The sequence below is a fragment of the Schistocerca americana genome, chromosome 1 (genome assembly GCF_021461395.2).
Source record: "Schistocerca americana isolate TAMUIC-IGC-003095 chromosome 1, iqSchAmer2.1, whole genome shotgun sequence".
Classification (NCBI taxonomy): domain Eukaryota; kingdom Metazoa; phylum Arthropoda; class Insecta; order Orthoptera; family Acrididae; genus Schistocerca; species Schistocerca americana.
The window spans coordinates 180,555,176-180,699,354 of record NC_060119.1 but is presented as its reverse complement, the minus strand read 5'-3'; the positions used below and the strand labels follow the sequence as shown (position 1 = coordinate 180,699,354).

The 144,179-nt window shown below is 43.8% G+C and overlaps 1 protein-coding gene and 1 pseudogene across 1 annotated transcript; one reads left to right on the top strand and one right to left on the bottom strand.

Annotated features, from left to right (window-relative positions):
* Positions 1 to 39,029: 39,029 nt before the first annotated feature.
* On the top strand, positions 39,030 to 39,147 carry LOC124555781 (annotated as a pseudogene).
* Positions 39,148 to 61,386: 22,239 nt separating this feature from the next.
* LOC124614523 lies at positions 61,387 to 142,068 on the bottom strand. The gene is made up of 6 exons (XM_047142954.1): positions 141,960 to 142,068; positions 96,430 to 96,536; positions 89,357 to 89,500; positions 79,248 to 79,328; positions 74,934 to 75,164; positions 61,387 to 61,497 (listed from the first exon to the last, which is right to left on the bottom strand). Exons 1-6 carry the CDS (start codon positions 142,066 to 142,068, stop codon positions 61,387 to 61,389), a joined length of 783 nt encoding a protein of 260 aa, XP_046998910.1.
* Between the last annotated feature and the right edge of the window lie 2,111 nt (positions 142,069 to 144,179).

The window sequence follows — 144,179 nt, the reverse complement described above, 5'->3', positions numbered from 1 at the left end:
ATTCTCTGCTGAAAATTGTTTTTAACAATGACTTTCAGTTCTCAGGTTAATAGTTATATCCGAAAACATAATACTACAAGCAAAAATTATTCTTCTCTATTTCACTGTGCTTTATGGAAATTACCGTTTACGCATAAACCCTACGAAATCTGCCCATGGAAGTCAAATGCTAGACAGTCATTATTAGTGGTTTTAAATGGATATCGTAGGTGTTTCCCTTTGACAACTCTTTTTGTAGGATGAAGGAAAGAAATACTGTATGTAGCAAGTTACCTATCTGTCTAAGACGATCTCACATTGCATATAAATATGTGAAAGTTTTATTCACGTGACATGTGTCACATAAAACTAACTTAGAATTTTTCACCATCATTCATGAAACACCGTGTATAGCACACTAATGGGATCCCACAACAAGATAATGAATGATGAACTGCTAACAGCGTCCCGATTAGTGTGTCCAATCTGACAGCAGCAACAAGATTACGCTCTAAATCCGATTACAGAACGTCAGCAATCCGTAAACTTCCCGCAAACACGGAAGATCGCATCACAGAGGAAAAAGCCAACAATCAAAATGCTAAAGAGCTTGTTATCGCATTTGTCGCCTAGCTGCATCTCAACAGTGATGACATTTGTGTCAAATAGACGTGACTGTGCGAGCAAATCTGTAACTCATGCAGTACATAATATCCGTAACATTACAAGATTGACGCTAACATCTATTTGAGTAAAATATATTTCAACATGTGAGCAAATCTGTAACTCGTTAAGTACAAAATATCCCTAATATTATAAGATTGACACGAACAACCAACATATCATACTATAAATAACAATATTTGAAGTCTAAAAGCAGTTAGAACAATAGGTGAATGAAACGATATTCTTGAAAGCATATGTTTCCATAGTAGATTCGATATTCTCGAAAATTCGTTTAAGTCTGTAGATATCCACAGATTCTAGTCTTGTAAGTATGTCATTACATTTTTAATGAAATCTACAGTAGTATACACAAATAAAGTGCTTTTTTAGAGATTGAAAACATAAAGAAATCCGAATTATCGGAAGGTGCTGTTATGCAGCAAGATAGTATGGGAATGGGAGAGTAAAAAAGTCCCCACAGCCCTGCAATATAAGCCAGCCGCAAGGCGAAAACGTTTCGATATGGTTAGTCAGTCACCATGAGAGAGACATCAACACTTCCCAGTGAGAGGCATAATGAGATCAGTGGAAAAGTGTAAGAAAAGAGCACACCTAACTGCCTTTGTTGCACTCATAAAGTTAAATAAGATACACTAGACAGGATGCATCAACGCATATCAGGGACCTGAAGGAGCAGTTACAGTACTGAAATAAACTCGTTAAGAAAATGTAGCAGAACAAGAGACAACTGACCATGCATAATAAGCTGGACTGTTCATTATGAATGATGTCGCATAGCAAAACCTCTCCTCAGTTCGATAAATACCCTGATCAGCTAGCCTAAGGGCGGTCATTCAGCAGGATTGGTGACGTCATTGCTGCTCGCACTCGACTCTCTGATTATTATACTGTAACATCTTCTGTAGGACTGTTCCAGTATTGTCACATTGTGTCAATCGTACTCTCACAGCTCACAGCATAATGATACGTTTCTGTAACCACGGACATCAGACGCTTGATTCCAGGACTGAAGCTACCACCAATGGGTAGTCCATGGGCCCACCGACACCGTTCCAGTTCAGGGCAAAATCTGCTCTGATACTTCACCATCGTACACAGCAGAGGGCCTACCAAACTGATAGACCAGGATCAGACGCCGTGTCTCAAAAATGGTTCAAATGCCACTGAGCACTATGGGACTAAACATCTGAGGTCATCAGTCACCTAGAACTTAGAACTACTTAAACCTAACTAACCTAAGGACACCACAGACGTCCATGCCCGAGGCAGGATTCGAACTTGCGACCGAAGCACTCGCGCGGTTCCAGACTGAAGCGCCTAGAACCGCTCAGCCACACCGTCCGGCCGCGGCACCTGACACTGCGGTCCATGTGATGGGACAACATGGGTAGTGAATAGAGTGGCACTAAGCGCTTTCAGAGTGGTGTGTGAATCAACCATTTAGGCACAGCGGTCACACCACCTTCGCAGCGGATCTGATGCATGGTAAGTGCCTAAAGATCTGTGTGCGGGCAGCTCGCCATGCCGTGTTTCGCCGGCCTTAGTACTGGCAGCCTCGAGTCCCCCCAGTGACGACAGCAGGTTCCGCTACAGCCCACACAGCAACCGGCCGTCGCTGAGTCATATACTGAACAGTAAAATGAGCAATAACTAATCTTGTTTTATTTGCGTCAAACAACACTCCACAAGGCCTCAGGCCACATATCCTGACGAAACAGTAGGAGTTTTTACCTTTAAAGTAATGCAGTGACAGAGGTTTCACCTTTCCTTTGTTCAGTGATATCAACAAACCAATACTACGTTATTGGATAGTACGTCAGAACTATTAATTGTGTTGCCCTACTGATAAACACTTAATCTATGGATGAAAATGCAACAGCCTTATAGATTTAGGTAGATTGTTATTGTTTAGCAACGAAGCACATAATTTTTGTCTGCTACACTCATGCTCATAAATTAAGGATAATGCTGATACATGGTGAAACAACGCTCTGGTGGGAGGTTTGCGGGTTTAAATCACCTCTGGGTCTGACCATTCGGTGCATTTGACCTGCGGTCGTTGCACGGTGGCGCTGGCAGCTGTCCACATACGCAGAGGTGTGTTGGTGCATGTCAGAGTACGGCGCAGTGAGTAAGTGTGCAGACGTTTTCATACGTGCTAATGGGGACTGAGTGTTGAAAATGGCTCAAAGAACACATATTGATGGCGTTATGCGGGGTAGAATACTATGGCGACCGAAGGCTGCTGAAAAACGGGCCCTCCGTGTGCCACAAAGTGTGATCTCAAGATTATGGCAACGATTCCAGCAGACAGGAAACGTGTCCAGACGCTACAATACGGGACGTCCACAGCGTACAACATCACAAGAAGACCGATATCTCACCATTAGTGCCCGCAGACGGCCACGAGATACTGCAGGGTAGCCTTGTTCGGGGCCTTACCGCAGCCACTGGAACAGTTGTCTCCAGACACACCGTCTATAGACGCCTGAACAGACATGGTTTATTCGCCCGGAGACGTTCAAGGTGCATTCCACTGACCCCTCGTCACAGTAGAGCCCGTAAAGCTTGGTGTCAAGAACACAGTACATGGTCATTGGAACAGTAGTCCCAGGTTATGTTCACGGACGAGTTCAGGTATAGTCTGAACAGTGATCCTCGCCGGGTTCTCATCTGGCGTGAACCAGGTACCAGATACCAACCCCTTAATGTCCTTGAAAGGGACCTGTATGGAGGTCGAGGTTTGATGGTGTGGGGTGGGATTATGATTGGTACACGTACATCCCTGCATGTCTTTGACAGAGAGACTGTAACAGGTCAGGTGTATCGGAACGTCATGTTGTACCGGTATGTCCGCCTTTTCAGGGGTGCAGTGGGTCCCACCTTCCTCCTGACGGATAATAACGCACGGCCCCACCTAGCTGCCATAGTGGAGGAGTACCTTTAAATAGAAGATATCAGGCGAATGGAGTGGCCTGCCTGTTCTCCAGACCTCTGATACTCTCTGTTGACGTATATCTGCAAGTCTTCAAACCCCTACGACACTTCAGGAGCTCCGACAGGCACTGGTGCACGAATGGGAGGCTATACACCAGTAGCTGCTCGACCACCTGATCTAGAGTATGACAACCCGTTGTACGGCCTGTGTACGTTTCCATGGTGATCATATCCCATATTGATGTCTGGGTACATGAGCAGGAAACAGTGGCGTTTTGTAGCACATGAATTTCGGGATGGTTTTCTCAACTTATCAGCAATACCGTGGACTTACAGATCTGTGTCGTGTGTGCTCCCTACGTGCCTACGCTATTAGCGCCAGTTTTGTGTAGTGCCACGTTGTGTGGCTCTACATTCTGCAATTATTCTTAATTTATGAGCATGAGTGTATATGCATCACCTGCAAAATGACCACATCCTAGTATTATCTGCTATGTGTGCGTCACAAACAACGGCGAAACGAAACGCCATATACACGATTATTCATAAAAACTTGGCGATTTTTAGAAGACCAGTGCATAAAAGGTACAAGAGACAGAGAAAATATACTTGTGTGAGTGGATACAGCATCTCTTCATGTTTTTAATTCACATTGCAGATGCCCATTATGGACACCGTTTATAACTCAGTGAACGTCAATACGTGTATGCAGTCCACTGAGGTTGCTGACACAAAGTGCTCGGGAAAGCCCGACAGCACCCGCTCTGTTAATGTGTTCTTTGATCTACCTCTCTGCGGGCGCGAACTAATTCGACGCGACAGTACAGAGTGGATGACTTGTCCACATGTTCTGACGTGTCAACCTGCAATTGCTGCATCGCCATGCCTTTCAGTTTTTGCACAGTCGTCTTCTGCTACCCTGGAGGTATTTATGAAGAACCCTGTGCATAATCAGAAGCCCAGGCAGACACTGAATTATTTCGGAAATTCATTCAAAGACATTTCCACGGATAGTTATCATGTCCTCGTGGAACATACAAAAATTTTTCACTTTGATTACAAGACTTGCTAATTAGCGAACATGTTGTTATTTCGTCCCTGAGTGAAAATTGTCTGTATTGTTGAATTTAATACGACCATTTTCGTCGATTCTTATAAGATACATTGCAATATTCATGTACGGTCGCTAACCTTTTCTCAGCGTATTGTGCCAAATGGGAAAATGTATCATATTGGTCACAATGATGAGCGCATGTATAATAATGAGTTATATTTATATTATGAGTGAGTACTCCACATGGCAGTGACAGTTACCAGAAAGGGACTCTTAAGAAACAGAGAAAAGAAGGAAGGATATGTCCAAGGAATATCGTCACGCCGTATGTAGAGAAAAGATATAAAGTTGTACGGCATTGCTGACTGGCTACCGCACAGGGATAAGTTTAGCTACCGTCGGACGATGAAAACTGCCGTTTGTTCTACTAATTCATATTCCATTCACTTGCCGAGGTTAATGACTACAAGGCTGTTAAATAACATCAACACAGAACTAGAGTGGAACATAGTGACTTCATCTATAGTACCGCTGTGTGTTCTGTTGCCAGCACAGATTTGTGATGGAAGTAGTAATCGTACAACCTGCAACGTCATTTCATCAGAGACTCTTCGTGTTTCAGTCGACACTATTTTTAGTATTTTGAACGATTTTCTGTCACCATCACGTTTGAAATAACTACCATAATTTATTTGATTGATGCTACCGAAGTTAAAGGCTGGCTTACCTTAAATTCGTTTCCCGTTTCGCCCGTATTCCTGCTACCGCCTATGGGCCAAAGTTACCCGACTAGCTTCATTTCTTAAATTCGTTTTCTATTTCGCCCGTATTCCTTCATGCTCTGAGTCAATCTCGCTCGCTCTTGTTCTGACAATACTCTTCCTGCTCTTCTTTCTTTCTCATAGGGTAGATCCATCATCTTCTTTACTGGCGTGAGGCTTATCTAGACCATGATGCACTATTTTCATACATGGGACTTGTGCCTTCATATTCTGCTCATCAGTGAATATTTTATTTGCTACAATTTCTCGTGGCCCTAGACTTGTTTCTTTATGGTGGCTGTCACCTTTCAAACTTTTCATGTCATTCCATCGGTAACGTAAACACATCTGCTGTTACTTTTTTCCGTCTCATTATGTTCCTTATAAATTTCTTTCTTTTGTCTCTGTTTCTGAATGTCTCTCACTGGTAACTGTCACTTCCGGGTACAAATATTCAGTTTGTACAACATTTTCCAGCACCAAGTGATGTCACCTGATCATTGATAACCTTCGACGTCCCTATAAAGGGGGATACTTTGCTCTCGACACCTGTAGAAGAAGATAGTGAGGCGGCCAGAATGGCCGAGCGTTCTAGGTGCTTCAGTCCGGAACCGCGCTGCTGCTACGGTCGCAGGTCCGAATCCCGCCTGAAGCATGGATGTGTGTGATGTCCTTAGGTTAGTTAGGTTTAAGTAGTTCTAAGTTCTAGGGGACTGATGACCTCATATGTTAAGTCCCATAGTGCTTACAGCCATTTGAACCATTTCTGAGGCTCAAGTTTTAACTCAAGATTTGGTGCAGTCTGAACACCGAAAAATTTTAGTAAAGATGCCGTCGAGAAAAACTTTGTTTAAAAAGTTTCAGGTCTGACTATGTTAGTTGCGCCTGAATTTGGCGCGACACAACAGGGGTCTGAATTTGTACTTACCTAGTCTGTATACTGTCTCCATCTTTCTCGCTGTTTCTCCTACTGATGCCTCCTCATTGACCTTCCGGGAGAAAATTTCTGTTTGGTTCAAATGGCTCTGAGCACTATGCGACTTAACTTCTGAGGTCATCAGTCGCCTAGAACTTAGAACTAATTAAACCTAACTAACCTAAGGAAATCACACAACACCCAGTCATCACGAGGCAGGAGTCGAACCTGCGACCGTAGCGGTCGCTCGGCTCCAGACTGTAGCGCCTAGAGCCGCACGGCCACTCCGGCCGGATTTCTGCTTGGTAGTTGGATGCCTCTTTGTATAATTTAATTCATTTGGCAATCCGTTCATTTTACCTGCAGTTGACTAAGTTGTGAACTTTCAATGCAGACATAATTTCTTGATGCACGCGGCCTCCGGCGTACGCCTTCTAAAGTGTACGCTAGCACATACGTATTTCAAAATGGAAACGCAATATGTTGACGTGCAGCTATATGCAAGTATGACTTGACAATGGCTTAAAAGTCGAAACAGGTCTCTAGCGGATGCTGAAAATTATTTTTACTTCTGACAAAAAGTTTGCAGCGATGGTGGGTATCCCACATATTCTTAATGGCTGTAGAACTCAACGTAAAGAAATAATTCGTTATAACTATGCTGAAATGAATTAAATGTACTAAAACGAAATGAAAGGATCGATGAAGATGAAATCAGTGAAGATTCGGAGACATGAAATGCTCTCAGTGCAAATTGTTCAGAAATGCATAATCTACAATGTAACGAATATATATTTCCAAACTGGAAATCATAGGCGGAAAGTTTGGGTCAGGTCTGAATAAGTGCTGTGACAGCATAACGGTTAAAGCAACTGTACGAATTAAGAAGGGACTCCCAGTTCGAGTTCTACTCTGACATGATTCTTCACTTGTCACAACAAGATCATTAGAATTCAGGTTCAGCATGTCTGAACGCTTTGCATCGATATCCTTCCACGCTACCCCATCTACCTTGATTTCACCCTCCTCGGTTCAGTCCACTTCATTTATCATTATTTAATTCGTCTCATACGTAGGTTAGAACTTAAATAGTGGCATCACTGCTGTGGAAACACTATGCAATGGAATCTACTATTGTCGCTGATAGCACAGGTTGTTGACTACCTACCTTACCTCCGAGAAAATGGACTCGCCCGTCCCACGTCACCGGCGTGCGCTCAATCCATGGAAACACAGTCACTTGTGAGCGAGCGGTCTAACGTAACGGTGTCACTACATTTTCGAAACAGGAACAACGGAGTTGGGTCAAGATTGAATGTGCCAGAGGTCATACAGCACGACAGTGTCATCAAGGTCTTCAAGAGGCGTGCAGGGAATCGGTATTGCCGTACAGAACAGTGGCACATTGGGTAAAAACCTTCTACGAAGGTTGGCAAACTGTCGCGGACATGCATCGGGCAGGTCGTCCTAGCGGCTCTGAAGAAGACGTGCATGCTGTTGCCACGTTAGTGGACAGTGATCGACGCCATACGATTCGTGAGCTCGCCCAAGAAACCGGATAAGCGCATACGACTGTGCTTCGCACCCTGAAGGAACGCCTGGGCATGCGAAGAATTGCATCACGATGGGTTCCGCATGACTTGACGGAAATGCAGAAATGGATGCGTTACGACGCTGCTCAGACGCACTTGGAGCGCTATGAGAGCGAAGGAGAGGCTTTCTTACACCGTATCGTAACATTAGATCAGACATGGGCCACATCGTACGAGCCAAAACTGAAACGCCAATCCAACGAATGGCGTCATTATGGGTCGCCGCGAAAGTCGAAAGTGAGTCAGAGCCCCAGTATAGCGAAATTTATGGTGATTATCGTGTACAGCTATGATGGTGTTATCCTAACACATTACGTTCCTCCACGGAAGACCGTCATTGCACAGTATTACTGTTCGTTTTTGGAGCATCACCTGCGACCAGCTTTGCGAAAGAAGCGGCGACACTTTATGCGCAACCCACCCATAATTTTGCAATGCGCGGTCGCACACAGCGCAGGCTGTGGCTGCTCTGTTCGATGAGACTGGGAAGTACTGTACCATCCACCATACTCCCCGGACTTAAGTCCTTGTGACTTTGATTTGATTCTGAAGACGAAGGAACCATTTCATGGCATTCGCTTCAGAACTATTGCAGAGATTCGACAGGCAGTAGACCGCTCCATTCGCACCATCAACGGAACAGGCTCTGCTAACGGTATACTACGCCTTCCACATCGCTGGCAACGGGTTCTACACAACCCTGGTAACTACTTTGAAGGACAGTAACAGGTGCAATCATGTAACTCTTTTGTATCAGTTGTGAATAAATAGTTACCACTATTTAATTTCCAACCCTCGTATATATAGAATGTTAGAAAAAGTATTTCATATTTTCAGAGGTGGTTGTGTTGACCAAAACAAGAAAAACACATTAAAAATGCTTACGTTAAGATCTATAAACATTTGTTTATCTGCGACACTGTGAAACACATCTCTTATAATGCTAACTGTTTGCTGTTACGGAAGACCCACAGAATGCAGTAAACAAATGAGTAAACGAATGAAACACATTATTTTGTTACTGTGAAACAGTACAACCTGTAATACAATCTGCTTGTTATTGCCTACGATCAAAACTTGTCAGTCACAGCCAGACGAGGTGCTAAGTATGATTTCCACTATGGAATTATAGGCTTCGATTGTTTTACAAATATAAGCCCACACTGTATAAGCATTTTACAAACGTATCAAAACAAAAACCGGTCCTATTACAACTAATGTATGCGCTCCACGTGCCCAGGACTATGAATAAGACTTATTGTAACACTGTAACAGATGTTTACTGCATGCTGGACGATAATAGAGAAATGTGTACTCACTTGTGTATTGCTTTCTGTAGTTCGTTCGTAATAGCTATGAGCTACTGCAGTGGAAGACAATTTTTCTACTGCCATTGTGACGGATTGAACTATACTGGCGAACTTTCTATGAGGTGTGTGACTGTCTGAGGCCGAAACCAGAGAAGATAGTGATGTTGGATGCTGGGATCTGGAGCAATGTTGAAGTTCTGAGTCATGCAAAATCTGTTGCATTGGGCAGGATGTTATTATCTAAAAACCATTCCCTCATAGATGCTGCTTTATGATTGGGTGCATAGTCATGCTATATTATTATTCATCAATCTCAAACTGTTCTCCTACTGCACGCCGTACATAATGCTGTAAAATATATTCGTAGCCTTCTGCAGTTAGCGTTTTCTTAAGCACAATAAGGAGAGCGCATCCTAACCATAAAAACACCTCCTCCTCCGCACTTCACAGTTGGCAACACACATGATGGCCAGGCATTCGCCAAATAGTCCAGACAAATGGTGCACAAAATGGGCTCGAAGTGGAAAATTTAGGTGTAAATGTTTTTTACCGATTTATTTTACGTTTTTTGCGGCGTTAAACACGAATCTGAAGTTGCTTAGCAAAAACTTTCCCCGCAAATCATCATAAACCATAAAAATAACGTATTCTCTTGGTTTTCGGCTTATAACTTGCAAAGTAAGCTATTTACACAAAAAGTGACCCAGCAGTAAAATAAAGAGGAGGAAATTACCCACAATCTATGTCTGCAACATGTTTTTGTATGTTCTATGGTTTTCAAGTAAAACAGTGTTAAAATATCGGTGAAAATCAGTAATTTTTGGAAAACGTAAAAAAAGTAAGCAAATAAATTGCAATTTTCCATTCAAGTGATTTACTTCATCTGCAGTTCCTTGCCTTTCAATGTGTTTACCTGGAAAACTACAGAAGAAGCACTTCTTTTCGCCCTTTGTGATACTGAATTCAACTGCGCATCTCTACTGTCTCCCTCTCTCTCTTTACCCGTGGCTGCGGCCAGCTCCCCCCCTCCACCCTTTGCTGACGCTCATCGTTTACCTGACAAACCGAAGAAGCCCTTCTTTGTGAGGAGAGGTAGGTTTTGACCCCTAAACGCCTCACAGTTCTCAGTTCCCCAATTTCTTTACGGTCACTGCCACGGTCGTGTCACTTATCTCTCTGCTCAAAATCGCGAAGATTATTTCGTTTCTGACTCTTTTCGTTGAAACACAGTGCAAAAACTCTCTCACGATGTCCAGAGATGAGTGTTTTATTTGTAGAAAAGACTTGTGTGGCGGGGCAGTCAAAGTGATCAAGAAAAGGGGAATAGAAACGTTACGTGATGCTAGTAAAAAGGAAATGATAGAAAGGGAGCTGCTTCTATAGCTAGAACTCCTATTAGAGTAAATTTTTCATGCCAGAAGAGTTTCGTAAATTAATAATGATAGCTGCTCAACTGAAGAAAGCTGCTGAACCCAGCCAATCTTCAGAAAAACTGAGATAGTACTCTAAGTAGTTTTGTTTTAAAAGGTAATCCTGAAGAATATGCAGTCTCACAACAACGACTGGCTTCACATAAATGTAATTTGGTACATCAGGTAAGAAATGTCGTGTGACTAGGGCCTCCCGTCGGATATGCCGTTCGTCGGTTGCAAGTCTTTCGATTTGACGCCACTTCGGCGACTTGCGCATCGATGGGGATGAAATGGTAATGATTAGGACAACACAACACCCAGTCCCTGAGCGGAGAAAGTCTCCGACCCAGCTGGGAATCGAACCCGGGCCCTTAGGATTGACATTCTGTCGTGCTAACCTTTTTTTTTAATCTCATTTTGTTTGTTTTCGTTCGCTGTATCTGCTCGGGGCGGACATCGCAAGACACCCGTTTCAGTACGTCGTTGATCCTTTAACTCAGTTTTTTTATTACAGAGGGCAGCTAACCCTCTGACCGAACACGCTGAGCTACCGTGCCGGCATCATTTCACGGAGAAAAACGTCATATCCTGTGTTCACCTGAAGCATCGCCTAAGGGCTTCTTTTTGCATCCTGGAGGAAACAAAATGTTAGCTGACAGCGATTTTCATAACTGTACTCGCTTCTCATTTTACACAGCTTTGTAAAATTATCCATTTCTGGAAATCAAACGTGTCTTCGGGAAATTAACCACTCAGCTACCGTGGCGGACGTACATCAGGTGACGAAAGTAGAGATGAAAGGTACAGTTATGAATCAGGCTCAACTACGTGGAGATGATTTCGCAGCAGCAATTATAAACAGGATCCAGCCAACAACAGACGTGGTGACTGCTGAGTGTCAGTACCATGATAAGCGTTTAAAGAAACTGAAAGTTAGTAGGACTAAGACTGATGAAAAATAATGACTGGCCCTCATGCTGAAGAGGTTGAGAGGGCTATGAACGATTTTTTCACTTTTAGGGAAAACAATGATGAGGAATGCCGGTTTTCTTTCGGTCAACTAATGACTCAGATAGAGGGAAACTACGTTCCTCAAAGAAAAACTGTGATACAACACTTATTGGAGAGATGTGGGTAGGCGTTATCATAGCGAAGATAAAACATAATATAAGCGTTTGTTTCGAAAATCCTGGCCATAATACTTTGACAAATGCATGTTACTGCAAAAACTTTAACCAGAGCAGAAAGAACGTCGTTGATTATTTGAGGAAGGGGCCGATGTAATTCTTGGAGAGATACGGTGAGTACCACATGCCATAGCTGACAATCCTCCTCCAGATTCTTTCTTGGACGAAAACGAAATTGTTCCAAAGGTCCTCAAAGATTTCTTAGAAAGACTTATACTCAAGAAGAAGTTAGGGAACGCCGACAAGTGGACAAAAAGTTTTAGCAATTTCACTCAGTGTTATTAGCGCTACCACGTCAACTGCTTTCCTTTTTCCCTTACAAACTCGGCGGCTGTCAGCTTTTTTTTTAGGAAGAAGTGTGGGTAACAAAATCTGATTGATGTTGGGTCATATTTGGGACCTTGCGCCTCTGATTCCGTAGCTAATCATCTTGAAATGTCAGCAATCATGAGACCAGCAGCTTTCCATCAATTTGTTCATGACAATGCGGATTTCAACACAGGCACGTTGGATGGGTATAGTACCTTCCATGCAATGGGGGAAATACATGCGGTAACCCCGAGAAATTCCATTGTTCCAGATCAAAAAATTGTCTGATTAAAGAAATCAGTACCACTTCGAGGAAGTGGATTCTCTTGACTTGATAAATATAACATCAAGAATCTGAAAAAGCTATTTGTTTTACCTGCTACCGTCACACTCTCTATTGCAGACCTGATTTTGCTTTATGGCAAATGGAAAGACGTTCCCAGGATTCCAGGCTGGTGTGGTTTCATGGAGCAAATCACAAGTGGTCTCCTGTTTGACACAACCTATTTTGCTTGTCTGCCATTTATAAATCTTCCATAATACAATATATACAGTTTTACTCAGTTCCATAGAACAGAGTAACCTGATGAATCAACAAGAAATTTTGAACACCTCCAACCAGCGTCTGTACATAAAGGAAAGATTTATGGTAGGTTGCCAACAAGGAGATCCCGATTTTGATAATGTCATCATTAGAATAGATGGGTTTCACCTACTGATGTCCTCCTTGAAAGCTGTAGGCTACTTAATGGATGGTAGTGGGAGGAAGGAGTTGTTCATTTCAATACATGCTCTGCAGCCAACAGAGGAAACCTTGACAGGATATGCCTATTCCAGAGCCATTAGAGCAAATGTATCAGCGCATGTCACACTGGCGAAAATTATCTTTGAGACAATGGACTTAACGTCAGATCTTCAAGAAAGACTTGCAGAGTTCTTAAATGATGGAGACAGATCATTGATTTTATCAGAACACAAAAACCAAGTTTCCCGCACAGCTGCAAGCGTTAACTAACCATAGTGCTACTTCAGCAGTATGGATTCAGTACTTTGGGATGGTTACAACTGTTATTTATTGAAGCTGGAAGAGCAGGGAAATGGAACCTCCATCACCAAGTTATCTACCAAATGCTTCCATACTTCCGTGCTAGCGGGCATTTTCTGTATGCGAGATGTTTCCACCGTTGCCTACAAAATACACACAACTCGAAAAATAAAATTATCGCTCAGTAATACGAAATATTCACTGGTGGCGGTTTCACTGTAAGAGAAAGGACCAGCAAATTCTGCTGTGGGACATGGACCAACATGACGATTTAGCAGTCCCTGATGAGAATAATGAGAACTGCTGGAGGGCTGAGTCATGGTCGTGGGGTTAGTGAAAGTGTCCTCTGTAGGTGGACTGAAGGAATGAGTTCCCTCCAATATATGCATGAGAAAATGGAGACGTATGGTGTAACATTCATTAGTTCAGAACAACATGTGAAAAATGAGAGAATCAAGGATTTAAAGGGATACAAGTCATTCGAAAAAACTAATGTACTGGTTTACGCAACAATACCCTTTTCCTGGTGTCAAACACATCTTATCTCTTACTTCTGCTGCTGCGGGAGACAGCACCTGCAACTATCACTTCTATAGACTGGACTCCTGGTAGTTGATAGAATTGTGGGTGGTGATTTTGAAACTGTTAAATTCTACAGGAAAGACACAGTTCTGCCACTATCTACCATGATCAATGCAATCTAAATAAGTGATTAAACCATCGCCAACAATCCTACGACCATTTTTCAATGAATCACAATTGCCGAACAGTCTGATGGAGAACTTGAAGAGTTCTTAAAATACGAACTGTCCCCTTATCCATTGTCTCTTTTTGACGCCTATGAGACGAGAAAAGGTACCAAGTCTACTTTGTACAAAGCATTCACACCAACTGAACAGGCAAATCTGCAGGGGTGTGAGTACATCACAAATGGAGGATACTTGCTGCACAGTCATGTGGACAAGGGGTCAATCATCTTCATCAATTTGTCAAAGCTATATTTCATTTATTAAGTCCAAGTACAAGGTCAGTGCTATAGTTGTTTTCGATGGTTACCCTCGAGAAAGTACTAAATATGCAGAGTGAGCTGGAAAATCAACAAACTGATGTCAGTAGTTCTGATGTTCGACGGAACAATGATTCCCACAGTGCCACCAAAAAATTCGTAGGCAGTATGAAAAAAAAATTGTCTCATCCCAATGCAGAAGGGAAACTTTGCAGTTGCTAGCATTCACACTAAGCAGGCACAAGAGAACGTGGATACTCGGTTTCCCGGGTTCGATTCCCGGCGGGGTCAGGGATTCTCCCTGCCTCGTGATGACTGGGTGTTGTGTGATGTCCTTAGGTTAGTTAGGTTTAAGTAGTTCTAAGTTCTAGGGGACTGATGCCCATAGATGTTTAGTCCCATAGTGCTCAGAGCCATTTGAACCATTTTGAAGAACGTGGATACTCTTATTGTGACCACAGCAACAGATCTTGCACAACAGTATAACTCTGTAATTATTGTGGGTAAAGATGATTTACTGGCCACCATGATTGCTCGTTGTCGAGGTGTACACTAAAATGTATATTTTCCAAAGCCGGGCAAAAGGGCAGTTTTACAATTCGTTTTTCATCCTGATTGCCAATCAGAACAATCCATCAGTGACAACATACTGTTTATCCATGCCGTGGGAGGATGTGACATAACTACAGCCTCGATCGAAGTAGAAAAGATGAGTTATCTCCAAATACTCAAGAAAAATCCTGCTCTAATCAAGACCATTGAAATATTAAAGATCCTATGGAAAATGCCGACGCTGTTACAAATGCTGGCATTACCTTTTTCACTTCGTTGTGCAAACTGACTGACAAGGAAATGTACATGCTTGAACAAATTCGGGTATAAATGCTACAGAACAAAAGCCATTTGGTGTCCGTGCTTCCTACTAAGGCCGAAGCACAGCAACATTCGTTAAGAGCATACTTTCAGGCGCAACAATGACTTGGTAATGAAAAAGACGCCACCCAAGGGTGGCCTGCAAACAGTACTAACTCTACAGCCACCTGTACCAAAAGCACTTTTAAAACTTATTTCCTGCAAATACATGAAGACCTACCAGACCAACTGTGGATGCAAGAAAGCAGGCCTCAGCTGTTCCAGTATGTACCTGAATTGCGAGCCCACTGCAGAAATTGAAGAAGCAGCATAGGATGACCCAGAGATCCTTGGATTACTTGAAGGCAATTATGCATAAATAATTAAATGTCACATTCATTTCTTCTTCCACTATTTATTTGTGTGTTCCAAATATGTTTTTTAACGGGTATTGCTTTCGTGTATATTTAGTAAATTGTCAAGTATTGGGAATTAAGTCACTGATTATTTGTTTTAGATGTAGAAGAACTAGAAAGCTGCCCTGATGAAATTACAGGACCTGTGTCAAAGAGAGCATGTAGTAATACTTAAACACATACAATTTGTAGATAGAATATCCTGTTGTATTGTCATTTAGAATAATGTTCACCTAAATGGTAAAAAATATATATATTTATGGCATTTTTCTATACTCCAAAAGTTACTGATTTGCCCGATATTTCAATTCTGTTCTCGTGGAAACCATAAATCTCAGATAAATATGTTACTGACATAAATTGTAGATCATTTCCCTCTCTTTATTTTACTATTGGGCAACGTTTTACGTAAATAGCTTTCTTTGCAAGTTATGAGCTGAAAACTACTAAAAACCTCATTCTAGAGGTTTTTTGATGATTTATCATATTTGCGGCGAAAGTTTTTGTTGGGCAACGGCAGATTAGTGTTCAACACATCAGACAACTTAAACAATTATACCAGAACTTTCCGCTTCAAACTACCATTTGACTGGTCTAAAACCGGAATGCTCCTGGTTTCCAGTCATCCACAGTGCAGTGACGTCGCTCTTTACACGACCACAAGTATCGCTTAGCATTGACTACAGCTGATCGACCATTGTGCCGCATTGCTTTTAATTTTTTCCTGTGATCAGTCATTCTGCAAGTTGCAACGGTGGTGGCACTTTGTAACTCACGAGTGATTTCGCTGAATTCATGCGAGTCTTTACAACTACCCTTTGCAATGCTGTATGGTCCTTGTCAGTGCTTGAGGTCTGTCTGGCCTTGGTTTAGCTCTGGTTGTTCTTTCGCGTGTCCATTCTCAGTCACATCACCAATAGTGGACTTGGACACCTTTAGAAGGGTTGAAATGTTCCTGATTGATTTGTTACTCAGGTGACATCCAGTGACTTGGGCACATTCGAAGTGACTAAGCTGTCCAACCGACAGCTTTTCTGGTGGCAACACAGTACCCTTTTCCTGCTTTTATACTGCCGGTTCCGTTTCTCGTGACATCTAGGGATCAAATCTGCATTACAAAGGCTGTCCCGATACTTCTGATCGGACTTCAGTGGTGTTATTCTCAAACACCCCGTGAGAGAAGTCTGTGTAGTAGCGTTCGGAAATCAGTGATAATGAAAGTTTGAGCCACGAGTGGAGAAATTCTCTGATAGCCTAATGGCTAGGGCGATATGCAGGGCGTCCGTGCTAGACTCGCTCTATAACGAATTTTCAGTATTCGCTAAATCACCATACTACTATTACCATAATTTTTTTGAGGTTTAGATATGTATAGCTGCTGATGCAGTATATGGAATATCTTCATGACCTTAATATCGGCAGGTTAAGTAAATCAATTAATAAATAGAATAAGAAATCTGAGGCAGATAAATACTCAGTCTGGTGACTTCCGTATATACGAGGTGTGTGAGAAGTGAGATGGGACTGACAATGCTGCGAGCGACCTGGCACCGCTGTGTTGTTCTACCCATGCATACCAGTGTGTTCGTGCCTTCCAGGTGCTCAGTCCGAGTGTCAGCTCCACAAAACCTTCACGTTATTTTTGAAGGAGCCGTCAGTGAAGTTGTTTTTGTTGTGTGTTACAAAAATGGAACAGCGGAATTAAAGGCAGTGTTATGCCATCAATTTTTGTGTTAAACCTGGGGAATCCTCGATCGTGACTTTTGAAAAGTTGAAGCAGCCCTATGGGAACATGCCTTATCAAGAAACAAATCATTTTTGGAATGCCGAGAAGACGCTGAAGATGGATCTCACCAAGGGAGACCTTCAGTCGCCGCGCAGGATTAGCCGAGCGGTCTCAGGCGCTGCAGTCATGGACTGTGCGGCTGGTCCCGGCGGAGGATCGAGTCCTCCCTCGGGCATGGGTGTGTGTGTTTGTACTTAGGATAATTTAGGTTAAGTAGTGTGTAAGTTTAGGGGCTGATGACCTTAGCAGTTAAGTCCCATAAGATTTCACACGCATTTGAACATTTTTGAAGACCTTCAGTTTCGAAAATAGACGAATACATCGAACGTGTGCGTGCTCTTCTGTGATCAGACCGACATTAACAATGAGGATGGTGGGTGACCTGTTGAACACTTTCACCGTACATGAAATTTTGACCGAAGTTTTGAACGTGCCAGAGGTTTATGTCAAACTTGTGCCGAAAAACTTCATATCTGAGCAGAAGGGCAGTCGAAGAAACGTGTGCGTTGACCTTGAGAGGACTACCAATAAGCACGGATGGCTCAGTCGTGTGATGAATCTTGGATTTTTGACTGCGACTCTGAGACAAAGCGGCAAAGTACGGGGTGGCACACCGAGACACTTCTCGATCGAAAGGAGCTCGAATGTCGAATGACCAAATCAAAGATCAAAACAATGCTGATTTGACTTTTAGAAAGTAAGAGTATTGTGCTTAAAGAATTTTTTTCCTCCGTGACGAACTGTCAAGCAAGTGTTTTACAAATATGTCCTTGGAAGACGCAGGAAAAGGGTGACTCGAGTAACATCGGACATTGCAGAGAAGCGGACTTTGCATCATGACAAAGCCCCATGTCACAGGGGCGCTTCAAAAAAATGGTTCAAATGCCCTTAAGAACTATGGGACTTAACATCTGAGGTCATCAGTCCCCTAGAACTTAGAACTACTTAAACCTAACTAACCTAAGGACATCACAACACACATCCATGCCCGAGGCAGGATTCGAACCTGTGACCGTAGCGGTCGCGGGCTTCCAGGATGTAGCGCCTAGAACCGCTCGGCCACAGCGGCCGGCTAAGTACTGAAGGGTGAACTGCAGAGTAGTGGTGCAGATGTAAATCCCAACGTCACAGTACAGTATACGCTGTTAGTGCAGACAAAACGATATAGCGCAGTCCATTGTTGAAGTGGAGACGTTCGTATTTGCGATGTTTTTGTCGGACGGCGTCAGTGAGCACATTGATCTTGACTACACAGTGCATGAACACTGATTCACAGAAACTTTGTAGTCAAAGCGGAGAATTGGTTGCTCCCTTTTATTTTGGCTTATCTAGCGGCGTGCTTTGCTGCTGTTTCGTGGGTGTTTCACTGCTTCTACCAGCAGTGCCAACACGTGTCTGCAAGCAAACTAAACATTGATTATATAACTCGTTTTCCGAGGTGCTGATTTGTACTTGTGACTATCCCTTGTTAGCGGTTAATACTGCAGTGACAGCCTTCAGCTAGCTCAGACGATAAATGGAATGTACACAGCCGAAATTGCGCTACAAAATATTGATAGCGCACGAATGCTGGCTCGAAATTTCATTCATGTATTAAGCAGCCTGTACACGATCAAACTTGTTAGCCAAATTATCTCTTTTCTATCGACGGATTTGGCAAACAAGCCCGTATACGTACCAACATAGTGTATGAATTTTAGAATCAGACGGGAATATACTTGTCTAAGTAACGCATTTAATGATTAACATTGCAGGTCACACGTTAATATTACCGCGAGATAAACTACTGCTGATGTGAGATGCTTGTACATTAATAATCGGCGTAACTGCTGGAATGTACAATGCAAGCACGCAAACTTGCATGCAATGTGTTGCATAGGAGCTAGACATCAGTTTGTGGGATGGAGTTCCATACCCTGTTAAATGCGCTCAATTGGAGGCTGATCTGGCGATCTAGCAGCCAAGGGAACTCTCAGGGACATGTTGTGTTACAACAGCAGTATGTGGTCGGGCGTTGTCCTGCTGGAAACGCCCCCTAAAATGCTGTTCGTGAACGGTAGCACAACAGGTCGATTCACCACACTTAAGTACAGTTTTGCAGTCAGGGTGCGTGGGATAACCACGAGGGTGCTCCTGCTGTCATACGAAATCGCACCGCAGACCATAACTCCAGTGTGTCTAGCAAGCAGATAAGTTGGCTGCAGACCCTCAGCTGGCCTCCTCCTAAGCAACACACGGCCTTCACTGGCACTGAGACAGCACCAGCTTTCATCAGAAATCACAACAGACCTCCACTTTGCCCTCTAGTGAGCTCCCGCTTGACACCACTGCAGTTGCCAGCTATGGTTTCGGGTCGCACACCACAGGGCGTCCGGTTCGGAACTGACCTTGAAGTGACCGATTTGTAACAGTTCGTTGCGTCACTGTGCTGCCACCTACTGCTTAGATTGCTGCTGCAGATGCAGTACGATTCTCCAGAGCCATCCACCGAACACGATGGTCTTCCCCCTCGGTAGCGCCAAGATGCCTTTCTTAGCCTAGTCTTCTTGAAACAGTACATTCTCCTGACTACCACTGCTCGCAGTCATGCACAGTGGCTACATTCCTGTCACGTCTTCCTGCAGTATCTCAGAAGGAACATCCAGCTTCTTGTAACACTATTACACGACCTCGTTCAAACTTAATGAGGTGTTGATAATAGCTTCTTCGTCGCATTCTTGATTGGCATCAACTCGCCACATCCAATCACAAAGATAGGTACCGCTCACGATCGTTGCAGCGTGTGTTTCAAGCAAATATGATTTGCATCTTCGTCTTCTTACGCGACGGGCGCGATGTTTGGATAGACATGTAGAAATATGCCTACCAACTATCGTTTACGTCGCATAGCTCGTGTTTGGTGTTGCGATTTTTTTCTTTTCGGCGATGCCAAAAACATATCGACTAGTCTAAAATGACTGTGCACTGGCACTGAAACCTTTTATCACTATCATGACATTGTTTCACATGTAGTCAAATATATGAACGTTGTTGCGCTGCTATCAGCTGTCTGACTTACGTTCTCCAGCTGACATAGAAATCATCAAGGATTTATGTTTTCTGTCTTGTTCTATAAAATGTAAAGTTTGAGAGACGCGGCCTTCACGCTGTTTGTTCAGTGTGTGTGTGTTCAGAATGCACCGGCCGCAGCTGGTTGCGCGCGGATCGGCATAACCTAGTTACCCCGCTGCACATGCCTGGCTTCAGAAGCGCCGCCTGCGACGCTATGGCTTGAGCAAAGCCACCAGTCTGCACAGAGAACCTGAAATCTACTGGTTATGGATCTCATTTGTAGCAATCCAAATTACCTGCGTCGCGGTCAACGCCCTATGCTTTTTATCTAAGCACCGTAAAAAGGAAATAGTTCTACTCACAACAACCATGATATTGCAAACTACGTGGTGTGTGATGAAAGTGAATAGTTGGCTGTCGAACAACGGGAATGTCTTTTGAAGTCAAAAATTTCGTGATGGAAGCGTCCCCCCCCCCCCCCCCCGCCCCATGTCGGCCGCAGTGGTCGAGCGGTTCTAGGCGCTTCAGTCTGGAACCGTGCGACCGCTACTGTCGCAGGTTCGAATCCTGCCTCGGGCATGGACGTGTGTGATGTCCTTAGATTAGTTAGGTTTAAGTAGTTCTAAGTTCTAGGGGACTGATGACCTCAGATGTTAAGTCCCATAGTTCTCTAAGTGCTCAGAGCCATTTGAACCATTTGAACCTCCAGTACTTGGTAGAGAAATCTTCGAATCACTTTTACACTTTTTCTCTACCGTTCCACTCTCAAATAGTGCGTGCTTACAGAGTGTCACTTATTGAACTATACGAAATAAAATCGTCATAACTACTGAACAGTTTGCGTTAGGACGTTCAAACTGCACGGTTGGCCGCGGGGCATGATGGGAATTAGTAAGCACATGTATGATTTGGTTTAGCGGCGAAGCCCACTTTTATTTGGATCGGTTCGTCAGTAAGCAAAATTGCCGCATTTGGGGACTGAGAATCCGCGTTTGGCGATCGAGAAGTCTCTTCACGCTCAGCAGGTGACTGTGTGGTGTGCAGTGTCCAATCACGGAATAATCGATGTGATATTCCTTGATGTCACGGTAACTACGGAACGTTACGAGAAGGTTTTGCAAGATGATTTCATCTCTATTATCCATAATGACCCTGAATTCGACAAGATGTGGTTTATGTGAGACGGAGCTCGACCACATCGAAGTAGGAGAGTATTTGACGTCCTGTAGGAGCACTTTGGGTGCTGCATTCTGGCTCTGGGGCACCCAGAGTCTACTGCCGTGGGCCTCGATTGACCGCCATATTCTAAGGATCTGAACGCATGCCACTCCTTTTTGTGGGGTATACTCGTATTCATGAGGTCATCGACAGTATCGATGTTCCGACACTTCAGCGGTTCAATCAGAATTTCGCTATTTGTCTGCGTCCCATCATCGCCAATGATGGCAGGAACACCGAACATGTCAGAACCTAAATCCGAATATCTGTAGTGTATCTCTAATTTGTAACTAATTTAGGTTTTTTTTCATGTAGTTCAGTAATTGTCATCCTGTAAATGTTTTCGAGGCGCGAGCTCTGATTTCTCTTATCTTTTTTTACAGTTATCATTTCTCCCTATGTAGATGGACGCCAACAAAATATTTTCGCCTTCGGAGGAGAAATTTTGTGATGGAAATTTCGTGAAAAGATCCTGCCGCAACGATAAACGCCTTTGTTTCAATTATTGCCACCTCGATTTCCATATCATATTCGTGAGGCTTTCTCCCCTATTTCGTGCTAACGCAAAGAGAGCTGCCTTTGTTTGGAGTTTTTGGATGTCCTCCGTCAATATTATCTGATAAGGATTCCATACGGCACAGCAGTACACTGGCAGAGGACGAACAAGCGTAGCGTAGCTACTCTCTTTAGAAATTCAAATGGTTCAAATGGCTCTGAGCACTATGGGACTTAACTACTGTGGTCATCAGTCCCCTAGAACTTAGAACTACTTAAACCTAACTAACCTAAGGACATCACACACATCCATGCCCGAGGCAGGATTCGAACCTGCGACCGTAGCGGTCACGCGGTTCCAGACTGTAGCGCCTATAACCGCACGGCCACTCCGGCCAGCTCTCTTTAGAAGACCTGTTGCACCCTCTAAGTGTTCTGCCAATAAATCGTAGTCTTTGGTTTGCCTTCCCCACAACACTATCTATGTGATCACTCTAGTTTTAGTTCTTCGTAATTGTAATTCCTAGAGATTTAGTCTGTATGATTTGTCGTGTAACAGAAATTTGGCTGATTTCTTTCCGTGCTTATGTGGATGACCTCACACTTTTCCTTATTCAGTGACAATTGCCACTTTTTGCACTATAAAGATATCTGGTCTAAGTCTTTTTGGAATTGGTTTTGATCTTTTGATGACTTTACTAGATGGTAAATGACAGCATCTTATGCAATCTGATAGGGCTGCTCACACTATCCACTAAATCGTTCATATAGATTAGGAGCAGCAGAGGTTATATAACACTTCCTTGGGGAACGCTGAATATCACTTCTGTTTTACTCGATGATTTTTCGTCAGCTTCTACGCACTGTAACCTCTCCGACGGGAAATCACGAATCCAGTAGCACAACTGAAGCGAAACTCTGTAGGCATGGAGTTAGATCAGTCGTCTCTTGTGAGGAACAGCGTCAAAAGGCTTCTGAAAATCTAAAAATGTGAAATCTGTTTGAGGTTCCGTGTCTGTAGCACTCGTTACTTCGTGTGAATAAGGGGCTCGTTGCGTTGCACAAGAAGGATGTTTTCTGAATCCGGGCTCACTAAGATAAACATGTGTACAAAGCCCTTCGCGAAGTGTCTGTGAGTAAACAAAAAGCTGAAACGCGAACGTTTCATGGTGGTCTTTACCGTGACCTTTATTGATATCGATTGAAACAATGGGTTTACTGTTACCAGTCACTATTTATTTATATCAACAACGCGTTTCAAAAGTTTAAAATGATCAGGTGGATTTCTATGTGGTAATACGACATGTGTGTGTTGTGTTGCCACTTAGGGGTAACCTCCACTTAGTATTTGTAACATGTCACCTGATTACATAAACGGATACAAAAGTTAAGCTATATAAACTTGACAGAAAAGGCTTTGTATAGCACTTGAAATATTTATTCTAACTTGTCTTTTCATCAACTCAACCAAAGATCTTTAAAATACTTTAAAACTTTTTGTACTTTTAAGTAATGTTTCTGTTTTTGCTACATGTTCTTTGCACCTAGTAGTTTTCAGACACTGTCTTTGTTTACAAAACATAGCAGTTTATATGTGATGTGTTACGACAGACAAAGGTGCTTGCGACCACTAGAGGTACTCTGTTTTAATTTTTTTATTTTCATATTTACATTTACGTTTAGTTTTCGGTAAAAACCTCCCCAAAACCGTGTTCTGAAGTAGTATTTGCTTCTCCACTAGACAGTGCCACAGGTTAATTCAAAGTCTAAACACAACACGCACAGGTCGTATTACCACGTATAAATCCACCTGATGATGGAGGTTCAAAACTTTGAAACGCTTTGTGAACATAAATGAACAGTGACTGGTTGCAGTAAACTTGTTCCTCATTGGACACAAAAAAATTAACTACGTAACTTTTTTTTTCGTTGTGGTAATTAAAACTTTATGACTACGCCTTGTATTTAACTCAAAATATATAAGGATGACTATCTACAAAATAGTACTGTAGGTAGCTAACTACACCCAGCTTTGTGATCGAAAGTACATCGATTGAATATTGCTTAATTTTGCAGTTATAGCTGTGTGATATCACATTTTCTTACGGAAATACTGTGTCGAATACTGTGCTGTGTGCAGGAACCAAAGACGTTACTCCTTGCATAAGAAAAGCGAATATCATCATTGCATTATACTGTATCTGATTTTTATTATCTCTGTTGTTGGATGTAATGTAATGACTCCGATTTTGTTCTTGCCCTGATGAAGACGAAGGGAACTTATAATTGTGAATATTATGATTACAATTCGATAGTAAAAGCTGTATTCGAAGAAGAAATAAACGAGGCCTCATCTCTGATAAAGAGTGAGGTGAGATTCTAAAGTAAATATCACTCTTTCTCGCCATTCTGATTACTACAGGAAGTGTCTGCTACACTACGTCCACGTGGAGTTAGAGATTGGCGAACGAACCTTCAAATAAACACCGCGACTTTCAAAGGAGTCAAGAGCACCCATCAAGAAATCCGCCACAGCTCTCTACCAGGATATTGCCACAGGAAAAAACACACACAAATCGAGTTTATCTTCAATCGACATTTGAATAGACCATTTGAAAAACAAGAATACGTTCTGGTATTGTCTATAAAAACATAAGCTTTTATAACAATAAATTTGTCCTGTAGCTGCAGAAGGCTCGACCAGAAATGAACCCCGTTATCTCTTCCCAGGGCCGATTCTAGCATTAAGCAAGACTAAGCGGTCGCCTAGAGCGCCAAAATCTTAGGGGCGATAAAGGGCGGAAAATATTAATTTCAAACCAAACAGCGGAAAAACTTAGCAAATAGGGAGAAAAATGAAAGAGGAATAATTAAAATGCCGATTTGTTTTCAGAAGTACACGGGAGAGCTACTTAAAAAGTCTTTACTTACGTTGACGAAATTAAATACAATGCTCTCTACCTACCTAAGTTAAGCAACCGCAACTGAGTACGAAACAGAAACAAACTTTACCTTGAGGCTTGACCGAGTGAGGTGGCGCAGTGGTTAGCACACTGGACTCGCATTCGGGAGGACGACGGTTCAATCCAGGCCTCCGGCCATCCTGATTTGGGTTTCCCGTGATTTCCGTAAATCGCTCCAGGCAAATGCCGAGATGGTTCCTTTGAAAGGGCACGACCGACTTCCTTCCCTAATCCGATGAGACAGACGACCTCGCAGTTTGGTCTCTGCCCGAAACAGTCCAACCCCCAACCCTTGAGTCATGTCTGTCGAGTGCTGAAACAGGGCATGTGAGCTGGCTTACCCATGATTAGATAAGAATTTTTGAACTTTATCCTACTTATGCAGTAAACGTAGGTGAGTCCGCGTGATAATTTTTATGTGAAACAAGTATGAAAGACTACAGTACTATGATTCACAGTACTACTTCTGATAAATTTTAAATGTTACTCATAGGGGGCAGCACATAAAGACAAAGCTACATTTCGATTTGGTACTCAATTTTCATTGCGGTTCTGTACAAGAAAAAATCTGAAACCGAAAACTTACGGTACAGAAGAACGAATATTCCAAATCCAGTAACTTTGCTTGAAGAAACGGTTTAATGAAACATATGTACTTAACAAACTTTTTTATTTACTTTTGGTTTAAGAACCACTGTTAGCAATTCAGTAACCTGTAAGCAGTCTCCCGTTCCTAATTTAAGCCCACTAACGCCAGGGAAGGGAAAGGGCCAGTGCCAACACAACATCCATGCCCCACCGGGATTCAACCCCGGACCCATCTCAGACAAATGATCGCAGACCAAACGTTTAGACCACTGCGCCATCAGGGCGGATAATACAATTTGTATAAGTCTCAATAGAAAATGCAAACAAGGAGTCATTTATTTACGTAATCACAATAAAGCGGATGCCGGAAAAGGTGAGATTTATTCCTCATTCTAAAAATACCTCAATTAAAACTGAAACGAAATAATACCACGGTTATCCAGATGATCCAGTTTGATGCTCCGGCGTGTCTCCCATCAGTATAGCATAATTTCTAAATTCAAGGAAAAATTCATTCGCACCAGAAAATCGTTCCATATCTTTACTAGTACATTTTCTTGCAATTACATAAAATAATTAGTTTGGTTACATTGATGTATTAGTTGAACTCCAGTTTAAAATTTTCAGCGCATTCTTCCTATTTCAGCTATTTTGGAAACTTTGTAAATAGGGTGTTTAGGTTTTTATGTTGGTAACACCATGTAGCGCTCTATATGAAAATCACTGACTGTGATATGTGTAGTCTGTGGCTGGTTTGCATTGTTGTAATATTTGCTATTGTAGTGTGGGGCAGTTGGCTGTTAACAGCGTGTAGAGTTGCGCAGTTGGAGGTGAGCCGCCAGCAGCGGTGGATGTGGGGAGAGAGATGGCGGAGTTTTGAGAGCGGATGATCTGGACGTGTGTCCATCAGAGACAGTAAATTTGTAAGATTGGATGTCATGAATTGATATATATATATATATATATATATATATATATATATATATATATATATCTTATGACTTTTGAACACTATTAAGGTAAATACATTGTTTGTTCTCTATCAAAATCTTTCATTTGCTAACTATGCCTATTAGTAGTTAGTGCCTTCAGTAGTTAGAATCTTATATTTAGCTAGCAGTATTGGCGCTAGCTGTATTGCAGTAGTTCGAGCAACGAAGATTTTTGTGAGGTAAATGATTCATGAAAAGTATAGGTTATTGTTAGTCAGGGCCATTCTTTTGTAGAGATTATTGAAAGTCAGGTTGCGTTGCGCTAAAAATATTGTGTGTCAGTTTAGTGTTGATCAGAATAAGTAAAGAGAGAAATGTCTGAGTACGTTCAGTTCTGCTCAGCTGTTTGAAAATCAAACAATGTAAGAGGTTTATCAGCATAGTCATTGATAAATTCTTCTAAGGGGACGTTTTAACTTTCAAAAACTGAGGACAAAGAATGACAAATTGAGGACTTTTATCATCCTCAAACAGTTTAGAGGAATTGAGAACAAAGCACGAAAATTGAGGACTATCCCCAAAAATCGAAGACGTCTGGTCCCCATATTGTAACGATTAAAATGAGATCTGCAATGTTGTGCCGTTGGATGTTGGTGAAGGTGGGGTGGGGGGGCGGGGGAGCTGGAGGATATCGGGAAGATCAACGATAGTAAAAATGAGGGGACGTCATTTTTCTGTTCTTGCCTAGAGCGGCGAAACACCAAGCAACAGCCCTTTCACTTCCCGCAGTCAGAGAATTATGCAGTAGTTTGCCACTATTGCATATGATAATGATACCAATTTAAATTTCAGCTGTCTGCTGCTAAAATAATGCGACCTACTGAAACTCTTATTGTATCACACTACGTTACAGTGACGTAACAGCAGGTCTGTGGGGCAGCTCGGTCTGTATCCCGGCCCAATCCGGAGCGGAACTCGCTAGCTCGCTCCCGTTTACTGTCTGCACAGAACTGAATTACGACTGTGAATGCGGCGTAATCTAGTTAAGGCGTAATTTCCCCCTTTCATCGGCGGCCGGCGCGCCTCGTTAGTTCGGGCCTTTCCTCTGAGCGCCGCGCGCCGACCGTCGCTGTTATCCCGCTTGCTGCCGGCGCCACAATGAGAGCTGCCGCCCACGCTGCTCGCGCATCGTGACGCCATACGCCCTGAGCGCCGCGTCGCCGTGGCAACCGCACGCAGCTCTGACGCAAGCATGACGTCAGGAGACACCTCAACTCACCGGCTACACCTGCTGGTGCTCCCATCTAGCGGCGTCAGGCACAACCGCTTGCGGCGTGTCCTGTGCTTACTACCAACGAAAACAAGAGGCGGTACCAAGTCGGCGAGCGAGTTTGCTTCTGAGTTCCCGTTCAGTGACTTGTTTTGCCAACTTGATAAGTGCGTTCCCCTCCTAGTTTGCATTTGGAGTCTATACTTCTCTCGTAATTACATAGCGGTTGCCGAACATTATCTGATGGACGACGGGAACTGTTAGTTCAAGAGAATCGTACCAGATGGTACAAGTTCCCATAGAAGGGTGAGGAAACGTCATTTGGCGGTAGGCCTAAGTTGATGATATATTTCATTTTGCCTCTCGATAATTTAGGAGTGACTCAAATAATTCGCGACACTGACCGTAGATAGCGCAGAATGTGTGCTTTGTGTTGCTCACACGGAACCACCATTTTATGATTGTTAGTCGAAAGGACAGCACGCGGTATTGCAGTAGTAATTTCACTATGTTTGTGAGTAAATTTATGCTTTATTTCCTAAGTGTATATAAGTGTAAAGAACATCGATCAAGTGTATTCCGTTCTAAAAGTCTTACAGAAACTTAAGTAAAGCATATTTTTTTGCTACGTTATAGTTAGTCTTTGTATCGTCTTAGCAGTTTCATGAGGAAATAATATCTCAGACATGTTTGTAAAATGATTGTACAGGCATAAATTTTAAAAAAATTATGTTGAAATTGTTATCTATACTCTCCAATGCTTTTATTTGTTAGGACATGCATAGAAATAAACTTTTCAGTGAAAATATTTTCACACAGCCTGTCACCAAATGAGGTGGAACAGTAGATCTCTGTAAACCGACACTTCGCCTGTCTGACACCTTCAGACACAACGAACCAAGATCACGCAACGTGGACGTGTGGGGCCACTTCAAGTTCAGTTTGGTAACAACACATATTCAGCCACCAGTTGATTACTGCATACATTGTACAAGTGAATTAGCATCATTTTTAACTCGACAGTGATCATATTAGTGAGTGCCTCGTATCTTTCCTACAATAAATTGTCCGATGAGTGATAAGAAGATTATCCAAGAGGTGACTGTAACATATGGCAATGAAGAATAATCAGAACCTTTTCCAGTACAGACCGAATGACCTAACAATGCTGTGAATGCATTTAACACATGTGTCACGTGGACTGAGGAAAACGATGTAGAAGCAACTGATGTTTCAGTTTTAAGGAGGCTGCAAGATAAATCTTTCAAAATCTCTTCGATCTCGAAAACACTAACAAGCATTAACGATGAAGATTAAAAAATTAAACTTTTTGTTTTCAAATAAATAAGTTTGTTGCTACAAATAAGTAAACAAAACATTGCTAACATATGATCTGTGTTTTACATAGTATTTTTGTATTGTTTTGTTAGTCAATTAAATGTTTTAATATAAAAAACAGTATTTTTCATTGACTAATTTGTTTTATCTCTTACTTTAAGGTAAAACAGTGAACAGTAATCGTGAAAATATGGTATCACAGGAAAGAAGTAGTATCTATCGTTTCTACAGCCATAATGCAATGCTAGAGGCAGTGAAATCATATTTACAAGACTACAAAAAAGAATGAGGTGCCTTACAACTCTTTAAAAAGGTTCCTGAAAGAAAATCAAGATGTCAGTGGATATGTCAGTGTGAAGGAATTTGCTCGCCAATTCGCCTTAGAGCCAGAATTAGAACAGAAATTATTGAAGTATATAATTACAATGCAAGATATGGGATCATTGCAAGATCGAAGATCATTTGTGGAATGTTGATGAAATTGGGTTGATGTTTGCTGACAAACCCAATAAGGTTGTAACTGAGACTGGAAAGAAGTTCATATATAGATGTATGTATGCAGAACAGGGAGAAATTATGACTTTGGCAGACAGTGTTTGTGCTAATCACAGTTGGATACCCCCATTTATAATTTTTAAAAGTTGGCAGCAGAATGAAGATTACATGAGGGACAGTCTGCTGAAAACATCAGTTCATCTATCTGAAAAGGGGTGGATTACTATAGAACTGTTTTAGCAATATTTAATTTTTTCTTGAATCTAAGAGAACAGGACCTGTGCTATCGCAGATGGATTCGCATGGAGCGTATATTTCTCCACAAGTACTTGAGCTTGTTAGTCAAAATGATATGTATTTACTTTCATTTTCTTTTCACACTATGCATATGCTCACAGCCTCTGGATGTCTGCATTTACAAGCACCTAAGAATGCTTGGAGAGATGGACTACATGATAATATGGCAAAAACCTCAACAGAGAAACCAAATAAAAGAAACTTCCACATCATCTTCAAGATGCCTTTTGTAAGACCTTCGTCTGAGAAAAACATAAAAAATGCTCACAAGTCTTGTCTCAATGAGCGTCCTGATCCGCAGGTAGGCATAGCAGTTCCTGATGTAAAGAGATAATAAAACGGAAATCTGGAGGCAGATGTTACTGAAATGCCACAAACTTCAGCAACCTCATTATCTCCAGTTGATTGTATCTTAAGAACACCAGCAGGAAATATACAAAGTCAGATCTCACTTAAATATCTTCAACCCCACCCAAACGGAATCTAATGTTATGAAATTTCTATTATTATTTCGTACACATATAAATCTAAGTTGTACATTACTGGCCATTAAAATTGCTACACCAAGAAGAAATGCAGATGATAAATGGGTATTCATTGGATAAATATATTATACTAAAAATGACATGTGATTACATTTTCACGCAATTTGGGTGCATAGATCCTGAGAAATCAGTACCCAGAACAACCACCTCAGGCCGTAATAACGGCCTTGATACGCCTGGGCATGGAGTCAAACAGATCTTGGATGGTGTGTACAGGTACAGCTGCCCATGCAGCTTCAACACGATACCATAGTTCATCAAGAGTAGTGACTGGCTTATTGTGATGAGCCAGTTGCTCGGCTACCATTGGCCAGACGTTTTCATTTGGTGAGATATCTGGATAATGTGCTGGCCAGGGCAGCAGTCAAACATTTTCTGTATCCAGAAAGGCCCATACAGGACCTGCAAAATGCAGTCGTGCATTATCCTGCTGAAATGTAGGGTTTCACAGGGATCGAATGACGGGTAGAGCCACGGGTCGTAACACATCTGAAATGTAACGTCCACTGTTCAAAGTGCCGTCAATGTGAACAAGAGGTGACCGAGATGTGTAACCAAAGGCACCCCATACCATCACCCAGGGTGATACGCCAGTATGGCAATGACAAATACACACTTTCAATATGTGTTCACCCCAATGTTGTGGCCGTGTGGTTCTAGGCGCTGGAACCACGAGACCGCTACGGTCGCAGGTTGGAATCCTGCCTCGGGCATGGATGTGTGTGATGTCCTTAGGTTAGTTAGGTTTAACTAGTTCTAAGTTCTAGGGGACTCGTGGCCTCAGAAGTTGAGTCCCATAGTGCTCAGAGCCATTTGAACCATTTTCTTGAACTGCGATGTTGCCAAACACAGATGCGACTATCATGATGCTGTAAACAGAACCTGGATTCATCCCAAAAATTGACGTTTTGCCATTCGTACAGATAGTTGTTGTCCTGCAAACGTCCCCCTCTGTTGACTCAGGGATCGAGACGTGGCTGAACGATCCGTTTCACCCATGCAGATAAGATGCCTGTCATCTTGACTGCTAGTGATACGAGGCCATTGGGATCCAGCACGGTGTTCCGTATTACCCTCCTGAACCCACCGATTCCATATTCTGCTAACAGTCATTGGGTGTCGACCAACGCGAACAGCAATGTCGTGATACGATAAACCTCAATCGTGATAGGCTACAATCCGACCTTTATCAAAGTCGGAAACGTGATGGCACGCATTTCTCTTCCTTACACGAGGCATCACAACAAAGTTTCACCATGCAACGCAGGTCAACTGCTGTTTGTGTATGAGAAATCGGTTGGAACCTTTTCTCGTGTCAGCACGTTGTAGGTGTGGCCACCGGCGCCAACCTTGCGTGAATGCTCTGAAAAACTGATCATTTGCATATCACAGCATCATCTTCCTGTCGGTTATATTTCGCGTCTGTAGCACGTCATCTTCGTGGTGTAGCAATTTTAATGGCCAGTAGTGTATAATTGTTTTCTGCAGAAATATATACCTATTCAGTTGATTACTTATGAAATTATGGGCTTTATCACCAAATTACGTAACTTTCCCCTAATAGCCAAGTCAAGTGGTCCATTACATTAAAATGACGTGGAAAATACAAAGGGGCAACATGGAAAATGATAGGCAAAACTATCAAAAGGTATTTGGCCGTTTCTATTGCGCCCATGTACTTATAGAAGAATGCCTGCTTCCCAGATAGTTGCAAAAATATGTACTGAGATTTATATTACAGAAAAGTTTCCCTCTTGGAGAACAGTATTCTCATACTATGTTTTATCGTTCTAAATCATTAATAATACCTCTGATGGAAAAGTTCGGACGCGCGGAGCGGCAGCGCGGTCAGTGGCACCACGTCGCGAACTGCGTGGCCCTTCCGCTGGATGTTCGAGTCCTCCCTTGGGAATGCGTGTGTGTGTTGCTCTTAGCATAAATTAGTTTAAGTAGTGTGTAAGGCTAGGACTGATGACCTCGGCAGTTTGGTCCCTTAGAAATTCACACACATTAGAACATTTGGAAAAGTTCCTGGACAATTGAAAATTGCATTTAGCAAGTAGTGATCCAAGCTCCCATCAAAGTAGTCCACTTGGCTATCCATACACAGTTGCCAACGTTTCTGGAGGTCTTGGAAGCAAGCAGGGAAGCTTTTAACTTTGATGCTTGTAAGCTTATTTACCACAGTCTGTTGGATGTCTACGATAATTTGATCAAGCTTTCTTTCAGTCGCCTTTTCACTCACGGAAATAAGAAAAAATCGCAAGGCGAGAGGTTGGGCGAATATGGAGGATGTGGTATGGCAATAATAGAATATCTAGCCAGATGCTCAGTAACAGATAAAGCTGTATGGGGTCTTGGTTTTTCATGCACTAAGAACCAGGCCTCCCCAGGACCACAAATCAGGGCAGCGACGTAGAACTGCTTGTCGTAAACGTTTCAAGAACTTTATATGACGAGTTTGGTTCACTTTTTGTCCTGGAGGAACATACAGTAAACTAATCCTTTACTATCAAAGAAGGTGCTCAATATTGTCTTTGTTTGTGAAGGTTGTCGTTTGAATTTTTTCGAGGATGATGATCCAGGACTCCTCCATTTAGCACTTTGACACTTTGTCAGGATCATATTGGTATCTACATCTACATCCATACTCCGCAAGCCACCTGACGGTGTGTGGCGGAGGGTACCTTGAGTACCTCTATCGGTTCTCCCTTCTATTCCAGTCCCGTATTGTTCGTGGAAAGAAAGATTGTCGATATACCTCTGTGTGGGCTCTAATCTCTCTGATTTTATCCTCATGGTCTCTTCGCGAGATATACGTAGGAGGGAGCAATATACTGCTTGACTTCTCGGTGAAGGTATGTTCTCGATACTTTAACAAAAGCCCGTACCGAGCTACTGAGCGTCTCTCTTGCAGAGTCTTCCACTGGAGTTTATTTATCATCTCCGTAATGCTTTTGCGATTACCAAACGATCCTGTAACGAAACGCACTGCTCTCTGTTGGATCGTCACTATCTCTTCTATCAAACCTATCTGGTACGGATCCCACACCGGTGAGCAGTATTCAAGCAGTGGGCGGACAAATGTACTGTAACCTACTTCCTTTGTTTTTGGATTGCATTTCCTTAGGATTCTTCCAATGAATCTCAGTCTGGCATCTGCTTTACCGACGATCAACTTTATATGATCATTCCATTTTAAATCACTCCCAATGCGTACTTCCAGATAATTTGTGGAATTAACTGCTTCCAGTTGCTGACCTGCTATATTGTAGCTAAATGATAAGGGATCTATCTTTCTATATATTCGCAGCAGATTACACTTGTCTACATTGAGATTCAGCTGCCATTCCCTGCACCATGCGTCAATTCGTTGCAGATCCACCTGCATTTCAATATAATTTTCCATTGTTACAACCTCTCGATACACCACAGCATCATCCGCAAAAAGCCTGAGTGAACTTCCGATGTCATCCACAAGGTCATTTATGTATATTGTGAATAGCAACGGTCCTACGACACTATCACTAAGCTTATTCTGCAGCAATTATCTTCAGTAGTTCAGCGGAAATTTTTCGGCTTTCCTCTTTTTGTTTGTCTTTTAGTGTGTGAGGGAAGAGTTTCCCTTTCCCCAAATCTTCCAAAAAATTTTATGGCACACAACACAATTCAAATTAAGTTCTTCTGATATTGCACACACAGCTGAATGATAGTCTTCCTGCAGTAACTACTTTACATGCTCCATGTTTGCATCGGTATGTGCTGCAGATGGGCGACTAGCTTTGGAATCATCTTGCCTTGAATCTATACCTTCACGAAACCTTTTATGCCATTCAAAAACACTTCTTTGAAGTAGTTCGACTGCAGGTACTGACCTAATCATGTTCCACATTTTTCCAACGCAGACCTTAATGTTCACTGCTCTCCATCAGCATCCGTTCTGTCACTGTAACTAATGCACCAGGAACCCAAACAGTTTGTTGCTAAAGCACAGACCTGCTACCTAGTGAGTTTGTACAGAAAGATGGCCAAGGTCTTTCAAGGTCGCACACATACCAGGTAATATAGAAACAAAATTTGCATCTATTTAGCATTGCAAACTCAGATATAAAGAAAAACCTGTCCTAGAACTTATCTGACAAAAGAAGTATTTTATTAGTAATATTAACAGTACTCTTCATTTGGAGAAAATCTATTAGAAGAAAAGGTGCAAAAATTTTCAGTTAGGTCTTCTTAAGATCGCAAAGTGGTGTCCGTAGTGGCTGATTTTAAATTGTTTGTTTGTCCTTCACATTATGTCTATTGGTATGGTTGCTTTCCAAAGGTCACTGCACGATACAGGCAACGTAAGGTTTCTAAACCGGAAACTGAATTCGTCTACACCAATCATTTTTCATACACTTCTGCAGACAGATAGATCATACCATCACTGCAGATAAGAAATGTCAAAAATGCCGTTAGCTTCTAAATTTCGCACTAGATATGCCATCTATCCCGACACTTCAGACTGAAGTTTCACGTTCTCATGTTCTTCATACAACGGAAGATCGGTGTCATCACTCACATAGCACATTCTCTGATTTTCACTTTTACAAAGGAAGTCAACGTGAAAGAATGTATTTTCATTTACACAGTAAGATTTATCACCATCTGCTTTGTATATAATGTCCTCGATAGTGCATATATTTTATCTCTTCATCTCTGATATCTGTACTATTGTTATATTGTGAGTAGACTTATACGCTCACTCGGCTTCCCCCCTTGTCCCGCCAGGATCGTTATCTGAGGGCGAAATAGGGTCGCATTTAGTTTGACACAGCTGAGATGTTAGGTCGATTCTCATTTATGAGCTCAATTAGTCTTACAGGCGGATGTTGCCGCCAATTTTGCTGCGTCTCGTTGTTAGACAGCAGAGCGTTTTGTAACTGGTTTATGTTACCAGTTGGTTGAATTGTATCTTCAGTGTTTGAATGCCAGGTAACCCGCTGACTAGTATGCGACTGACGTTGCAAGTTGTTTATGCTTTGTAAATACTGAAGATTGTATCTCACATTTGGCCGATTATTGGCGCATTTTGATGCAGCAACGCCACGCTTTTAGCTCCTCTGTTACCATTGCTATTATAGTTACCATACTTATTGTTGCTGTTCATAACACACACACTATTATTTTATGTCAGCTCTATACTGTGGCAGTTTTAGGTTGGAATATTTTGAACTATGGTTGCGTAAGAGAATGGTAAGTCTGGGCCTGAACTACCACTGCCAACCACAACAATTGCGCTGTAGCCACTATCAAACGCTTTGTGTACTCCAGTTTGCTTTCAATTGTTGATCCCTTTTTTTTATTAGGGTCTATTATTATTTTGCAATGAGAGAAAAGAGTAATCCTGGTAGATAAAAGGATTCGAATGCGATTATTACCACAACAAAAGGAATTAGCGATCCCTATGACCGTTATGTCAGTTCTGCTTTCGTGGAAGCCCAGAACATGGACGTAGGATGACAGCCCTTCGAGAGGGAGGCGGGAATTATTGCCCCGCGCCGCTCTTCTCCCTTCGTACAGTGCAAGTCCTCGTTTGTTTATGGTAGCGGCCGACTGCCACATAAACTGTCCGCATAAGACTACTGTTACCGTTGTTTTTGATGTGGACTGCTAAGGCAGCCAGTCCACAGTGACGGGTAGCCGAAAGAAAGGCACGCGTACACACACGCCGACTGGCGTGAAGTCTGGAACAAGATAAGTATTAAATGCTAATAAGAAAAGTATGCAGCTCCTCGAATACTTAACTTTATTCTTTGTTGGTTTACAACGTTCTTCTTGAGACATTTATACGATAACTATCAAACTATGTAAGGCTAATGGCGCCTTGCTAGGTCGTAGCCATGGACTTAGCAGAAGGCTATTCTAACTGTCTCTCGGCAAATGAGAGGAAGGCTTCGTCCGTATTGTCGCTAGCAATGTCGTCCGTACAACTGGGGCGAGTGCTCGTCCGTATCTCGAGACCTGCCTTGTGGTGGCGCTCGGTCTGCGATCACCCAGTGGCGACACGCGGTTCCGACATGTACTAAATGGACCGCGGCCGATTTAAGCTACCACCTAGCAAGTGTGGTGTCTGGTGGTGACACCACATATAGTTTACTATATGAAAGCCATTTGTACAAGACAACAATTCAGACGCCACTGACTAGCATTAGTAATGGCCAAAGTGGTCAAAATCAGAGGTGGCAAACTGGATGTGAAAATGTGACTAGTATGGTGTGTGGAAACCTCGGACAGACACACAGCATGCACAATGAGTGGCTATATTGTTAGCAGGCGAGTTCAGGAGTGCCTGTGGGAGTCGCAGCCACTCCTCCTCCAGAGCGGTTTCCAATTCCTGAGTGATTTTGGGTAGGATGGGGGGAGTGGGTTGGCGTGTTGCAGCTGCCCTCCCAAGAGCATCCCAAGCATGTTTAAGAGGAGACGTTTTAGAATGTGTAAAGTGTGTGTTGACTCGCGTTTCTGCAAAGAAACAGCTTGAATGTGACCTTGCTTTCCACATGATAATAGCGCCACAACAGGGGGACGCCTGGTGCATGTACGCTGTGAATTACCGCGGGCAAGATTAAACACCGCTAGTCAGCTGCCTAGGACAGTGGTTCTGTTTACGTCGCTGACCTGCGCCACGACGCACGAACTGTAGACACAACTTGTTTACTACTACTCTGTATTGCGCAAATAGGAGCGGAATCAAAGTGCTGCATTGCCATAGGAGGCCTGGCGCTCCACTCTTTCCAAAACCTATTACAAGCTAGCACCAGGATACTTAAGAATCTCTTTGAGTATGAGTGGATCTGACACAGGTTGAGTAATAGCGTCGCTGATCATGGCATCACTGTCATAACTTCCACACTTACACTTAAATTTTCAATGGCATGTAAGCCCTTGTAAAGTCTACTACCTATGAGTCTGATTAGGTTGCCTCCACAAAGGAAAAAACTTTTAACGCGCAGCTGCCACGTTAATACACTCCTGGAAATTGAAATAAGAACACAGTGAATTCATTGTCCCAGGAAGCGGAAACTTTATTGACACATTCCTGGGGTCAGATACATCACATGATCACACTGACAGACCCACAGGCACATAGACACAGGCAACAGAGCATGCACAATGTCGGCACTAGTACAGTGTATATCCACCTTTCGCAGCAATGCAGGCTGCTATTCTCCCATGGAGACGATCGTAGAGATGTTGGATGTAGTCCTGTGGAACGGCTTGCCATGCCATTTCCACCTGGCGCCTCAGTTGGACCAGCGTTCGTGCTGGACGTGCAGAGAGCGTGAGACGACGCTTCATCCAGTCCCAAACATGCTCAATGGGGGACAGATCCGGAGATCTTGCTGGCCAGGGTAGTTGACTTACACCTTCTAGAGCACGTTGGGTGGCACGGGATACATGCGGACGTGCATTGTCCTGTTGGAACAGCAAGTTCCCTTGCCGGTCTAGGAATGGTAGAACGATGGGTTCGATGACGGTTTGGATGTACCGTGCACTATTCAGTGTCCCCTCGACGATCACCAGTGGTGTACGGCCAGTGTAGGAGATCGCTCCCCACACCATGATGCCGGGTGTTGGCCCTGTGTGCCTCGGTCGTATGCAGTCCTGATTGTGGCGCTCACCTGCACGGCGCCAAACACGCATACGACCATCATTGGCACCAAGGCAGAAGCGACTCTCATCGCTGAAGACGACACGTCTCCATTCGTCCCTCCATTCACGCCTGTCGCGACACCACTGGAAGCGGGCTGCACGATGTTGGGGCGTGAGCGGAAGACGGCCTAACGGTGTGCGGGACCGTAGCCCAGCTTCATGGAGACGGTTGTGAATGGTTCTCGCCGATACCCCAGGAGCAACAGTGTCCCTAATTTGCTGGGAAGTGGCGGTGCGGTCCCCTACGGCACTGCGTAGGATCCTACGGTCTTGGCGTGCATCCGTGCGTCGCTGCGGTCCGGTCCCAGGTCGAGGGGCACGTGCACCTTCCGCCGACCACTGGCGACAACATCGATGTACTGTGGAGACCTCACGCCCCACGTGTTGAGCAATTCGGCGGTACGTCCACCCGGCCTCCCGCATGCCCACTATACGCCCTCGCTCAAAGTCCGTCAACTGCACATACGGTTCACGTCCACGCTGTCGCGGCATGCTACCAGTGTTAAAGACTGCGATGGAGCTCCGTATGCCACGGCAAACTGGCTGACACTGACGGCGGCGGTGCACAAATGCTGCGCAGCTAGCGCCATTCGACGGCCAACACCGCGGTTCCTGGTGTGTCCGCTGTGCCGTGCGTGTGATCATTGCTTGTACAGCCCTCTCGCAGTGTCCGGAGCAAGTATGGTGGGTCTGACACACCGGTGTCAATGTGTTCTTTTTTCCATTTCCAGGAGTGTATTTGGATGACATATGACACAGTCGTTGCGGTTGGCATTCCCAATGAACAGCCTTCCGAACTCACGAAACCCTTTCAGGTACTCCAGGTGCTGGGAAAGACAACTGTTGCTACTTCGAGGCTGAGTTTGAATATTTAGGACTAGTGATCAAGACAGGCCAACGGCCTTGCCGCAGTGGTAACACCGGTTCCTGTCAGATCACCGAAGTTAAGCGCTGTCGGGCTGGGCTAGCACTTGTATGGGTGACCATCAGGTCTTGCGAGCGTTGTTGGCAAGCGGGGTGCACTCAGGCCTTGTGAGGCAAACTGAGGCGCTAATTGACTGAGAAGTAGCGGCCCCGGTCTCGTAAACTGACACACGGCCGCGGGAGAGCGGTCTGCTGACCCCATGCCCCCCCATATCCGCATCCAGTGACGCCTGTGGGCTGAGGATGACACGGCGGCCGGTCGGTACCTTTGGGCCTTCATGGCTTGTTCGGGAGTTTTTTAGTGATCAGGACAGGGTATCCACTACTTCTAGCCACACTTAACCACCATTCGGGAACTTCCAGCTCCCACGAACATCTGTGAACTCCAACCTGCGTTGAGTAAATTGACTTATTACCTTCAGTTCATTCCAAACTCTGCGCAGACTGCAGCTCCATCGCATGCTCTTCGACGAAAGACTATTCCGTTTTAGTGAACTAGAGAGTGTGAAGTCGCATTTCAGAAACTGCAAGATGATTTGCTGAGCAATTACACGAAGTTGGACCACTGGATAGGCCAACTATCTTTGCATGCAAAGCCCTCAATGAGGCACAGTGTAATTATTTGCAGATAGAGAAGAAATCTCTGATCATATGGGATGAACAAATCCCACCAATACCTACACTGCACAATGCATCGTGGCAGACCACAAGCCTCTCAGCTCATTGTTCAGGCCTTTAGAGCCAGTCCCTCTGCGCATGGCGTAGAAGTTGCAGCGTTGGTCTCTACTCCTCTCAAATTATCAGTACGAAATTATGTGCACGCCAACAGCTATAAATTCGAAAGGAGACACTCTTTCTCGCCTACAACTTGGCACTGATTCGGCGTTCGACACCCTAGAGGAATCTTGCTTCCGTATTGATGTTCAGTACAACGGTTTTCCCGTTAACCACCAAGGGATTGCTCATACAACAGCTGCGGACCCCGATCTCAAGATTCTGTCGCAGTACCTGCACACAGGTTGACTGCATCAAATGAAGCAGGTCAGTGATCCGGTTGTACGCCGCTGTTCTTCGGCACAGCTTATCTATCCAGCAGGCTGCCATCTTATTACATACAGAAAATGATCAGTCACGTGTGGTTGTGGCAAGTTTGCTTCAGAAGGAAGTTCTTCGCCTACTCCATCAGGGACGCTGGGGCACCGTATGCGCTAAGAACCTCTCATGACGCCATTGCACATTGACATGGACACCCAAATAGAACAATTGACTATATAATATCCGGCATGCGCGGAACAGCAAGCTGCTACAGTACAGAAATTTATAACTGATCAAACCCAGGACCCCTTGGCAACATACGCATATTGACTTTGGAATTCTCGTTGGCTTACTGTGATATATGCCGTTAGCAAGTTTCCGTTTGTGATGCCCATGCAATCCATCCCAACAGTTAGTACTATAATGTCTCTGACATTGATTTTTTGCATCGAAGGTCTACCATAACTATTGGTTTCAGACAGTGGTCCCCAGTTAACATCGGCAGAATTTCAGCAGTTTTGTGACGCCAATGGCATCAGGGATACGACGATAGCACCGTTGCACCGCCAGTCTAATGCTGAAGCGGTATGCTTCGCCACAACATTCAAACAGAGGGTGAAAAAGCTACGTGCTTTCCATATGCGAGTGCAGGTGTCGGTCCATCCTCAGGAGCGCTCTAAATTTAATACAACTTTTTATTTGCTTTTTTTCAGAGTTTTTGGGAGACACAAGCGCTAGAAACGAGGATTGCGTGAGTGTGTGAAATCTTATGGGACGTAACTGCTAAGGTCATCAGTCCCTAAACTGACATACTACTTAATCTAAATTATCCTAAGGACAAACACACTCACCCATGCCCGAGGGAGGACTCGAACCTCCGCCGGAAACGAAGATTACTCACCAAAATACTGGGCCGCTCTTCACATGTCTAACACGGTCCCTCCCAGTGGTCTGCAGAAGGACCACCAGAATCAGCTTCGTTTGCATTGGCTGCGTGACTCTGCCGCGTGTTCTTCATTTGCAGATTCAGTGCCCAGGAAGACCCCACGACCTCAGATGCTTTCGACTCCCCCTGGTCCCGCGCCGCGGCGTCAGACGGGAAGCCAATGGACGTCGGCGCAGCGTCCTCGTCGTTGTCGCGGCGCCAGCAACCCCTGCCACGAGAAGACGGCACCCTTCGCCCTGTCGCCCTACAGTTGCCCCTCCACTCGCCGCTGCGTTTCGCCATTGGACGAGGATGTTCTGTCTCTGCGTGTGGGTGTGCACCCTATGGCTCGTTTCTGCCCAATGCAACCGGCCATTCGCAAGACAAATGTTGGGGTAAAGCCAGGAGCTTGTCATTGGCTGAAGTTCCTGCCACTCAGTGACACCTGCACTGAGACCACCCCCTACCCCCTCGCTGCCCCCCCCCCCCCCTGTTGTTTCCTCCAGTACCACCAGTACATGACGACAGTGAGGAGCTCCGGTTCTTTTTTTTTTTTTTTTTTTTTTTTTTTTTTTTTTTTTTTTAGAGGGAGTAAAGAATGTTATATTACGCCAGGCAACGTCAAGAGGTTGACAGTAGCTCATGTTACTGCCCTGTCAGTCCACATCTGGCTCGATGACGATGCCTCTGGTGCACAAGTTTAAGAAGAAGCCGCACCGATATCAGCCCTTTCGGATAGCGGAGTTCACTAGATGCATTCGAAGCCTACCCGTTAGCCTCACGTCTCTGTGTTTCAATCTACGACGAATTAACTTGTGTCAAGGAACTGTTGGAATACAACTGGATTTGCTGAACTGAAGTTCAGTAAACCAGAGTGAAGAACATATCATGTGTGTTCTCATTATTTTTCTCTCTGTCTCAGCATCTGTCCATTCCTCGGTTAGCCTCACGTCTCTGTGTTTCAATCTACGACGAATTAACTTGTGTCAAGGAACTGTTGGAATACAACTGGATTTGCTGAACTGAAGTTCAGTAAACCAGAGTGAAGAACATATCATGTGTGTTCTCATTATTTTTCTCTCTGTCTCAGCATCTGTCCATTCCTCGGCATCAACCAATGGAGCGACACAATAAAAACTAACGGAAATTCTTAATGTTCCAGCCTATTAAAGAAGTAAAGTCTAATCGACGATACGCGGAGTGTCGTTTTTCACAAACTGCTATTTTCAATGAAAAATCCGTATGGGTCACGAAGCGATTTTGAGAGTGGAGGAAAATCAAGGAAGAAAGATTAGGTTGTAATGGGCCGTCAGAAACGAGGTCTTCAGCATAACAGGAAGGAAACCGGCCGTTTCCTGTCAAACAAGCCAACCCGGAATTTGACTTAACAAATTTATGGAAAATATGAAAACTGTAAATCTGGATGACCAGTCGGGGTTTTCAACCGAGGTCAGCCCGAATACCAGTCCAGCGTCTTACCGTCCCGCCGGCCGGGGTGGCAGAGCGGTTCTAGGCGCTACAGTCTGGAACCGCGCGACCGTTACGGTCGCAGGTTCAAATCCTGCCTCGGGCATGGTTGTGTGTGATGTCCTTAGGTTAGTTAGGTTTAAGTAGTTCTAAGTTCTAGGAGACAGATGACCTCAGAAGTTAAGTCCCATAGTGCTCAGAGCCATTTGAACCTTTTTCTTACAGTCTCGTTCGCAGATGAAAAATAAAACCCCTCAAGACTAATGCATTCTTTGAAGGCTTCTGCCAAATTGAAAAATTATTCACAACACAAAAAAACCGTTGCAGTAACTGTATTCCATATCATAAAAGCCGTCGACGAAAAATTTTGAATGATTGAAACACTTACGAGAGTGATCTATAAATTCATAAGGACGCTAGTTCGAAATACATAGAGAAGCAACGAAGAATTACATAGTGAAAGAAATACATCAGATCCCTCTCATACATAGTTGTGCTCTTTTTGTATTCTTTTTATTATTTCTTTGTTTTACCGTTCGCCACCTGTTCACAATGATAGTAAAGCCTCTCGGAAGGATGTTCTCATTGTATTGTTTAGGTTTTCATGATCAGTAAGTTATGATATGGACCTACTACGCCCTACTCCTTTGAAAACCAGTTAACATGTCGACTCAGTCTGACAATGCTAAAACAAAGCCAGATGGGCATTTAAAAGTACTTTTCGCCAGTTATTTCGATGTAACTCTGAACAGACGTCAGTTAGAACAGAAGTAATTGCAATCAGTCCAGTAGTTCGCTCATTTTTATTGCCATTAATAAAGAGTGTTAGAGATATAAGTGCTGGTATTGTGATCATTGGCGGTCGTAACTGCAGCTGTCCTGCCACCCAGCAGAAAATAAGCATTAACGGTTTGCTCTTGCCACATGTACTTGGGGATACCAACCAACTAAGAACATACTACTTCTAATATCTATATTTATTAGTCTGAAAATGAAGTAAATATTGATGTAATATTGCTCAGTACACTGTCTTCAGTCACCAATAAAAATATCTGCATTTACGCCCTAACACCCTGTTTATAATCAGGTACTCCTCTTAACATGGCAAAGACTAAGCAAGCCAGATTTTATTACAATAATAGTATTTTCCGTCTGGTATAATGCTTGCATGGTAAGGTTCTCACTTGGGCTGCGTGCCTCTTGGGAGACAACCCTTCTTTGTTCCTCTGACAGTAGTGACTCCTGCCACGTAATAAATACAGGCGTCATGTTGGAAAATAGGGTCCATAGCTAGGCTTTCGAGCGAAGAAGAGGGCTGGCATGCTAAATTTTTGGCTGTAATGTGCTAGAGAAATCAGTCTTCTGATCGACAACGGGAATGCCTACGACAGTCTTCGCGCCGCCAGCGGCAGCCGATTCCTGTGTACCGCGTGAAACCGTGCCCTTTTTCGCGATACATTAACCTGGTCAAAATATTCCAGAAATATATAGAGTGGAAGAGGAAACCGCAAGTATTGCCTCTTGTCTTGCAAGCTCAGAATGAACCGAGAGCTCCAAGGGTAGCTAATATTATGAGATGGATTTTTCTTGGGGACTTGGCAGAACAGGAGGGGATTCAGGGGAAAAATTTCCTTTTTTTGTGATGGGTCAACGCATAGCCACGAGCTTTGGTTTCCTATCACTGGCTTTTGGCGGACTTTTTCCCTGTTACGCCAGAATTTAGAGAGGCACAAAGTGCTTCGACGGTATTCGGAGTATGAGGCTGGAGCAGTAGGCATTCGGGATTCCATGCTGCAGCAGCGTGGATGGGTTCCGACTCTGGTCCTGTGAAGACTGGTAAGTGTTCTCACTTCGGTGTTTGTATTTAGCTGAGACTACCATCTTGTTAATTTTAGGAACCTTTAGATAACGTTAGAACTTGCTTGAAGACATGTTCATTATTATTATTTTATTTTTCAGTTATTTCGTGATTATGAAGTGGATTGATATTCCTGTGATTCTTCTGTTACCATGTCTTGGCCGTCACCTTGCCAAGTGAACATATTAATTCCTGGCCGTGTCCAAGTAGTACCCCTCCTTGTAACATGGGTAAAGCAAATATTGAGCCAGGACATTTAAAGTTGATTCAGTCGCGATCCGTGGATGTAATGTTTCTTTTATGCTATGTTTCCGAGTACCTTCCGGGCCACTCGTATGTGTATTATATGTGAGACTGTTTAAAGCTGTCTGATTATGGATTAACCACGGGCGGCAGCCATATTTATGATACGGGGGACACTTCTGCTTTTTAGCAGGTAACTTTCAACAGCGCGTCCAGAAAATTTTATATGTTTTCCATATCCGATGCTAACAAAGTGAACCAGTCCGTTGTAATTATCGTAGATTCCGTAGGTAACGTAGAATGTAACACATCCTGCTGACGATTATAACTGCAAAACAAGAAATCGCAGAAAATAAAGAAAATTTGTTTGTTAAGTGTATACAGCATACTGCGAAGAATACACGTTCAAGTTTGTAGGTTATTTGAGGGTATTCAGGGACAGGAGTTCAGACCACAGAGCTGCCTCCTCCAGCGGCAACAAAGACTGTTACGTGACCGGGCATCACGTCCAACTGAGCTTGGTTCACAGGCACTGGTATGTCATTCCTTGCTGCTTGTGTTCTATGCCAGAGTTCGTCGATCGTAATAGCTGGAAGGTGGTGGAATTCCAGTTTCTCGGAAACCCATGGCCAAATGTTTCAGTCGGTGAGAGATCTGGAAAACGTTTTGGCCAGTGCAAGAGTCTGACGCCCTCTGTATCGAGGGAGGTCTTGACAGCGGGGCAAAATGCGGTATTCCAGTGTTGAGTTGGCTGAACGGCCACCTCCAGAAAGCCAATAAATTGAAAAATAATCCCCGTTGTTGACTTGTTCCTGCGAATGAAGAACAAAAATCTGTGGAAAGCACCAGAATCCCGTTTCGGCTGAAATTAAGCCCTGCTCGAAAATCGATGGTACTTGAAAGTGCTGTGCTTGCATGGTGCTGCAACAGATTTGCTGCGAAGAAGCGGCCTCACTTCAATGTACTGAGATCAGTGTCTTTCTCACCCACGAGATACGATGAGCTCACATCAACAGCAATTTGCATGGCACCGAAGATGTATGGTGGTGAACTGAAATGACACTGCTGCCCATGAAGATTACAACACAATGAAGGGAAATACAACAGATGCCAAATGAGATGTACTAAATGCCCGGACATGGAAATGATTAGCTCTCACAGCAAACTCACATAACAGGTAAGAGTTACTAAATATACATTCTCTATGTAAGGATACATTAGACAGCAGTTTGTTCATCCAGAAGTAGATTTTAGATACTGGTTGTTTCTGAAAAGATATGTTATGCTCCGTATAAGACGAAGAAAATTCGACGGCAAAGTTTGAATGCAAGCGAGCTAAAATTTTTTCTGTGATTTTAACCAACTTAACTACATCCATACAAAAATTACGGAGATTCTAAACTAATACACGACGGTGTTATTAAATGTTAGCCACAGTAACTTTGATCGTGACGGAAGGAGGGAACAAGACGATACTAGATCACGTCTGCTACGCCACGTGACCGCATGCACACTTCCACCAAAGAAACCACCTCCTTAAGTAAGCGTCTATGTTAATAAAGGATATCAGAGATTAGCAACAGTATCCATAAACTGCTAATGTGAATGTCTGGATGATTCCTTTAAGAAATGCCACTCCATCCTTGTCCAATCAGAGCTTTTACAGAAAAATAATTAAAATTTAACAGGGATTATAGTAATTTATGTTCTCTGGAGAGAGAATGGGAAAGAGGTCGATAATCAGAGGATGGAGCGAGACAGACCCTTAGTAAGTAACACTTCTTATTTCTCTTTAACGTTCGCGTAAAATATCATTATACTTTGTAATGTAGAGGCCATTGACAATGATCACAAATTTTACCATAACAAAGACATGCTACGCTCTACGATCTAAAACTTGTATCTGTTGATAACATACGATATAGATAATTTAGAAGTAACACAACTCATGAACTAATTCATTATATAGCTAGTAACAACAAACATCACAAGAAACCCTATTTTCACTTTACACATTCCATACTATTTATTCATTTAACTTTAGTTGTGTGGAAGGCAGGTGCCAGACTGATTACACTAGTCAACAGCCATTTTGCTTCTGGGATCTGATGCATCAACTAGTATGTATTGGTGTGAAGAATCCGAATATACCTGTCAAAATGTTCTAGCACGTACCATTTTTGCGTTTATAAAGGTTTTTTTTATTTTTCGTATTCAGTATTTCGCTTTTTGCTGTTCTTTTGTTTTCTGTTTGTTTGTTTTTGATTTGCAGAGGAGAGCTAGAAGATCTACAAATCTCCAGTAGATTGTTTGTGTGGTAATCCAGTAGTGTGAAAGAGATCTTCAGTGCGTGTTTCCTGCGAAAGACACTGCAAACTTTCGGTGTTTAAAACTTACATTAAGAAAAATGACAACTAATAAATCTCGTTGCTGTCTATACCACCCCTACGACTTTTGTTATATGTGTGGGAAATTCATTCAAAAAGTCCACAGAACACTAATCACGGATTTGGTTAAGAAAGTATATAAATTATATTTTGATTGTCCTGTTGGTGATCAAGATAAAAATTTTGCACCCCATATTGCCCGCATAACCTGTACTACAATCTTAACCGAGTGGTTGAAAGGAAAAGGCCGAGCCATGCCATTCGCTGTTCCGATGGTGTGGTTTGAGGCTAAAGACCATTATTCAGACTGTTAATTCTGTCTTACAAATATTTCGGGAGATCCAAGCAAATCTAGACATCAAATAAAGAATCGAAATGCTTCTTCAGTGCATTTGCCTGTGCCCAATGATGAGGGGTTGCCTGTTTCTGTCTGTAACTTGAAAGCCACTGAAGCAGACACCATGTCAAGTGAATCAGAAAGTATTGAACATATAGAAGAGTACTGCCGTCAGCATCATGATACTTCGCCTCAGCTCTTTAATCAAAAGGAACTGAACGATTTGGTTCGCGATCTAAAACTTTCGAAACAGCAAGCTGAACTCTTGGGGTCGAGATTGCAACAACGGAATCTTCTAGCTCCAGGGACAAAAATTTCCTGTTTCAGATCAAGAGGTGCTTCCATCGCTCACTATTTCGATATGCAGAATTCAATGTGTGTATATAGAGATGTCAATGGTCTGATGATGCCGCTAGATGTACAACATAATCCATAGGAGTGGCGACTATTTATTGAGTCCAGTAAAACCTGCTGAAAAGCAGTACTACTGCATAATGGAATGCATTTCCATCGGTACCTTTGGCTTACGCAGCAGAAATGGAAGAAATTTATGAAACCATGGCTTTGCTGCTAGAGGCAATCAAATATAAGGATCATGAATGGCATTGTTGCTGTGATTTAAAAGTTGGTGCACTCCATACAGGCTTACAGGCTGGATTCACCAAATACTGCTGCTTTTTGTGCCTTTGGGACAACAGTATATAGTCAAGGAATGGCCTATAGGGAAGTCATATGTTCCTGGAAACGTAAATGTGAACAGTACCCCATTGGTTGTTGTTGTTGTTGTTGTTGTGATCTTCAATCCTGAGGCTGGTTTGATGCAGCTCTCCAGGCTACTCTATCCTGTGCAAGCTTCTTCATCTCCCAGTACCTACTGCAGCCTACATCATTCTGAATCTGCTTAATGTATTCATCTCTTGGTCTCCCCCTACAACTTTTACCCTCCACGCTGCCCTCCAGTACTAAATTGGTGATACCTTGGTGCCTCAGAACATGTCCTACCAACCGATCCCTTCTTCTAGTCAAGTTGTGCCACAGACTCCTCTTCTCCCCAATTCTATTCAATACCTCCTCATTAGTTATGTGATCTACCCATCTAATCTTCAGCATTCTTCTGTAGCACCACATTTCGAAAGCTTCTATTCTCTTCACCCCATTGGTTGAGCCCGATAAAATCATTTTGCCTCCCCTTTATATCAAATTGGGCCTTCTCAAGAACCTTGTAAAAGCTCTGGATAAAGAAGGTGAGGCCTTCAATTACTTAAAAGAAAAATTTCCCAAAGTAAGTGAGGCAAAGCTGAAAGAGGATATCTTTGTTGGGCTCCAAATCAGAAGCTCCAAATCAGAAAATTTCTGCAAGAGCCATCCTTTGATACTAAACTCACAGATATCCAATTGGATGCTTGGTCTTGTTTTAAAGCAATTGTGAAGGGCACTTTCGGTAAGAGAAAAGACAAAAACTGTTACCATTGTGAATGATCTGTTGGACAAGTATAAGAACATGGGGTGTAGAACGTCGCATGAAATTCACTTTTTACGTTCTCACCTTCATTTCTTCCGGGAAAATGTTGGAGCCGTAAGTGATAAGCATGGTGAGCGCTTTCACCAAGACATTCTTACCCTAGAACACCGTTACCAAGGTCACTGGAACCCTTCGATGATGGATGACTACTGTTGCGGTCTTGTTGGGGAGAGTGATGAAAAGGCAAACAAAAGAAGAGATCGGTCGTCGCACTTTTCGAAAACCGAAGACGATTAAAGGTGAAAATATCTTCTGAACTAATTTGGACCTTTTATTAGCATCATGCCCATATATACGTACAAAACAGTATTGATTTCAAACCTTCCGAATGTGTATTTTTGTTTGACTTAATTGTGTCAATTTTCGCTATTACCATTTTTTATTCTGCTGCGTATCTAGGAAATGTGACGTCATAGAGAAAAACTGATTTTACGAGTGTATTCAGCACCCCAAAATTAGGTAAATCCACCCATTTACAAACCAGATGCACAAAATAGCTTAATTTTGTTAGCTAGTGTTGTTATACCAATTCTAAGGAAGGGTAACTAAAGTACGAAGGATATTGCTTACAAATCCCTCTACCGGCTATTTCTTGAGTGTTTCCTGAAGTTTTCCTAGCGGAGCGAATATTCCATCATTTTTTGGCAATGTCTTCAGAACAATGGCGGGTACAGAAAAACCACAAGGAGAGGGCGCTAAAGATATCTTGAGCTACCTTTACTTTTAACTTAATACAAAATAATCAAGTCACATGGAAAGTTTAAGAAAGTTTTATTTACTCTGATTGTACTCTTACGCACGACAATGCCATCTTATGATATAAAAAAGTTACAATTGTGATTTTATTCCTTAAATGATGAATTCTAAGCGCCTATTCTTCCTGGTAAATTGGTTAATTACAGCATCAATAGGACAATCACGGTCTGGGTGAGTGCTCAACAGAACTAAGCCATTAAGTCAGTCCTCCTTCATTGTCGACCTCAGCCATGCCTTTGTAAGAGGCAATGTTGAAAAACTTCTTTCTGCTGTAGCAATAGACGCGAGCAGGCAAGCAAATACTTTGTAGAGCGTGTGCAAAGTAGGACTGTCAGATCTAGGAAAAAACAGACATAGCTTGCATTACAGAATCACGATCATTATGGGCGTTTATGCTCGTTTGCTTATGTTGAAGAATCTCTCTCATTAGTCTCTTTTTAATCACAAAACAGTAGAATATTCGTGACTTTTCTCCAACAGATGCCAGACAGAATAATGTATCGAGATCACTAGAATGGCCACTAGTTTTAGGTACGTATTAGTTATCCATGTGCCAGACAGAAACGTATAAAATACGATGACGGGGACGCACGTGCTACATAGGAAAGTGCAATTATTCGATAGCTCGATTCAGTCGAGTCGACTGACGAAAGAAACGAACGACTAGCGTGCGGGCTGACAGGCAGGGGCGGTGCCGGTGGCAATGCGGGCGGTCACCCATGGCGCGTGCCCCTCTTATGCATCCGCCACTGCTTCAGAATGGCTGCAAGGTTTTCGGCCGAAATATCGCTACAAGAGTTAATTGTATCCTGGATGCACTCCCGAAAAATGGTGAAGTATTTTTGCAGTATTATTAGATGTTCCGAGATACGGTCTAAGTTATATTAAGGGAAGGTTTACTATCTTTGGCGCGAAAAAAGCGTGTTCTTTGAGACTTTTTTTCTCGGGATGTGTTATAGATATCAATGTCAAATTTGGTCAAAATGTTTATATGTCCCCCACAAACTGGAATTTTTTAGATCGGAAATGTCGAAGAGCAAAGGCGGAAGTGTCGTCGGAACGAAACAAAATTTCGATGTAGACCTCCACGCGCGGTATGTCACAGGTCAGCCGGCTCGTCTGAAATCACAATTGAATTGACGTTAGGAAGTATATAAGATTCTTTAGGCGTTGTATCTCGCTTAAGTTATTTGGACCATAGAAAACAAAATGGCAGCCATTTGGAAAAATACGGTTTTTTCATCGATTTTTCGACTTCTTTGGCCAAGTAAGACTACTTATAGTTCATGGATCGGAATAAAAGTGGTACAAATCCTAGACAATTTAGTTAGCTCCGTCAGAAACAAAGAATCATGCCTATCGGTTTAGTAGATTTGGAGTTACCATAACGCGCGATAAAAAAAAAGTATTTTCGAGAAAAACGCGTTTGAAGTTTTGACTACATATAAATGCAATATTATGCAACTCACGTTCAGCCTGCTATTCCGGATCCATGAACTAGTCCTTCCTCTTCCTCATAGAGGGCGTTCTGCTCGATATGGGCCATTCTGCGCTGCTCCAGAGCCGCTCGTATGGCCGGTGACAAGCGGTTTTCGGCCGCATGAAGTTGATGTCGTCCGAATGCTTGGCGAACTGCGTCGAATAGAGTCCTAGGTTGGCGTCCATCGTTGTTATGGTCTTCAGAATTGCTGAATAGCCTTCGTTGAATCTGCTTACTGCCAGGAAAGTCGCAATCTCCACAGCCCTCGCACCAGAATGCAAATGCTTGGCGGCTAACTTCCAAACACATGCGTTCAAACATTCATTTGAATTTTGCGTGTTGCCGGCTGCGGTGGCCGTGCGGTTCTAGGCGCTCCAGTCCGGAGCCGCGCTGCTGCTGCGGTTGCAGGTTCGAATCCTGCCTCGGGCATGGGTGTCTGTGATGTCCTTAGGTTAGTTAGGTTTAAGTAGTTCTAAGTTCTAGGGGACTAATGACCACAGCAGTTGAGTCCCATAGTGCTCAGAGCCATTTGAACCATTTTTTGCGTGTTTCCTCCCAAGCACCGGTACAATAACTCGTCCTCCGAAAAAAAAACTGGTGCGTGAAAAAGGCCGAATTCAGGCAGGTGCATTTTTTTGTTCAACCGCGAATAGCAAACATTTCCGTTCTGTATTCAGAAAAACCATTTCAGGGGTAGATTCTAATCACTTTTATGGATCCAAAAATGCAATTTTAAAGAAATCGATTTTTTGAACCAAAAGATAGTAAACCTCCCCTTGATGAAAAGAGATAGAGAAAATTCAAAACTGTGTTCGTCGTTTCCTCACGAGTTGGTTTAATCAACGTGAGTTTGTCGTAGAGAAGCTCCACAAATTGTTATTGGCAATGCTGCAAGAAATCGTTTACTCACAAAATTCGGAGTGGACGTGTTAGTGCGTGAATTTAACAATACAGTAGAGTCTCGATAGTACGAAGTGGAAAGGGCCAGGAACACCTCGAACAGGACCAAATGTGACCTTTATTAAAACAAAGCTTTTACATACGCATATACACTCCTGGAAATTGAAATAAGAACACCGTGAATTCATTGTCCCAGGAAGGGGAAACTTTATTGACACATTCCTGGGGTCAGATACATCACATGATCACACTGACAGAACCACAGGCACATAGACACAGGCAACAGAGCACGCACAATGTCGGCACTAGTACAGTGTATATCCACCTTTCGCAGCAATGCAGGCTGCTATTCTCCCATGGAGACGATCGTAGAGATGCTGGATGTAGTCCTGTGGAACGGCTTGCCATGCCATTTCCACCTGGCGCCTCAGTTGGACCAGCGTTCGTGCTGGACGTGCAGACCGCGTGAGACGACGCTTCATCCAGCCCCAAACATGCTCAATGGGGGACAGATCCGGAGATCTTGCTGGCCAGGGTAGTTGACTTACACCTTCCAGAGCACGTTGGGTGGCACGGGATACATGCGGACGTGCATTGTCCTGTTGGAACAGCAAGTTCCCTTGCCGGTCTAGGAATGGTAGAACGATGGGTTCGATGACGGTTTGGATGTACCGTGCACTATTCAGTGTCCCCTCGACGATCACCAGTGGTGTACGGCCAGTGTAGGAGATCGCTCCCCACACCATGATGCCGGGTGTTGGCCCTGTGTGCCTAGGTCGTATGCAGTCCTGATTGTGGCGCTCACCTGCACGGCGCCAAACACGCATACGACCATCATTGGCACCAAGGCAGGAGCGACTCTCATCGCTGAAGACGACACGTCTCCATTCGTCCCTCCATTCACGCCTGTCGCGACACCACTGGAGGCGGGCTGGACGATGTTGGGGCGTGAGCGGAAGACGGCCTAACGGTGTGCGGGACCGTAGCCCAGCTTCATGGAGACGGTTGCGAATGGTCCTCGCCGATACCCCAGGAGCAACAGTGTCCCTAATTTGCTGGGAAGTGGCGGTGCGGTCCCCTACAGCACTGCGTAGGATCCTACAGTCTTGGCGTGCATCCGTGCGTCGCTGCGGTCCGGTCCCAGGTCGACGGGCACGTGCACCTTCCGCCGACCACTGGCGACAACATCGATGTACTGTGGAGACCTCACGCCCCACGTGTTGAGCAATTCGGCGGTACGTCCTTCCGGCCTCCCACATGCCCACTATACGCCCTCGCTCAAAGTCCGTCAAGTGCACATACAGTTCACGTCCACGCTGTCGCGGCATGCTACCAGTGTTAAAGACTGCGATGGAGCTCCGTATGCCACGGCAAACTGGCTGACACTGACGGCGGCGGTGCACAAATGCTGCGCAGCTAGCGCCATTCGACGGCCAACACCGCGGTTCCTGGTGTGTCCGCTGTGCCGTGCGTGTGATCATTGCTTGTACAGCCCTCTCGCAGTGTCCGGAGCAAGTATGGTGGGTCTGACACACCGGTGTCAATGTGTTCTTTTTTCCATTTCCAGGAGTGTACATTGGCAGAATAAACGTTTTAACGTAAGTCTGGTAACAATTTAGTTCGTGAATTAATGGTGGAGTTCCTTTTATTTGTGAAGCTGCAACGTTTCCACTCGACAGTATCACGTCACTGTAAGAAACAATCGACGTCGGTTGGTGTCGCCTCTGGTTGTTATTCCACATAGCGCCTGCGGTCCCCTGGTACACTGCGGCCATCGACGTGTCGCTTCATCGGTACAGTCTCGTCCTCACCGTCGCCATCACTCTCACACCGCATTGGGGTGTTAACCGTATCAATTGCACAGTAGAAGAGTCTGTAACTTCCGAGTGTTCGCTTGAATTCAACCATTCAATTATTTCCAAATGCCCTATCTCTTCACAGATTGGCAACCTCCTGATTAAATTACACAATGAATGGTCGTCCTCATCGTCAAAATCTACAGTTTCACTATTCGACCTACTTGCTGCAGAATTTTTCTCAGTGAACTGGACATTGCGTCTGATGGCTCGCTCCAAGACTCTCTGATCCAATACACGACGTCCTTCACAGTCATTTTCTTTTAGGCTCCTACATCGCTTTCGTTGTCTGCCGACTGCAAGACTGCGTGTAGCAATCGCCAACGATATTTTTTTCTTCAGGCGTTCCGGAACGCACTGATCCATTGGCTCAAATGAAGTGATAAGGTCTGATATCAGAAACAAGGCGGGGATCCCGTCACACTGCCGTTCTTCTTCACTTGGACGTGAGGAAGCATTATCCATGTCAAAATAGCTTTGCATGGCAATAACTTTTTAAAAACTTTTGCACTCCGATGTAAATGAGTTCAAAAAGCAATTCCCGAAGATATCCTGATTCACCCTAGAGTTATTTTGGTGCGTGAAGATAACCAGAGAGTTGACATTGTTACATTCTAGAATGCTCTTGGCTTGGCAGAATTGGCAACTACAACCAGTTTTAGTTTGTGGCTTCTAGTTAGACCTGAAGCTGCCATAACCGTGAGCTGCTGTTTACTCTTTTATGCGGCTGGGATTTATAGGAAACTCGTAATTCCGAGACTCAAAATATCGAGACTCTACTGTGCCAAGAAAATTAGTAAACTGCTGGCTTTTGTATCTGGCGCTACCCTTTGCTCCCCGTTTTGCACCTTAGTCATTGTACGTTGGTGGCTGTTGTGGTTGTAGGGAGTTGAGTGTTGAAATGGTCGGCATTAATTACATCATGCTGGTCACCAGACATCTTATGTCTCTGTCGCGTCAATCTATTTTTAAAAAATGTGTGTGTGAATTCCTAAGGGACCAAACTGCTGGGGTCATCGGTCCCCAGACTTACACACTACTTAAACTAACTTATGCTAAGAACAACACACGCACCCACGCCCGAGGGAGGACTCGAACCTCCGGCGGGAGGGGCCGCGAAATCCGTGACATGGTGCCTCAAACAACCCGGCCACCCCGCGCGGCAATCTATTTTGCAAGCGAAATTAAGTGAGAGTTGTGTAATGTTCTCGAGCTCTTACAAATATTTTTGAATATTAACAAATTAACGATATTCAGGAATTAACAATATTCAGTAATTCAATTTGAGGGCCATCCATAAATTCTACCACACGTTAAAAGAGAGGGAGACAGTAAAAAAGTTATGATATCGCGGACGACTTTTGATCTTACAGTATTACAACTGTATCGAACAACTTTAAAATATTACAAACACTATAAGTATTACTAAATAAGTTTTAAATTTTTTTGCATCACTTTTTGGTACGTGGTTGCCGCGCGTGTTTTACTCTCGCTGTACCTTACGGTATCGCATGCCAGACGCCTCTGAAATACGCCGAAAGGCCAATACCGCCTTTGAAGCTTTGACAAAAACCGCCGCCGCTCCGGTTTCGTCTATATTTGATTGTTTGTATCATTCAGTCGACACTTACACTTTCGCTGAGTGATGGGCGTGTTTTTCTTAGTTATACTATTTTGTGATTTTTAGTTTATCTAACAAATTTAAAATGAGTAAAAAGAATTTAGGTATTCTTTACTCCACACTATTTGAAGTATACAGCGCAGCTTATTTCTTCAAAACCAAACAGAATATACATGACGGAGTTAACACCTTATGGCGAAGACTGGAAAGCGGTGACAAACTTGAATGTGAAGTGGATTCGAAAATCAAAGAAATCCAAATAAATTGACAAAAAGAAAGTGACAGTTAAAGTTTTCTTATTTTTTCAAAACAACTTCTTCGTCGTCAAAACCACCGAAAGAAATAGAGACTGTAGGCGTAAAAGCAATTTCGAGTTTTACATATTTCATTTTCGCGCTAAAAATATGTTTAGTGTCCTGTGGCAAACTGAAAAACAAAAGAACCAAGTCAGTTAAGTTCAACTGTTATTCACTACTTCTCATAAAGCAAAGTCGGCAACCGCACCTTTCTATCTATCTGTTCGAGGTAATCGCGAAAGGTACAGGGTCGATTTCAGTGATGTTTTCAATATCGTGATGTAGTATACCTTTTGTGCGAAATGCCCGTGTTCAACATTTTACATGTTTACCTTTAATTGAAGAAACGAACCAAACAGGACACATTAGAAAACACTGCTGATATTAATATGCAATCAAATGGAAGACATTACTTTTGAATACATTGTGAGAGCAAACAGTGATCAATGTTATTACTAATGTTTACTAACAATAACAGTCTTGATCGCAAATTATTTATTCCGGTGACCGCTTTCGACCACAACTGTGATCATCTTCAGACCAATAAGCAAGAAACTCCTTCTGATTTTACTTCAAACAGTACCTAAGGCAATGCCTAGTCGGACACTTCTAGGAATAAAATCTGAGTTCAATAGCTTACTGTTAGCACATGATGTTCGCATGGTGATAGATGAAGCAAAAAAAGCCGTGATTCTAAAAAGACAGAAAAACTCTAGCAATTTATGAAATTAATTTCGACTTAGCAGCAGCTCGCAAAATTCGAAATACTGTTGGTCGGCCTAGACTAGAAGAAAGTCAATCCGGTTTACTTAACGCCATAAAGAAGATTGCAACTTTTGGTCGTGCAGCTGATGATCGACGGCGCACTGAAATTACAAAGTGCTGCAAAATATTGCACGACTTAAAAGCCGAATTATGTAGCCAAGACTGAACCATCAGTCGACCAGGGTACACTTTAAGACTTCTTCTCAGATAAGTCATTACAAAGGAAGGAATCAAATACGCGTAGCTCAAAAAATGGTTCAAATGGCTCTGAGCACTATGGGACTCAACTGCTGTGGTCATCAGTCCCCTAGAACTTAGAACTACCTAAACCTAACTAACCTAAGGACATCACACACATCCATGCCCGAGGCAGGATTCGAACCTGCGACCGTAGCAGTCGCACGGTTCCGGACTGCGCGCCTAGAACCGCGAGACCATACGCGTAACTGGTCCTATTAAATTGTGTACAGTAAACTTTGCGCTATATGAAAAGCATTAAGATGACAAATTCTGTACAGCTACGATAAAAAACCTTAGCTTCAATTTTGGGTGGTGGTCAAGTATTCTTTTCATTGGCGGATGACAAAGCACTTGTGCCACTAGCTATTACAGCGGCAAATGCCCAGGCACCAATATCTATGCACCTGAAAAACGTAAACTTATTCCCTCTTTTTACACAGGTATTATGGTGAAGGGGAATCTGAAGCTGTGACACACTTTGGATCTACACCCGTAGCGATTCATAGTGGAAAACATTCATCCTCTCAGACACTCATACTACAGACGTATATAGACTTCCTGTATTATCCGCTTTTGAAAAGTTACTGATAAGTCGGGAAGGCTTTGTAAAACCCGTGTTTATTTTCACTTGCGATGGGGGTCCCCACGAAAATCCATGTAACGAACGTTTTATGGTTTCAACTGCAAAACATTTTCAAGATTTTGACTTGGATGTTATTTACATTGATACTAAAGCTCCAGGAAGAAGTGCATCTAACGGAGTGGAGCGACGAATGAAGCCAGTTTTGTTAGTCGCGAACTTACTGGTGTTGTGTTAAAACATAACGATTTCGGTTCACATCTTAATTCCAGTAATCGAACTACAGACTTGGAGCTAGAAGTATGGAACTTTGAGAGAGCACGCGCCGAGTTGGCTAATATTTGGAGCCAAGCTATCCTGTGGTTGCCGAAGAGATTGTACTAACAGATACCAGTCTGGGCATCGGACAGGTTAGGACACTGAAGAATACGAGTAATGTCACTTGGCACGCAAATTATGTGCGTTATTCACAGTATGTTTTACAAATTGTAAAATGCGAGGTTGTTGCGTGTTGCTGTGTGCGACGACCTAGTCAGTGGCAAGTATTACGAGAGGGGTTTTTGCCACCGCCCGTTTTGATTAAACAGATTTCAGACGGGTATGCAACCGTAGTAAATGATGACCACGAACATAAATTTGCTCCGTTGTAACTATAGATATCTTTGGAGCTCCGAGCGTTATCACATTTGAAGCAAGTTCTTACCATGGCTATTGCCCCAGCGTCGATGCATACTTACACTCCTGGAAATTGAAATAAGAACACCGTGAATTCATTGTCCCAGGAAGGGGAAACTTTATTGACACATTCCTGGGGTCAGATACATCACATGATCACATCGACAGAACCACAGGCACATAGACACAGGCAACAGAGCACGCACAATGTCGGCACTAGTACAGTGTATATCCACCTTTCGCAGCAATGCAGGCTGCTATTCTCCCATGGAGACGATCGTAGAGATGCTGGATGTAGTCCTGTGGAACGGCTTGCCATGCCATTTCCACCTGGCGCCTCAGTTGGACCAGCGTTCGTGCTGGACGTGCAGACCGCGTGAGACGACGCTTCATCCAGTCCCAAACATGCTCAATGGGGGACAGATCCGGAGATCTTGCTGGCCAGGGTAGTTGACTTACACCTTCTAGAGCACGTTGGGTGGCACGGGATACATGCGGACGTGCATTGTCCTGTTGGAACAGCAAGTTCCCTTGCCGGTCTAGGAATGGTAGAACGATGGGTTCGATGACGGTTTGGATGTACCGTGCACTATTCAGTGTCCCCTCGACGATCACCAGTGGTGTACGGCCAGTGTAGGAGATCGCTCCCCACACCATGATGCCGGGTGTTGGCCCTGTGTGCCTCGGTCGTATGCAGTCCTGATTGTGGCGCTCACCTGCACGGCGCCAAACACGCATACGACCATCATTGGCACCAAGGCAGAAGCGACTCTCATCGCTGAAGACGACACGTCTCCATTCGTCCCTCCATTCACGCCTGTCGCGACACCACTGGAGGCGGGCTGCACGATGTTGGGGCGTGAGCGGAAGACGGCCTAACGGTGTGCGGGACCGTAGCTCAGCTTCATGGAGACGGTTGCGAATGGTCCTCGCCGATACCCCAGGAGCAACAGTGTCCCTAATTTGCTGGGAAGTGGCGGTGCGGTCCCCTACGGCACTGCGTAGGATCCTACGGTCTTGGCGTGCATACGTGCGTCGCTGCGGTCCGGTCCCAGGTCGACGGGCACGTGCACCTTCCGCCGACCACTGGCGACAACATCGATGTACTGTGGAGACCTCACGCCCCACGTGTTGAGCAATTCGGCGGTACGTCCACCCGGCCTCCCGCATGCCCACTATACGCCCTCGCTCAAAGTCCGTCAACTGCACATACGGTTCACGTCCACGCTGTCGCGGCATGCTACCAGTGTTAAAGACTGCGATGGAGCTCCGTATGCCACGTCAAACTGGCTGACACTGACGGCGGCGGTGCATAAATGCTGCGCAGCTAGCGCCATTCGACGGCCAACACCGCGGTTCCTGGTGTGTCCGCTGTGCCGTGCGTGTGATCATTGCTTGTACAGCCCTCTCGCAGTGTCCGGAGCAAGTATGGTGGGTCTGACACACCGGTGTCAATGTGTTCTTTTTTCCATTTCCAGGAGTGTATTTAAACGATCGTGCGGCATTTGTGGTCTGTATTATTTATCCTATAAAGCCACTAAGCGACACATGCAATCATGGAAGAGCCAGCAAGAGGTTTTGCCCATCACAAAGATTCGTCCTCAAACTATTTTAGCTATGTGTGCCAGGAAAGTTCTTTGTATGCTAAACGATGACGATGCCATATGGTTGGATAAAGAAGATGTGGGCACATCGTATTTTACTAACACTATCCAGATCAAGAACGAAGTGACTGCTATCCCAGTGACAAATAATATAAAGGAATGGGTTCAAAATCCATGGACACAAGATGATTAAATTTTGTACCGTTTATTTGATTTGTTAGGTTTTCCCAGGTTTTTTTGTTTTTGTTTTATCGTTCATTTTATGAAGAAAATATACACAGAAATATATAATTAATTTTGAATGTATTGTTTTAGTTTAATAATTTCTAAATTTAAAATAGCAAAATATGTATTGTCAAACCAGTGGAGTGGGGGATCACACAAATGTGATCACCTATGACAAGGACAGGGGGGTCTCCAAAAATCTACATAATTGATGTGACACAATTTGTGAATGGCCATAGGAAACAACACCATTGAAACCGTACTCCGGCAAAAACGTATTGAGCGATGGGTTGGGAAACGTAGTAGAGACAGACGAACAGTTCATCAAAAAAATGTGTTCAAAATGGTTCAAATGGCTCTGAGCACTATGGGACTTAACATCTATGGTCATCAGTCCCCTAGAACTTAGAACTACTTAAACCTAACTAACCTAAGGACATCACACAACACCCAGCCATCACGAGGCAGAAAAAATCCCTGACCCCGCCGGGAATCGAACCCGGGAACCCGGGCGTGGGAAGCGAGAACGCTACCGCACGACCACGAGCTGCGGGCAAAAAAAATGTGTCTGCTTATAGAGAGAATCTACGTAAATACATAATTGTGTGTGCATGAGCGCTAACAATTATAGCAACAAAAACGACTTTAGCTCAATAATCAAATCAGCGTATACATAATATGATAGAAGTTGAAAAATAATTTAGATGCTATTATGTAATGATAAAGCAAGACGAAATACATAAACACCAGTGGTGGGGCAATATATGTCCTGGCCCAATTTGATGGCTCAATTAGCTGTTACTTACAAGGTCACCCACTCACCCCTACCCCTCCTACCCCTCCCCAACCACACTATTCAGGCATTTGGTTGACTTGGAAAAGGTAGTGAAACTGTGATGTCACTAAAACTAGCAGACAAAGATGTCATCATTAAACCTCCCCTCCCCCCCCCCCCCCCCCACTTCTCTACACCAATTGGTTGACTTAAAAATGGTTGGAAACCTACAGTCGCTACTTTTCCACGCCATCACTTGCGTTCTAAGCACTATAATGGAAGTCCCAGCGAAAATGATAAGGAAAAGAAGGAAGCAACCCCCTCCCCCCCCCCCCACACACACACCAACACATGCACACACACACACACACACACACACACACACACACACACACACTGTACAGTGATTAGTGGTATGTATATGTACACGTACCTAAGACACGTTAGTGTTTTGGGTCAAAGTAGATACATGAATACTATTTTATTTTCATTTGAAACTGTGCAGGTATTATAAGGGTTAGTACACTATAAAGATCAGTTCCAAGCACTTACAGTTATCACCTTACCCTCTTCATAGCTAACAAAACACGAATAACTGTGCGATACGTTTCTTTGGAATTACATTTTTAGCCGTATTTGATATGGCGAGCTTAATTGCATTATGGATTAACAACAATTGCACTCTCTTAGTAGTGAGTGAAATGCTGCAGGCAGACACAGTATCTGGCACATCCACAGACGTAGCGACGTCCGCCGCGGGCTGCATCGCCTGCGGTACATCAAGAGAAGGCGCCGATGCGCATAACGGACTCCATGCCGCCGTACACGATCTTGGTGCCACAGCTGTCGATGGCTTGCACTGCCTTTAGGACGCGGAAACTACCAAGCACCTGCAACAGGGCAGCCAACTTGCAGGGTACATCAGTGGTACAAGCAGTAGCTGGGAACAATATCCACAAATTTAGTCTACATCAATTACAGACGTAAGAATAGAACCCATTTATTAATTATTCGCTGATATTTTATTTAATGTTTCTGTTTATTTATTAATCCGCAATTCCAGCGAATGCATGGACTACTTGACTGTAGCATCACAGCTACAGTTACGACTTGCAGCGAGTTAGCTGCTGGCCATAAGAGCATACGTGTGTGGCTCGACCCTACAACATTGCTGAGCTACCCTTTTTAAACAGAGCTGTGCACAGCCTAATTTCCTAAGGTGAGAGCAACATCCGATAATGTCACAATTGGTTTGCTCATATGAACTGCTTGTTATAGAAGCTACTATTCAACGGAATATCCATTAGGTAACAGCGCAGTTCCTAAAATGCCAGTGCAGGGTGCTTGTCGTGATACATTATTGTGATAATAAATCTCTGATAACTACAACAGTGTTGGTATTTTTAGGACTTACACAAGGTAGAGCTTAGTACTCTATCGGAGGTCCTTGAGCTGCGTGAGTGATATGGAGAAATGAACTTTAATAATATACAACAATTCTTCGCTGTAATTGTCATAGAAACCCCCAATTTCGAAGTTGTGGATGAGTACACTGTTGGACGATTGCAAACTGGGATGTAGCAATAACAAAAAGGGAACTTCTGACTACAATAAGCATTTTAAATTCGAAAAGATGGAAATTGGGTATTATTTGCTATACGCTGAAGACTATAATGTTTAATGGGACATTTATTAATGGCAAGAACATAGCGAATGGAAGTACCACGCAGCAGTACTCAAAAATAGGGCTGAGCGGTGCAGTAGAGATGATCTGTTTTAGTACAGATCTTCTTTCGAGAATATTTCAAAACCCCTAATAGAATCTGCTTCAAAAAGGATACCTGTATTGTATCAGCAGTGGTGGACCGAAGGATACACATCTTGTTTTTCCACGGGTCTTAAGAAAAAAGTATTATAAGGTGTCTCGAACTGAAGACCACAACGCATTTTTATTAATTTCTGTAAAGCGTAAGAATCGATTCCTCGCTTTAAGTTTGTTTTGTGTCTCCCGCACGAGACTGCGGCTGAGTGAAGTCATCCCGCGTAAGTCAAAGATGGTCCACGAAACTGGCCATTATAAGATCGCGTGGTATGAGACTAATATCGCAAGAGGATCTGTTTCGGCTGTCTAGGCCGTTATTGACATTAGTAATATTTTGTTGATACGATTATGAACCGAAATGATCCCTTTGTTACTGATTCGCTTATGAGATGCTGTTGTCGTACCATCCTTTACCACTCTATTTGAGATATAATATATGGCTACTACAACTGCTAAAACTTTATTCGTTGAATGTGATTTGTCAATTACTGACAATGAAAATATGAATAAATTTATTTGTGAGAATGTAAACATACAGTCACATGATATAGTGTGTCTGATTTTGTGACATGGATTTATAGTCGTTTTGAAATTGTAATTTGTATTTAACATTATCATTCAGCGAGATGTCGGTGCGGATGTTGGAAAATGTGTGCCACAGTTTAGTCAGCAATAATGACTTAAGATTAATATTAGTAAAATAATGATTTTAGCCTTGCGGTCTAGCGCACTGCTTTCCGGGCGGGAAGGCGTGTCGGGCCCGGCACGAATCCGCCCGGCGGATTAGTGTCGAGGTCCGGTGTGCCGGTCAGTCTGTGGATGGTTTTTAAGGCGGTTTTCCATCTGCCTCGGCGAATGCGGGCTGGTTCCCCTTATTCCGCCTCAGTTACACTATGTCGGCGATTGCTGCGCCAAGACTTTCTCCACGTACGCGTACACCATAATTACTCTACCACGCAAACGTTGGGTTTACACTCGTCTGGTGTGAGACGTTCCCTGGGAGGTCCATTGGGGGCCGAACCGCACAATAACCATTGGTTCGGTGTGGGGCGGCGTTGGGGTGAAGTAGTCGTCGTGTGGTTGTGGACCACTGTGGGCTAAGGCGGGAGCGAGACCTCTCCGTCGTTTCTAGGTCCTCAGTTCCATTCAATACAATATAATATAAAATAAAGATTGACGTCATATCCTGTATAGATGCACTATGTCGAAGTTAATCAAGCAATAAAATGATATTGAAATTTTAATCTGTTCAAAGAAACAGCTTATTAAAAGAATACTTACATTACCTCTTTAGTTTATAGAGAGTCTGTGGAAATTGAAACTATGTTATTTTGTTTCGAACATTTTTATACCCTGATTAGCTGTTCGAAGTTGGGGTTCAAAGCCATATAAAACTTTTCTAATGAATTCAGAGGGGATATGTAGCAGATTGTGGACCTAATGTACCTTCATAGTATTATTCAGTATTATAATCCCTGAATAAGGTATAGGGTTCCAACAAATGCACTGCACAACATTTGTTATGTGTCTCCAAGTATTACGACGCAGAGCATCATACTCGGACGGGTCACTGAAGCTAATCCGTTGTATCAAAACAATACCCTGGGAAGGATCGCCTAACACCACAAGCATTGGGGAAAATTAGTGTAGCCGACTTGGAAACCATGTTATACGATATTACGGCGATCTTTATGGCGTTGGTATTTCCGCTAATGTTTATGTTGGCAATATTGTGGATCGAATGGAGGCATTGTTTTAACAAAATATTTAGAAAAACAGCATTAAAAGATGAACAGAAATGCAAACAAAACTAAAACATGAGACCCAGATGCCTTTTTTGGCTTTAGTGATTGTCTTCAAAAAGTTTTTATGTTTCTGATAATTCCTTACTGCAAAATACTCAGCTTAGGAATGCTTCCGTCGGTATAATTTTGACCCTGAGAGTTTCAGCGACCTGTGTTACGAATTTCGTTGATTTTGCTTGAACACCATGTGGAAATAAGACAGGGTAAACTCGTCAAAAAGCGCTGATACTTCGACAGGTAACTTCCTTCTCTAAACTTTAAACAACGAACTGCGGCCTAACCTCCTTGTGCCAGTGCACGATGGCCTACTGAAAAGGAATGAGGTATAAAAGTTTAAAAATCAAAAAATTTCATCATTGTATACTTTGAAAAACATAATTTATTTCCGTCATGGTACAAAATTTAAAACCTTTGCTAAACATGTCAAACCTTTTTCTAAAGGGCATTTTTACGAGCCAGTCCTCGCCCCACGTAGGAAATTGAAATACGAGGGTTGCTGCACCACAGTTTTTTCCTCAGAGCTTATTTATTCTTGAGAGTTAGATTTTGATGACTATATCAGTCAATATTTCTTTTACATCCACTGTTTTACTGGATAACTTTCGTCACGTTCTATGGCCTTACGCAAGTGTTGTGTAGGAGTGTGTACTTTCTGTTGGTAAAAGCTCAAAGCGAGAAGGCTAGGTATGGTCATCTGTAACGCCCTGTGAGACACGGGCCTCTCCATTGGCCTCAAACTACTCCAGCAGTTCAGGTGAAATGGCTTTCTTTAAATGTTGTGCTTTATTGTAGGCATTTGTGAAACCTGTCTTGAGAAATTGTTGAACATCCAAGAGTCTGTCATTGTACAAGCACTTGCACTGCATATTCATAGCTGTAGAGTCAATTGTCAAATTGTGATGCGCTGGTCTCCGCGAGTTATGGCATCCAGACGTTCTGAACGTGGCCGATCATCTGCACTTCTTGACGTTTTAATTCTCGTTACCCACATCCCAACGGTTATTCCTAACAACTTCACCATTACCCTACACTACACAGGAACATTTATGGATGTTCACCACAATTTCCTTCTTCGCGACTAAAAACTCAATTACTGCACGTTACTCATAGCGAGTATCTTATATGGATGTCATTCTTATAGTTGACTATGTTTCTCTCATCCGTCAGAACTGTTCGAAGCCTCGCACACATCATCTACATCTACATTTATAGTCCGCAAGCCACCCAACGGTGTGTGGCGGAGGACACTTTACGTGCCACTGTCATTACCTCCCTTTCCTGTTCCAGTCGCGTATGGTTCGCGGGAAGAACGACTGTCTGAAAGCCTCCGTGCGCGCTCTAATCTCTCTAATTTTACATTCGTGATCTCCTCGCGAGGTATAAGTAGGGGGAAGCAATATATTCGATATCTCATCCAGAAACGCACCCTCTCGAAACCTGGACAGCAAGCTACACCGCAATGCAGAGCGCCTCTCTTACAGAGTCTGCCACTTGAGTTTGTTAAACATCTCCGTAACGCTATCACGCTTACCAAATAACCCTGTGACGAAACGCGCCGCTCTTCTTTGGATCTTCTCTATCTCCTCCGTCAACCCGATCTGGTACGGATCCCACACTGATGAGAAATACTCAAGTATAGGTCGAACGAGTGTTTTGTAAGCCACCTCCTTTGTTGATGGACTACATTTTCTAAGCACTCTCCCAATGAATCTCAACCTGGTACCCGCCTTACCAACAATTAATTTTATATGATCATTCCACTTCAAATCGTTCCGCACGCATACTCCCAGATATTTTACAGAAGTAACTGCTACCAGTGTTTGTTCTGCTTTCATATAATCATACAATAAAGGATCCTTCTTTCTATGTATTCGCAATACATTACATTTGTCTATGTTAAGTGACAGTTGCCACTCCCTGCACCAAGTGCCTATCCGCTGCAGATCTTCTTGCATTTCGCTACAATTTTCTAATGCTGCAACTTCTCTGTATACTACAGCATCATCCGCGAAAAGCCGCATGTAACTTCCGATACTATCTACTAGGTCATTTATATATATTGTGAAAAGCAGTGGTCCCATAACACTCCCCTGTGGCACGCCAGAGGTTACTTTAACGTCTGTAGACGTCTCTCCATTAATAACAACATGCTGTGTTCTGTTTGCTAAAAACTCTTCAATCCAGCCCCACAGCCGGTCTGATATTCCGTAGGCTCTTACTTTATCAGGCGACAGTGCGGAACTGTATCGAACGCCTTCCGGAAGTCAAGAAAAATAGCATCTACCCGGGAGCCTGTATCTAATATTTTCTGGGTCTCATGAACAAATAAAGCGAGTTGGGTCTCACACGATCGCTGTTTCCGGAATCCATGTTGATTCCTACGTAGTAGATTCTGGGTTTCCAAAGACGACATGATAATCGAGCAAAAAACATGTTCTAAAATTCTACAACAGATCGACGTCAGAGATATAGGTCTATAGTTTTGCGCATCTGCTCGATGACCCTTCTTGAAGACTGGGACTACCTGTGCTCTTTTCCAATCATTTGGAACCTTCCGTTCCTCTAGAGACTTGCGGTACACGGCTGTTAGAAGGGGGGCAAGTTCTTTCGCGTACTCTGTGTAGAATTGAATTGGTATCCCGTCAGGTCCAGTGGACTTTCCTCTTTTGAGTGATTCCAGTTGCTTTTCTATTCCTTGGACACTTATTTCGATGTCAGCCATTTTTTCGTTTGTGCGAGGATTTAGAGAAGGAACTGCTGTGCGGTCTTCCTCTGTGAAACAGCTTTGGAAAAAGGTGTTTAGTATTTCAGCTTTACGCGTGTCATCCTCTGTTTCAATGCCATCATCATCCCGGAGTGTCTGGATATGCTGTTTCGAGCCACTTACTGATTTGACGTAAGACCAGAACTTCCTAGGATTTTCTGTCAAGTCGGTACATAGAATTTTACTTTCGAATTCACTGAACGCTTCACGCATAGTCCTCCTTACGCTGACTTTGACATCGTTTAGCTTCTGTTTGTCTGAGAGGTTTTGGCTGCGTTTAAACTTGGAGTGAAGCTCTCTTTGCTTTCGCAGTAGTTTCCTAACTTTGTTATTGTACCACGGTGGGTTTTTCCCGTCCCTCACAGTTTTACTCGGCACGCACCTGCCTAAAACGCATTTTGCGATTGCCTTGAAATTTGTCCATAAACACTCAACATTGTCAGTGTCGGAACAGAAATTTTCGTTTTGATCTGTTAGGTAGTCTGAAATCTGCCTTCTATTACTTTTGCTAAACAGATAAACCTTCCTCCCTTTTTTATATTCCTATTAACTTCCATATTCAGGAATGCTGCAACGGCCTTATGACCACTGATTCCCTGTTCTGCATATACAGAGTCGAAAAGTTAGGATCTGTTTGTTATCAGTAGGTCCAAGATGTTATCTCCACGAGTGCTGAAGAAACATCAAATTTGAAGCTCCTCAGAACTTTTTCCTATATTTATTAATGGCAGTAAAAAATATGGGGCATTAGTAATTTAACAACCCTAGTAAAATTAAAACAAAAAGCAGGATAGGCTGCGCTTCAAGGCCTACCGAAAAATCGGCCGTTTTTGACAAGTTTTCGCGAGTACATTTCAGCGAGTTACTCAAACTTTAGAGACTATACGGCTAGTGGGGGGCTGGAGGGAGGGTGGTGGGGGATGGTGGGAGTGCAGACCGACTTTCATTGAAATATTTGTATTTCACTTTATGTAAGAAAAACAGACACCCACTGAACAAATATTGGTAGCGTCAGATTCTCACCTTCACGAACCGAGTTAGGAAGTTCACTCAACGTGAATTTGCTGTTTTATTCCGCAAGACCTGATCAGTAGATTCTGTCAGCAGGAATGCTGATAAAAATCGCGAGTAATGTTTGATCACAAAGCCCCTGTTACCGATCACCGGTATGGTTAGCTACTTACAAACATATAACAATCCCTAATGACAATAATCCGCTTGGAACGTGACCGCCGCTTTCCTTGAACACTGGCTGCTAGAATAATTTGTTAATCACAACCATTGTGACTGTCCATTAGATTTCAGCCAGGCTTGTGGACTCAGTTCAAAGCTAGTGAGTTAGTCAGAAGTTGATTTCTAGTGTGTGTTCAACGGAAATATCTAACCGGATTTAAAATAAAATGATACAAGTTACGCTGTTCCCGAGAATAAGTGGCTGGTTAGCGGTGATCACAAGAGATCCTATGAAAATAATTAGCAGACTGTCTCTTCTCTTCCGAAAGTATGCAGTTCTAATAAGGAAAAATATACGAATTTAATCAAAATACGAGGGTAAGTCAATTATTATCCGCAGTTTAGTTATATTTTTGTTTATTTTGGTAGTAATCCGTTTTTTGTGGTCAGAAGGCGTATCGGGGGCCGAAATTCATCGAAGACTTTCGGTACAGTACGGGAACAGTGTTTTGTCACAACGGAGTGTCTACGAATGGATTGAAAAATTCCGAAATGGTCGCACAAGTGTTACACACCATGAAGGAGCCGGACGACCGTTTACCGCCACAAATGAAGAAACCATTGAGCGTTCACGTGAAATGATTCTCTTAGACAGACGATTAACTATTGACGAAGTGGCACATCGTCAGCAAAATAGTCACGGTTCTGCCTACGAAATCATCCACAACAGGCTTGGGTTCCATAAAGTTTGTGCAAGATGGGTCCCAAAACTACTCATATAGTTGCATAAACAAACGCGCTTGGACATCTGCAAAAAACATTCGGTTCGCTATGGTAACGAACCCCCCCCCCCCCCCCATGAACCATGGACCTTGCCGTTGGTGGAGAGGCTTGCGTGCCTCAGCGATACAGATAGCCGTACCGTAGGTGCAACCACAACGGAGGGCTATCTGTTGAGAGGCCAGACAAACGTGTGGTTCCTGAAGAGGGCAGCAGCCTTTTCAGTAGTTGCAAGGGCAACAGTCTGGATGATTGACTGATCTGGCCTTGTAACACTAACCAAAACGGGCTTGCTATGCTGGTACTGCGAACGGCTGAAAGCAAGGGGAAACTACAGCCGTAATTTTTTCCCGAGGGCATGCAGCTTTACTGTATGGTTAAATGATGATGGCGTCCTCTTGGGTAAAATATTCCGGAGGTAAAATAGTCCCCCATTCGGATCTCCGGGCGGGGACTACTCAAGAGGATGTCGTTGTCAGGAGAAAGAAAACTGGCGTTCTACGGATCGGAGCGTGGAATGTCAGATCACTTAATCGGGCAGGTAGGTTAGAGAATTTAAAAAGGGAAATGGATAGGTTAAAGTTAGATATAGTGGGAATTAGTGAAGTTCGGTGGAAGGAGGAACAAGACTTCTGGTCAGGTGACTACAGGGTGATAAACACAAAATCAAATAGGGGTAATGCAGGAGTAGTTTTAATAATGAATAGGATAATAGGAATGCGGGTAAGCTACTACAAACAGCATAGTGAAAGCATTATTGTGGCCAAGATAGACACGAAGCCCATGCCTACTACAGTAGTACAAGTTTATATGCCAACTAGCTCTGCAGATGACGAAGAAATTGAAGAAATGTATGATGAAATAAAAGAAATTATTAAGATTGTGAAGGGAGACGAAAATTTAATAGTCATGGGTGACTGGAATTCGGCAGTAGGAAAAGGGAGAGAAGGAAACGTAGTAGGTGAATATGGATTGGGGATAAGAAATGAAAGAGGAAGCCGCCTGGTAGAATTTTGCACAGAGCACAACTTAATCATAGCTAACACTTGGTTCAAGAATCATTAAAGAAGGTTGTATACATGGAAGAATCCTGGAGATACTAAAAGGTAACACAGAGAGTTAGGAACCAGGTTTTAAACTGTTAGACATTTCCAGGGGCAGATGTGGATTCTGACCACAATCTATTGGTTATGACCTGTAGATTAAAACTGAAGAAACTGCAAAAAGGTGGGAATTTAAGGAGATGGGACCTGGATAAACTGACTAAAACAGAGGTTGTACAGAGTTTCAGGGAGAGCATAAGGGAACAATTGACAATAATGGGGGAAAGAAATACAGTAGAAGAAGAATGGGTAGCTTTGAGGGATGAAGTAGTGAAGGCAGCAGAGGATAAAGTAGGTAAAAAGACGAGGGCTAGTAGAATTCCTCGGGTGACAGAAGAAATACTGGACTTAATTGATGAAAGGAGAAAATATAAAAATGCTGTAAATGAAGCAAGCAAAAAGGAATACAAACGTCTCAAAAATGAGATCGACAGGAAGTGCAAAATGGCTAAGCAGGCATGGCTAGAGGACAAATGTAAGGATGTAGAGGCTTATCTCACTAGTGGTAAGATAGATACAGACCTTCAGAGAAAAGAGAACCACTTGTATGAATATCAAAAGCTCAGATGGAAACCCAGTTCAAAGCTAAGAAGGGAAGGCAGAAAGGTGGAAGGAGAATTTAGAGGGTCTATACAAGGGCGATGTACGTGAGGACAATATTATGGAAATGGAAGAGGATGTAGATGAAGATGAAATGGGAGATGTAATACTGCGTGAAGAGTTTGACAGAGCACTGGAAGACCTGAGTCGAAACAAGGCCCCAGGAGTAGACAACATTCCATTAGAACTACTGACAGCCTTGGGAGAGCCAGTCCTGACGCCGGCCGCGGTGGCCGTGCGGTTCTAGGCGCTGCAGGCCGGAACCGCGGGACTGCTACGGTCGCAGGTTCGAATCCTGTCTCGGGCATGGACGTGTGTGATGTCCTTAGGTTAGTTAGGTTTAAGTAGTTCTAAGTTCTAGGGGACTGATGACCTAAGATGTTAAGTCCCATAGTGCAAGAGCCATGTGAACCATTTGAACCAGTCCTGACGAAACTCTACCATCTGGTGAGCAAGATGTATGAAACAGGCGAAATACCCTCAGACTTCAAGAAGAATATAATAATTCCAATCCCAAAGAAAGCAGGTGTTGACAAATGTGAAAATTACCGAACTATCAGTTTAATAAGTCACGGCTGCAAAATGCTAAGGCGGATTCTTTACAGGCGAATGGAAAAACTAGTAAAAGCCGACCTGGGGGAAGATCAGTTTGGATTCCGTAGAAATGTTGGGACACGTGAGGCAATACTGACCCTACGACTTATCTTAGAAGCTAGATTATGGAAAGGCAAACCTACATTTCTAGCTTTTGTAGACTTAGAGAAAGCTTTTGACAATGTTGACTGGAATACGCTCTTTCAAATTCTGAAGGTGGCAGGGGTAAAATACAGGGAGCGAAAGGCTATTTACAAATTGTACAGAAACCAGATGGCAGTTATCAGAGTGGAGGGGCACGAAAGGGAAGCAGTGGTTGGGAAGGGAGTGAGGCAGGGTTGTAGTCACTCCCCGATGTTATTCAATCTGTATATTGAGCAAGCAGTAAAAGAAACAAAAGAAAATTTCGGAGTAGGTATTAAAATCCATGGAGAAGAAATAAAAACTTTGAGGTTCGCCGATGACATTGTAATTCTGTCAGAGACAGCAAAGGACTTGGAAGAGCAGTTGAATGGAATGGATAGTGTCTTGAAAGGAGGGTATACGACGAACATCAACAAAAGCAAAACGAGGATAATGGAATGTAGTCGAATTAAGTCGGGTAATGCTGAGGGAATTAGATTAGGAAATGAGATACTTAAAGTAGTAAAGGAATTTTGCTATTTGGGGAGCAAAATAACTGATGATAGTCGAAGTAGAGAGGATATAAAATGTAGATTGGCAATGGCAAGGAAAGCGTTTCTCAAGAAGAGAAATTTGTTAACATCGAGTATAGATTTAAGTGTCAGGAAGTCGTTTCTGAAAGTATTTGTAGCCATGTATGGAAGTGAAACATGGACGATAAATAGTTTGGACAAGAAGAGAATAGAAGCTTTTGAAATGTGGTGCTACAGAAGAATGCTGAAGATTAGATGGGTAGATCACATAACTAATGAGGAAGTATTGAATAGGATTGGGGAGAAGAGAAGTTTGTAGCACAACTTGACTAGAAGAAGGGATTGGTTGATAGGACATGTGTTGAGGCATCAAGGGATCACCAATTTAGTATTGGAGGGCAGCGTGGAGGGTGAAAATCGTAGAGGGAGACCAAGAGATGAATACACTAAGCAGATTCAGAAGGACGTAGGTTGCAGTAGGTACTGGGAGATAAAGAAGCTTGCATAGGATAGGGTAGCATGGAGAGCTGCATCAAACCAGTCTCAGGACTGAAGACCACAACAACAACAACAACAACATGGTAACGAAGGGGACAACTTCTTAGACAGAAACATGGATCCATCATTACGAGCCGGAAAGTAAATGGCAGATTATGAAATGGAAACAACCCAATTCGCAGTGCAAGAAAAGCTTCAAGACCCAACCGTCCGCAGGAAAACTGATGCTTACGTCTTTTTGGGACGCACAAGGTCTTGTGCTGGAACATTATGGGGAAAGGGACACAACAATAAACAGTGTACGTTACAGTGAGATGCTTACTGCAAGGCTAAAGGCAGGATTGCTGTCAAAATGTGTTGTATTGCTGCATGACAATGCTGCTCACACTGCTAAAACGCTCCAGAAACTCAAATTTGAAGTACTGGATCAGCCTCCATTAGTCCCGATCTTGCCCCTTCTGACTATCATTTGTTTGGTCCAGTCAAAGAGGCATTAAGAGGCCGTCGATTTGCCTCGGACGAAGCAGTGAAAGAGGCGGTACACTCCTGGCTCGCAGCTCAACCGGGAACCTTCTTTTACGAGTGCATCAGGAAGCTTGTACAACGATGGACCAAGTCCGTTGAAACGCCAGGAGACTATGTAGAAAAATGATATTCTTGTAAGTTTCCTATTTGATTACAATAAAAATTTATAACTACTTTGCGGATAATGATTGACTTACTCTCGTACATTCTTATTTCACATCTCGCTCTGTTCCTATAAGCAACGTTATTTCTAAACGCAGTGCATAAATGTCAACTTAATTTCGATCCTGCAGCCAGTATGAACCAAGTAATTGGCTGTCAGTGGGTACTGATCCATATCAGTAGGACATTCTTTGCGAGGAAATGGATGCCGTTCATCATTAGCTTCTATTGCAGAAGGAGACGCGTTCATTGTCTCGTGGTAAAGTTCTTTGGTGCGTTGTGCAGCTGAGGGATGAACTCCCTTTTCCTAATGAACAAGAGTCTTGTAAATCTCGGCTCTATTCCTGGATGAAAAATGGTGTCCAATGTTGCGCTACTTGGACGACGTTTTTCAGAAACTGAATGACCTACCGTATCACTTCAAGGTCGAAATTTTTAATATAGTCTTTCTAAGAAAGTGCTTGCGTTCAACAGAAAACTAGTACTCTGGAAAACCTTGATGGAGAAGGATAACAGCAAGATGTTTTTTTATCCGATTGATTTCGTGAAGGAAAAAGAGTTGGCTGCAAGCCAAATTAGTAGAATGGCGTAGTATATCTCGAAAATCTTCTTCAACAATTCGAGGCTATATTTCCAGAACCTTCATCTGAGTATGGATGGATCAACAATCCGTTCGATACAATCGTAACGTATCACTTGTCAAGAGTAGAACAGAATGAGCCAATAGAACTCTCAAGTGACAGAACACTAGAACACTTCGAAACGAATTTAAATCGAAGTCGCTTGAAAATTTTCGGCTGCGGACTCGGAATGAAAATCTCACTTTATCAACAAGGGCAGTAGAAGTGTTATGACCCTTCGCTTCAACATCTTTGTGTGAGTCAACTTTTTCTGCAGTGGCATTAATGAAGAAGAAACATCTATCTCGACTGCAGCTGGAAGAGTATTTGCGAGTGCTGTTTCAACGAGGATTGGAGCTGCTTTCTTCGCAAATTTAAGCACACACATCACACAAAATGTGCAAATGTCACAGAATTTCCGTATTTTGTACTGAGTATATTTTTACGCTTGTTTATTTGCTTTTTGAATGCTTCTATATAACAGTTTTTAAGTTATAGTTTAAATGTCGACTATTGTACTATCGTTGCTTTTACGTCGTGATATTTCAATTATTAAAACATTCTAAATGAATTAAAAACAATATAGAGGGAAATAGTTAAATGTTAATTAACTAACAAACTAACTTGCGAATTAATTTGTAAAAATATGTTGTGTATGTTGTGTAGTTGAGTACACATATTTGCTCAGAAACTTCCTGACAGATTAAAACCGTGTGCCGGACAGAGACTCGAACTCGGGACCTTTGCCTTTCGCGGGCAAGTGGTAGAGGAATTGCCCGCGAAAGGCACAGGTCCTGAGTTCGAGTCTCGGTCCGGCACACGGTTTTAATCTGCCAGGAAGTTTCATATCAGCGCATACTCTGGATATTTGCTCAGCTCCAATAATTGCACACACAGCCGCGGTTATTTACGAACTAGTTGTAATTGTTAACTTTCATCATCTTTGAATAACACAATTGCGTAATAATTAATAAATAATGTTTAACTCTGATATCCTCGAAAGAGTCTTACTATTATTATTATTATTATTATTGTTCAACCTGACAGCTGCAATAATTAGACAGAAATAAATAGCCATCGTGGACCGTTTTTGTGCCAAGTATGAGCGTGCTCTGGAAGGAAAGAAATATAGGAGGCATGGACTGGCAACATAATTTATGTTTAGGAAAGGCGACGCGATGGAGAAAATTTGACAACAACTGGGCTTGACCCTTGAGTGTCTACCTTTCTCTGCTTGACGCTGACAATCTCCACGGCTGGGAGTCCGCTGCCACCGCACAGTAATGTGTCGCCGTAGGGGTCGCCGCTGAAGAACTGGGCCGCGTACAGGAACTCTCCGTTCAGCGCAGGCGGTCGGTTGACGGGCACCACGGTCTCCAGCAGGTGCGTTGATCGCAGGTCCCACAGCTGCAGGCTGCCGCTCACCGACCACGACCCCGTCAGCACCGTCATCTCCTGTCGCCAGCGGGACTCAGTAGCATATTAACACAACAGAGCCCCAGTACATCCCCATCCCCTACCCTTCCTGTATTTCATCATCATTGTAATTATCTGGTTCGTCTTCAAAATCATCGTCATCCTCTCCTTCTACATCATCTTCCTGTCATACTACACTACTGGCCATTAAAATTGCTACACCACGAAGATGACGTGCTACAGACGCGAAATTTAACCGACAGGAAGAAGATGCATTGACATGCAAATGATTAGCTTTTCAGAGCATTCACACAAGGTTGGCGCCGGTGGTGACACCTACAACGTGCTCACATGAGCAAAGTTTCCACCAGATCTCTCATACACAAACAGCAGATGACCGGCGTTGCCTGGTGAAACGTTGTTGTGATGCCTCGTGTAAGGAGGAGAAATGCGTACCATCACGTTTCCGACTTTGATAAAGGTCGGATTGTAGCCTATCGCGTTTGCGGTTTACCGTATCGCGACATTGCTGCTCGCGTTGGTCGAGATCCAATGACTGTCAGCAGAATATGGAATCGATGGGTTCAGGAGGATAATACGGAACGCAGTGCTGGATCCCAACGGCCTCGCATCACTAGCAGTCGAGATGACAGGCATCTTATCTGCATGACTGTAACGGATCGTGCAACCACGTCTCGATCCCTGAGTCAACGTTGGGGACGTTTGCAAGGCAACAACCATCTGCACGAACAGTTCGACGACGTTTGCAGTAGCATGGACTATCAGCTCGGAGACCATGGCTGCGGTCACCCTTGACGCTGCATCACAGACAGGAGCGCCTGCGATGGTGTACTCAACGACGAAACTGGGTGCACGAATGGCAAAACGTCATTTTTTCGGATGAATCCAGGTTCTGTTTACAGCATCATGATGGTCGCATCCGTGTTTGGCGACATCGCAGAGAACGCACATTGGAAGCGTGTATTCGTCATCGCGATACTGGCGTATCACTCGGCGTGATGGTATGGGGTGCCATTGGTTACACGACTCGGTCACCTCTTGTTCACATTGACGGCACTTTGAACAGTGGACGCTACATTTCAGATGTGTTACGTCTCGTGGGTCTACCCTTCATTCGATCCCTGCGAAACCCTACATTTCGGCAGGATAATGCACGACCGCATGTTGCAGCTCTTGTACGAGCCTTTCTGGATACAGAAAATGTTCGAATGCTGCCCTGGCCTGCACATTCTCCAGATCTCTCATCAACTGGAAACGTCTGGTCAATGGTGACCGAGCAACTGGCTCGTCACAATACGCCAGTCACTGCTCTTGATGAACTGTGGTATGGTGTTGAAGCTGCATGGGCAACTGTACCTGTACACACCATCCAAGCTCTGTTTCACGCAATGCCCTGGGGTATCAAGGCAGTTATTACGGCCAGAGGTGGTTGTTCTGGGTACTGATTTCTCAGGATCTATGCACCCAAATTGCGTGAAAATGGAATCACATGTCAGTTCTAGTATATTTGTCCAGTGAATACCACTTTATCATCTGCACTTCTTCTGTGTGTAACAATTTAAATGGCCAGTAGTGTATTTCATTATCGGCGTTATACAAATCGGCGTCTTAGCTGTCATCTGTTATATAAATGCGAGAAAAAAGAAACACCCGGAAGGACTGTGTTCAATGGGACCAGGATACAATATATGGATACTGACGGGTTGTAGTGTAGAGATTTATTTTTCATTGTCATCGATTATCAATGGTGCTCAAGAGACCTGACTGTGCACCCTCTGTTTTCAGTCTGCAGGCAGTAGCAGGCTGAGTTTAGACGTGAACAGTGTTTACATAATTCGCTCTGGACTATAACCATGCCCCACCGACGACAACGTATTCTTTTGAACATCTTCAACGAACGGGGTCGAATTGTGGGCGTGTGAGAACCTGGTTGGACTCATCGACAGAATGTTGCGAATGATGGGCATAATGGTTGGTTGGTTGTTTTGGGGAAGGAGACCAGACAGCGCGGTCATCGGTCTCATCGGATTAGGGAAGGACGGGGAAGGAAGTCGGCCGTGCCCTTTGAAAGGAACCATCCCGGCATTTGCCTGCAGCGATTTAGGGAAATCACGGAAAACCTAAATCAGGATGGCCGGACGCGGGATTGAACCGTCGTCCTCCAGAATGCGAGTCCACTGCGCCACCTCTGGGCATAATGCGTCGATGGTGCGTCGCTGCTTTCAGCACTGGTCTGTGGAACACTCCCGCATCTGTAGACCAAGTCCTTGTCGTCCGTGTGGTGCAGATGCACTTCGAGAACGACGCATTGTGCGAACAGCCGTGGGCGACCGGGCATTAACCAGGGACGAAATCCGGGGACATTTTGCAGCTGCTGTGGTCATCAGGAATCACTGACAGCCTGGTTATAGCAGAATTAAGATCTGCTGTGCCTTTGACCAGGCTACCATTGACACCAGAACAAAGTCAAGCATGGCTACTCTGGTGTCTTAAAAGTGTTGACTGGAGAGTGGACTGTCAGTCTGTTGTAATGAGAGTAGATTCTATCTGTATGAGCGTGATGTATGCACACCTGTATGACATATATTCAGTGCTGCCTGTTCCAGAGCGAGTCTGCCCAGGACGCACAGGATCCGTCATAAGCTCCATGGTGTGGAGTGGGCGGTGGGGGGGGGGGGGGGGCGGGGAGGGAGAGGGGCCATCAGTTACAACTCGTGGTGACATATGGTGTTTCTGCAGGGTAAGTAGCCAGCGCCCGCTATATTGGGCAGGCAGTTATCCAAGTGCTACTGCCATTTTATCAACATAAAGTTGCTCTTTGTGGTGTATAGCAACTTCCCTGGCCAGTAAGATCATTGAACACGTATGAGGCACTGTCAAGCGGCAACTTACTCGTTCTCCAGAGCCCGCAAGAAACTTCCTCGAATTGCAACAAAAGCTGCAAGGTACCTCGGACAATCATTCAACGCCTTTTCAATCGTCTGCATCTGGGTACGCATCTTGTGGTCTAGTGGCTAGCGTTGCTGCCTCTGAATCAGGGGTCCTGTGTTCGATTCCCGGCCGGTTTGGGGATTTTCTCTGCCCGGAGACTGAGTGTTTGTGTTGTCCTCATCATTTCATCATTATCATCATTATTCGTGACAGTTGCTAGATTGGACTGAGTTAAAAATTGGACTGTGTATAAATTGGGACTTTGTACGGGCGCTGATGACTGCGCAGTTGAGCACCCCCCAAACTGAACATCATCTGCATCTGAGAATACACATCAGAATGGCCGGCAGAGGGGGGCACAGTGCGTATTGATGCGACTGTTTGGGCACCGTTTATTCTTACAAGTGTCTTTCCTTTGTATTGTATTGTGTGTGCTGTATGTTAACCGGGGACCTAGAAACGACGGAGAGGCTCCATCCCCGCCACAGCCGCAGTGGTCCACAACCCCACGACAACTACCGTAGTCCACTTCACCCCTCCGCCGCCCCACACCGAACCCAGGGTTATTGTGCGGTTCGGCCCCCGGTGGACCCAACAGGGAACGTCTCACACCAGACGAGTGTGACCCCTATGTTTGCGTGGTAGAGTGCTGGTGGTGTACGCGTACGTGGAGAACTTGTTTGCGCAGCAATCGCCGAAATAGTGTAACTGAGGTGGAGTAAAGGAAACCAGCCCGCATTCGCCAAGGCAGACGGAAAACCGCCTAAAAGCCATCCACAGGCTGGCCGGTTCACCAGACCTCGACACAAATCCTCCGGGCGGATTCGTGCCGGGGACCAGGCGCTCCTTCCCAGTCCGGAAAGCCGTGCGTTAGACCGCACGGCCAACCGGGCGGGCGTCTTTCCTTTAGTCTGAATTTGTTTTCGTATACTCCTAAAATGATGAAGTACCAGTCACCTCACTCGTCAATAAAATGTTCTTGTCCGTGCGGGGCGGCAAACTTTTTCAGCAGTGTCGAAGTCACCTCAAGAAGTAAGAGGACTTTGTGTGTGACAGTAATACCGCCACACAGATGTACTGTGTGCTGTGGCTGCACATATCAAAAGATGCTACAGCGCATTGCACATGTAAAACAGTCAGTAGTCGAAGACTACACTAAGAGACACTCACCATCACATCCAGAGCATCACCGCAGACGTGTGGTCCCGTAATACCACGGATGCAACCGTCTGGAATGCGCAGATCCCATACCTGAAATATCACATAGGGAACTTTATAGCATTGTACACTGTAGAAAACAATATCGACATTATAACAGTGTACAGAAACGCTACTTATAATATCTTACACATCATTAAAAGGGAAAAATGGATGAGTACTTATAAATAATGCTTAAGGGACAGCTTTGACAGATATACTGTGAATTATAGAAAGCCAAAGCCACGAAATAGCAGGAAAAAAAAACAAAGAAGAACATTATCAGGAAATGCAAGTGAGTTCTAGCGTTAATGAGCTTGAAGGCATTACATCCATTCCTGCAGAGTGCAAAAACTATGAGGCCTGTCCACAAAGTAAGTTCCGATTGATCGCGAAATGGAAACCACAGTGAATATCAGAAATGTTTTATTTGTAACAGTTAGCTACACCTTCGAGCTACTTCTCTACGTAGTCGCCGTTCTGACTTAGACATTTGTCGAAGCGTTGTACCAACTTTTCAATGCCCTCATCATAGAAGGCAGCCGCCAGTGCTTTCCCCCAATTCTCCACGCTGGCCTACAGCTCGTTGTCTGTGCCAAAATGTTGTCTTCATAGGCAGCGGTTCATGTGACCAGAGATGAAACTCACAGGGAGACAATTACTGGCTGTATTGTGGGTAATCAAACATTTCCAATTGAAAACGATGCAGGAGGATCTTCATTGCCCCTGCAGAATGCGGTTGAGAATTATCTTGAAGAAGAAACAGCACGACAGTTATGTAATGATGGCTGCATAGCTTTAGGCGAAATTTCTCACCAGGCCCTCGTACTTGGCGGGATGCACTATTTTCTAGCCATTTTTACGCGCTCACTGTGAGCTTAGAAATGAGAAGAGCGACGTGATGTTACCTGGGGTCATACTAGAGACACTGCCCAACACATCTGTGCAAAGCTTTATCGGATTTTTATAGTCGATCCATTTGGCGATCGATCGTAACTTACTTTCTGGACGCCCCTCGTATTTTATCTGTTTGTTGACTTCGACCACCAACATCTGGGTAGAAGCGATGGCCACATCGACCGTGCAATCCACACTTTGAGTGTTTGCAGTTGAAAATATTCGCACGTGAGGCGACCCTTGTGCCGTCTTCTTATATGAAATCAATAACTATTATGTTGGCCCAACGTCACGCAAAACGCATCATACATATGATCTCTATATGAGAGACGTGCTGGTCTGTTCTTGCCCCTGATGATGGTAATACCCGACTCAAAGACCGTGGCTTCTCCGAAGACATTCCTTTCACTAGTGTTATGTGGACGACAACAGGTCCTGTTACTCCACTGGAATCACGTTTGTAGTTACACTGCAGTCTGAACCGAGACGCGTCCGCGAAAGGAATCTCATAGTTACCACGTCTAACGCAAAATTTCACACTAGTTGTCTCGTACTGCCCATAATGCTCGACGGTATAATCCTTCCTATGCGTCTAGCAATGACATACCGCAGTTGGTTGGATTTGCGTAGCTTTTGCTACAATACACAGTAGCAAATACAAGTTATTATATCACATCACTGACCTGAGCTGAAATTCGCTAAATCTTTTGATTGCTAAACCAGTGCTGTTGTCACTGTCTGCGAACAACAGAAGGACGAAAATTTAACTGGTTAGCTAGAGTCCTCCAATGGTGCTCATCATTTGACGGAGCTACCGCCCAACCTGTCTTCTCACAGCTCCAACTGCTGTCCTGTTTTCCAACATGGAGTTGCCGACGATGAACACAATGAATGAAATAAGCGAATTCCAGCGTTGCTGGTTTGCAAGTGCTGTTTATATTCATAACAAAATTTGTAAGAAGATATTTGACTTGTCAGTAGTTTGAGGTTCCATCTAATTAGTTCTGTTTATGTGATTTTTCTTTAATTTTGGAAAACTAGTAACGCCTTTTTCCACTCAGTATTATACTACAACAAGATATTCAGTTCTGAGGCAGAAGTTTTTATAGAAATATATATCTAAAAAAAGAACTACTTGGGACACTGGCCATGTGACCAATTGCGTAACATGAATCTGTTATACCCATTCGTACCGCCAAACAACGATAACTGATCACAACGCATCATAGTTGTGAAGGAGAAGTCTAGACAAACAATTTAATATAAAAAACCGACGTTTATTCCTGAACTTGGACTTATCTATAATAGGTATACATGTACTAGCTAAAACGATTTCGAAAATTTGCACCAGACAGGGATTCGAAGCCGGAATTTCCTCTTATCATGAGCGGTCGCCTGCCACTTAGACTATCTGACTATGCTCTCTGGACTGACTCAAACTTCCATATGTCACCCTCATCGATTTCTTCTCATAGATAACCAGTTCATTTATCCACACTCTCACATCTCGTGATTCTCGTACATGTTTTAGATTCAAGGCAACGAGAAGTCATAGACCATCGTTGTCACTTTTGTCACAGGTCCGTCTTTGTCTTATATACACTACGCAACAAAGTTAAACACTCACTTTTTCTAAATCGCGTTATTGCGTCACATTCCGATGCATTCAAGTTTGAAAAAACCTAAAAAATACTCCTAGGCGCCTGCAGACAGGAAACTGGCCTTGGAGGTGCATCAATTTGTTGCATTTCTCCAGGCACCTCGAGGTAATTGACGGGTTTTCTCTGTAAATGCACATTATTAAAACCCTCAATAAATATGGGCGGGAGTCAGCTAGCATTTTGTCGAAGTGAGGATCTTAGAGGGACCCTTTGCTGTTTTATTTACGCATGTATCAATGTCGTACTCCTCAGTGATTATGCCCCACAGGGCATGAAACAGGAGCCCTGATAAAACGTAAGGAACCGATGTTGCATCGGACTGCGCTTAAATTTCGCCGAAATTTTGAACTGTGCCTAGTAATGCACCCGGTGCGCCAGAGTAAAAATTTCAGTCACACTGCGCTCCAAAGGAGTGTGACCAAGTTCAAACGTGTTTCAGCCCAGTGATGTCCGTCGAGAAGGGTTGAATCGCTCAGGAGGTGTCAAGAGTGCCAAAGGTTATCAAGATCGTTTTCCTGTTGCTCATCGCACTACGAACTGTCGTTTTCGACCGCGAAATATGTGGAAACCAATGCCCCAAGGAAAGGGGAGGTTTCATTGACGTGCTACATTACAGCCTCTCAGGCCTTTTCGTTTCGATTCTGAGTGGCAGTGCATCTGAAATGTTTTACGCTGCCACGTATAAGAAAACAGCGTGATTTCAACACTGGGTGTCGCGGTTCTGATCTTCATCGTCGAGGCGTTAAAAGAGGGGGGAGGGGGAAACGTGAGTACGAGGGGCTGTGAAGACCTTCCTATCGTGTGACATGTTCACGGTGGCGTTGAGCAGAATTGTGGTGAAATTTGGTGCCTGTGTGACAACATTAACCCACTTTACACGTCACATGAACTTCTGAGCTCTGGCCTTTTTTCCGCAAGTGTCGCCACCTTACTATTTGATGTGTCGTCTAGCCCCAGGGTGGCGTCACAAAGGTCCGCAAAGGAATTAACCATAATTATGTGACGGAAATCGGTAGATGTGTCGTACACGTACAGACAAACAAATGAGCACAATTTCAGAAAAACTGGATGATTTATTCAAGAACTTCACAAATTGATCAAGTAAATAACATGCTGGTCCACGGTGCGCTAGATCGTCAAAAACCGGATGTGGTTGCAGGGCCCTGCGCATAAAGCTCCAAACGTTTTCAGTTGCTGAGAAATTTGGTGACCTTGCTGGCCCAGGCAGGGTTTGGCAAGCACAAGAACCATATGTGGGCGGGCATTATCTTGCTGAAATGTAAGCCCAGGATGGCTTGCCATAAAGGGCAACTATATGGTGTGTAAAATATCGTCGACATGCCACTGTATTGTGATGGTGCCTTAGATGACAACCAGAGTGGTCTTGCTATTAAAAGTCGTGACATCCCAGATCATCACTACTGGTTGTCGGTTCTTGTGGCGGACGACTTTCAGGTTGTCTCCAGACACGTTTTCGCTGGTCATCAGGGCTCAGTTTGAACCGAGACTCATCAGTGAAGACAATTCTACTCCAGGCAATGACATTCTAGGTCAAAGACGTGTCTGGAGAGGGCCTGGACAGTGGTGGAATACCAGCCTGACTGTCACCCACCATATGGCCCGACAAACAGGACTGACAGTCTGGGATGCCATTTATTTTCACAGTAGGATACCTTTGGTTGGCATCCGCGGTACCCTTACAGCAAAGCGGTACGTCGGCGATATTCTATATCCCGTTTCGTTGACCTTCATGACAAGCCATCTTATGTTATCATTTCAGTAAAATAATGCCCATCCGCAAACACTGAGAGTTTGTACAGCTTTTCATCAAGCTGACAAAACCCTGCATTTGCCAGCAAGGTCGCCAGATCTCTCCCCATCTGAGAACCTTTGGAGTATTACGGGCTGGAACCTCCAACAATCTCGGAATTTTGAGCTAAGGTGACAATGGGATAGAATTTGGCACAGTATCTTTCAGGTCATCCAGCTACTCCATGAATTATTGCCAAACCGAATAACTGCTTGCATAATGGCCAGAGGTGTACCAACGCATTATATATATACAGGGTAGTCGGAAATTCCCGTTACAAACTTCTAGGACTTGTAGAGGGGAGTGAGTACGTAATATTAATAGAAACACATGTCGGGAAACGTACCGTTTTCGTGCTACAACCGTTTGAAAACATGTTTGCTAGGTAGGTTTGCAACAGGCTAGTCATAGTGATGGGTGCTTACGTCAGATCGGCTGACGTCATTTGACATCCTATCCTACCTCACTGACCTAGTTGAGCCTCATTCACGCGTCTGTCAGTGTTGGAGCAACATGGTTGAGTACAGGTTTGCAGAAAACACCGACATGATCTTCCTGAATGGCGAAGCTCACGGCAATGGAAGAGCTGCTCGTCGCCTTTATCAAAATACTTCTCCACAACTTAAGACTACATCGCGTACCCTTTTCGCCACAATCACGCAGCTGTTTCGAGAAAGGGTATCTTCACCAGCAGCAGGCGCGACTGTGGCGCTCCAGGCAGGCCCCACACGCCCGAACTGGAAGAGCCGTTAGTGCATCACGTTGATGAGAACCCGTCAACAAGTCCACGAGCAGTCTCATTGTCGATTAATGAGTGGAACTGTAAAACAAGTGATTTACTGGATCACGCCCAGTCAACTACTTGTAAAATTGGTCGTATTAGCAACACGTTTCCAAATGTTGTAGCACGGAAATGGTACGTTTCTGAACATGGGTTCCTGTTCAAACTACTATGTACTCACTCCCCACTACAAGTCCTAGAAGTTTGTAACGGGAATTTCCGACCACCCTGCATAATATATACCATCATGGGAAGCCAACCTATGATATCATTTCAGTAAGATAATGCCCATCCCCACACGGTGAGAATTTGTCTTCAAGCTATCAAAACTCTGCATTGGCCAGAAAGGTCGCCAGACAAAAATGTAGTCGTGTTTCTACATGTTTATTCAAATTTCGCGCTAGTCACATAAGAGTTGCGCTAGTACCGCCACTTTGAGAAAGCGAATCACGTTTCCATTTTATACACGTTGTAACGGTTATGGGCGTTAGTTACAATTGAGATTGGACGTGGTGATTTGATGTTACACGAGAATGCCATGACATCGACAAAGACGCCACATCAACACCTCACCGAGTTTGAACGAGGTCCTGTAATAGGGCTATGACCAGCTGGATGTTCCTTGTGAGATACTACAGAAAGACTTGGCAGGAATGTAGCCACTGTACATGACTGCTGGCAGCGGTGGCCAAGGGAATGTACAGTCTCAGGAAAACCGAGCTCCAGATGGCCATGTGGCACTGCTGTGTTCGGCGTATAGCTGTGGCACAGCATACGACATCAGCAGCAGCAATTCGAGCAGCTGTTGGCACCATATCAACACAGCGAACTGTTACATATCGGTTGCTTCAAGGACACTGACGCTTTGCAGTGGGCATTCCACTGGCCCCAAACCACCATCATCTGCAACTTCAGTGGTGTGAAGCAAGTACTCATTCGAGGGCAAGATGGAAGCCTGCTATGTTTTCTGATGAAAGCTGGTTTTGACTCAGTGCTAGTGATGACCATGTGTTGGTTAAAAGGAATCCAGTTGAGGGCCGGCAACCAATGTGTCTGCTTCCTAGACACACTGAACCTACACATGGAGTTATGGTCTGCAGGTGCAGTTCTGTATGACAGCACGATCACTCTAGTCGTTATCCCACGCATCCTAACTGCGAATGTTACGTCAAAAAATTGGCTCTGAGCACTATGGGACTTAACATCTATGGTCATCAGTCCCCTAGAGCTTAGAACTATTTAAACCTAACTGACCTAAGGACATCACACAACACCCAGTCATCACGAGGCAGAGAAAGAATGCTACGTCACTCTGGTGATTCGACCTGCTGTTCTGCCATTCATGACCAGCATTTCAATGTGTGTTTTCCAACATGATAACGCTCGGCCACATACCGTTGTTGTAATCCAACATACTCTACGGAGTGTCGACGTGTTGCCTTACCCTGCACGACAACAAGATCTGTTTCCAGGGAAGCAACTGTGGGACATCATCGGTCGGAAACTGCTGCGTCGTCTATACGTATGAGGAGACTCTATACGTTATTGTTATATGGGACTAGCACCAGGCATACTGCTTTGGTGTCACATTGCACACACAGTACGACCACCTCTGTTGAGAATATCTGGTAATTCGGACAGCAGCAGTTACAATTCTTAAAAGTTCATGCAGTTGACTGTGACCATTTTTGAGGTCTCTATAACGTTATCTTTCGACATGATAACAGATGTTTCCCTTGTTCTCCTAACCTACTTTGACGAGCGGGTGATCGCCTGTTGTTCTGCCCAGCACGTTTACCAAACATCTCATTCACTAAAAAAGTGTGGCTTGCCAACAGACTGCCAGGCAAACTTCTACAATTGATTAACTTTGAAACAGAACTGAAGCAGCATGGAATGAGGCATCACCAACTGCCATCCAAGCTAACTACGTGATCAAAAGTATCCGGACACAGTTTAGTCGACTCGCATTCGGTATAATAGTGGTCCATATCCCTGTCCTGCCAACCGAATTTAGGTTGTCCGTAATTTCCCTAAATAAATGTAAGAGAAATGCTGGGTTGATTCCTTTGAAAGGGCACGGCCAATTACCTGAACCACTTCCTCCAGCGAGTCGTGTGCGTCCACAGATAGAGTGGATAGTAGCCAACAAAAAACACTATCAACTTCGGACTTCTTTTCTTCCATCTCACACAAGCAGAGATGGAAATTCTTCTGACAACAACCACCAAAACAAAACGTGATACGGACATCCAGACAGTTCCACACCAGCAGTTAGAGAGTTTACTTCAGTGCCTGCAATCAGCTCAGTACAGTACTCTGAAGGCTACCTTTCGACTTAGCAGTGGCTATTTGTCGTAAACTTGGAACAACCTAAAGTGTCCGCAATATTATCGGCGGTGTTCAATAAGCAATGCAGCACAGGTTTTCTTCTCGGACAAGTTCGTTGAGAAAATTTGGTGTGGAATATTCCAGCTTCAGTCCCTATAATTTCAAGAAGTTCAGATAGTTGGTGGTGCTACACGCAGCCTTCAAATTGACGTCTGTAACGGAGGTGGTTGCAAGCAGAGAGCTGTCACTGAGTTTCTTTTAGCAGAAAACCAGAGCATCGCAAATATTCATAAGTGCTGAGGAGACTTGGTAGTGAACAAAACCACGTGAGTTTTTCGGTAGGGTGTCTGTCATCGTCACAACAAGATCGCCCAAACTTGTCTGATCTCCAGCGTGCGTACCAGCTGCACACAGCGGTAATTTCTGCTGTGTTGGAACGTGCGGACACTCTCATTCGATGTGATCGATGGATCACAATCAAACACCTCGCTGCACAAATGGATGTCTCCGTTGCTAGTGCTGACACATTCGTCCACCAACTGGGGTACTCAAAGCTGTGACCTTTGGGATCCACCCTACAAACTGGATGTCCAACCTTGCGATTTCCATCTGTTTCGGTCAATGAAGGATGCACTCTAAGGCAAGCAGTACATGGATGATGGAGAGGTTGTGAGGTAGCAAGACTTTGGCTCTGACGTCAACTGATAGAGTGGTACCATGCGGATATACAGGCCCTCCCAGTAAGATGACGTAAGGGCGTCACGTTGAACGGCAACTGTTTTAAAAAATTGGGCTTCAGTGTATTGGAATCCTGAATAAAACCAACCAGCTATCAGAAAAAAATGTAGAATTACTTATTGAACAATATTCACTGAGCCAGTTACAGTGATAGGATCAGAGACTGACAAGAGAGAGAAACGTTATTTTAGATATCATTGTATTAAGTATAGGATATCAAGTGCCATGCATTGACTGTACCAGAGTTAGGTACCGTTTGTACACTACTGCCCGTTACAATTGCTACACCACGACGATGACGTGCTACAGACGCGAAATTTAACCGACGGGAAGATGATGCTGTGATATGCAAATGATTAGCTTTTCAGAGCATTCACACAAGGTTGGCGCCGGTGGCGACACCTACAACGTGCTGACGTGAGGAAAGTTTCCAACCGATTTCTCATACACAAACAGCAGTCGACCGGCGTTGCCTGGTGAAACGTTGTTGCGATGCCTCGTGTAAAGAGGAGAAATGCGTACCATCACGTTCCCGACTTTGATAAAGGTCGGACTGTAGCCTATCGCGATTGCGGTTTATCGTATCGCGACATTCCTGCTCGCGTTGGTCGAGATCCAATGACTGTTAGCAGAATATGGAATCGGTGGATTCAGGATGGTAATACGGAACGCCGTGCTGGATCCCAATGGACTCGTATCACTAGCAGTCGAGATGACAAGCATCTTATCCGCATGGCTGTAACGGATCGTACAGCCACGTCTCGATCCCTGAGTCAACAGATGGGAACGTTTGCAAGACAACAACCATCAGCACGAACAGTTCGACGACGTTTGCAGTAGCATGGACTATCAGCTCGGAGACCATGGCTGCGGTTACCCTTGACGCTGCATCACAGACAGGAGCGCCTGCGATGGTGTACTCAACAACGAACCTGGGTGCACGAATGGCAATACGTAATTTTTTTGGATGAATCCAGGTTCTGTTTACAGCATCATGATGGTCGCATGCGTGTTTGGTGATATCGTGGTGAACGCGTATTGGAAGCGCGTATTCGTCATCGCGATACTGGCGTATCACCCGGCGTGATGGTATGGGGTGCCATTGGTTACACGTCTCGGTCACCTCTCGTTCGCACTGACGGATGTTTGAACAGTAAACGTTACATTTCAGATGTGTTACGACCCGTGGCTCTACCCTTAATTCGATCTCTGCGAAACCCTACATTTCAGCAGGGTAATGCACGACCGCATGTTGCAGGTCCTGTACGGGCCTTTCTGGATACAAAAAATGTTTGACTGCTGCCCTGACCAGCAAATTCTCCAGATTTCTCGCCACTCGATAACGTCTGGTCAATGGCGACCGAGCAACTGGCTCGTCACAATACGCCAGTCACTACTCTTGATGAACAGTGGTATCATGTTGAAGATGCATGGGCAGCTGTACCTGTACACGCCATCCAGGCTCTGTTTGACTCAATGCCCAGGCGCATCAAGGCCGTTATTACGGCCAGAGGTGGTGGTTCTGTGTACTGATTTCTCAGGATCTATGCACCCAGATTGCGTGGAAATGTAATCACATGTCAGTTCTAGTATAATATATTTGTCCAATGGATACCCGTTTATCATCTGCATTTCTTCTTGGTGTAGCAATTTTAATGGCCGGTAGTGTAACATACTCTTAATAACAGTCATTAGTTACTTCTTATTGTGTTACCACATCTCAACCATAGCAGGAAAACAGTTTCCTGCTACTGTATATATTTGGGCTGAACTATTAGTAGCGTTCATTTACTACGTTCACAACAGGCCACAAGTGTGGAAGCAAAATGAGAGAAGTGAGAGAATAAAAGAGAAAGGTGCTGACCTTGACGACGTCATCCCATCCAGCAGAGAGGAAGAGGTCTCGGCTCTGCGGGTGGAAGCGCAGTGCGAAGATGCGCATCCTGTGGAAGTGGGGCATCCGCTCCAGGACGTGGTCCTCGAGGCGCCAACACAGCTCCCCCGTCAGCTGCAGGCAATGGCCACCGTCTCACCCGCCAGTCTCCATGCGAGACCGCTGATGCACGATGGACTGACACACTTCAATTTGGGGGTAGCAGTTTCATTCGTACCTTTGCTGGACAACAAGTTTAGGATAGGTTACGCCATTCATTTTCAGAACATTTGGATGTGTACCAGTTTCCGAACTATAAGAATGAAACTTCTTGGCAGATTAAAACTGTGTGCCGGACCGAGAAGCCGGCCGGTGTGGCCGTGCGGTTCTAAGCGCGTCAGTTTGGAACCGCGTGACCGCTACGGTCGCAGGTTCGAATCCTGCCTCGGGCATGGATGTGTGTTATGTCCTTAGGTTAGTTAGGTGTAAGTAGTTCTAAGTTCTAGGGGACTGATGACCTTAGTAGTTAAGTCCCATAGTGCTCAGAGCCATCATCAGCCGGACCGAGACTCGAACTCGGGACCTTTGCCTTTCGCGGGCAAGTGCTCTACCATCTGAGCTACCCAAGCATGATTCACACCCGGTCCTCACAGCCTTACTTCCGCCAGTACCAAAATGAATTGTCCCGCAGTGTTTAGCGAATTGTTTGGTAGTACATTTGGCGCTACTGCAAAGAGGTTGACTATTTACTGGCTCCGGATTTTAATCGAACTAGATGGCGCATTGGTGAGATGCCGGACTCTTTTTCTCTGGAGGATGGTGGCCCGAATCCCTGTCCATTGATCCAGTTTTAAATTTTCGCGTATTTCCCTAAATTGCTTAAGGCGAATTCCGGGCTGGTTCATTTGAAACCACAAGACCAATTTCCTTCTCCATCCTTCCCCAATCCCGTCTGCTATGACCTGGCCCGTAACCTTAATCATCCATCCTCCCTTCCTGGTTTCATCCTTCCCTCTACTGTAATGATTAGAATCATTTACAAGAAACCAAAGAAGATTTTACTATCTCTGTCCCTCACGGACAACTTCTCAGGTACGAAATATTTTTTCTTTTCTGAGGAGTGAAGCTCAGTCTTTCACGACATCTACAACTTCATTAATACACCTGCATCATACTTCGCATGCCTCGTGTAAGAAGGAGAAATGCGTACCATCACGTTCCCGACTTTAATAAAGGTCGGACTGTAGCCTATCGCGATTGCGGTTTATCGTATCGCGACATTCCTGCTCGCGTTGGTCGAGATCCAATGACTGTGGCACAGGGTACTTCTGGTACTGCCAACTGATGCCCCCCTCCCTGTTCCATTATCGGACGTCGCGTGGGTACGCCTCTATATTGGCTCTAATTTCCCGAATTTTCTCGTTGTGGTCAATACGAGAGTCGTATATTGGAGGAAGTAATATGTTGTCCGACTCTTACCTGAAAGTGCTCTCTCTAAATTTCAATAGTAAACCTGTCCGTGATGGTCTTGTGGCGTGTGCTCCTAGTGTGGTAAGGTTCTATGGGACCAAATTCCTGAGGTCATCGGTCCCTAGGCTTACACATTAATTAAACTAACTTCACCTAAATTACGCTAAGGACAACACATCCACCCACGGCCGAGGGAGAACTCTAACCACCGACTGGGGAAGCCGCGACAACCGTGACAAGGCGACCAAGACCGCACGGCTGACCCGCGCGGCGTGGCGTCTGCCACTGAAGTTTATCGCACATCTCTGTAAATCTCTCGATCCCAATAAGCAATCCCGTGGTTAAACGCGTCGCTCTTTGTCGGATCTTCTCTATCTGTTGTAAGGGTCACAGAATGATGAAAGATGCTAAAGAAACGGGTGGAAAAGCGCCTTGAAAGCCTCTTCCTTCGTGGATGAATAACGTTTTCTTAATATTCTCCTTACGAATCACAGTCCGGCATCTGGTTTGCTTACGTTTGTTTTATGTGCTCATTCCACTTAAGGTTGTTGTGGATAGTTACTCCTAGATATTTTACGGTAGATATTGTTTCCGGCAATTTGCCATCAATACCGTAGTTGTGCAGTAATAAACTTCTTTTCATATCTACGTGCAGTACGTTACATTTATTTACGTTCGCAGTCAGCTGCCAGCGCCTGCACTATTCATCAAACCTCTAAGGTTGTTGTGCAAATCGGTACTGTCCTCTGGCGTTGCCACTCTCTTATAGACGGCCGCATCATCTGCGGACGGTCTTAAAGAACTTACAGCCCTTTCTGCTAGAACATTTACAAATATTGCAAACAGTAACGGTCCTACAATATGTGATCAAAAGTACCTGACTGAAAATAACTTACAAGTTCGTGGCGCCCTCCATCTGTAATGCTGGAATTTAATACGATGTTGGCCCACCCTTAGCCTTAGCGACAGCTTCCACTCTCACAGGCATACGTACAATCAGGTGCTGGAAGGTTTCTTGGGGAATGGCAGCCCATTCTTCACGGAGTGCTGCACTGAGGAGAGGTATCGACTTCGGTCGGTGAGTCCAAAAGATCCCAAAGGTGTTCTATAGCATTCAGGTCAGGACTCTGTGCAGGCCAGCCCATTACAGGGATGTTATTGTCGTGTAACCACTCCGCCACAGGCCATGCATCACGAACAGGTGCTCGATCTTGTTGACAGATGCAGTCGCCATCCCCCAATTGCTCTTCAACAGTGGGAATCAAGAAGGTGCTTAAAACATCACTCTAAGCCTGTGCTGAGATAGTGCCACGCAAAACAACAAGGGGTGCAAGCCTCCTCGATGAAAAACGCGACCACGCCATAACGTCACCGCCTCCGAATTTTACTGTTGGCTCTACATACGCTGGTAGATGACGTTCAACGGGCATTCGCCATACCCGCATTGTGTACCGTGATATGTCACTTCACACAACGTTTTTACATTGTTAAATCGTCCAATGTTTACACTCCTTACACCAACCGAGGCGCCGTTTGACATTTACCGGCGTGATGTGTGGCTCATGAGCAGCCGCTGACCCTGAAATCCAAGTTTTCTCACCTTCCGCTTAACTGTCGTAGTCCTTGCAGTGGATCCTGATGCAGTTTGGAATTCCTGTGTGATGATCTGGATAGATGTCTGCCTATTACACATTACGACCCTCTTCAACTGTCGGCGGTCTCTGTCAGTCAACAGACGAGGTCGGCCTGTACGGTTTTGTGCTGTACGTGACCCTTCACGTTTCCAGTTCACAACAGTAACAGTGGACCTAGGGATGTTTAGGAGTGTGGAAATCTCGCGTGCAGACGTATGTCGCAAGTGACACCCAATCACCTGACCACGTTCGAAGTCCGTGAGTTCCACGGAGCGCCCCATTCTACTCTCTCGCGATGTCTAATAACTACTGCGTTCGCTAATATGGAGTACCTGGCAATAGCTGGCAGCATAATGCACCTAATATGAAAAAGTATGTTTTTGGGGGGTCCGGATACTTTTGATCACATAGTGTATTTATCTAAAGCATATTGAAAGATGTTTTTGAATTTTTTCCACATGTGCCACACATCTTCGTCCTCAGCACTGAATATTTGGTGCTGACAACTCAGATATTTTACAATTTGTATCCTGTCACTCTTGCTAAACGTAAATATTTTTCTATCTTACTTAAAATTGCTTCTGAAACTCGTAGACATACTTGTTATCATAATCTTATTATACTTGCCAAAATAGTAACTGATTCGATAGGTTAAGGTGTGTCTGTTTCTAGGAGGTGTGAAATGTTACATTCACTAGTTGGTTGTCTAATTATCCCCTCGAAGTAATTTTCAGAAGAGCATACAGAATAACGTCACACGATCCCTATCTCAGGCATCAGTTTTGACAGCAAGACTCTCCTGATCCACACCTGGCAACCTGAAGTCACTCACTATTACAATGGCATGATCAAGAACATTATAAACGAAATTCACCACAGCCCCCGACTCAAGTGGGCTATGAAAGCACCTGATTACTATTTTTTACTGATCTTTGATGCTTAGCTTCCCCCAGATTAATTTACATTCGGAACCGTGGTGGTGGTGGTTGTTGGGATGTTTAAGGGGGACTAAACAGCTAAGGTCATCAGTCCCCTCGGAACCGTCACAACCTCTCTAGATATATATTATAGAATTCTTTACTACAATAAAAACGCCGCCGCTATTAGCAATAAACCTGTTATCCTTACGATAAATATTCCAATGTGAATTTAGGATTTCAACAACCTGTTGACGGATGTGTTTACTCATGCTGCTATAGATTGATAAGGAAAAACTACAGAAAGTGGACATTTCTACAGCTGGCCTGCGGAATGAACCTGGCTCCCAAGAAAATTACTGTATCCCTCTGTTTGCCATAAAATTCCAGCCCACGTTTTGAGATCGATTACCAATAACTGACATATCTCCATCTCTTAATTTCAGTCGATCTACATTTATCAGTTTCTACTAGGAAGTGAAGCATTCCCTTCTGTAATGTCACCACCGATCTACAATTTGTCGAAATGAGACAGCTCTCTTGACGAGGTAATTTTACTAAATACGGGGAATTTTATATGTAAATGGCGCAACGTTTTTATCAGCAACAGTAACCTCAGCAGCAGTAGCAGTAATAGTATAGCAGTAGTAATTGCTGTAAATCTGGTGACGAAAAATGACATACAAGGTTTTAAAGAGAAAACAAAATTTTGAATGAATAATCTTGGAAGAGATCTATCTTTCATGAAGGGGCTTCAGTACCACAGCCTTGTGTAACATTGATAGACGTTTCGTGGTCTCTAACTACGCTGTTTGACAAATAAAAGTGAAGCATGCAGAAAGGCAGGAAGAACGGAAATGAACTTCAAGGGTTGAAAGTGTGTGTGATGATATTTCAGTGATTACAGTATCAATCGAATTTACAAAGGACTCGGCAGTATGAGCCCATTTACTGTTATGATGTTGCAACGCCTCCGGCCTAAATTTATGCACTGATTCGGTTGCGAAGGGTGTCATAAAGACGTTGTATCCCCTCCTTGGACAAGTATGACAACAACCGTTGTTGATACCCTGAATACTCTCTCTAGGACGAAACTGACGTTCGAGCTGCTCGCACAAATAGTTCATAGAGGCAGGCGAGGCGGTCCTCGGCACGAATCCCCCCTGCGGATTAACATCGAGGACCGGTGTGCCGGCCTGTGGATGGTTTTAGGGCGGTTTTCCATTTGCCTCAGCGAATGCGGGCTGGTTCCCCTTATTGCGCCTCAGTTACACTGTGTCGGCGATTACCTGTTGCCGACCGAAGTGGCCGTGCGGTTAAAGGCGCTGCAGTCTGGAACCGCAAGACCGCTACGGTCGCAGGTTCGAATCCTGCCTCGGGCATGGATGTTTGTGATGTCCTTAGGTTAGTTAGGTTTAACTAGTTCTAAGTTCTAGGGGACTAATGACCTCAGCAGTTGAGTCCCATAGTGCTCAGAGCCATTTGAACCATTTTTTTGATTACCTGTTATCGATATCGCCTAGATATCGGTCCCGGAATTCCAAGACTTTCGAGAATAACAAAGAATTTTTCTCGTGTGATATAATTACAAATTAATAACTTTCGGTTTTTCCCTTTACGTCCTCAGGAAGTACTTTTACGTTTTGGTGAGTGAATTTGCGAGTATCAAAATATGTGACAGAAATGGGCGTACCTTTTGATAGCGTTTACTTAGAAACTTCAATATTCGTGCCCCAAGAGAACATAGACCTTAGTACGTGACATAAATTTCAACTTGATACCTCCGTTCATTCCTGAGAAAACAGATTCTTGACAGTCGGAGAGACAGACACACAGACAGGCCAGACAGACAGACGGACAACAAAGCGATACTGTAACGGTTCCGTTTTTATCGACTGCGGTATGGGACCCTAAAAACTACTAAATTAAATTCTTACGAAGAAAAAAGTCGTTAAAATATTTTTTAGTTGACCAATGTAGCATTTGGGACAGGAATAGCACAAAAGCGTACATGCCGACCTCGTCTGTTGACTGGCAGAAACCGCCGATAGTTGAAGAGCGTCGTCGCGTGCAATAGGCAGACATCTATCCAGACCATCACACAGGAATTCCAAACTGCATCATGATCTACTGCAAGTACTATGACAGTTAGGCGGGAGGTGAGAAAAATTGGATTTCATGGCCGAGCGGCTGCTCATAAGCCACATATCACGCCGGTAAACGCTTGTGTGGACGAGTAATTGCAGCTGAAAAACTAGCACTACGATACTGTTGCATGAGAGGCAATAAATGGGCGCTCAAGATGTCCATGACAAGCTGTTGTGACGCTAGCGCTCCCTCGATTATAGTCAGTGATGATCTGAAGTCATGCCCGTCGGCTCCTCACGCCATGACGGCAAGAGCAATACCTCTATGCTCTCCACAACATAGGAGGAAAGAGATCTCTTCCCAATTCACAGCCATACTGGCAGACAATGGTCATCCGCAATAGTGCAGAAACGAGGTTCATCGGTGAACACAGTTCGATGCTATTCATCAGAAGTCCATGCTTCCCAATTACGGTACCATTCCAAATCGAAACGTTTGTGTTGTGTAGTGGAAGGCAGCCTACGCAGCGGCATGACACAGAATGTTGCAGGGAGTTTGTTATTTGTTGCTGGGCGGCAGCATCAGCTGTGAAAATATGTTTTAATAGAAGCAAAGACGTTCCAGTGTTACAAGCCACCACTGAGTTCAGCATGAAATATTTTCCTAGTTAGTACAAATGTATCTGAGATGTAAAATTTTCAATTACGTCCGCATCTAATAGGTCTCAAATTTTATCGATATTGTACGTATACTAAATAGTTAATTAAGTCCAGTGAAATTTCAGCTATAGGTAACTACTCGTATTAACGGAAACCGTTTTCTAACTTGATAGTGTCATTTGTTGAACTTACTGGAAACTCAACAAGTGTCCACTATCGTGTTAGAGAATTTCTAAGACAGATTTGTTTTATTCCTTGTATACAGTAGTGTCTGGGTGGTACGAACTGTTACTTACGACCGCAGTCACTGGGTCGTACAGCCGGATGTTGGCGTCCTTGCCTCCCGTTGCCAGCACGTCCCCCGCCACGTTCAGGTCGAGTGCGTTGACTTCATTCTTCGGCTCTGGCGCGGCCCATACGTGTAACACACATGGCGTGTAATTCAGTCACGTAAATCAACATCTCATCAGCTAATTCTCACACACTGTAATATACAAGGACGCCGATAAGACAGTTTATGAGGGGGGGGGGGGGGGGTGGAGGGAGGTAGGCCTGGGGCTATGGATTATTTTTAATGTTTTGAAAGGCGAATGGCAACCTGTAAATAGCCATAAAAAATTCCAGTTCCGACACTGTTTAGAGCCTGCGTAATACAGACTTTCAAATCGTGTTACTGAAAGAAAAACACGTGACTACATTATACTTTTCCCTTTCCCTGAGAGGTAGGAGGTCTGTAGCCCCTTTTGCCCCCTGACATGGGCCCCCTTGTTGGTATACACTTAACCCTTTACTGTAATGCTTTGCAGATACGCTACGCGAACTTTCAACTTTCTTTTCAAAGCTGTCCTAGAACTTTAACGCAATGGACACAGATGTTTTACGAAGGTAACTGGAAAGACTCTGCTACTGGCATGAGGTACTGAGTTCATAACGCAACAATGTGTCTTGCTCCGTGTAGCTTTGTCAATCTGGCACACATTACTCTTTTTTGGTGTGTGTTGTTAGTAGTTGCAAGCAAGAACAAATAAACATAAAAAATATACAGTGCTTCTCTAACCTTGGAGTGCACACTGTTCAATTCAGCTTGTATTGCTGCTAACACATACATAATTACTACATCAACCAATTTTGTCTGCACATGTGCAACAGAGCGCAATAATGCTTCTACCCACATGCGAACGAAGAGAAACTTGTGATTCCTTAACTCTGCTTTTTTTAGTTTCCCGTACTGGTTCGTGTGTTGTGATAGATTCATTCTCCATTTGAAAATGGACGACGCAATGTGGCGACTTACAAAGAACTTATGGCCCTAGAATATCAGTCAGACGCAGAAAATGGGTAGGATTTTGAATCTGAATGAAGATCCTACTATAATTCTGAATGATTTGGGATCTGCAGATATTGATACTGAGCCTGATACTGCTGAAAGATTGATAATAATGAACTTGTTGCTCATATACCACTACAACAAGCTTCTCAAAAACATCCGCAGATGTAGAAAAATCTAACTAGGAAAAAAAGAGTGCTTATTTGTAAATGGCCTATTTAGATTCAAAGAAACCACCACACTGCCCCCATTAATGCTAAAGTTGTCTATGCCTCATCAGTTTTTAAATACTTTTTTAATGACGAACTAATGGCCAAAATTATAGATGAAACTAATCTTCACAGCATTCAGAAAAACCCAGACAAAACATGTAATTACAGTGTTCATGACATTTATGCATTTATAGGCATATGCGTTATTTGCTCTTTGGCTGCTCATACCGCTGTTCGTGGACTCTGGAATGATGTTACTGGTGTTGAGCTAGTAAAACATGCAATATCTGAAAAATAGTTTGAGAGTCTAATGACAACTTTGCATTTCAATGACAATACGAAGCGTTCAGATCCTGATAACCGAAATCAAGACAAATTGTACATAATTATACCTACAATTGATCAAATGAACAAAAAATGTCTTTGATTTACAACGTGTAAGCGTTTGTCACTTGATGAACAAATTTGTGCAACCAAATCAAGTACCATATGAGGATGTACATGAAAGACACACCAAATAATGGGCTTACAAACTTTATGTTTTATGTGGAGAAATTGGGTTTGCACACAAAACTTAAATGACCAGTGGGCAATAAAATAACTAAAATTCAGATTATATAATGAACGAGATACCGGAGCATCTGGAAACGTAGTAATTCACTTCGAAAGGGAAATTCCAAGAGATCAGAACTATAAGGTCCATTTTGCCAGATATCATTCCTCTTTAGACATAGTTTCCGATAGTAACATTAATTCTATGATACTCGTTGATCATTTTCTGTTTGAAATTATGTTTTTATACTGATCAAATGTTTATTAATGATACAAATATCACACTGTTATGGATAAGTAAAATGTGTTGCATATTAGTATTATGATACGTTTCATGCAGTTTTGCATAAATGCAAATTGTAAATAAGGATTTTTTTTCCAGAATGAAAACTGAAGTATGTTTTCCAGCATTTCTTCTTGGCATCCTTGAAGAACAGCACATACAAAAGAATATTTGGTGTCTAAAAAAAGTGTAGAATGAAGAGTTAATTTTGGTCAGTAATGTGAGGGTCTCCAGAGGTCTCCAAGTGGTATTTTTTGCTAAATTCAAATTCTCATTTAATGAATTTTTACTTTAGTGGGATAAATATAAAGTTTTTGGCATCATCTCGAACAAATGCAGTTACATAATTAATTTTTTGTCTGTTTTCAGACGCATATCTGTCTAGTGGTACACACTGAAATCCCGGCGCCACTGTACCATAGCATGTTGCTACACGAGCCAAAACAAAACAGCCCAGCCCATTGAGAAACTACAGTGTCATGCTGCAACAGTTGATGTTGCGTTGGTACCATTATATGCCAACAATGGACCATCATATGAAAGAGTGGTTATGTGATGCAAGTGCTGGGGAAAGAGCAGTTCTGAGCCACTCTACATTGTTGCTAAATGTATCAAAAATGGTAACGATGACGTCATCCAAGATCGCAGCATGTAGACTTGGCAACAGCTCATGATGTCATCCAAGATGGTGGCTGGGACGCCATCCAAGATGGTGGATTTTAGTGGGAAGATAGGTCAATTCAGCAACCTCCACTAATCTAACCCCCATCCCCTCTCCTCCCCCAGAAAAACGGCGGGAGGTTCAAATTCCAACAGGATAATACATCACACCACAGTTATCTCTACAAACCTAATAAATTGGGGCGAAGATAGGTCACTTGGGCTACCTCCACGAACCTAAGACATCCAACCGCCACCTTGTCCTAGGAACTGACGAAAAGTTTGAAGTTTGATGGTAAAGAAAGGTAAATTGGGCTATATCTACTAACCTAAGAAACTAGTGGTTATGAAAAGTCGCCTCCACTAACCTATGTTACCTGACCGCCACCTCCTCCTAGGGATTCGTGGGAAAAGGACTCGAGCAGTGCTGGACATAAGTCTTTATTTAAACAATTTAAACAGTACCACCATCTGGTGTGTTCACCACGAGGTCCGGACTCCAACTGCCTTAGTTCACAGTACCACCAGCAGAGGGCGCTCGCATCCATGATGTAATCCAAGGTGGCCACCATGATGTTAGCTGATGACTTAGGTAACATTATCCAAGATGGCGGGAAACTGTGTTTTCCACGAGGTACGGGTCTAGTATACAGTACGACCACCAGAGAGCACTGTCGTCTGTTCTGCGAAGTAATCCGAGATGAGAGTCTGGGGTGGGGGAAATGGCAGAAAAAGGACTCTGCCTGTGATGAACGTAAGTCTTTATTTTGCAGGCAGTGTCTCCTCAATGAGATCTAGAGTCCAACTAATCTAGTACACAGTACTTCCACCAGAGAGTGCTGTCATTCCTCCTGTGATGTAATCCAAGATGGTGGCCTGGAGGGGGAAAATGGTGTGAAAAGACTCAACCTGCTCTGGGCTGTTGAAGAGAGTAAGGAAGGAGTGTATTTTATTTAGCTTGGAACAATTTATTTAGGGATGGAGTATATTTATCACACTGATACAAAACACATGCTTAGGGTCACACCACACAGCCCACAGACCTGTGAACTACTCCTAAATAACGCTCTGCAGACATGCAAACAACTCCTAAATTACCAAAATAATTTCAGTACAGACTTGCAAACCCCTCCTAAAAAAAATGCAGTACACTGATGTGTAGATATGCTCATAACTCGTAAACTGTCCAAATAGTGCATAGCACAGCCTACAGACGTGTTCGCAAAATGATGCAACAGACACGCAATCAACGTGTGCAAGCACTGTCTGCCACACCCTGTCCACTAGACCACACAGGAGGCTACCGACAGGCCCTGCAAAGTAATGCACAGGTGCCCATTTGGGTCCTGCAAGTATGAGGCGGCGACATACCTAGGCACCGATGCTGATGGGGCTGGACGGGAGCACAGACGCTCCAGGGGTGCACGCGCCTCTACACCGCCACGAGCCACAGCTGGAGGCAAGCCAGAGCAACCCCACTCTCACACCGCTCACCGCTGATGCCTACAGCGACCGGGTGAAAGTTGGGTCTATTTGTGGGTATACAGTCAGTGTTATACTGACATCACCGATCTCCAAGGCGCGCTCACACCGGCCTCATATGCGAGACGCCTCTGGGCAGCACGTGTGTCTACCGTTGATGACAGCGTAGCACAGTGTGCATTGTTCCTAGCTGGACATGCGAGCTGAGTCTAACCATGCTTAACGGCCCAGAGTGACCGACACAACGCCACAAAGTGAGTGTACGTAGCTACAAACAATCGCAAGCGCACCTAACAAGGTTCTCAATCTTATACTGAGGTCACATGGCTATGTAAATAATAAGAACCGAGTCGGCCTCTCGGAAATTGTATAGTGTCCCAGAAATAGTTAACGCTCGCTTTCTTGATGTCTCAGCTTGTGTGCTAGGAAATTCTTGCCCTCACCGAACCTGTTTACGAAAACAGCGCAGAATAACATCGAAAGCGGTCTTGCTCACCGTCCTAACGTGGTACCCCATCCATTACGTGTTACCCTTCATGCTTTCAACACATACGAACGTTCCCTCCACTATGTAGAGTCTCCTATATCCCAGCACAAAGGATGTGAATGAATTGAGCGCTATAACTTGCTCTTATCTTATTTACCCTCTGAATTACATACAGAAAACAGAGCAAACGCTCTCAAAATGTGGAGGTGACTGGACACAATCGAGTACAGTGCTATGCTACATCTCCTGATCTGTGCATTTTCGCTATGTGTTGGCAGCCGTGCTACATTTACAAGCAATTTTAGAACGCAGAACGAGAAGTTATGTCATGATCGCGTGGATAGAACTGACATAGAAAAATCGATAGAATTGTGAAAAACGATGGGTGAATAGTTATAAATTGACCGAATATACACCGAAATGCACGGAACTTGAGGAAGTACTTGTGTATCTTCTAGTTCACGCAGAACGATTTGTACGTGGGGACGAGTACGCGGCAACAGGAGGAATGCGAGAAAACGTCGACTAGAAGCAAAGGGAATTGGGGAAGCAGTCGATTTTTTCTCCGCTGAGGCAGCATTATACTGCATGTCTATTGAGGTAGCAGTGATACACGCAAGTTGACTACTGTATTTGACGCTTTTCAGGAAGACCGAGAACCATCCACCTCTAAAATTACATGCATCTGTGTTAAAGGATAACGGAGAGTGGATGGGGTGGTCGATTGAGATGGAGCTGTAATGAAGTACAATTTAATGGTAGACTGATGATGCACTCTAGAGAGGTGTGAAGTTGCCGCGGGTCAATTTTTCCGCTCTTCTGTCAGGATGCATCAGTCACGTGACACAGCATGCATTCGACTCATATACAGCCACATCTTCTGTATGTGATTTAAAGCACTGTCTACTCGCGACCGTTAACGGTAAACCTGTCGGTCATCAGACGACCTCCATCTCATGGGTGATGAAACGTGGCCCATTCCTCTAAATGAACTATGATTTATGTCATGTACTCCATCCGCCTGTCACATCTTGGGTGTAAAATCGAGACTTCAGCTTTATAACTAAGTTAGCTATAGGTGCTTGTGAGGCGCTGCAATACCCATGTATACATCTGCCTGACAGATGTGCTGTTTATAGAGTTAGTGACGGGATGATTTGTAATTTTCACATGTCGAACGTTGCTGCTATGCGTTTACCTGTTTCCTTGTAAGAGGTAGTCACCGTTACTAACGATCATTTTAAGTAGGGCTGATGCATGCATAGTATAATTTCCGAACCGGATGTGAATAGTGGGCACTGTACATCTCCAGAAAGCTATATTGTACTCGTATAACACAAAGCCAATGTTTTAAGGAAGTAGTTTTTACGTTTTACGGTTTGATAACATAGTTTGTCGTAGAGAAACAGGGAAGAAGGATGTATGTCATCCGCCTGAAATATATATCTTGGAGTATTAATAGCGCTACATTCCATATGACTGATAGATCGGAAACACAAGCGATCTAGCATTATAGCCCGTTTTAAGTGCGGAACATTGTAGCCTAAGGAGTGCGTGTGTTCATGTTCTGTCTTACCAATACCTTCCAGGTACCGATCCTAGATTCTAGAACAATACTTTACAGTTGGTAGCTTGGTTGATTTACGTAAAAATCCGTCGAACACCAACCATTTGGAGCTCCATCGCGCATAAAAACCATTCGGTTCTTGTTCTTCTTAACCGTCCACTGTTACATCACGACACTTTTAAATCTGTTGCTATACATCGAAAAAGAGTGCTAAGCTCCTCGACATGGGAACATCTCGAGAAATCTTGTACACTTGGATGGGTGAGGACTCGGAAAGCTCCTTTCATTCACGAGACATGGAGTGTAGCGGTCTACTTCTGGTCGGTTGCAGATTAATTCGGTAACTGTGCTGCAGGGCGGGTCGGTCAATGACAGTGTGATGAGGGTCTTTCACTCTCTAATTTTACCCTAAGACAACGAGAATTCTCTGTGACTCTCATCACAGAGAACCACTCCGTCTTCAGGCCACAAGTGGCCCATTGAGACCATCCGACCGCCGTGTCACCCTCAGTGGAGGATGTGGATAGGAGGGGTGTGTGGTTAGCACACCGCTCTCCCGCTCGTTATGATGGTTTTCTTTGACCGTAGCCGCTACTATTCGGTCGAGTAGCTCCTGAATTGGCATCACAAGGCTGAGTGCACCCCGAAAAATGGCAACAGCGCATGGCGGCCCGGATGGTCACCCATCCAAGTGCTGGCCACACCCAACAGCGCTTAACTTGGGTGATCTGATGGGAACCGGAGTATCCAATGCAACACGGCCGTTGCCCATACACAGAGAGATAAATCGTAAATTAAGCTCTGTGCTCGATATGTTAGAAATATGTAGAGTGGTGTGGTGGTGGTGGTTAGTGTTTAACGTCCCGTCGACAACGAGGTCATTAGAGACGGAGAGCAAGCTCGGGTTAGGGAAGGATTAGGAAGGAAATCGGCCGTGCCCTTTCAAAGGAACCATCCCGACATTTGCCTGAAACGATTTAGGGAAATCACGGAAAACCTAAATCAGGATGGCTGGAGACGGGATTGAACCGTCGTCCTCCCGAATGCGAGTCCAGTGTGCTAACCACTGCGCCACCTCGCTCGGTAGAGTGGTGTCTGGTGTACTTTGATGACTTATGTGTTCGAGAATTAACAATGAATGGACATACTGTGCAGTCATCTATCTACATTTGCAATGATACTTGCAAAGTAAAGAAGGAACGATTTAGCTATGACACTGAAATTGGGGAAACATGCTGTCACATCATTGGGCATTGTTGAAATTACTGTAAAATTGTTAAAAATGTTCACGGAATCAACTGTGATGCTTATTATTACAGTACACTGGCGGTGTCGTGCTCTGGCATGCTGTTGGTTAGCACATAATGATGACTGACAGTGCTTGTTTGAGTTGGGGAATGAGTTTTGTGGATAGGTGACATCTTCTGGGGGTTGCTAGCACCGAAACAGTGATAGCATACATGAGTGCAATATGAGGAATCAGTCGAAATTGAATGCAGAGCCATCATCTATTCTGTAACTGTGACAGAAGAGTTTAAATGTAGATGTCGTCAATCACTTTCGGACATCAGTTTGGAAACTCTTCACAATACAGCCAAACTTTTCTAGTTTCCTATGTTATAACTGTCTTTTATTTAAAATCATCTACCGTGTGTCACGTGTTATGGTAGCCACAGTAACAAAACGATGTACACCATGCAATGTCTAGTTTTCTGCGAGAGGCCATTGATCAGAGCATCTTAAAGTCAGTTTAGGACCTGACACAGACCATGAAGTCGTGGAAGAAAAGCAAAATATATAGCAGTGTACAAAGCGTGTTTGAAAACAATGTTCCAAACAATGACACAGGGTCACAGGGGGCATCTCTTGCTACATACAGTATAGTCTGGAGGATACAGTCATCATCCTACAGTACGGTTGATGAAACCTTAAACTGCCCTCTGCAATGGATCAAAAATTGTGTATTTTTAGGATCGTCCCACATCGGCAGCAGGAGCAGTTTGACAGGTAAATTCGATGACAGACGGGGTGTCCCATTAGGAATACGCTTCTCGGAAGTATCGCAACAGCTCTCTCTGCTCCAGATCCACATCGCAGCTAGGCGTCATCGCGCCTGCAACGGCGCCTGGGTGAGTTCTAAATCGGATGAAGTTAGTGGAGCTTTTATAGTTCGTAATTTTTCTCTGTTAGATGGTATAGGATAATGATGATAGCATGTTGGACTGATAGATGTGAATGGATGCGGATCTGCTTCAGACTGTAGTATCTGTATCTACACTCATACTCATAAATTAAGGATAATTGCAGAATGTGGTGCCACACTACGTGGCACTACACAAAACTGGCACTAAGAGCATAGGCACACTGGGAACGCACACGACACAGATCTGTAAGTCCACGGTATTGGTGACAAGTTGAGAAAACCGTCCCAAAACACATGTGCTACAAAACGCCAGTGTTTCCTGTGCATGTACCCCGACATCAATGTGGGATATGATCACCATGCACACGTATACAGACCACAAAACGGGTTGGCATACTATGCATCAGGTGGTTGAGCAGCTGCTGGGGTATAGCCTCGATTCTTTCACCAGTGCTGTTGGAGCTCTTGAAGTGTCCTAGGGGTTTGAAGAGGTGCAGCGTTACATCGACCGAGAGCATCCCAGACGTGTTCGATTGGGTTTAGGTTCATTAGCCTGATATCTTCTGTTACAAGGTACTCCTCCACATTGGCAGCTCGGTGGGGCCGTGCATTATCATCCATCAGGAGGGAGGTGGGACCCACTGCACCCCTGAAAAGGCGGACATACTGGTGCAAAATGATGTCCCAATACACCCTACCTATTACAGTTCCTCTGCCAGAGACGTGCAGGGGTGTACGTGCACTAATCATAATCCCACCCCACACCATGAAACCATAACCTCCGTGCAGGTCCCTTTCAAGGAAATGAAGGGGTTGGTATTAGGTTCCTGCTTCACTACAGATAAAAACCCGGTGAGAATCACTGTTCATACTATACCTGAACTCGTCCGTGAACATAACCTGGGACCACTGTTCCAATGACTATGTGCTGTATTCTTGACACTAGGCTTTACGGGCTCTCCTGTGACCAGGGGTCAGTGGAATGCACCTTGCAGGTCTCCGGGCGAATAAACCACGTCTGTTCAGTCGTCTGCAGACTGTGTGTCTGGAGGCGACTGTTCCAGTGGCTGCAGTAATGTCCCGAGCAAGGCTACCTGCAGTACTCCGTGGCCGTCTTTGGGCACTGATGGTGAGATATCAGTCTTCTTGTTGTGTTGTACACTGTGGATTTCCCGTACTGTAGCTCCTGGACACGTTTCCTGTCTGCTGAAATCGTTGCCATAACCTTGAGATCACACTTTGTGGCACACGGAGGGCCAGTACTACGACCTGCTGTGTTTGACCAGCCTCCAGTCGCCCTAGTATTCTACCCCTAATAACGTCATCAATATGTGTTCTTTGAGCCATTTTCAACACACAGTGACCATAAGCACGTCTGTAAACGTCTGCACACTTACTCGCTGTACCGTACTCTGACATGCACCAACACACCTCTCCGTATGTGGACTGCTGCCAGCGCCACCGTGCGACGACCGCAGGTCAAATGCACCGAATGGTCATGCCCCGAGATGATTTAAACCCGCAAACCGCCCACCAGAACGTTTTTTCATTATGTATCAGCATTATTTTTAATTTATGAGCATGAGTGTAGTTTGGAGACATACTACATTGTGCAAATTTCCACCGAATGGTCATAAGACGGTCCTGTTGCACTAACTCAGGTCGTTCTGTTTCTACACGGGTTGCAGAAGCTGGTGGATATGTCTTTCTCCGACCTCTGCTCAGTTCCGACTTAAATTGGAACGATTACATGCACAAAGCTGTAGAAATGGGAGCAGTTGCAGGATGGGTAGGGGGCGACTAAAACAGTATTGGAATTTTACTGTAGCAGCTAGGTCCAAGAAGGGTGACTCGTTCCGATATATGAGAGTGCAAGAAATATGACTGATTAGTGGTTGTAATCATTGAAGGACTTGTCAGTAGGATCCAACGCAGGGGTCAAAACATGGTCCTGTTGCACTACGTCAGGTCGTTCTGTTTCTTAATGGGTTGCAGGAGGTGGTGGATATGGCTCAGTTCCGACTTAAATTGGAATGATCGCATGCGCAAAACTGTAGAAATGGGAGCAGTTGCAAGACGTGTAGGGGCTGACTAAAACCAGGTTGGAATTTTACTGTAGCAGACAGGTTCGAGAAAGGTGGCTCGTTTCGAGATATGGGAGGGCCAGAAATATGATTGAGTAGTGGTTCTAATCATTAAAGGAATTGTCAATAGGATCCAACGCAGGTAAGTGCTTGAGTGGAAAGACCTGATTCCAAATCATTGACATCATTTCTAGCAGATAGCGTAACACTAGGGATCTGAAAAGCTAGGGTACATTTTCTTACGACCTCGATCAGCACACCATCTACTACTGTTTGTGATCTTCTCAATCAAGCATCGCCTATAGCTCAGTGGATATATCACCAAACCTCTGACATGGGATCGAACAGAATGCGCTACAAATACTGCAGAAATAAATAGCTGCGGTGGCGTGAGGGATTCGCAAATACCGCTTTCATACCACGTTCCTTAGCCGAATCACTTTCTGAATGGGGTTATTCTATTACGAGGTTGCACCGTCAGCGACGTGTAAGAGCGCTGTTGGTCTGATACTATATACTCCTGCGATCGCCGTCACGATATTTTTCTGGACAAAAAACCACTTCATTCAGAGGTAATGTCATACCCTGATTTGTAAAGTGGGTTTAACATTGATACTTGTATTCATCTGTAGAACCAAGATCGCTTGTGACAGGAACATACAGTAGTTGTTGGGATTGGGTTTTTTTAATATCTGGAGGTTAAACCTCTCTTTCTAAGACACGGTGGTAGCACTCGCAAGAAAAACTTATGAGACACCCATGGTTGATTTTCTCTTAGTATTATTTCGTATTGCCAGCAATCAGTTACTGATGAGGTATTATACCTAGTAGTAGGGGGTGTGTGATAAGCATCAGGCTTGTAAAGTATGTGTTTGTGTTCCGAAATGTGCAAAGTAAATGACTACGTCCAGTCGTAAGGAAGGTATGGATTTGACGTAGAGAATTTTGATGGCATGGGAAGAGTATTTGAAGTCATAAGAATGGTACCGCTATATCTATTACCTGGGCCACAGCCGTCAACATGATGCATTTCCGATACTTCGCTCATTGTCGAGTGTCATTCAACTGAGGCCGCAATGGTTGTAACTATAGGGATAAAAATATATGTGAACGATTTCGTAGAATTATTCTGCCTATGTGTGCTTGGCCTGCAGTGTTGGTGACCTATGCGGGAATGATTCACATTTCCCGTTAACGGCAGCAGCCGTCTGAATCCAAAGGCCTGTTGCAATGCAGGAATTGATCTGAGTTAACTTTCCCGTCCTCTAGAGGGCAGAATAATGAATTAATGTTTAGTATGTGTTGGGCAGCTTTCGTGAACGCGTGGGAATTTGAGAAGATTAAATTTGGAGGTGTGTATGTGCTGGACCGTTATTCCCCCCCATGTAAATTGTACCATTGACTGCTTCTGCTCATTTCGTGCCTATATTTAGTTGAGGGAACATCGATTGTGTCGTGTGCATCTAGCAGGTGAAAGAGACATTCACTTGTTCTCTAGACATGAGAAACACCTTAGCTGACTTTGTAAATTACAGAGATGATTTGAAATCTGTTACATCACAGACATCGGTATTCGCGAGTGGTGATATCATTTTCCTCTATTTGTTTCGAGTTCTCATGTAAAGTTCTTCGCAGATGGGATAAGCGCTAAAGTTTCTGGCTTGTAGAGAAATAATTTCCAGTCTCTATCTTCAGAATTATGTTGCACAAGCGATCGGTAGGCTACTGCTGTGTGCATGCCATGCGAAAATACATGTGTTCTTGTAATCCCAGAGTCTGGAGATGCGTGTAGAAAAAAACAAGAAGCAAGCATGTCCAGACCGGAAACAGTAATGCGTTTGTGCCAAGGGGATGAACCCATATTTGTAGAACAGTTCTGAGAGTGACTTCAATCCACTGATGGCGCTCTGGTCACCTGGCTGATGTGGATGACCGCCGACCTCACAGGGGGATATCTAGTGATGGGAGGACTATATACGGTGCTGTCTGTCTTCATGGTATATGTACGAATGATGTAAAAGGTGCGATTTTGTATGTTTACTACATCGACACGGTACGCGGCGATATATTTCTGTGTTGGAGTTCGGTTTCATGCTCTAATATTCAAGTTCCTGACCTCAGTGGGAGAGCAGTGTAATTGAGTAAGAGTCTTTCAGTATTTGACGATGTGTAGGGGCATTTTCTAGGATTTAATTTTCGATGGAATATTGCATGGGGGCTTAATTAAATATGATTGAAAATATTTTTTTTGTTTTTAGTAGCTGTAAGTCCGATTACGCTGTTTCTTAAACGGTTGGCCCTGACTAGTATTTTTACGCTATCTGACTGCAAAGAACAACAACAAAGAATGAAATGAAAATTTCGTTAACACAATTAATTAATTAAGTCCCCAGCAACTATGAAACCTACGAAACCAAAGCACAAGTATAACTGTTCTGTATGTGGAAGTATGACTCAATGCACATCTGGCACGGTTCTTCTTCAACAAGACAAGAATTTTTAAATACCAGTTTTACTGATGTGATAAAAGAAAATTACAAATACTAGAATTGCGTAATGAAAGCAGAATTAAACTCTAATACAAGAACACACGCCAGATGCTTTGTTGACTGAACCTGTAATGACGCATTATTTAGGACACTGAAATAAAAAGAAACGGAGTTAGTTACCTCATTTATATTGATGAAAATCACTCTAATCCTTACATTATATCTCACACCGTCTCTCTACTATGACATCTCAACCAGAACTCTCCTATATCACATCTCGGCAAGCACTGCCTACTAGCACATCTCAACAAACACTCTCTGCTACAACATCTCAGCACAGACTACCCCGAGTCCTCGACAGGCACTGACTACTACGAGCTCTCGACAAGCACTGACTACTACGAGCTCTCAACAAGCACTGTGGAGGCGGCTTAATAATACTCTTTGGCGCAATCTCTGGCGCAGTGGCTCAGTGTAGCCACCTTTCAATATGCCTATCTGTGTAAAATAACCACTGAAAGTCTGGTCTGCGGAAAGAAAAAAAAAAGGTGGATGGTGCTTTCACACCTGTGGCATTAAGTAATTCAGAGGGTAAATTCGATAAGTGCCTATGATAAGGCTCGATTCATTCACATCCTTTGTGCTGGGATATAGAAGACTCTACATAGTGGAGGGAACGTTTTTATGTGTTGAAAGCATGAAGGGTAACACGTGATGGATGGGGTACCACGTTAGGACGGCGAGGAAGACCGCTTTCGATGTTATTCTGCACTATTTTCGTAAACAGGTTCTGTGAGGGCAAGAATTTCAATGCATACAAACTGAGACATCAAGAAAACGAGCATTAACTATTTCTGGGACACTATACAATTTCCGAGAGGCCGACTCGGTTCTTATTATTTACATAGCCATGTGACATCAGTATGAGATTGAGAATCTTGTTAGATGTGCTGGCGATAGTTTGTAGATACGTGTGCAGTTCCCAGCGTTCTGTCGGTCACGCTGGGCCGTTAAGCATGGTTAGACTCAGCTCGCATGTCCAGCTAGGAACAATGCACACTGTGCTACGCTGTCATCCACGGTAAACACACGTGCTGCCCAGAGGCGTCTCGCATATGAGACCGGTGGGAGCGCGCCTTGGAGATCGGTGATGTCAGTATAACACTGACTGTATACCCACAAATAGACCAAACTTTCACCCGGTCGCTGTAGGCATCAGCGGTGCGCGGTGTGAGAGTGGGGTTGCTCTGGCTTGCCTCCAGCTGTGGCTCGTGGCGGTGTAGAGGTGCGTGCGCCCCTGGAGCGTCTGCGCTCCCGTCCAGCCCCATCAGCATCGGTGCCTAGGGATGTCGCCGCCTCATACTTGCAGGACCCAAATGGGCACCTGTGCATTACTTTGCAGGGCCTGTCGGTAGCCTCCTGTGGGGTCTAGTGGACAGGGTGTGGCAGACAGTGCTTGCACACGTTGATTGCGTGTCTGTTGCATCATTTTGCGAGCACGTCTGTAGGCTGTGCTATGCACTATTTAGACAGTTTACGAGTTATGAGCATATCTACACATCTGTGTACTGCATTTTCTTAGGAGGAGTTTGCAAGTCTGTACTGAAATTATTTCGGTAATTTAGGAGTTGTTTGCACGTCTGCAGAGCGTTATTTAGAAGTAGTTCACAGGTCTGTGGGCTGTGTGGCGTGATCCCAAGCATGTGTTTACGATCCTTACACTAAGCAACTCTTCGTTTGGCATTTACTGGCCTTGATGTGTGGCTTATGAGCAGCCGCTCAACTGTGAAATCTAAGTTGTCTCACCTCCCGCCCAACTGTCATAGTACTTGTAGTAGATCCAGGTGCATTTTTTAATTCCTGCGTGATATTCTGGATACATGTATGCCTATTACACATGACGACCCTCTTCAACTGTCGGCGATCTCTATGAGTCAACAGACGAGGTCGGCCTGTACGCTTTTGTCCCTTCACGTTTCCACTTCACTATCACATCGGAAATAGTGAACCTAGGGATGTTTAGGTGTGTGAAAATCTCGCGTACAGACAAGTAACACCCAATCACCTGACCACATTCGAAGTACGTGAGTTCCGCTGGGCGCCCCGTTCTGCTCGCTCACGATCTTTAATGACTACTGAGGTCAGTCATATGGAGTACACGGCATCAGGTAGCAGCACAATGCACCTAATACGAAGAAATTATGTTTTTGGGATTGTCCGGATACTTCTGATCACATAGTGTATGTTGTCCGACTCGTCCTGAAAAGTGCTGTCCCGAAACTTCGATAGTAGATCACCCTGTGATGCTCAACGCCTCTGCCAGTGGAGGTTGTTTAGCATCTCCGTAACGTTCTCTCGCTAGCTAAACGATCCCGTGACGAAACGCGCCGTTCTTCGTTGGATCTTCTCTATATCCTGTATCAGTCCTACATGATAGGGGTCCCAGATAGATGAACAATACTCAAGAATCGGGCGAACACGCGCCTTATAAGCCACTTCTTTCGTGGATGAGTTTCATTTCCTTAAGATTCTTCCGATGAATCTGTCTGGTGTCTGCTTTTCCCACTATCTGTTTTACATGGTCATCCACTTAAGTTCGCTCTTGATAGTTACGCCTAGATATTTTACAGCAGACGCTGCCTCCAGCTGTTTGTCATCAATAGTGTAGCTGTACAGTAGTGGATTTCTTTTCCTATGTAGGCGCAATATGCTACATTTATTTACGTTCAGGGTCAACTGTCAGAGTCTGCACCATTCATCGATTCTCTGCAGGTCGTTCTGCATATTCTTACTATCTTCCGGCGTTGCTACTTTAGTATAAACAACTGCATCATCTGCGAATAGTCTTAAAGAGCATCCGCCGCTTCCTACTAGATCATTCATGTACATTGTAAACAGCAATGGTCCTATCACATTTCCCTGTGGTACTGAGGGTATTACCTTTACATCTGTCTTCAGTTAATTACAAAATTTATACACTCAGTTGAATCTCCGCACTAGTGCTATGTTTTTGTGTCATCTCAACAGCTTTCCTTCTTGCAGTCTTGGAGTTCTCATAATTTGGCATCATTGTGACTAAATCTAAACCTTGAATCTTTCAAATGTTGCGACTGATTGCTGCGATCTGCGATTTGCCCACACACTTGCTCCCCGTCGCTTGCGTGTGGAGTCCTTAAGCGTAACTGTAATCAAACATCGGTACTAAGAATGTTACGCACCAGTTATCAAACGTCTGATATTTTTACCAAAACATGTTTCGGAACTATTTAGCTCATTAACTAGCGCTAAAACAAGGAAACTAATCAATACATAGTAATACCACACGTACTGAGAATCACATCAAAATATTTACATCATCCTGTAATATAACATACCTAAGGCTTCTATGCCATAGCGAGTGGCCTTTATAAAATTTGAGCATCGACAATAGGAATAACAAGCTTGTGGTAGAAATATTCAGGAAATCTACGTTTATGGATGTAATATTTGATAAGACTTCATGCAACCCCCTTCCCCCAACCTCAAACGTGAATTGGCATTCTCCAAAATGCTGGGCACAGGGATAATTCCATCCCGCTAAGTTCTAAAATCAAGGAAGAAAACACTTAAGCGAATAGCGATAGAAAATGATTTTGATGCATGTTTTATAGATAGGATGGATACAGGCACCAATAAAACGAGAAAAATCCTCAGAAATTTAGTGTCACGCCATACCGATGAGGTTATTTAACAACAAAGGGATGATAACTACATTCAGGGTGGAGAATAAACTAGACGAGAAGCTGAAGCATTTACTACCACAAGGGGGGAACTGGATGGGTAAAGCGGGCATTTATGAAAGGAAGTGTCAGGATTGAGAAACGAAGTACGTTAGCAAACGGGGAGAAAACTTTAAAAGGTTTGAAGAGCACAACAATAATGAGAATGCCTCATCGACGGGGGCGAAACACCACAGGAATGAGCATCATTCATTGGGTAACATCGCAGACAGCATGAAGGTATTGCACTTTGAGAATAACGGGTGGTTTTTGTCAGATGTCGAAGACGCTGAGATTTTTTGCGCTTTAAGAAAGGAATGCGTCAGCGTGCTAAATGAGAAGACATAAGTGTCGAAGGGCCATTTCTGGCAGCACTTTACCAATGTCTTCCATAGCAAGCAGGTACCAACTTACTCAAAGTAGTCGTGTTAAGTTTTTATTGGTCATTCTATAATCATGTATTTACATAGGGGTAGTATTGGCTTTTAGGATTTACAAGGACTTGACACATAATGTTCATAGGTTTTATGGTCGACATTAGCATCGTTGCAAGCTGTGACATATGCGTTGCAGCGAAGTACTATCTTTGCTAAGTGTATAACACGCCATCATGAGATGTTATAGGAAGAGTTTTATGTTTGACAAGGCATCTTCTCTGCTGGGGTTTTGCTTTTGACGGTGCCTATTGGAATAGAAGTTTTAAAGCATGTCATACTGCAGGACGGTACAAATATTTTCAAGTGATTGTCAGGACCCGTATTTCTATGTATTGATTTGTTACATTGTTTTATACCACTTTATGAGGGGATAATGTGGTCTGGAAATACATTAAGGTAAAAATATCACTTTTTTGACAATTGGTGCATAACACTCTCAGTAACTATTTTTGAGACACAGTTGTACCACGGTTTCACAACAGATAACCGATAATCAAAGGGTTCAAACTGAGGACTCGGTTGTAAATATTGCTTGCTCTCTCTGCAGCAGTGCGTTCTACGCCTACTACTTCTACTTTACTTCAATACCCCATAAGCCACCTTACAGTGTGTGGTGGGTGGTATTTGTGACTAATTATCCACCGTATGTTCTGGATCACAAAAGAACAGTCTTCAAGAGAGAGTTACTAAAAAGCTGTAACTGACGGGTAGTAATTATGGAGGGCCAGTACAAGGACCACTAACGAACTTATCTAAGGGTCACTTCTGGTGTCAGGTTACATGCTTGGCAAGTTATATTGGTCACCATCACTAAACCCCCTGAACCCAGTGATCACCGCCAATTGTGCGCAGTACATTCGAGGTCACCCAGGGAAACTCCAATCCTACCTTCGGACCTGGGTCAATTAAACTAGGTATAGTCAAGGTCATGATGTAGCTCGATGCCACTCACATGGTGTCGTGTAATATAAAATTAATGGGAAACTCTTATATCTCAGAACGAATGCGAACACATTAAACTGGCAAGAAACCCCTCCCCTCACCCTTGTATCAATAAGATTCAAGTTCCCCCTCCCCTCCTCATCCTTTATAATTAGTTCAGTTCCGTAGGCCTGTTCATTTGAGATCTGCATATCAGGAGGAGAGGTTCAAGTTTGTTTGGGGTCTGCTTGTGAATTTGCGTTGTCAATTAATTGTATTATTATTCTAAATATGCGCGTTTCGTTATTTTAGATCTGTACTTCATACAGCGAGCTATTCGCTATAAATAGTAACAACTTAAATTTATTGTTATTCCAGCTACACGAGTGACACCATTCAAAGTCTATATACTGTTGTGAGAGGACTAGGGCCTAGGTATTTGGATTAACAAATTAATTTTATTACTATCATCCCAGCCACGCAAATTTCGCCATAAGAGCCGCCAGCAGAGACTTGCCACCACCCGCAGGCCGAATAAGAAGTAATATAAGTAATCTCATGATTAACTGCTATTTTTAGTTAATTTGTTGCAATTTTTACTGATTTCTTCCAAATACATCTCTATCGTAAATGCGGTGTTAAAAAATTACGTCAGCGTATAATTTAATAACAAATACGCTCTTTCAAAGTCTTAATGTTTCGGAAATACAACAGTGCGATATATTAACGAATAAACACTTGTTAAATCATCCTTACTTTACTAGTGTGTATGACTTCATAGTGTAAGCATTAAAATTAGTGCATTCTCCTATTGGCGGACATGAAGATGACATGGCATATGTGAGTAAATACTAACAAAGACAATAATGTATGACTCTAGCGTGTGAAATCATAGCAAAATTCTGTAAGCTCTGCAGCTTCCCCTATTTCCAAGATGGTCAACCAAAGACGTGTGTGTACGCGGTATGTGTAACAATTAGCACACTGGCCCACACACACACACACACACACACACACACACACAGAGAGAGAGAGACCTAGATTACCAGGAACTCGCCCCTGCATTCAGCTCTTAGTGCGGGTCGAACATGCCAAGTGAGATGTCTGCAGCCTATGGAAATCCTCGAGTAGCCGAGGCCCCCAGTGCTGCCGCCACCAAACTCTGGCCACAGAACCTAAACCAAATCGAGCAGCTAGCACTGTGTTGCCCATCCCGCCTCTTCCAGAAATTGTAGGGAAATTTGCATTATTTAAACAATGTACATTTAATAGTTTCCGAAATTTTACCATGAGCGAGAAGTGTGGGCTTTTTTGTAGGTTTGTGAATAATGGGTTACGGTGTGGGATTTCTTCAAAGTATTTTCATTCGGGGGAATGTAGTGGGGAAGACAGTGGACATTCTAGCGAGCTCCGCTCCTGGGAATGCAGAATTTCTAGCGTAAATACTAGAAATAAGGTGACAGAGAACCAGTTACTACACGTAAAGGAGGAGCAGTTACAACACGCAAAGGAGGAATTAGATAAGTTGAAAGGGGGTGAAGGGTGCTGGTGAATGAGAAATGGCAGTTGGCAAAAGGGGAGGTAGGAGGAGGAGGAGGAGGTATTCAGTCAGTTATACGTTGCCTATATGCAATAGATTTGACCAACTGTCAGAACTGAATGGAGAGGTGCGTTTTGTAGCTGTAGATGTAGGATACATGCAGGAGTCCTCAGCAGTTACGAGGCCTAGGTCAGTTGCAAAGTCTAACACAAAGAAGTAGTTTCTGCTTCTATGTAGTTCGCACGGTATAGGTGTCAATTGGTTGCAGGAAGTGTTGGCGAGTGAGTACCAGGTCACCAGCATTGTGAAGCCTATTTCAAGGTTGACTCAGGTGACTAACAACATAGGGGAGTTATGTAGGAATTTTACGAGGGAGGATCAGCTAGTGATAGTGGGTGGACCAGGGAATAGTCTTGATAGGGACGGGGAATATGATGTAGGTGGTGACCTGGTAAAGATAGCCACTCAAAACTGGTGACACTGTTATCAGCGTCATGATCAGCCTCATCTTAATGCGGCTGTTAGGCGCGTTAACTAGATGGGCATTCTGTTAGTAAAAGGGTGAATGGCCTTTCAGTCCATGCTGCACAAATTTTAGCACTAAAAGGGTTTTATAGTCAAACAAATGTCACATACAACTACAAACTATGTAGGAAAGTTAATCGAACAGCAACAAAAAGTTTTTTTAACCACGTCAAGGAACAAGAGTGGCAGGATGTTTATATTGCTGATAAAATAGATGACAAATATAATGATTTCGTTAACATGTTTCTCACGTTCTTAGAGAGTTGATTTCCATTAGAACGTTCTAAATGCGATACTAGCAGTAAAAGCCAGCCTGGGTGGCTGACTAGTGGGATAAGGATATCATGTAGAACAACGCGGGAATTACATCAAAGTGTTAGAAGTGCTCACAATCAGGCTGCAGTAGCCAATTACAAACAATAGTATAAGGTGCTTAAAAATATTATTAGGAAGGCAAATAGTATATGGTACACAAATGGAAAAGCCAATTCACAAAATAAAATTAAAACCACATGGTAAGTTGTGAAGGAAGTGTCTGGTCAGCAGCACAAGGTCGACGATGTAAAGTCATTTCGTAGTAAAAATATTTCTGTTACTGATAAATTAGATATATGTACAGTATCTAACAATCATTTTCTTAGCATTGCTGGTAAATTAAATAAAAATTTAGTTTATACAGGGAATCATATAACACTCTTGGCAAATGCCTTTCCGAGATTGATGTCTGAAATACTGCTCTGTGATACCGACAAGGGGGAGATTGAGTCAATAATTAAATCATTGAAGACTAAGGACTCTCATGGATACGACAGAGTGCCTAGCAGAATATTAAAGTACTGTGCTCATAATGTTAGCCCAGTATTTAGCCATATTTCTAATTTTTCCTTTAGGAATGGTCTGTTTCCTGAACGATTAAAGTACTCAATAGTAAAGCCGCTTTATAAAAAGGGAGAAAGGGACAATGTAGACAATCTTAGACCTATCTCTATGCCATCAGTAATTACTAAAGTTATTGAAAAGTCTGTGTATGTAAGAATAACTGATCATTTTATATCACACGATTTGCTATCAAATGTACAGTTCGGCTTTAGAAGTCGTTTAACAACTGAAAATGCTATATTCTCTTTTCTCTGAGAGGTACTGGATGGGTTAAACAAAAGGTTTCGAAAGCTAGGCATATTTTTTTGATTTAACTAAGGCATTTGATTGTGTTGATCACAAAATATTGCTCCAGAAGTTTAACCATTACGGAATATGGGGAGTAGCTCACAATTGCTTCACCTCTTACTTTTGCGACAGGCAGCAAAAGGTAATTATTTAGTGTTGAGAATGGCTGTGATGTGGGGTCTGAGTGGGAGGTGCCCCTGGGATCAGTGTTGGGGCCAATCCTGTTCCTTATTTATATAAATGATACCCCCTCTGGTATTACAGGTAACTCTACAATATTTGTTTTTGCTGATGACATTAGCTTGGTAGTAAAGGATGTTGTGTGCAACAATGGCTCTGTTTCAGATTGTGTAGTTCATGAGATAAGTTCATGGCTTGTAGAAAATAAACGAACGCTAAATCACACTAAGACTCAGATTTTTCTGTTCCTAACACGCAATTCAACAAAATCTAACGTTTTAATTTCAGAGAATGGGCATATGATTAGTGAAATTGAATAGTTCAAATTTCTAGATGTTCAGATAGACAGTAAACTGTCTTGGAAAGCCTTCGTTCAGAATCTTGTTCAATGACTTAGTGTTGCCATTTTTACTATTCGAATGGTATCGGAAGTAACTGATCGTTCGACACGAATATTAGTCTACTTTGTTTATTTTCATTCACTTTAGCGTCGTATGGTATTATATTTTGGGGTAACTCTTCCCATTCTAAAAGGATATTTTTCGCTCATAAATAGGCGAATTGGGCACTAAGGGGTGCATTTGGGTTGGACTTCCTTACCTCTTGCGCAGAAAGTAGTGCAGTATACTGCTGTATCCATTTTCAATAAGCTACCACAAGAATTCATAAATCTTAGCTGTAATGCACGCGTTTTCAAATCTAAACCGAAAAGCTTCCTCATGGGTCACTCCTTCTATTCTGTCGAGGAGTTCCTTGAAAAATTAAGCTGATTCTTGTTGTATTGTTGATTGTGTTTATCTAAACTTATGGCTTCACTTTTTTCAGGTTCATAAATATTTTATTTTTATCCGTTATTACTTTTATGTAGTTATTTCATGTACTGAAATGTTCCATGACCTTCGAGATTTGCTCCTTAATCTGGTCCTATAGAACTTGATGTGTAAATAAATAAATAAAGTGATCGAATTGGCTGCTGGCAGAAACACAGTGCTATCAAATCACGCAGTCAGAAACTACCATCCACCCCAGGAAACTAGTCAGTAAACCTCAGACAAAATACTGTGGCTGGCAGATAATCAGACGACAGGGCACGCATGTGGAGATTGGTAGTGGGAGGGGGGGGGGGGGGGGGGGGGGACTGTGAGCAGACACTTTAGGGGAAATTCTGAACACTGGAGGGAAAGTACCATTCTAAACGGAAGCCCACACTCACCTCTTTTTGTAAATATTAAGTGGGGCCCCTCCAAGCCCACACTTTCATGGTGACCATTCAAAAAAATGCTTTGTTTAGTATCGAAAAAAATTCCCCCCGAAAATGCAGCGATTTATTTTCACATGGCTTGTTAACCATTTGTAACTTTCGGAGAAGTGTAACGTCTGGGGAATTTTGAATAAAAGCTCATATTTCTCTTCTTGCAATGTTAAAATTTGTTTCTTTTGACAAAACGCAGCTGAGATTACACAGTATCACTTCACTAACATGTTGTACAGACGCAATTGCGAGAGAATTTTGAAACAGTGGTTTATTAAGTTTATTAAGTGAGGAACTGAGGAAAAATAACGTTAGTATCACACAAAAAAGCACATCTTCGGTTAAAAAACATACGTCTAATGTCTTCCCTTACGTTGTTCCAACACCCATAGAATTTCTCGTTTCACTATCGATGGCCCTTAAAAATTACATTCTTTCATCGAAGAAGTCTGTAGTTAGTAGAATAACACAGTAAATAATGAAGTTTTGCGTAATAACCGTACGGCAAAATACTCTTCTCCTTGCGTGCTATCATTTATCATTTCAGTATCTCAAACATTTCAATAAACATGTGGAATGTTGTAAATATTTCAGTCTGGCTTTATCGCTGACGTTGCGCGATCGCGAATCAGTGTGCTATTTCAGATCAATTTTCTTGAGATTGGTGACAGATAGTGTCCTTCACCCAAGTATAAAGAAAAATGGTTTAAATGGTTTTAAATGGCTCTGAGCACTATGGGACTTAACATCTTAGGTCATCAGTCCCCTAGAACTTAGAGTTACTTAAACCTAACTAACCTAAGGACACCACACACATCCATGCCCGAGGCAGGGTTCGAACCTGTGACCGTAGCAGTTCCGCGGCTCCGGACTGCAGCGCCTAGAACCGCACGGCCACCGCGGCCGGCTAAGTATAAAGAAAAATTCAATATGTTAGCTAAATTTCATACGCAGTAACATGTTATGTAAACTGCACCAAACGCAAAATCATATATACCTCAATTTTTCATTGCAATTCTTTTCTAAAATCGTTTGAAAAACATCAGGGCGTGCGCTTCGATTCTGTGATGGCCGACCGGCTGAAAGGGCCTGCCCTTCCGAACGAACGAATGAACTCGCTCAAGCGCTTTGAACGAAAACTGGTCACTGCGCTTCGGCCAAGAAACAAGCTCCCCCTCCTTCCCTATCCATCCTGCTCTTAAAATTAGATCTTACGTGTGGGTGCTACCTTTCTTGTTCTGTTCACAAAACACCAACAACACCAGGGATCAGCCAGAGCTCCGAGGTACAATAGAAATACGCGTAGTTACAATTAACCTGCCACAATACAATACTGAAACAAATAAACTCCTCCTGTGTATCAAGTATGCATCACTCCTGTATTATTATTAACGTGTGACGTCATAGTGTGTGTTACTAAACGAGAATTACTACAGTATAATGATGCCACATTGTTTCCTGCATACGCTGTAAAGCATATCTCGAAACCGATATTCCAAAGGAAGAACAAGACGGTTGAATGCTTAATACATAATTTATCAACAAATTTCCACTTCCTAAGTACCAAGCCTCCATCATCGCTGTACCATTAACATACGACACGAGTGCTAAAAAATAGTGGCATAAGAACAGCTATCGCTATTTGCGTTATTCGGATAATCTATCTCCACTTTTTTCAAGAAAACGTACGTAAATAGTTGGCTGAACGAGTAACACAGAGTGCAATAAATAAAAGTCAGGCCACTGGCCAAATGCCTGTACTAGTGCTCCGTGCCCAACACCACCCCCCGCTGTTTCACGCAAAGCCCGGCACTCGCAAGCAGAGTGGCTGCTGTGCAAAGGGTCAAGTGCCTCTATACCCCGCATACGTTAACCGGCTGGGTGGGAGGAGAACCGCCATGGTTCCGGCCGATACGAAATACTTAGGTGAAAAAATTTCATTTTTGCACGTCTTAGAGCCTAACGTTCTCATCCGATAAAGAACTGAATTTCTTTTCTTTACCCGTCAGACTTACTGAGCTGCATCAAATTAATTAAAACGTTGCTCGCCATTTTGAAGAGTTTGCAGAGATTGGAACGCATTGCGTGAATTTTGCGTATGATTGACTTTAGCTCATGTATTGTCGAAAATTAAATTTAGATAAGAAATCGAAATTTCAATTAAAATTGAGAGCATAGTGATATCTCATCTTGCTCTGGAGTTGGGTTACGTATCCGAGGGACAGTCGCGTGCAACGAACCCTGTTCTGCCCATGCACACTTGCCGGCTGCTACGAAAGTGCTTATTACCCGATTTTAAAAAAAAATTATTAAATGAAAAAATTTGATTTTTGCACATCTTATAGGCTGATATCTTCTGTCGATAAAATAGTCAATTTCTGAAACTTCCTAGCAGATTAAAACTGTGTGCCGGACCAAGACTCGAACTCGGGACCTTCGCCTTTCGCGAGCAAATGCTCTACCATCTGAGCTACCCACGCACGACTCACGCCCCGTCTTCACAGCTGTACTTCTGCCAGTACCTCGTCTCATACCTTCCAAACCTTACAGAAGCTCTCCTGAGAACCTTGCAGAACTAGCACTTCTGAAAGAAAGGATAATGTGGAGTTTTGATCCGCCAGGAAGTTTTATATCAGCGCACACTCCGCTGCAGAGTGAAAATCTCATTCTGGAAACATTCCCCAGGCTGAGGCTAAGCCATGTCTCGGCAATATCCTTTTTTTTCAGGAGTGCTAGTTCTGCAAGGTTCGCAGGAGGCTTCTGTAAAGTTTGGAAGGTAGGAGACGAGGTACTGGCAGAAGTAAAGCTGTGAGGACAGGGCGTGAGTCGTGCTTGGGTAGCTCAGATGGTAGAGCACTTGCCCATTTCGAGTCTCGGTCCGGCACACAGTTTTATTCTGCCACCAAGTTTCATATCAGCGTACACTCCGCTGCAGAGTGAAAATTTCATTCTAGTCAATTTCTCTTCGTTATGTGCAATAAATATTTTTCTGCTTAAAATTAAGAAAAACGTTTGCAAAGTTTTATACACTCCTGGAAATGGAAAAAAGAACACATTGACACCGGTGTGTCAGACCCACCATACTTGCTCCGGACACTGCGAGAGGGCTGTACAAGCAATGATCACACGCACGGCACAGCGGACACACCAGGAACCGCGGTGTTGGCCGTCGAATGGCGCTAGCTGCGCAGCATTTGTGCACCGCCGCCGTCAGTGTCAGCCAGTTTGCCGTGGCATACGGAGCTCCATCGCAGTCTTTAACACTGGTAGCATGCCGCGACAGCGTGGACGTGAACCGTATGTGCAGTTGACGGACTTTGAGCGAGGGCGTATAGTGGGAATGCGGGAGGCCAGGTGGACGTACCGCCGAATTGCTCAACACGTGGGGCGTGTGGTCTCTACAGTACATCGATGTTGTCGCCAGTGGTCGGCGGAAGGTGCACGTGCCCGTCGACCTGGGACCGGACCGCAGCGACGCACGGATGCACGCCAAGACCGTAGGATCCTACGCAGTGCCGTAGGGGACCGCACCGCCACTTCCCAGCAAATTAGGGACACTGTTGCTCCTGGGGTATCGGCGAGGACCATTCGCAACCGTCTCCATGAAGCTGGGCTACGGTCCCGCACACCGTTAGGCCGTCTTCCGCTCACGCCCCAACATCGTGCAGTCCGCCTCCAGTGGTGTCGCGACAGGCGTGAATGGAGGGACGAATGGAGACGTGTCGTCTTCAGCGATGAGAGTCGCTTCTGCCTTGGTGCCAATGATGGTCGTATGCGTGTTTGGCGCCGTGCAGGTGAGCGCCACAATCAGGACTGCATACGACCGAGGCACACAGGGCCAACACCCGGCATCATGGTGTGGAGAGCGATCTCCTACACTGGCCGTACACCACTGGTGATCGTCGAGGGGACACTGAATAGTGCACGGTACATCCAAATCGTCATCGAACCCATCGTTCTACCATTCCTAGACCGGCAAGGGAACTTGCTGTTCCAACAGGACAATGCACGTCCGCATGTATCCCGTGCCACCCAACGTGCTTTAGAAGGTGTAAGTCAACTACCCTGGCCAGCAAGATCTCCGGATCTGTCCCCCATTGAGCATGTTTGGGACTGGATGAAGCGTCGTCTCACGCGGTCTGCACGTCCAGCACGAACGCTGGTCCAACTGAGGCGCCAGGTGGAAATGGCATGGCAAGCCGTTCCACAGGACTACATCCAGCATCTCTACGATCGTCTCCATGGGAGACTAGCAGCCTGTATTGCTGCGAAAGGTGGATATACACTGTACTTGCGCCGACATTGTGCATGCTCTGTTGCCTGTGTCTATGTGCCTGTGGTTCTGTCAGTGTGATCATGTGATGTATCTGACCCCAGGAATGTGTCAATAAAGTTTCCCCTTCCTGGGACAATGAATTCACGGTGTTCTTATTTCAATTTCCAGGAGTGTAGATTGCCTAAACTTTGCGTATGGTTGATTTTAGCTCATAGATTACAGCGAATGAAATGTAGGCAATACATGTAAATTTCATTTAAAATTCAATGCATAACGATATCTCGTTTCGTTCTCAAGTTGTTCAGTTCCATATGCGACGGATGGTCGCGGGAAGCTCGCTCATTCACGTCCTTGCGCATCGTGAATCATGTCGTTATAACAATCAAAATATCTCATAAACCGTTCAAGATATCGAATGAGGGTTTTTTTTTTTTTTTTTTTTTTGTGGCAAATGATAGTATGCAATGACGTACATATGTTGCTCGATAAATACTGGAAACTTTTGTATTCACTGAGGCATGGAAGTAACTCGTCTGCAGCAATGAGAAGCTGAAGATCAGGACGTATACAGACGTCCATAACACTGTAGGAAAACCCAAGTGGAGCGCGTACATGTAGAAGCGTCCGCAGCACCTAGGGAAACGGTGTAGCAGGTCGTGTATACCAGGTTTGCCCAGAAAGTAATGCACTGCATTTTTTTTTTTCCTCAGGTGAAAACAATACCGCGAATGCGAAACGTTACTTATGTATTATTTGAAGTCTCATGAGAGAGAGCGCCAAGTTTCCGTCACTTCCGACAGATAGCGTAGCTGCAGGACAGTTTGAAAATGGCGTCTGTAGGTGATGTGCGTTACAAGCAACGTGCCGTCATTGAATTTCTCACTGCAGAGAAAGAAACTGTGAGGAATATTCACAAACGCCTGCGCGAAGTCTATTGAGCATCTGCTGTCGACAGTAGTACTGCTAGCCTTTGGGCACGGAGGGTGAGGTCATCAGAAGGCGGTCCGGCGGAGCTCCACGATTTGCAGCGGTCGGGGACACCGTCCACAGCTGTCACACCTAACATGCTGCAGTGAGCTGATATCATTCGCAAGAACAGACGCGTTACGACTCGACAGTTGGCGCTCCGTCTGTCAATCAGCAGCCGGCCGAAGTGGCCGTGCGGTTAAAGGCGCTGCAGTCTGGAACCGCAAGACCGCTACGGTCGCAGGTTCGAATCCTGCCTCGGGCATGGATGTTTGTGATGTCCTTAGGTTAGTTAGGTTTAACTAGTTCTAAGTTCTAGGGGACTAATGACCTCAGCAGTTGAGTCCCGTAGTGCTCAGAGCCATTTGAACCATTTGTCAATCAGCAAAGGAAGTGTGGATGCAATTATCCGCACTCTTGGATATTCAAAAGTGTGTGCAAGATGTGTCTCGCGGCGTCTAACGGTGGATCACAAATCGCACAGAAAAAACATTTGTCTTGATTTGTTGCAACGTTTAGTAGCTGAGGGGGAGGCCTTCTTGCCCTGAATCATGACAGTTAATGACACCTGGGTTCACCATTTTGCGCCCGAAACACGTCGATGAGCCGATGGATTGTCACCATTCCCACTCTCCACAGTAGATAAAATTCAGAGCAATTGCTTCCGCCGGTAAGGTCATGATCTCCGTGTTCTGGGACTGTGAAGGTGTGATTTTCATTGATGTGATGCCAGCAGGTGGTACCATTAATTCAGAAGCATATGTCAACACATTAACAAACTCAAGGCGCCATTCCGGCGACTTCCGTGCCACAGCAACCCAGGAGATGTTTTGCAGTAACACGATAACGCTCGGCCCCACAGATGTCTGAAGACTGCTAGACACATTGCAAAACATGGTTGGACAGTGTTACCCTATTCACCCTACAGCCCTGACCTAGCCCCGACGGACTTCTACTTATTTGGGCCATTAAGGGATTTAATCCGTGGAAGACATTTTGAGGACGTAGAGGAGGTGGCTCACACAGTCAAGCACGGGCTTCGCCACAAAGGCAAAGACTGGTAACGACAGGGCATACACGCCTTTGTTTCTCGCTGGAGGAAGGCCACAGAACGGGATGGAGATTACGTGGAAAAATAGGGTGTGTAGATAAAACACCATTCTTTCGAGTGTATAATTCTCATTATGTTCAATAAAATTTTGAAGAAAAAATGCGGTACATTACTTTCTGGGTAACCCTCGTACATGCCCAGAGCAGCGAAAGGGTTAACATTTGAGAGCTCCTCTTGTGAGGAGTCACACATGTGCTACCCGCGTTCATAGCAGGATGGGGAAACAATGAGTCGCTGTGAAGGTGACTACGGGATCCTAACGGCTAAATTAACTCTCTGGTAGCAACAGGCAGCACCACTCTGCGCCACTTAAAAATTATATATTACACTAATAATATCCCATACGCCCACACACCTCTGGCATATGTGATCGCCGGTAGCATGGGCTTGATAAGGCGTCGCCAGTTAAAGTGCGTTGCAACAGAGCAACATTAAACACACTCTAATATTCTTTATTGCATATAACTCTAATTCTCAGAGAATTGTATAAATGTTCTTCCCTTGGAAGACGGCAACGCTCTGACGTTCATGGACGTTATTTCGTAACTATATATGTCGTTAACAGACACTGACTTGAACGTTACGCTGCTTCGCTGTTTCTAAGGTTACTAGCATCAGTTCGTAACCTGGATTTTGGTAACTATTTCCTGGAAGTAAATCTTTTGTTGATTACGGAAATGCTGTAACACACACATTAAGTTCTGATGGCTACCGTCGTAGAAGGCTTCCTCTAAATCCCTCATGTAATTGTCCGCAGCTCGTGGTCGTGTGGTAGCGTTCTCGCTTCCCGCGCCCCGGGTTCCCGGGTTCGATTCCCGGCGGGGTCAGGGATTTTCTCTGCCTCGTGATGACTGGGTGATGTGTGATACCCTTAGGTTAGTTAGGTTTAAGTAGTTCTAAGTTCTAGGGGACTGATGGCCATAGATGTTACGCCCCATAGTGCTCAGAGCCATTTGAGCCATTTTGAGCCTCATGTAATTCTATATTTGCTACCTGTAGGTTCGATTAACACGTGAACTCACACCGGAATGCCTGACGAGAAGCAAACGTTCACTTCGCGAAAGCATTATTGAGAAATTATAGAGAACAGGCATCTGTAGCTGACAAAAGAACAATGCTACCACTACCAACGCACATTTTGCGTAAGGAGCAAGAAGACAACAGAAAAAACTGGGACTCGTATAAATGCATATAGACAGTCGTATTTATCCATCGATCTTTTCTTGCAGGCACTTTGCCGTGGTTTGCGCAGTATATATGTCATCTAAAAATTTTGAGTCATAATCGGAATACTCGTCATGATCATCTCACTAATTCATAATTATGCAGCGACCTAGAGTTTGGACCAACATTAAAAAATAAATAAATAAAAAAATAAAATAAAAAAATTTGTGACATGTGCGCAGAATTATCAAGCGTTTCAGTCTGATGGTTGTTTGGGTATATGCATCTATACAGGGTGGTCCATTGATAGTGACCGGGCCAAATATCTCACGAAATAAACATCAAAGAAAAAACAGCAAAGGACAAAACTCGTCTCGCTTGAAGAGGACGCTGTGACGGCGCTGTGGTCGGCCCGCTAGATGGCGCTGCCATAGGTCAAACGGATATCAACTGCGTTTTTTTAAAATAGGAACCCCCATTTTTATTACATATTCGTGTAGTACGTAAAGAAATATGAATGTTTTAGTTGGACCACTTTTTTCGCTTTGTGATAGATGGCGCTGTAAGAGTCACAAACGTATAAGTACGTGATACCACGCAACATTAAGCCAGTGCGGACGGTATTTGCTTCGTGATACATTACCCGTGTTAAAATGGACCGTTTACCAATTGCGCAAAAGGTCGATATCGTGTTGATGTATGGCTATTGTGATCAAAATCCCAACGGGCGTGTGCTATGTATCCTGCTCGGTATCCTGGACATCATCCAAGTGTCCGTACCGTTCGCCGGATAGTTACGTTATTTAAGGAAACAGGAAGTGTTGAGCCACATGTCAAACGTCAACCACGACCTGCAACAAATGATGATGTCCAAGTATGCGTTTTAGCTGCTGTCGCGGCTAATCCGCACATGAGTAGCAGACAAATTGCGCGAGAATCGGGAATCTCAAAAACGTCGGTGTTGAGAATGCTACATCAACATCGACTGCACCCGTACCATATTTCTATGCTCCAGGAATTGCATGGCGACGACTTTGAACGTCGTGTACAGTTCTGCCACTGGGCACAAGAGAAATTGCGGGACGATGACAGATTTTTTGCACGCGTCCTATTTAGCTACGAAGCGTCGTTCACCAACAGCGGTAACGTAAACCGGCATAATATGCCCTATTGGGCAACGGAAAATCCGCGATGGCTGCGACAAGTGAAACATCAGCGACCTTGGTGGGTTAATGTATGGTGCGGTATTATGGGAGGAAGGATAATTGGCCCCCATTTTATCGATGGCAGTCTAAATGGTGCAATGTATGCTGATTTCCTACGTAATGTTCTACCGATGTTACTACAAGATGTTTCACTGCATAACAGAATGGCGATGTACTTCCAACATGATGGATGTCCTGCACATAGCTCGCGTGTTCATGAAGCGGTATTGAATAGCATATTTCATGACAGGTGGACTGGTCGTCGAAGCACCGTACCATAGCCCGCACGTTCACCGGATCTGACGTCCCCGGGTTTCTTTCTGTGGGGAAAGTTGAAGGAGATTTGCGATCGTCATCCACCGATAACGCCTGACAACATGCGTCAGCGCATTGTCAATGCATGTGCTAACATTACGGAAGGCGAACTACTCGCTGTTGAGAGGAATGTCGTTACACGTATTGCCAAATGCATTGAGGTTGGCGGACATCATTTTGAGCATTTATTGCATTAATGTGGTATTTACAGCTAATCACGTTGTGACAGCATGCGTTCTCAGAAATAATAAGTTCACAAAGGTACATGTATCACATTGGAACAACCGATATAAAATGTTCAAACGTACCTACGTTCTGTATTTTAATTTAAAAAACCTTCCTGTTACCAACTGTTGGTCTAAAATTGTGAGCAATGTGTTTGTGACTATTACAGAGCCATATATCACAAAGCGAAAATAAGTGGTCAAACTAAAACATTCATATTTCTTTACGTACTACACGAATGTGTAATAAAATATGGGGGTTCCAATTTTTAAAAAACGCAGTTGATATCCGATTGACCTATGACCTTCAAGCTAGACAAGTTTCGTTCTTTGTAATTTTTTCGTTTGATGCTTATTTCGTGAGATATTTGGCCCGGTCACGACCAATGGACTACCCTGTATATCCTGGACTGGCTTCCAGTCTCCGCAGTAAAATAGGCTTCCATGGAGCAGCTAGAATACCGTTTTCGCTAAACTCTGCTGGAGAGGGGGAGGGGGGGCAGGTGAGAAATGGGCTAGAATAGTGATATGTGCTCGATTTGATTCGGTCGCTGCAGCCGGGATTCTGTGGTGGTGGTGGTGGTGGTGGCCGCTGTCGGTCGAAGATTTCCATAGCCTGCACGCATCTCACTTGGATCGTCGACCTGCATTACCCTACGAATGCAGGGGTGAGTTCCTCGTAATCCAGATGTCCGTTTGTAGCAGTGTGCTAATTGTTATACGTAGCGCAACTGCGCGTGTCTTTGCTTGACAGTCTTGGAAATGGGTAAAACTGCAGTGTTTAACAATTTTGGTATGACGTTACACCCAAGTGACTTAAATCATAAATTTTGTTAATATTTACGGGGATGTGTCGTGGCGTAATTTTTTCCATCAATAGGAGGACGCTCTTATTGTAACACTTCACTATGCCGTCACACACACTAGTAATGTAACGATGGTTTAGCATATGTTTATTTATTTATATATCAGTAACACTTAAAAGACTTTGTAAACGCACAGTAGTTGTTGAAGTATGAGCAGTAAAATTTGTTAACTTCGTACTTAGTGCAGAGATATCGATATTCGGAAAAATCGGTAAAAACTGTAAAAAATTCCAGTTGTTCTAAACGTTTTCGTACATATGCCACGCTAACCCCTTGTCTACATGTCGATGCTTATATACAAGCATCAGAGTCATACTGGGTTGCAAAAACGCTGAAGCAACGCCTCCAATTGGAATCCTTATGTTCACATTTTATAACCCAATAAACCAATTAATTATAAGATTACTTACATGACTTCTTTTCTGTCTGGTATGGTGGCGCCTTGTATGGCGAAATACGTGTAATTAGAATAATAATAATAATATTAATTTGCTAATAGAAGTACTTACACCCTGGTGCTCCCACAACTGCATATAGACCTCGAGTGGCGACACTTGCGTAGTTGTAATTACAACATATTTTATTTGTTAGTACTTACAACAAATCCCCACACACCAGTTCTCACCCTATGGATACCAGAATTAAGATGACGAAACTCGCGTAATTCGTGTAATAATATAATTAAATTAATAATTATTGATTTGTAACGAATACCCAAATACTGGTCCCAAACGAACCTAAATCTCTCCCCCCTGATGGACGGACGTTGAATGAAGAGGCCTACTTAACTGAATTAGTTATAACCGATGAGGAGGTGAACCGGAAATCTGAATCTTATTGGTTCATTGGGAGGGGACGGGTTTCTCGCCATTTTAAGTAATCCCATTGTAGAGAGATAGGGATTTCCCGACAATTTTATGTCACGCAAGAATACGTGGTCGATATCGAGTTACATGAATGACATAGAAGATACTTAGTCCAATTGACCCAGGAGCATGGACGGAGTGGATGTTCCCTTGGGTGGCGTTAAATGTACCACATAAAGTTGCCAGTGATTCCCAAGGTGAGAAGTGTGGGGTTGACCTTGAATATAACTGAAATACGTAACCTGACACCGGAAGTGACCTTGAGATAAGGTCATTATCTGCCCTCGTAGCAGCCCTCGACAACTACTACTTATGAGTTACAGAATTATCTTATCAGTGTACTGTTGGACTTTTTTGCGATCCAGAACACAAAAATAACTGCTGTTGGTCGCTTTCCCCCATTTTGTATTCCAGTCACTAACAGTGCACAGAAAGAACGGTTGTTTGTAAACCTCTCTGTGACCTCAATTCTGATTTTACTTTGATAGTTATTTCGCTAGATAATTTAGGAGGATGGAATATATTGATTGATTCTTCCAGGAACGTAAGTTATCGAAATTTTAACAGTAAACCAGACCATGATGCGCAACGTCTCTGTTGTAGTGAGAGGCAATGGAGTTAGATGAGCTTGTACCTATCTTGTGAGGGTCTCAGACAAGCGAGCAGTTCTGAAATATCGGCCGATAGAGAGAGTATCAGCTATCACTTTCACAGATGGCCTACCCTTCCAATGAAGTTCAGTCTTTCCTACGATTATTTGTATACGATTGTTTCATTTTAAATTGGTCGGTACACACACTCCCAGAAATGTAGTGGATGCGAATATTTCCACTGACTATTCTTCTCTCGAGTAAACAAAAATACTGGGTCTCTGCAGCTGTTTATGAGCAGTGTATTATATTTTCTTATGTGAGGGTCAATTGCCAATTCCTGCACCAACATCGACGGTCTACAAATCTTCCTACACTTCACTATAAGTTTATTGTGTTGCGCTTTCTTTGTATATAGCAGAATCATCCGTGAAAGTCCTCATCGTGTTTTCGTCGGCAGTCTCTATGATACCCCTACAATTCTTAATCGGTTCAAGAAAAAGGAGCGTTCATAGCCATTTTTGATCGCTATTGTCAGAGAGGGACAGTTAAGGATCGTCATAGTAGTGGAAGAGAATCTTTTCTGTAACACAATTGATTTAGAATTCGGGTACTATGTCGGGTTTTAAAATAATAAAGACTCATACTGTATGGTGAAACTATCACTTTTGTTTGATTTTCTTATTTTAACTATAGTTTATCAGATTTTCAGCGGTGTGCTACCTTCAGTGATGCGGAAGTACTGAATGAAAACAATCGATTCAGTTGCCTTTTGGAAAATTCGCCTCATTAAGTTGTAGTTTTACGTTTCAGTTGGATTATTATTGATTCGTTTCTTTCCAGTGAAACCAGTTTGCTTGGCCAACTAAGTTAAAATAGTCTATAGAGTCCGTTGTAGTTCAGCGTATTGACTGCATTATTCATTTTTTCTTTTAAAGTGAAACCATTTTCTGCATAATCTGCCAGTTGAACAATGTATTAATTCTTTGAGCTGAAATGAACCCTTAATGTTTTAGTTGCCTGAGCTATCCATTCATTCTTCTGAGTGAAAAGGTCTACCGTACTTTCATTAGTAGAAATACGAGGTGCATTCAAGTTCTAAGGCCTCCGATTTTTTTTCTAATTAACTACTCACCCGAAATCGATGAAACTGGCGTTACTTCTCGACGTAATCGCCCTGCAGACGTACACATTTTTCACAACGCTGACGCCATGATTCCATGGCAGCGGCGAAGGCTTCTTTAGGAGTCTGTTTTGACCACTGGAAAATCGCTGAGGCAATAGCAGCACAGCTGGTGAATGTGCGGCCACGGAGAGTGTCTTTCATTGTTGTAAAAAGCCAAAAGTCACTAGGAGCCAGGTCAGGTGAGTAGGGAGCATGAGGAATCACTTCAAAGTTGTTATCACGACGAAACTGTTGCGTAACGTTAGCTCGATGTGTGGGTGCGTTGTCTTGGTGAAACAGCACACGCGCAGCCTTTCCCGGACTTTTTTGTTGCAGTGCAGGAAGGAATTTGTTCTTCAAAACATTTTCGTAGGATGCACCTGTTACCGTAGTGCCCTTTGGAACGCAATGGGTAAGGATTACGCCCTCGCTGTCCCAGAACATGGACACCATCATTTTTTCGGCACTGGCGGTTACCCGAAATTTTTTTGGTGGCAGTGAATCTGTGTGCTTCCATTGAGCTGACTGGCGCTTTGTTTCTGGATTTAAAAATGGCATCCACGTCTCATCCATTGTCACAACCGACGAAAAGAAAGTCCCATTCATGCTGTCGTTGCGTGTCAACGTTGCTTGGCAACATGCCACACGGGCATCCATGTGGTCGTCCGTCAGCATTCGTGGCACCCACCTGGATGACACTTTTCGCATTTTCAGGTCGTCATGCAGGATTGTGTGCACAGAACCCACAGAAATGCCAACTCTGGAGGCGATCTGTTCAACAGTCATTCGGCGATCCCCCAAAACAATTCTCTCCACTTTCTCGATCATGTCGTCAGACCGGCTTGTGCGAGCCCGAGGTTGTTTCGGTTTGTTGTCACACGATGTTCTGCCTTCATTAAACTGTTGCACCCACAAACGCACTTTAGACACATCCATAACTCCATCACCACATGTCTCCTTCAACTGTCGATGAATTTCAATTGGTTTCACACCACGTAAATTCAGAAAACGAATGATTGCACGCTGTTCAAGTAAGGAAAACGTCGCCATTTTAAGTATTTAAAACAGTTCTCATTCTCGCCGCTGGCGGTAAAATTCCATCTACCGTACGGTGCTGCCATCTCTGAGACGTATTGACAATGAACGCAGCCTCATTTTAAAACAATGCGCATGTTTCTATCTCTTTGCAGTCCAGAGAAAAAAAATCGGAGGCCTTAGAACTTGAATGCACCTCGTAAAGCAGTGTTACGCCACTGTACACATATTCTCGGAGGGTAACCCTATCCAAGAGGTATGTGAAGACATCTCAAGGGATGCATCAAATTAAAAATAAACACTATACGAGGGTCACTACAAAAGAAATGCACACTATTTTTTTCAAACCCATCTTTTATTCTACATGATTGAAAGTTTTACAGTGTGTAGATACATCCTTTAGGAACAATATTTTCATTTCTCCACATAATTTCCATCCCTCTCAACTGCCTTACGCCATCTTGGAACCAGCACGTGTATACCCGCATGGTAAAATTCTGGACCAACCTGTTGGAGGCACTGTTTGGCTGCGTGCCCAAGGGAGTCATCATCTTCAAACCTTGTTCCACGAAGAGAGTCTTTCAGTTTCCCAAAGAGATGATAGTTGTCCATTCGAGTTTTGTGATCGCTTCCATAGTTTTTTGACCGACATGTGGCCGTGCATTGTCGTGCAACAGCAAAACATCCTGCTTTTGCCGATGTGGTCGAACACGACTCAGTCGAGCTTGAAGTTTCTTCAGTGTCGCCACATATGTATCAGAATTTATGGTGGTTCCACTTAGCATGATGTCCACCAGCAAGAGTCCTTCGGAATCGAATAACACCGTAGCCATAAATTTTCCAGCAGAAGGTGTGGTTTTGAATTTTTTTTTTTCCTTGGGCGAATTTGCATGATGCCACTCCATTGATTGCCTCTTCGTCTCTGGTGAAAAATGATGGAGCCATGTTTCATCACCTGTCCCAATTCTTCCAAGAAATTCATCTCCACCATTCTCGTACTGTTCCAAAAGTTCGCTGCATACCGTTTTTATTGTTATTTTGTGAGCCACTGTCAACATCCTGGGAACTCACCTGGCACAAACCTTTTTTAACGCCAACACTTTCAGTATTCTGCAAACACCTCCTTCCCCTATCCCAACGTAGCGTGACAATTTGTTCACTGTGATGCGTCTATCAGCAGTCACCAATTCGTCAACTCTCTCCACATTGTCTGGATGGTGTGCAGTACGAGGCCTGCCGCTGCGAGGACAGTCCTCAATATTTCCTTGCCCGCTTTCATCACGTAACCTGCTTGTCCACCGATTAACTGTACTGCGATCTACAGCAGCACCTCCATACATCTTTTTCAACCTCTTGTGGATGTTTCCCACTGTCTCGTTTTCACAGCACAGGAATTCTATGACAGCACGTTGCTTCTGACGAAAGTCAAGTGTAGCAGCCATCTTGAAGACATGCTGTGACGGCGCCACTCATGGGGACAGGTTGAATTAAGTTTGAAAACAAGCGCGAAGGATGTATCTATACACTGTAAATCTTTCACACATGCAGAATGAAAACTGTATTTTTACAAAAATAGTGTGCATTTCTTTTGGAGTGACCCTCGTGCATACTTATTTCATTATGTACTTAATAGATTAATTCCTCTTTTCATCGTTTAAAACTGATTAATTTATTGCTTTAAATGAAGGTGCTGCAGATGAAATGAATACGTAACAAATTAAAATGATGTATCGTTAGCAGTACAAAGTTGGGCATAAAATTCCCCTTACAGGTATGTGAAGAAGACAGAAACTTGCCCAAATTTTAGCGACTGTATTCATTCTGCTTTATTAGAAAGGTGTGATAATGTGCATTAATTAAAACTCATTTGAATCTACCCTTTATTTATGTGAAAGGTAATAACGTAATGCAGGAAATTACATTGTCAGCCACTTGCGTACAAGTGACACCAATGCAGACAAATTTGTTTACGTTAGACAGTTTAAAAAGTAAGAGGTGTAGTATTTCATGAGGATGAAGAAGTACTATTCAGTTTACACATGGATACCTCTGTTTCACAGTTAACAGTGCTTGTAGCTATTGCTGTTAGCAGCACTTATCCTGCTGGACAGCTAGGAGCTGCAGATGGAGTCGCGTCGTCCACCGTGCATTCAGTTCTGGGCGGAAACATTCGATCGTTTTGCAATTGCTCAGTCGTTATTGTTGATTTCTCTGTATTATCGGCTTTCATCGTTGTAATTCTCGTTAAGATATATGCTTACTACTGAGTTCAGTTTTTCATCCATATTATGAATAGACATTTACTTAACAGTGAACTCAGCGCCTGTATCGAAATGTTCATACACTCAGTACGGCCAGAGGGAATGGAAACAATCATATGACTGCTTAAAAACTGATAAATTCAATGCAATGTATAATATTCTGAAATTATACTACTAAAAAGAAAATTCAAGAATGCTGACATAAACTCCTTGAAAAAAAAATACTTCCGACGAGTGACAGTGTGTGTTTAAAAGGCAAGTGACTAAGTCATCAAACAATTTTAAAAATGTGTCTTATATGTTTTCCGTCCAGATCGTTTCAGCATGTACCCAAAGATAGTTATCGGTGAATGTTGCAAACCAGCGGGAAGAGAGGGATAGAACGTCAATAGATTTTATTAGAAAAGTAATTGTTCATTTATTTAAACATAATTTTATAATGTAGCACCAGTCATTAACATTTGAAAACGGATTAAAGATAGATATTTAATGCCACAAACAGGCAAAATTCATATTTAAGTAACTAAATAGATAAATTTTGAATATACCTCATTTTTATAAATATCATATTTATTCACCCCTCCTTGAAATAAAAGACATTACGTGACTCTGAAAATTTTCGCACCATTAGAAAGGGTTCATGTATAACCGAAAAGGCTGAAAACGTAGGCTCATGAGCATAAACTCACCAAAACCCAGAGACTGAAAAGGGCACCACATGGCAATAGGATTTTTTTAATTTTTTGCATCTCTGTTCTATGGAGTTCAAAACTCAAATATCAGTCACCCGAAGACACCCATGCACACGTCAAAAGTTCTCGAGAATCTCGACACTCACTAGTGGACATTTATATGGTATGTCTCCACCCTTGGTCTCTATGATGTCTTGAACATTCTGCAAGCAACAATTTCAATGGTGTATCTGAAGGTCTGTGGAGAAATGGCAGGCCATTCGTCCTGAAGAGCCGAAACCAGATACTGCTTGGACGGTGCGGTTGGGAGTGAAGTCGATTTTCAGTCTCATCCCAAAGGTTTCCCATTGCGTTCAGTTTGGGACTCTGTGCAGGCCAGCCCCTTTCATGACTGTTTCTGTTCAGGAACCACTGTGTCACAGATGCTGTTTTATGACGGGATATTGTCGTGCTGATAGAAATGGTTGTAGGCTCTGAAATCTTCCTCTACTGTATGGAGTATCCCAATGCTGTAAAAAGTGTTCACAGACTGCCGCATTTAGCTTTTTGCTAAGCGGAAATAAAGGACCAGACTCTACCCGCAAAAACTCCCCCGAATCGTAACCCCATCTCCTCCCTGTTTCGCTGTTCGCACTGCCCATGACGGCACATAATATTCTCCAGGCATTCACCTCACGCTAGCGCTTCCTATCTTGCCTCAGAGTAAAGAGTGATTGGTCACTCCCAGTCATTCGTTTTCAGTCACACACTATCCAGTGGCGTCCATCTTTACATCGCCTCAAGTATCGCTTAGCACCGATTACAGAAATTTGTGGCTTATGCGGAGCAGCTCGACCATTGTACGCTGTTATTATTAAATTCTTGCACACAGTCATTGAGCTAGATAGACTACTGGTGGCACTCTGCACCTCACGAGTGATTTCTTCAGCTTATTTTGTGCAGTTTTTTACTACCACCCTCCACAATGGACGACAGCCCGTGTCTGTCACCACATGAGCTCTGCCTAGACTTGGTTTAGCTGCAGTTGCTCCTTTGCATTTCCACTCCACAGTCACGTCACCAACAATCGACTTTTGCAGCTTTAGAAAGGTCCAAATGACGTTGGTCGACTCGTTACTCAAGTGACATCCAGCGACTTGTCTACGGTCGGAGTGAAAGAGCTCTCCTGACAGACTCATTCCGCTGTTACTGTTTCTCTCCTGACAACACAATACTCGCCGCCTTGTTTTATACAGTCGCGTCTGCCTCTCCTGGCATCTAGGGCCGTCCGGATTCTTTCCATCGGGCGGTGCATTTTGTTTACTGGGTAACGGTACGGAACTGTGTCGCAGACTTTGCGCAAATGTAGAAGCACGGCGTCAATCTGAGTTCCGCCATCTAGTGCCTTTTGGGCCCCATGAAGTACAAGGGGCTTTCAGTAAGTAATGCAACACTTATTTTCCTATAGGAATTGGTTCCATTCAGGATTCAAATATACCATATTATGCCCCACTCTTTTGGCTACACAACCCTATTTTTTAACATAATCTCCATTCAATGCGACTGCCTTACTCCACCTTACTGGGAGGGCCTGAATGCCCGCATCGTACCACTCCACTGGTCGACGCCGGAGCCAATGTAATGCTGCAGCAATGACCTTCTCATCTTCATCATTTTTATTTGCAGATACTTGTGTTGGCCGTGTTTGCAGTTAAAATTGTTGGATGTGAGGTCCGCAAAACACCGTCTTTTCTCAGTACCCAAACATGTTTCGGCACCACTATGCCATCATCAGTGGGTTTTCGTTTTTATTTATTCTGTAATGTGAACATTTTTGTTAAATGATTTTAAAATTATGTGCATCTTTAGTTCAAACAATAGACCGTTTCTTTTTGTAAATACCTTACATTTGGTGTGCATGAATTTTCTGGATCGCTTTTGAGTTGATTAATACAGGTATCTTGTCATCTGCAACCAGACGATGTTCATGAGAAAGTTTTCTGTTGGGAGTTAACCTATCTTCTAGAATGTAATTTAGTTTGTCGCGATGTTTTCGCGCCTATATTCGTTTTTACTTACGTTTTCGTGTGAGAAGCACTTGCCTTCTCGGCATCGTGCTGAGGTGTTGTGATGCACGTGTAAGTATAACAAGTATTTTCCACAAATAACATAGTAAAACAATTTTCACTTCATCAAAACACAGTGTGATTGTGGTTTGTTGTGTGTCCCAGCCCAGTCAGGGTTCATTTGTTCACCAGAGAGTTCAGCGCCAAATTTGAATTTTGTTTGCATTTTATCTTTGTGTGTGAGCGTGTGTGAGTGCATGCGTCCGTGTGTGCGCGTGCGTGTGTTTTCTGTGCGCTTCTTAGCTGTGTTTGTTGTCTTTTATATGGTATTCCTTTTGTGTGTAAATGGTGCATCTTTGCAGATTGTAGTGCATCTATTTTTCGCGCGCGCGCGCGCGCGCGCGCGTGTGTGTGTGTGTGTGTGTGTGTGTGTGTTTGTAGACTTTATCCGTTTATGCTGTTTTTATTTGTAAAGTTCCTTTAATGTGTTAAATAATGTGCCCTTGCAGAGTGTAGTGTATTCGTTAAAGAACTGTTTTCCTTCTGCTATTGTCTTCTGTATGTGGAGGTTTTCCTGAATGGTCAGTTTGCTGTATAGACTGTGGCTGGGTTTTAGTATTCTTAAGTCTGTTTCTATTCTGTTTGGGAGATGATTGTGGACTACAAGGTGGTCAGAAAATATACTATGGGAGATGTTGCTTTTTAAAGCTCTGAGATGTTCTGAATATCTGGTTTTGAAGTTTCTGAATGTTTGTCCTATGTACACTTGTTTTGCATAACCTCACATCCAACAACCTTCTCGTCATCCGTCTACTGTTTCTCGTGGAACTCATCCTGCATTGGGCCTAACAGATGAAAATCAGAAGGTGCGACATACAGGCTGTACGGTGGATGAAAAGAGCAGTCCAATGAAGTGTTGTGAGAGCTCCTATTGGGTGCGCTGACTTGTGTCAGGCTTGCGTTGCCATGAAGAAGAAGTTCGTTTGCATTTTTGTGGAATTTCTTCAATTGCCTGAGGGTTGCACATTACGACTCAGAGTTGATCGTTGCACAATCAGAATCACCCATTGTGACTCATAAGATCGTCGCCGTGACTCTAGCGCCTGAGGGTAAAGGTTTGAGTTTTTCTTTGGAGGAGATGTGGGGCCACTCCATGGATTTCCGAGTCGAAGTGATGAACCCATGTTTCATCGCCTGTGACGATGTTCGGCAAATAACTGTCCCGATCAGCCTCGTAACGCGCGAGCAGTTCCGCACAGATGGTCAACCACTCCTCTTTATGGTTCTCTCTGACGGCGAGGGACACAGCGGACACGTTTGAGGACCCCAACTGATAGGCGAGTGCGCCAGTACTACCAACACAGACGTCCAGTCGTGCAGAGTGACATTTGATTGCAATCCATCCACGTCCAGCACATCGAATGAGTGTGTCCGCACATTCCAACACTGCAGGAGTCACAGTTGTGTGTGACCGGCTGGCATGCGGATTGTGTGACTTTGTTGGAATAATGACAGATGCCTGACCGTATGATTCACCGTCGTTTTATTCACTGCCAGGCCTCCGTAGATATTCCTCAAGCGTCTATGACTCTGGTTTTCTGCCAAAAGTATCTCAATGACAACTCTCTCTTTCGAATGCACCTCCCTTACAGAGGCCATTTTGAAGGCTAAGTACAGCATGTCCCACCTGTTGGAACTTCACTAAACTATATGGGCTAAAGTGGAAAATGTCTCACGACGAATTCTGCATTTTGTCACCCGAAATTCGCCGAGAAAAAGAAGTTGGATTACTGATTGAACGCCCCCTGTATATAATCTCCAGGTGCCTTTTGATTAGCTTGAAGACCAAACAGTTATATGAATATTTTTTGTGTCAGTGCTATACTGTTTACCCCTGCTCATTCTCAGTGGACTTATCTTAGGCTCCTTTAGTAGGTGCTCTACCTAGTGCATGTCTTAGAATCATTCCACGTCCAGGCTTGGGAAGGTGGGATCTGAACTGGCTACAACACCGGTTAGTATATTCACCTCCCGATAGGCAGACCGTAGCGGATGCCATTCCTGTGTAGAGTCCTGTAGTTGGGCGCAAAACTATCAACGAACGTCTCTCTGCTGTCGTGTCAAGGTAAGGGCGGCCGTGCTCTCAGTCTGCGATGCAGGAGTACCAGCTGTGTGCGGCCGGCCGTCATGCGCGAGATTCGGCAGGTTTGCTTGGCTTTGTTATGCTGATGACAGACGCCTTGCCCAACGACTAAACGGTGCTTTTGTTCACTGCTAGGTGTCCGTAGACATTTTTCAAGCGCTTATGAATATTTGCGATGTTCTGGTTTTCCGTCAAAAGAAACTCAACGACAGCTCTATGCCTAGAGCGCATCTCCCTTACAGACGACATTTTGAAGGATACGTGTTGCGCCGCCACCAATCACAATTTCCTAAAACTATAGTGGCTGCAGCAGGAATGTTCCATAATGTCCCACAACAAATCCCGCAATTTTTCAACCGAAATCGTGCGGAAAAAATGACTTGCATTACTCATTCTACATCTACATCTACATCCATACTCCGCAAGCCACCTGACGGTGTGTGGCGGAGGGTAGCTTCAGTACCTCTATCGGTTCTCCCTTCTATTCCAGTCTCGTATTGTTCGTGGAAAGGATTGTCGGTATGCCTCTGTGTGGGATCTAATCTCTCTGATTTTATCCTCATGGTCTCTTCGCGAGATATACGTAGGAGGGAGCAATATACTGCTTGACTGCTCGGTGAAGGTATATTCTCGAAACTTCAACAAAAGCCTTACCGAGCTACTGAGCGTCTCTCCTGCAGTGTCTTCCACTGCTGTTTATCTATCATCTCCGTAACGCTTTCGCGATTACTAAATGATCCTGTAACGGAGCACGCTGCTCTCCGTTGGACCTTCTCTATCTCTTCTATCAACCCTATCTGGTACGGATCCCACACTGCTGAGCAGTATTCAAGCAGTCGGCGAACAAGCGTACTGTAACCTACTTCCTTTGTTTTCGGATTGCGTTTCCTTAGGATTCTTCCAATGAATCTCAGTCTGGCGTCTGCTGTACCGACGATCAACTTTATATGACCATTCCATTTTAAATCACTCCTAATGCGTACTCCCAGATAATTTAGGGAATTAACTACTTCCAGTTGCTGACCTGCTATATTGTAGCTAAATGATAAGGGATCTTTCTTTCTATGTATTCGTAGCACATTACACTTGTCTACATTGAGATTCAATTGCCATTCGCTGCACCATGCGTGAATTCGTTGTAGATCCTCCTGCATTTCAGTACAATTTTCAATTGTCACAACCTCTCGATGTACTACAGCATCATCCGCAAAAAGCCTCAGTGAACTTCCGATGTTATCCACAAGGTCATTTACGTATATTGTGAATAGCAACGGTCCTACGACAGTCCCCTGCGGCACGCCTGAACTCACTCTTACTTCGGAAGACTTCTCTCCATTGAAAATGACATGCTGCGTTCTGTTGTCTAGGAACACTTCAATCCAATCACACAATTGGACTGATAGTCCATATGCTCTTACTTTGTTCATTAAACGACTGTGGGGAACTGTATCGAACGCCTTGCGGAAGTCAAGAAACACGGCATCTACCTGGGAACCCGCGTCTATGGCCCTCTGAGTCTCGTGGACGAATAGCGCGAGCCGGGTTTCACACGATCGTCTGTTTCGAAACCCATGCTGATTCCTACAGAGTAGATTTCTAGTCTCCAGAAAAGTCATTATACTCGAACATAATACGTGTTCCAAAATTTATAAAACTATAGCGGCTGCAGCGGGAATATTCCACAATGTCCCACAACAAATACCGCGTTTTTTCAACCGAAATCGTCGGGAAAAAATTAATTGCATTACTCATTGGACAGTCTTCGTAATAGAACAAGCTGAATTTAAGATTTGCGACGTGGTAGCTTCAGGAAGCGGGCGCGCGGACGGGACTCACCGCTGGCGAAGCGTCGCAGGCTGCCCTTGGCGGAGCACTGGAAGACGTTCCCGCAGGCGCCTCCCGCGTAGAAGTTGTCCGTGTGGATGGGGTGGAAGCGCGCGCACATGACGGGCGGCGCGTGCTCCAGCGGCCCGCGCAGCGTCGCGCGCAGCTCGCCCGAGTCCGGGTTGCGCAGCTGCCGGCACACGCCGCTACCGACAGCCCACACCACGACCAACCCTCGAATGCATAGCGAGCAAGCAGTGTATCCAATCAAGTTCCTCTAGGGTTTCAGAACAAGCCCGTGCGAAAACCACAAGATATACAGAAAATAGACACATATCATACTGGAACACGTGAGGCAATACTGACCTTACGACTTATCTTAGAAGAAAGATTAAGGAAAGGCAAACCTACGTTTCTAGCATTTGTAGACTTAGAGAAAGCTTTTGACAATGTTGACTGGAATACTCTCTTTCAAATTCTGAAGGTGGCAGGGGTAAAATACAGGGAGCGAAAGGCTATTTACAACTTGTACAGAAACCAGATGGCAGTTATAAGAGTTGAGGGACATGAAAGGGAAGCAGTGGTTGGGAAGGGAGTAAGACAGGGTTGTAGCCTCTCCCCGATGTTATTCAATCTCTATATTGAGCAAGCAGTAAAGGAAACAAAAGAAAAATTTGGAGTAGGTATTAAAATCCACGGAGAAGAAATAAAACCTTTGAGGTTCGCCGATGACATTGTAATTCTGTCAGAGACAGCAAAGGACTTGGAAGAGCAGTTGAACGGAATGGATGGTGTCTTGAAGGCAGGATATAAGATGAACATCAACAAAAGCAAAACGAGGATAATGGAATGTAGTCGAGTTAAGTCAGGTGATGCTGAGGGTATTAGATTAGGAAATGAGACACTTAAAGTAGTAAAGGAGTTTTGCTATTTGGGGAGCAAAATAACTGATGACGGTCGAAGTAGAGAGGGTATAAAATATTGACTGGCAATGGCAAGGAAAGCGTTTCTGAAGAAGAGAAATTTGTTAACATCCAGTATTGATTTAAATGTCAGGAAGTCATTTCTGAAAGTATTTGTATGGAGTGTAGCCATGTATGGAAGTGAAACATGGACGGTAAATAGTTTGGACAAGAAGAGAATAGAAGCTTTTGAAATGTGGTGCTACAGAAGAATGCTGAAGATTAGATGGGTAGATCACATAACTAATGAGGAAGTATTGAATAGGATTGGGGAGAAGAGAAGTTTGTGGCACAACTTGACCAGAAGAAGGGATCGGTTGGTAGGACATGTTCTGAGGCATCAAGGGATCACCAATTTAGTATTGGAGGGCAGCGTGAAGGGTAAAAATCATAGGGGGAGACCAAGAGATGAATACACTAAGCAGATTCAGAAGGATGTAGGTTGCAGTAGGTACTGGGAGATGAAGAAGCTTGCACAAGATAGAGTAGCATGGAGAGCTGCATCAAACCAGTCTCAGGACTAAAGACCACAACAACAACAACAGACACATATCACGGGATAGAGTATCCCCCCCAAGTTTTCAACGCACATTACAGGTGGTCTGTGCCAAGAAGGATACTACCTTCTCTGTTGAAAAGTGTTGTGGGCCGTCTGCCATTATTACTGAGCTCTGTGGAGTACTGCGAAACAGAGGTGTACACAAAAAAAGGCTGTCGTCTGCACCGAACCAGCTTCCTTTATGGTCTTCCTCAAGTTTTCTTCGTTGCATATCCCTACTATTGGGGTAGTAAAATTACGCGTAGTAGTGTTCCTATGTAATCGAAAATAGCTAAACACAGCACTGTCTGCAAAATTGATGGGCTAAGCACAACAGCAAGTGCGGCATTGTGTGCGCATTGCTATGTCTTAACACGTTTTATTCACGAGAAGAATTGTGACCCCATTACTTTGGCGGTGTTTCTGACACCCCAAATATTTACTGATAGTAAGCGACCACAGAGTAATTACCCCATCTTAACCTCGATATACTGGGTGTAAAATAACTATGTATACAAATTTGTGAAGTTATTGCAAGAGATACAAAGAAAAACTTTTGTTATGAGACATAAATGTCACAAGTGCACCCCCTAGGTATCCTTCAAGATTTTCCGAACTGTTTGGCTTGAGGAAGCTGTGTTACAACAAACTGAAGACGACCTCAGCATCAACACACGGTAATCAAGAAAAAAATACCTTCAACACCAGTGTGTGGAGCGTCCTGCACAGGAC

Bases quoted from the DNA above. Each gene is read 5' to 3' on its own strand.
- LOC124614523 (XM_047142954.1), bottom strand. From the start codon at position 142,068: ATGTGCGCGCGCTTCCACCCCATCCACACGGACAACTTCTACGCGGGA. The intron at 89,501-96,429 runs GTAAGTAACAGT...CATTGCCTGCAG, and splicing joins ACGACCCAGTGACTGCGGTC to CTGACGGGGGAGCTGTGTTG. The intron at 75,165-79,247 runs GTGAGTGTCTCT...CGCTGGCGACAG, and splicing joins GTGATGCTCTGGATGTGATG to GAGATGACGGTGCTGACGGG.